This window comes from Mytilus trossulus, chromosome 12 (assembly GCF_036588685.1).
Source record: "Mytilus trossulus isolate FHL-02 chromosome 12, PNRI_Mtr1.1.1.hap1, whole genome shotgun sequence".
In the NCBI taxonomy this organism is placed as follows: domain Eukaryota; kingdom Metazoa; phylum Mollusca; class Bivalvia; order Mytilida; family Mytilidae; genus Mytilus; species Mytilus trossulus.
Genome location: NC_086384.1, coordinates 47,151,525 through 47,295,703, shown reverse-complemented (window position 1 = coordinate 47,295,703; position 144,179 = coordinate 47,151,525). Strand labels below are relative to the sequence as shown.

General features: G+C 30.9%; 3 protein-coding genes and 4 long non-coding RNA genes across 7 annotated transcripts in view; 6 read left to right on the top strand and 1 right to left on the bottom strand.

The window, feature by feature from the left end:
• LOC134692513 (complement C3-like) overlaps positions 1 to 227 on the bottom strand; it is an 85,260-nt gene extending 85,033 nt beyond the window's left edge. Inside the window, exon 1 of the mRNA XM_063552970.1 lies at positions 13 to 227. Within this exon, the coding sequence (XP_063409040.1) occupies positions 13 to 68 (56 nt within the window). The 5' untranslated portion in view covers positions 69 to 227. The remainder of the gene's footprint in view (positions 1 to 12) is intronic.
• A 19,804-nt stretch (positions 228 to 20,031) lies between these two features.
• Positions 20,032 to 23,079, top strand: LOC134692713 (uncharacterized). The gene is made up of 3 exons (XR_010102257.1): positions 20,032 to 20,314; positions 22,479 to 22,769; positions 22,998 to 23,079. It is a non-coding gene; the product is annotated as an uncharacterized LOC134692713 (long non-coding RNA).
• LOC134692714 (uncharacterized) lies at positions 20,504 to 22,457 on the top strand. Its single transcript, XR_010102258.1, has 2 exons — positions 20,504 to 21,267; positions 21,778 to 22,457. It is a non-coding gene; the product is annotated as an uncharacterized LOC134692714 (long non-coding RNA).
• Positions 23,080 to 35,937: 12,858 nt separating the features above from the next.
• Positions 35,938 to 38,557, top strand: LOC134692712 (uncharacterized). The gene is made up of 3 exons (XR_010102256.1): positions 35,938 to 36,010; positions 36,317 to 36,378; positions 37,278 to 38,557. It is a non-coding gene; the product is annotated as an uncharacterized LOC134692712 (long non-coding RNA).
• A 760-nt stretch (positions 38,558 to 39,317) lies between these two features.
• LOC134692711 (uncharacterized) lies at positions 39,318 to 47,287 on the top strand. Its single transcript, XR_010102255.1, has 5 exons — positions 39,318 to 39,338; positions 41,052 to 41,116; positions 41,741 to 42,956; positions 44,889 to 44,947; positions 46,057 to 47,287. It is a non-coding gene; the product is annotated as an uncharacterized LOC134692711 (long non-coding RNA).
• An 8,875-nt stretch (positions 47,288 to 56,162) lies between these two features.
• LOC134692710 (uncharacterized) lies at positions 56,163 to 63,022 on the top strand. Its single transcript, XM_063553206.1, has 5 exons — positions 56,163 to 56,330; positions 57,533 to 57,667; positions 58,204 to 58,356; positions 58,845 to 58,968; positions 60,418 to 63,022. The coding sequence occupies exons 1-5, from the start codon at positions 56,274 to 56,276 to the stop codon at positions 60,576 to 60,578; spliced, it is 630 nt and encodes a 209-aa protein (XP_063409276.1). The 5' UTR covers positions 56,163 to 56,273; the 3' UTR covers positions 60,579 to 63,022.
• A 5,871-nt stretch (positions 63,023 to 68,893) lies between these two features.
• On the top strand, positions 68,894 to 112,800 carry LOC134692512 (uncharacterized). The gene is made up of 25 exons (XM_063552969.1): positions 68,894 to 69,016; positions 73,229 to 73,535; positions 75,609 to 75,796; positions 78,395 to 78,612; positions 80,470 to 80,785; positions 81,464 to 81,612; positions 82,374 to 82,711; positions 84,265 to 84,349; positions 87,104 to 87,241; positions 87,967 to 88,062; positions 88,972 to 89,055; positions 90,714 to 90,859; positions 93,096 to 93,192; positions 94,466 to 94,624; positions 95,683 to 95,802; positions 97,470 to 97,607; positions 99,696 to 99,850; positions 101,737 to 101,943; positions 102,853 to 102,987; positions 105,106 to 105,276; positions 109,731 to 109,899; positions 110,588 to 110,740; positions 111,142 to 111,322; positions 112,230 to 112,311; positions 112,707 to 112,800. The coding sequence occupies exons 1-25, from the start codon at positions 68,968 to 68,970 to the stop codon at positions 112,798 to 112,800; spliced, it is 3,975 nt and encodes a 1,324-aa protein (XP_063409039.1). The 5' UTR covers positions 68,894 to 68,967.
• Positions 112,801 to 144,179: the final 31,379 nt, after the last annotated feature.

The window sequence follows — 144,179 nt, the reverse complement described above, 5'->3', positions numbered from 1 at the left end:
AGATATACTTACTCAGAATAAACCATTAAAAAGTCCAAAAAGAAAAACAGAATTACTGACAACTTCATTTCTAATACATCTATGCAGCAAAAATCACATTTACAAAATTTTGAAGGTAATTTCCCTTTTTACGTTCTTGATATGAACCAGAACTGAAGATAGTGCCAAATTGTTTTGATAATTCAATACTTTGTTTACAATTTGGCTATTAATTTGTTTATCTGAAGGATGGGAAAGAGTTTATCAAATAATAATCTTCTAACAATTAGACAATGAATGGGTGCCAAATTATGTTATCTACAAATCAGCATGTTATCATTCCACACTTAAATTGTAAGAATAAAAATCCCATGCATATCACTTTTTAGATTATAAAAAAAAACTAGAGGCCCTGCGGTGAAGAAGTGGTAAACAAACCGACATATATTTTTGTGTATATATATATATATGTAATTTTAGAAATAACTTAAATGTTTTAAACTGATAATAACTCTTTTAAAATGTGTCTAGGTGTCGACGTATATTTGTTCCACCTAACAGAAGTTCCAATGGAAACTTTATTATAAACATTGCTATAATATCTATTCCTGTTGGAACAAATATTCTATACCATTTATTCCGTTAGGAACTTATACTGTAATATTTATTCCTGTGGAAATATTATATTCCAGAATATATATTTTCCTTTTGGAACTTATATTATGAAGGAACTTCTATTCCGTGATAAACACTGTTGATCCTTCAAAGACATACATGTATCTAGCTATCTGACCATTGAAGGGTTTATTTTAAAAAAAAAAAAGATTATCATAATCTTGCTAATTAGCTCAGTAGATTATCTAGACTTTATCCAGTAACTTTAAAGAGAAGCAAGAACATGAAGAAATTTTTCTGAAAAGCAATATTCTTTTGATACATTTAAAGGTTGTTTCTAGTATGTGGAACTTACTCGTTGGGAACTTAAATCTACTGCCAACACATTCCTTCACTTCCAATAAATGCAACTACTACTCTTTTAACAAACTATGAAGGATCATTTATCAACTTAGAACAAATAGAAGTAGAATTTATACATCTTCATATAACATGTATAAAGAGGAAACAAAAATTATTTACAACAAAACAATGACCATATCTGACAAGAAACATACTTTTATAGTCTACTATTCTGCATCTTTTAACACCTTATTTGTAAAAATCCAAAAAGAATTGTTTTTCAAACATATCTTTTATCAAAATTGTAATTATTGAACAATATATACAAAACAAAAGGCTCCAAGGAGCCTGTGTCGCTCACCTGGTAGTTTTATTTACAATGAAAAAGCTCTACACCAGATTCTGTTCGTTCCTCTCCTATGATTTCTTTGAAGTTAAAGGAGGATTTAGGGGAAGCATGACCAGGGGTACACCCCTCCCTTGACCCCGTTTTGTGAGAAAATTTGTTATAATAACTCATTTAGGAAATGACTGAATGACTGAAGCAAGACTTGAGCAGGCCCCCCATTAATAGACAATAAGTGGATCTGCAGCTGGGTGTTACACTTTTTCAAAATCTTTAGGAACTGTTTCATAAAATTTACTTTTATTATTTTATATCAAGTTAAAAAATTATAACACAGTAAGATTTTTTTTTGACAATATAAAATCAAGATGTTTTCATTTTTAGTACACACACCGTTAGTCTTAATCCAAACCCAAATGTCTTCTGAATACTGAGGGGCATTTCTTTTGACATTGTTGATCATTATCATGTTTAGTTCGTTAACTATCACAATTCTCAGTTGGATTTTTTTCTTCTAATAAAGTTAATTCGACCTTAAAAGAGGGACGAAAGACACCAAAGGGACAGTCAAGTAACTTTCACGATAAGGGAAAGAAACGACTGAGTAATTGTCAAATCATAATCGTTTTTCACGATAAGGGAAAGAAACGACTGAGTAATTGTCAAATCATAATCGTTTTGTAATGTAATACTTTTTTTCAGCATTTATTTCAATTACTATGTGTATACTTTAAAAAGAATCACAGAGCTGCAGGCGCGGATCCGGGGGTGGTACCCCCTTTTTTTGACGATCAATGCATTTGAATAGGGACATGTAGTTGGAACCCGCCTTTGTCCTTGGTAAGGAACCCCCTTTTTAAAACGGCTGGATGGCTGGTTCCGCCCCGAGCTGAGACTGTGAGTGTACTACCTTATAATATAAAAGGTGTTTCGGGAAACATCAGATATCCCTGGTCATATGTTTTCCTTTTTGTCATATCAAGAAAGGATTTTTTTCGGCAAATATTTAGATGGCATATTACACAGCCTCCCAAAGAATAACAACTTATTAATGTTAATGATACTTTCAATAGGAATCCACCCTAGCAAAGAAGTATACTTGTCAGTTCTAGTCAACCTATGTAATCCTTGTACGTATTTGAAAATATACCGATGCGTTCGGTTCAAGTAATAATAGTTCGTGTTTAGTCAAGGTGTTCCACAGTTCATATCCATACAGGCCTTTGCTAGCCTATAACATAGTTGGACAATCATTTTGCTACATGTGATTGGATTATGTAGAGACGGATGCGCATCCATTCTGATTATAGTCATACAAACAGAACGTAGAGTACGTCATGATGCTAACTTGAGTTACAATAGAAATAATTATACACCAAGAAATGTAGAAGGTTAGATAGACAGATTAAAACAAATTGACACTATAGCACTTAAAAAAATATTGTGTGAATTTGATTTATTACTTATTCACATTTGTGACGTATTGCAATTTTACAACACGGGGAAACTAGCAACCGATAATATGAATAAATAAGAAATACACAGGTTGTACTTTCAATGTCCTATTGTTGAATCAAAATTATCTCAATATAATTACATAAATCAAAGTTACATATGGATATGGCACGCCTGAACCACTTTTATTAATTAATCTTAGATTATCTCAGATAAATTAGGTTTATCTGAGATAATCCCGGTTTATCTCAGATAAACTTAGATTATCTCAGCTTAATTCAAATTCGAAAAAATCCTAGTTTATCTCAGATAATACAGAAAATTCATTATCTGGAGAAAATCCCGGTTTATTTGAAAATATTAAGAAAAGCTAGGTTTATCTGAACGATTTTCAGATAATCCTAATTTATCTCCAGATAATTGATTATCTGAATTTCAGATAATCCATTATCTCATTTTCCAGATAATTCAGTTTTAAAAATACCAAAGAATAATGTAACGAGTGTTCTGATTGGACGACAATCGTTTGCCAGATTATTTTTTAAAAATACCGTCAGATAATTCATTATCTCATTTTCCAGAGAATTAAGGTTTATTACGGATTCTAAATATACCAAAGAACAATGTAACGAGTGTTATAATTGGACTACAATCGTTTGCAAGATTTTATATGAAAAATAGTTTTTATACCGTCCTTTTTTAGAAGAGGGGCGACGTTCTGCACACGGCACGCAATTAACAAACTACTTACGGTGTGGACATCATCGTTATTGACACCTGGACAAGCGAAATTTGTTGAATAAATTAAAAAAAAACTGTGAAATACAGAAGGGCTGATTAGATACAATATACATCATATACTTTAAACATACTTAATAAACACATTTGTTAGCTGTTTTGACGCTAACTGACTGTTTATTACTGACGGCTAATTTCCGGGGGCGACATCGCCGATAATAATTGAACTCTCATGAGGGGGGACAAGGGGGGTCCAATAACAGTTAACAAAAAATACATTCTCACAATAACAGATAACAAAAAAAGTAAAAGTCCTATAACAGCAACAGAAATAGTCAATAACAGATAACAGCATTTTTTTTCTTCAGAATAACAGATAACAAAGATTCAAATTGGCCCATAACAGCATAACAGTTATACCCCTTGTCCCCCCCCCCTCTCTCATATTCATTTAATCAGTCGATTTTAATCTTTTGATAATGACAACGGTTTTGTAAAATAATTAAATTTAACTATTTCGTCATGTGTCAGTAAACAAATAGAGATGAAAATCAAGTAATCCAATACACAAATAATGCACGATTCAATAATGGAAAAACAATTATTTCATCATGGTTATTGATATGACATACTTTTCATTTTGCTTTCAAAATAATTAAATACACAAATCAGAGTTTAAACCTTAAAGCCAGATTTAAATTGTAGGATATAAACAATACATGTACATTGTCGGAAATACTAAATGTTTGCTTACTCGCTAAGAAACAGGAGAAACCCTCTTCATTCTGTTTTTCAATCTGGATCCAAATAGGGAAATTTTTACATGTAAATGTAATTACGGGTGACATGCATGATTGTCAAACCTATGCCTGTTATGAACTATATATACCATGGTTTTTACGAGTTAACATATTTAAACAAACGAATCCGAAGGATGAGTTTGTTTAAATATCTATACTATTAAACGAGAAGACCTCATTTTGGGTGTCGCTTCTCTTCTTTCCACAATAAATTAATCATCATGCCTCTGTGTCCTATGGGTACAGTGCATAATCGCATTTGTCATCCATTCATATGGTTATTCGGATTGAGTTATTTTGGGTGAAAAACGAGAAAAAAGACGTCCGGATATGTTTCCGTCATTGGGCAAAATTTTAAGTCAGATTAGCTTTCCGGTTTGCGTTTTTCTGTATACTTTGAACATACATTAATACTACGAATACAGTGTATTTTCTGTCTTATATCCGTCATTAGATGAATTTTAAGTTAAATTAGAACCCCGGGTTGCGTTTTTCTTTTTTACTTTGAAATAAATACATATACTACGAATAAAGTGTATTTTTCTGTCTGATATAATTTTCAAGTTTTCTATCCACGGCAGTCACAGGTTTTATTTAATAGAGAGGGTCTGAATAATCAATCAATGACCGCTGTGGATCAATTATTAAACTGAGAAGTGACTGTAAAAAGAAAATACACTTTCGGGACGTCTGGAACGGGTGTTTTTAAGATAGAAATTTCAGGATTGACCATTTCGGGATCCGGGATTTCTTTTTTCGAATTTCGGGATGTCGAGATATTTAATTTGTATAATAAATTCAGAACCTCAGGATTTCATGTTTTTAAGCCCGGGCTATTGGGATCAGGGCCCCTCTGCAGTGGCGGATCCAGAAATTTTCATACGCAGGGGCCCGTTGACTGCCTAAGAGGGGCCCGCTCCGGTCATGCTTCAGTGATTCCCTATATAAGCAACCAATTATTTTCAAGAAAGAGGAGGGCGGGCCCCCTAAATCCGCCCAGTCCCGACCCCCCTGTAATGACAGTTCATTATATACAGATAAGCGCTAAAATTATTCATGTGTCATTAAAATTAATAGAGAACAAACAAAAAAAGGATTTTTTTGTGGAAAAAGGAGGAGCCGGGCTAGGAAAACCATTATCCTGTCCCAAATTACCTATGACTTTTGATACCTTTTCTGAAATTATCAAGTCACTAAATGTTTTACAAAAAAAGAAGATGTGGTATGAATGCCAATGAGACAGCTCTCCACAAGAGACCAAACTGACACCGAAATTAACATTTAAAGGTCACTTTACGGCCTTCAACAATAAGCAAAAGCCGATACTGCATAGTCTGGTATAAAAGGCCCCGAAATGACAATGTAAAACAATTCAATTGAGAAAACTAACAGCCTTATTTATGTACAAAAAATGAACAAAAAACAAATATCACTGAACCACTGAATTACAGGCTTCTGACTGGAATGTTCATAATACATGTACACTAAATGTATGTTCATAATGAAATTAATAGAAAACAAAAAATGGGAATTTTGGAAATAAAGGAGGAGGGTTAAAAAAACATTTTCCTGTCCCCAAGTACCTTTTAGTACTTTTGATTCTTTTCCTGAAATTCTCAAGTCATTAAATCTTTTAAAAAATTCTTCCTACGACACTTTACATCCTTTCAAATACGCTCTGAATGCCCGCGATTTCGCGGGTGTGTTCTAGTGTTAATGAGTAAGACACATGGTATATAAAATTTGTAATATAAATAAATTGATTGACAGCTTCAAGACCTTCAACTAATATTGAAAATTGATCACGTTACAGTTTTATCCAATGAAATGGAAGCTCGCGCAAGTCACTTTGCACTTCGTGTATGATCGTCTGTGTATTTCATGTAATAAAACCCCTGAATTTGCAGAAAGAAAAGAGGATTAAATAATTATTCTGATGACGGCAGGAATGTTTTTTTTTGTTTTCAATGTATCATACAAGGAATAATATTCAATTACTGTCTTCATCTATTTGAAAAATACTTTTCTTCCCTTATTTTATTAATTCGATTATTAGATTATTTATTAAAACACAATTTTAATGATAAAACAATGTATTTAAACAGTGGCGGATCCAGGGGCGTAGATATTGTACGTCCCTCTGATTGATCGCAAAAAAAAAAATCATGTTTTTTTTCACAGACATATATTTGTAGCCGATATTCATTCTCTTTTATATACGTACAGGGTCTACACCCTTTATAAATCAAAATTTAATTGAATTTTTGCAAAGGAAATGATAATTTTACATTTCATATTTTTCAAAACTGAAAGAAGAAACATTTAGTGATTGTTTCCAAAATTAAGGGAATTCGTAACAATCCTATATAGTTGAAAATGTGGTACACATAATTTATTGCCTTTTCTTATAAATGAAGATCTTGACTTTTTAGTACGTTTTACAGTTTCTAAATATTTTAGAGGCGGATACATTTTAAAGAAAAAGGTGGAGCTTCAGCCATGGAATAACATGAACATGAATATGTTATACCATGGCTGAAGCTCCGCCTTTTTTCCTTTGAAATCTAGTTGAGTTGCATATTTAATTAGCAAAGTATGGTACAACATAAATTTGCATATAATATACCATGGTTTTCCCTCACCACACTTTTTAAGCAAATTATTTCATAAAAACATCAAAGGAAAAAATCAAATTTATGTTACAAATGGGAAATAAATATACAACCTCCCCCAATAAATGTTGACATAACAGGAAAAAAGTAATAAAAGTTTCTTTTAAGACTGCTCAAAACAAAACAAAAATTAACTCATGCACGAAAAAGATATTTTGAAAGATTAACATTCCTAAGGTTTCTGTTTTATATTTTTCTCTTATTTTTTTATTCTAAATGAAATTATCACTTCTGACTGAAACTAAAAAAAGAGTTATAAGCGAGTAATGGATAAGAGCATTCGTAAACATAGAAAGCAAATTAGACACAAGATAGAAAACTTAAAATCAATTAACTCGGGGAAAAAAGGGGAAACAATCCATGTGTACATATTTATATTTTGTTTGATTATTTTAAGAATTTAAATATAGGAAATTCTGAAGATGAAGAGATTGTTTTAGAAAATCAGAACAATGTAAAAGATTTAAATGTTATATTAAATTCACCTATTACAGAAGAGGAAATTGAAAAATCTTTGAGAAAGTTAAAAAAAAATAATAAATCCTCTGGTGATGATATGATTGTAAATGAATATTTAAAACACTCTTTTAGTGTTATGTCACAGGTGTTTGTGAAACTTTTTAATATTATATTTGACAGTGGAACTATCCCTGAAAATTGGCTTTCTGGAAATATAATAACTTTTTTTGAGAATAAAGGTAACAAACATGATCCTAGCAATTTTAGACCTATAACAGTTATAAGCTGCTTTGGGAAATTATTTACTTCTATTTTGAATTCACGTTTGAATACATTTTCCGATGATTTTTGTTTACTATGTCCGAATCAAGCTGGTTTCAGAGAAGGTTATTCTACTACAGATAATTTATTTGTTATCTACATGCTTATTAGTATCATGAAAAATAAGAAAAAGAAACTGTTCTGTGCATTCGTAGATTTTGCTAAAGCCTTTGATACTGTTTGGAGAAAGGGTCTTTGGCATAAATTACTTGTGAATGATATTAACGGTAAAATGTTTAATGTAATTTTTAATATGTACACTGGTATTAAATCTCGTATTATGTATAATGGTTAAATGTCAGAATACTTTTCATGCAATATCGGTGTAAGACAGGGTGAAAATGTGTCTCTTTTTTTATTTTCATTGTATTTGAACGACCTTCAACAGTTTATTGAAGAAAAAAATGTATGTGGTTTAAATTGTATTACTGATGAAATAGAGAATGAGTTTGATATCTACTTAAAACTGAAAATTAAAAATGTGTTATTATACGCAGATGATACAGTGTTATTTTCGGATAATGCATCAAATCTACAGTTGCAATTAGATATATTCTTTGAATAAAAATATTGCAATACCTGGAAATTAAAAGTTAACACAAGTAAAACTAAGATAATATTTTTTTCTGGTGGTAGATTACCCAAAAATATTAACTTTATATATGACGAAAATGCATTGGAGATAGTCAATGAATTGACATATCTTGGGTTGAATTTTTCAAGAACAGGTAGCTTTATGAGTGCTAAGAAGATTTTAGTTGAAAAGCAAATAAAGCAATGTATGAAGTATTGAAAAATGGGAGGTTGCACAACTTGTCAGTGAAATCACAATATGATCTTTTTGATAAAATTGTGAAGCCAATTCTCCTGTATGGGTGTGAGATTTGGGGTTTCAGTAATACTTATATTATAGAAAAAGTGCATCTAAAATTTTGTAAACTATTATTAAACCTTAAGAAGTCGACACCCAATTTTATGATTTATGGTGAACTTGGTATTTATCCCATGTCTTTATATACACAGCTGCGTATGGTTAATTTTTGGTCAAACATGGTTAACGGGGATGATAACAGTAGGTCAGGTTGGTTGAAACACATTAAAAATATATTAGATAAATGTGGATACAGCAATATTTGGTTGTCACAAGGAAATTTCAATTCTAAGTGGTTGGGTATTCACGGTGGGTATGGTTGTCCTGCGAGAGAACGTACTGTGCTGGTGATTCGGTCCTGACGGGTGCTGGTGATCAATGAAAAAATGTAAACAAAGACGAAAATGATGATTTTTGAGGTTTTCACTCATAAAAAATGGAAGAAAACAGTTGAGATTTTTCAATTTTGTTTCTTATGGGTTCATATATAAACCATTGAAAAGTTGACGCTCTAAACTGTTTCAGTAAGCGTAACACAAAAATGCTCATTTTCAGAAAATCTCGAACTGAAAAAATAAAACAAAAATGCTCATAGAGTCCGCTTTCTATACCGCAATCCACACGACAAAAGTATTTAGTTAAAAAACATTGCAATTCATTAAAATTTAGCATTTTCTCAATTTACTCATGTCCTGATGCTGTGCTGGTGGGTCCTGTCATTGTGCTGATGGGTCCTGATACGGTGCTGGTGATTTTGGATAAGAGGTTGGTCATATTTGAAACAAATGTTACAAAATCAATAAAATTGGGCAGATAAGTGTTGTCAATAGGATCTATGACTCCTATTTTAGCTCTTGTGCATCCATTTGGCTGTTTAATATGTGTTTTCAAATGATCGTAACTTGTATAACATAATTACATAAAAGGGCAACATCTTTCGTCCAATATGAGAGAACAATATATAGTATCTAAAATGAGAATAGTTTTATTAAGATATTAAATGCCCCTTACATTGATGCTTCAACAATGATCAAAGCCCATGCCGCATAGACATGTTTGTCAGCGCTCCGCATACCCCGTCCCACTTCCACCTAACCAAGCCTCCTCATTTCCTCCTTCATTGCCGGTTACAGTGGTGTACCAACACAAAAATGTATCACATTAAATAATAACACAAAGACACACATTATTGAACGAGGAATGCTCGCAGGTACTGAAAGCTAGTTCAAAGCCGCATTTTCAACTACTATAAGTAATAGATAAACCCCTGTTCTCATATACAAAAATCTCAATCGTGTCGATTAAAAAAGTCTCAAAACTTAAGTTCACATTTTAATGTTTGATGAACCAGAACTTTTTTTAGTGTGCAGTGAATCTTGTGCTCACAACAGTTATTGTCATAACTATGTTTACATAAGACTTATAAAGGAATTAAGAAGGTACCAAGAAATGTTTTACAGTTCAATTTAATGATCATGAATGGAAAGTGAATGGTCACTGTGAGGGTCAAAATCTTAAATTGCTTATAAATGTTGCTGGACCCAGTTTCGTTATCTGATCTGAATGTTCTGAAATGTGCATGGTAGATAGACATTTTGATTTTTTTTACTCGGAAAGTTTTGCCCTAATTGCTTGAACTTTTTGTATTAAAGCCGATTTCAAAGGGAATATCTTTGGTTATATTGCTTGATAAACAGAAAAGTCTTTGTTAGGTATTGTAAACTACCCTACTTTAAGAGTATACACTAGTCCGACAAATGACACATCTTTCTGTCTGTACGACCAGGCTACTTCGAAAGGAGGGTACGGTTTAGCTAACAAGCAAGCTAACCAAAGATATTATGTTTGGAATCGGCTGTAACTAAAAACTCGAATACATTTTAACGGACAGTGGTCATGTTTGTTGATGAATATTGTTTTTCCTAGATTCACTCTTGAAAAATCATTTGGTAACATTTGGTCAAGTAATTTCAGAAAAGATCTTTTTGTAATTGCGGACGCCAAGACAATACATGAACCTCACACGACCCCTCGACAAAGGTGAGCTTATATATGATCTGATAACGTTTCAGGTTGATAACCATTTGAAATTAAGCTAGTTTGTGTGTGTGTGTAGATTTGTATTGTTTTAAACTGTTATGACCTTTTAAAGTTAAATGTAGGTGTTAAATCTGAGAATTTCTTTTTTAAACTTATATACTTGTTTTAAACTCAATTGGTAGTATGAAGCTATTGATTGATTGATTGTTGGTTGCTTAACGTCCAGTGGCAAATATTTCATGCATATTCAGGACAAGAACAAGTTCACAATAAATACAATAGGTAGGTCTTGTCATACAAGAGGCCAATGGTCGTGGAATTTTGGACTTCCACTGGAAAATGAGGATGTTTTCAGTCAGTTTAATTGAAGTCTGGAGCTGGCATGTCATTTAACTGCTAGTAGTCTGTTGTTATTTATGTATTATTGTCATTTTGTTTATTTTCTTTGGTTACATCTTCTGACATCAGACTCGGACTTCTCTTGAACTGAATTTTAATGTGCGTATTGTTATGCGTTTACTTTTCTACATTGGTTAGAGGTATGGGGGAGGGTTGAGATCTCACAAACATGTTTAACCCCGCCGCATTTTTGCGCCTGTCCCAAGTCAGGAGCCTCTGGCCTTTGTTAGTCTTGTATTATTTTAATTTTAGTTTCTCGTGTACAATTTGGAAATTAGTATGGCGTTCATTATCACTGGACTAGTATATATTTGTTTAGGGGCCAGCTGAAGGACGCCTCCGGGTGCGGGAATTTCTCGCTACATTGAAGACCTGTTGGTGACCTTCTGCTGTTGTTTTTTATTTGGTCGGGTTGTTGTCTCTTTGACACATTCCCTATTTCCATTCTCAATTTTATGTATTGGATAGGAACAGAAAGTTTGCCTTGCAGCAGGCCACCTACGGACCCCTCAAAGAGTTTTATTTTAGTTTAAACATATTTATTTATAGTGGATTGGGAAACAAGTTTTGCAACTTATATTAATCCCTTTCCACTTTGCGAGTGCGAGTACTGCCTTGTAGCGGCATTAGCCTACTCTTTTTTCGAAATCTACAAGGGTGTCTTTAACGTGCAAGAGATATGGTCCTCTCTCTTAACACAGGTCAGCCATTTATCGTCCACTTCCGACGGACTATCATCGTTTCTTTAAGACCATACTCGCAAATGGTGTCAAGGGAGAGCCGAAAATCGAGTTCCTGAAATTTTCATCCCGCACGGGAATCGAACCAGGAACCTTTGTGTTAGTAGTCCGATGCACTACCACTACACCACGGCTCTCTCAAAGAGTTGGTGCAAGGGTTCTTAACGTGCAAAGAGTGTGGCACTCTCTTTACACGAGACATCGGATTTAACGTCCCCATTCTGACCGGATGCGACTGCGAACTTGATAGGTCCCGCACAGCCGGCAAGAGTTTTACTGCCGGTCGGGAGAAGACTAAGTGACTATATTTCTATTTCCCAGTAACCCTTGGGGAATTTTGAAATGCACAATTAACAAAGCAAACGTTAGTTTCAAATACTTTTAAATAGACTTTTAAGGATAATGTACCCTTGCGTTGATCCCATGCTGAACATAACAAAAATCTCTGTACAAAGGTCTGTGAATTTTCTACAAAAATAGTGATTTTATTTTCATCAAATTCTCTTTTTCTACTAGTTACACTAGTAATTTTTGGGGCCCTTTATAGCTTGTTGTTCGGTGTGAGCCAAGGCTCCGTGTTGAAGGCCGTACTTTAACCTATAATGGTTTACTTTTTAAATTGTTATTTGGATGGAGAGTTGTCTCATTGGCACTCACACCACATCTTCCTATATCTATATAAATAATAATGCTTTGCAAGAAGTTTCCCCTTGGCATATATACAAAATTATGTCTCTATTATTCATTGTCTGCAGCTGTTTTGATACTTTTGCAGTTTGCCGTGACATTCCGTAATTGACATGCCACAGAAGGGGTCATAAACCATACCCGAAAAGATAAAATATTGATCTAAGTACTTTATTTGCATCTCTGAACCCCCACCCCGGTTTGTTTTTAGGAGGGTGTCTAAAAACAGACAGCCGAGTACGCATTTTACTTTCCAGGCGTGTTTACGTTGATTGTTACTGTCCTGAATACTGCCCTTTCATAAAATAGTGATTTTTTTAGTGTTCTATCGAACTTTTGAAGAAGAAAAAACTGATAACCATTCAGACAAAAAAGTTATGTTGAAAAAATCTTACAGATACAGCAAGTGATTCTTAACAGCTATAAGATACATTTTTCTTTTAAAATACAAACTTTTTCATCTTATGGGAAACTATTCCAAGCTTAAAACTTTCACTGTAACCTCGCTCTTACTTATCCCCATCCCCCAAATAAAACCCAAACAAACAAACCCGCAATACTATTTTCATTCTTATAGTCAGCACTCAATTGTTCACAAAAAATGTGTTTTAAGCTGCTAAAGACATATGATTCAAACGATCAGAAAGTCCTTTGTTCTATATTTTTGCTCTCCATTTTTATGCAAAAACTTTTACATTTTTATTTAATGGGTTTTTGTTGAAGGTATTACGATGACGTATGGTTATTAACACATACTTCCTTTGGTGTCTTATGGAAATTTGTTCATTGACAACAAACATACCACATCATCTACTTTATATAAGTATTGTATAAATTACAACGTATTTTGGTGATCTTGCAAAATGATCGTAATCCCGAAAATCGTAAACACATTTTCTTATCTTAAAAGGGGGCAAGAAGGGTTCCATTAACAGGCCAATAAATAAGATTAGAGTTAATTTAAAAAAAAAAAAAAAAAGATAGGGGTATTTTTTCTTGCATAATAACAGTACACGGATTCAAAACAATGTCAATTTCAAGAAAGCAGGCAACAGTTAATTAGTCAATAACAGTACAGCATCAATGATCTTGAATATATGCCACTTTTAACTAAAACATAAAGGCACAGAACCAGGACATAGGAGCACAGAACCAGGACCGTTTTTCTTATCACCAGCACCGCGTCAGGACAATTCCGTTTAACGAATTTGCACGACTTTTGCAATATAATATTGTTGTAATATACTTTGCATGGTACTTATGACGCATCAGAGAAAAATTAAGCAACAAAACAGTCGTTTTATTGCCGTTCTGATACAATGTAAACAAACCCACCAGCACAGAATCAGGACCCACCAGCACCCGTCAGGACCAAATCACCAGCACAGTACGTTCTCTCGCAGGACAACCATACCCACCGTGGTATTAGTTTAAAACAAAAGTTATTTGATCAGTTTCAACAGAAATGGAGAGCTGATATTGACTGTTCGCCAAAACGTTTGGCCTACAAATTGTATTAACAAAATTTTGAATTTGAGGAATATCTGAATATTTTAAATGATAAAAGATAGAATTACATATTGTAGATTTCGTACGGGTAACCATAAGTTACCCATCGAAACTGGTAGATGGAATAAGATTGAGCGAAACCTTAGATATTGTAACGTATGTCATTGTAACGAGATTGGTGATGAATTTCATTACACTTTGCAGTGTAGTTCTTTGGCAAATTTTCAAGCACAATATTTGGATACTTTTTTCTTACACAGATGTAACATACTAAAATTTAAAAACTATTTCAGTTAAAAATTAAAAATAAGTTGAAAATGCTGTGCAAATTTATCAGGATTATAACTTTTCAAGCGAGTCTTCCTGGTTAATCACCACTCTTCTTTACTATACTGTTTATTATATATTATTTGTTATTTTCATCTCATCTTGTCATGTGTGTTTGTGTTATGATATATGACTTTTGATGAACTTCTTTGTACCATTGTATCTTTATGGTGTTTAAGAAATAAAGAATCTTGACTCAAAAACTAGCATATTTTAACACACAAGACACAAAATCACAATCCAGTGATATGAATTTTATTTCTTGAATTAGATCCTTCTCACAGGAAATATCCTTCTATAATAATTAATTCAGAGCTCTTCAAAATTGACGAAGAACATATAGAAAAGAAAGAAAAGAAATCTAAAATGTGTTCGTCAATCCGTGTACAAAGAAAGAATGGAACTTCATCCAGTTCAACCAAAAATCCATCTGAATTTCACATACCTCTTGATGATATTGGTATTGTCTCTGTGTTGTAACAAACACAGATGTTTCAGCATATTTTGTACATAATTAAAATAACTCTACCAAGTTGTAAAATGCTGGTCCTAAGCATGAAAAATGGAGGAGACAATTCAATTATTTAGTCGATTTATAAGTAAAAATAAATAATTTCATAAAATTGGCAAGACAAAATAAATTCATCAAACTTGTAAGACAAGGCGAACGTATGACAGAAAGTCACAGGACAAAAAGTCACAATTCAGTTTTGAGATTACTTTTGAACAAGAACACATTTAGTTTGAAAATATTTTTTTCACATTTTTCTTGAAGTTTTATGTTTCAAGCAACTTTGTAATAAAAATCTTCTCAATAAATATCAATAACGATCAAGTAATTGTTATGAAAATAAAATGTCAAAGTGACACGGAGCCTAAATGGCTTCATTTTGCCAATATAAATATTCTTTGCATGATTAAAATTTAATACATCTTCATTTATCAAGGTTTATGACCTTTTTTCTTAACTTAAAAAGGATATAATGTAATAAAAAAAAGAAAATATTTCAAAATATATTTGAACAATTGTCAAAAAAATATCTGTGACTTTTTGTCCTATCAAATTTGTGACTTTATGTCCTGTGACTTTTTGTCCTATCAAATTTGTGACTTTATGTCCTGTGACTTTCTGTCCGTTTACCGACAAGACAAGATAATTTATTAAAACTGAGGCACTCGTTACAAAATTAAAAGTCAAGATTCTTATAAGAAAAAAATCTCACTTTCACTTTGTTTCTTTTTATTAAGGTAAATAAATAACATGTTTTTTTAAATTTCATTCTACAAGTTTTAATTATTTTTTTTTTCCAGACAGTCAATTGACATGACAATAGTAAACTAAGGAAGTTGATAATCCTCTGAGACTCTGTTTGAATGTATTCAAAACGAATGTAGAAAGTCACAGGGCAAAAAGTCTGAATATCTATCGACACTCTGTGCATTTATCATCACTCTGTATATTTATCACCACTCTGTATGTCTATCACCACTGCGTATATCTATCCCCCCTCTGAGTATCTATCACACTCTGTATATATATCACCTATCTGTACATCTATAATCACTCTGCATATCTATCACCAATGTGTACACCTATTACCACTCTGTATATCTACCATCACTCTGTATATCTACCTCTGATCTAAATATAATCACAAGTTTGTCTATTATCAACCACTCTGTATATCTATCACCACTCTGTACACCTATCACCACTCTGTATATCTATTACCACTCTGTATATAGATCTATCACCAATCTGAATATCTATTACCACTCTGAATATCTATCACCACTCTGTATATCTATCACATCTCTGAATATTTAACACCACTCGTTATATCTATCACCACTTTGTATATCTATCACCAATCTGAATATCTATCACCACTATGTACATCCATCACCAGTCCACTGTGTATATCAATCACACCTCTGAGTATCTATCACCCCTCTGAATAACTATCACCCCTCTGAATATCTATCACCCATCGGAAAACCACCACTCTGTATATCTACCTCTGATCTGAATATTAATCACAACTTTGTCTATTATCAACCACCCTGTATATCTATCACCACTATGTACACATATCACCACTGTGTATATATTACCACTCTGTGCATCTATCATCACTTTGTATATCTATCACCGCTCTGTACACATATCACCACTCTGTATATCTATCGACCCTCTAAATATATATCACCCCTCGGAAAACCACCACTCTGTATATCTACCTCTGATCTGAATATTAATCACAACTTTGTCTATTATCAACCACCCTGTATATCTATAACCACTCTGTACACATATCACCACTGTGTATATCTATCACCCCTCTGAATACCAACACTCTGTATATCTACCTCTGATCTGAATAGCTATTACAACTTTGTCTATTATCAACCACCCTGTAAATCTATCACCACTCTGTATATCTATCACCAATCTGAATATCTATTACCACTCTGAATATCTATCACCAATCTGAATATCTATTACCACTCTGAATATCTATCACCACTCTGTATATCTATCAAATCTCTGAATATTTAACACCACTCGTTATATCTATCACCACTCTGTATATCTATCACCACTTTGTATATCTATCACCAATCTGAATATCTATCACCACTATGTACATCCATCACCAGTCCACTGTGTATATCTATCGACCCTCTAAATATATATCACCCCTCGGAAAACCACCACTCTGTATATCTACCTCTGATCTGAATATTAATCACAACTTTGTCTATTATCAACCACCCTGTATATCTATCACCACTCTGTACACATATCACCACTGTGTATATTCATCACCCCTCTGAATATCTATCACCCCTCTGAATACCAACACTCTGTAAATCTACCTCTGATCTGAATAGCTATTACAAATTTGTCTATTATCAACCACCCTTTAAATCTATCAACACTCTGTACATCTATTAACCCTCTGAATATCTAACACCACTCTGTCATATCTATCACCAATCTGTAAATCTATCACCACTCTGTATATCTATCACCACTCTATATGTGTATCACCAATGTATATATCTATCACCCCTCTGAATATCTTACACCACTCTGTATATCTATTACCACTCTGTATATATATATCACCACTCTGTATATATCTACTACCACTCTGTACATCTATCACCACTTTGTATATCTATCGACACTCTGAGTATCTATCACCCCTCTGAATATCTAACACTTATTTGCATATCTATCACCACTCTGTATATCTATCACCAATCTGAATATCTATCACCACTCTGTACATATATCACCACTCTATATATCTATCACCACTCTGTATGACTATTACGACTGTGTATATCTATCCCCCCTCTGAATATCTATCAACCCTCTGAAAACTATCACCCCTCTGAATATCTATCACTCCTCTGAATATCTATCACCACTCTGTATATATATATCACCACTCAGTATATCTATCATCACTTTGTATATCTATCACCACTCTGTAGACATATCACTACTCTGTATATCTATCGACCCTCTGAATATCTATCACCCCTCTGAATACCAACACTCTGTATATCTACCTCTGATCTGAATATCAATCACAACTTTGTCAATTATCAACCACCCTGTATATTTATCACCACTCTGTACACCTATCACCACTCTGTATGTCTATCACCAATGTGTATATCTATCACCCCTCTGAATATCTATGACCCCTCTGAATACCAACACTCTGTATATCTACCTCTGATCTGAAAAGCTATCACAACTTTGTCTATTATCAACCAACCTGTAAATCTATCACCACTCTGTACATCTATTACCCCTCTGAATATCTAACAACACAAAATTTACATAAAACAACAATTTTAAAAACAGAAGTTCTAACTAATGATGTCAACCTTTCAATGACAATAAAGACAATGTTTGACATTAATTCTTTTTTAAAAATCGTACAGTTTCTTTGTTTATTTGTAAAGCAAAGTTCTGCCCAACAAGAAATCGTTAAAAGGTAAACATTATCAATTGATTTACCATTGACTGTAACCGGTTTGACTGTATGTGTAAAGTGAAATTAAAAAGAACGTTAACAATCTTAAAACTAATCCGAAAGGTTCTAAAGTTACAGTGTGTTGTTTTCATATCTAAAACATTGATTTGAGACGAAAACAATTTATTTTTTTGCATTTTTGAGATTTCATAAACACATTTTTTACCCATTTTTTTTCAATTCAACCCATTATATATAATTAGTTACAACATGAACATATTAACTTGATTAGCGTTATGAATATTTTTTAAACGAATTTGATAATTCTATTTGGTACTTAGAAAATTGTGTGACAATTTTGTGTCAAACTTTCCACAAAAATAATTTGCACCCTATGATCGTTTACATGGAATTAAGGTACTCTCCGAAAGGTTTTGATTTTCATTATCACAATTGCATACATTGCAAATGAAAGCCTTTGGAAATAGTGTAACTCATTTTGTTAAAATTTTAATACTCTTTGATAAATTTTATTCTAAAGTCGTGTATCGTTTCTTTTGTTGACTAGTATATATGCTGATGATACTGTTATGTTTGCAGAATCTGGCAGCTGAATTGCAATCTGCACTAAAGTCTAAATGTGATGTTTTTATATTGTGAGACCTGGAAACTTAAAGTCAATGTAACTAAGACCAATGTTATTCTACTTTCAAAAATAGGCAGTGTGAGAATACTCAGTTTTTATATAATAATGAATAAATAGTTGTTATAGAAGATTTTCAATATCTGGGAACAGTCTTTTTTAAGAAAAGGTACACTTTCAAAAAATAAAGCTCGGCTAGTCTAACAGGCTAGGAAGGCCATGCTCTATGCATTGTGTAAAGCGAGAAGGCTTTGTTTACCAGTTGATATTTTGTTACAAATATTTGATGTAATGGTTGCACCTATATTGTTGTATGGTGCTCAAGTGTGGGGTTACGAAAACAATGAAATTATTTAATCTTTGCAATAGAATTTTGCAAGTATATTTTGAAGATTAAAAAATGTACTCCAAATTGTATTGTTTATGGAGAGCTTGGTAGAGAACCTATGCCTATTTGTATTAAAGCCAGAATGGTTGTCTTTTTGCAACTTATTTTAAATGGTAAAAAAAAAGAAAATATCACGCACGATATGATATGTTATATAGACTTGACGAAGATGATGTGTATCACTCTAAATGGTTACCATGTATCAACGAAATTTTACTTGAATGTGGTTATAATCATTGTAGGAATAACCAAACTATGGAAAGAAATGTTATTCTGTCAAGACAAGTTAAACAGTTTCTTCATGAAAAATTTATTGAAAATTGGAAAGCACAAACATTTAACTCACCTAAGTGTATTAATTATAGAATTGTAAGACTGAATTTGGTTTTGAGAAATATCTCTCTGTTTCCCCACCTGAAATGATCATGTTATACTATTAATAAATTTAGATGTGGAAGTCACAAGTTGCCAATTGAAGCTGGTAGTGTTTGTTCTATTGATGGATCTGGAAAAAAATGTGATCTAAGTGATAAAGAACAACTAGATTATGATACATATTTAATTGTAACTTTTTAATGGAGTTCGTGTTGTTTCTTATTTATTATTTGTAACTGTTTATGTATAAAATGCCACGGTCTCTTAATTTCATGAGTCTTTAGGATAAAAAAGATCTTTACAAGTCATTTTTATATCAAATGTATTATCACACCTTTTTATGCTCGATTTGAGATCTAAATTTTATTGTTAAAAAAGGCTAGCTGTTGTCAAATAAATTTTGTGAGCAGTTTTAATACCGAGGGTGTGTCTTATTTTGTGAGTTTTCATTGGTTTGGAGTTTTTAGACCCTTCATTGTTGACCAGTGGAAAACTTCCCGCCGAAGTGTTTCAAATAGCACTTTGTCTTCAAACGAACAAGATGGACACATGCAGTTTACAGAAGCAAAAGATTTGATTTGAACTGTTCGTGAAACCACACATACTCAAGGTAGATATTAACCCCTTGGTATTTTCCCAGATTAATTTCATTATTAAAAATATGGATTAAAACACGACTTTTGAAATCTTTTTCGAAAAATTAAGATATGATATAGAAGACTATCTGATGAAATTTAATAAGTTGGCTCGTATTCATTGATCGTCCTGAATATGCATGAAATATTTGCCCGACTGGACACCAAGTAACCAACAATCAATCGTGTTCATTGACATCGGAATAAATAAAAAAAATTAAACTAGAGCATGCACTGGTTACTACAAAACAAGTGCCTGAGTCGATGCTGTAGCAAGTATCGTGATGTTTGAAAAGGTTGCACCAACTGAAAATGCAGATGGCATATTTTTCCTCAACTATCGATAGCAAAGATTTGAAAATATTTATTTTACTTTTTCGTATTTTACTGATACATGGAATTATATTTCAAGTTTACAGTTTTCAAGTTTATAGTAGATGCAGTCTATTTGTATTTTATAAAGATGATAAAGCCATAATTCAAAAAGTAGAAGACTTGATTCTCCATTATATTGTCCTTGATCCTCGATTTACTTACAGCCGTTTTGGTGGTAATAAATATTATGTACATGGTTTAATCTCAATTGTTTTAACACTTTTTTCACGTTTTTGTTATTGATCTGAGTAAAGTTCAGTTACATAATTTATTTGCAGTATGTCCTTTGTCAGTAGATATTTTTCTGCACAGCCAGTTACTAAAGTGTGAAATGAGTAGATTGTTGTGTAACACCTATATGGTCATGTGATCAAAAGGTTAGAATTTGAACCGATATATGGTCATGTGATCAATAGGTTAGAATTAGAAGCCAAATCAGTTTAAATTGATTTTTACTTGGACAAAGACCTAGGTATTTTTATGCCCCACCTACGATGGTCCACTGAACATAGAAAATGAAAGTGCAAAGTTCAGGTTAAAGTTTTTGGTCAAGGTAGTTTTTGATGAAGTTAAACTGAGTCACATCTACTTAAAACTTAGTACACATGTTCCCTATGATATGATCTTTCTAATTTTAATGCCAAATTATAGTTTTGATCCCAATTTCATGGTCCACTGAACATAGAAAATGAAATTCTAATGCAACGACGTTTGTAACGTTCATTTTGATTGGATAACGTCACTTTCTTACATGGCATCAATTGACAATCGATGCTATGGGACGTACCCGCAAGCGCAGACGGCATAAGACAGATTTTAAATACATGTTTTAACGTTGTTTTCTGTCAGTTTCATTAGAATGGAGATAACAATATTGTATTTTAAGTTCCGACGGCATCAATTTGGGATTTGATGGTCGCAAATACCCGTTTACTGTCTCCGCTAACGCGTCGCCAGTAAACTTAATTTGCAACCATCAAATCCCCAATTGATGCCGTCGGAGCTTAAAATACAATACAGTTATCTCCTAAGTGCAAAGTTCAGGTTAAAGTTTTTGGTCAAGGTAGTTTTTGATGAAGTTAAAGTCACATCTACTTGAAACTTAGTACACATGTTCCCTATGATATGATCTTATTAATTTTAATTTCAAATTAAAGTTTTGACCCCAATTACACTGTCCACTGAACATGGAAAATTATAGTGTGAGTGGGGCATCCGTGTACTATGGACACATTCTTGTTTCATTAGAATATTAGGGGACATGAAATATGTTTGAAAGAATTTTAAGGCAATTAATTGATTCAATGTGATCTGTGTTGGATTTTAGATTTTAAAAGTTCCAGAAAATTACTTTTGGAGAATTGAATGATTTCACTAATTTTTCATGTTGCATGTGAAATTACAATATGATGACTTTACCCCATTTCTTTAAGTTTATTGATTTATTAGAGTTGTTATGTTTTCAAGCTTTTACTCTTGTATAAACATCATCGAACTGTAACTATAAGTTCTGTAACCATGGTAAAATTCATGATTGATTGTGGGTGCATAACCCCCTGTGGCAAATATATCATGCATTTCAAGTTAAAAGATCCATGTAACTTGACCAGGTATTGCTTCCAAATAGTATCTACCTACAACAACAGGAATAGGGGACACATTCATGTATATGTCTAGGAGACTGACAGTGTACCAACTGAATTTGTTGGCAATACCTTCTGAATACATTTTTTATATAAAAGTTAATTACATTTGGTTTTTCAGAGAATTTACAAGACTATTATCCACAAAATGCAACAGTCTTATTTTGATGAATTGTTGAACCAGAGAAATGTGAAGACTTACAGACACCTAGACTGTATAGTCAACATAACAATGATTAGAGAATCGGACTACAGTGAACATTACAATGATTAGAAAATCAGACTAGAGTCAACATTACAATGATTAGAGAATCAGACTATAGTCAACATTACAATGATTAGAAAATCACCCAGCTGCATTTCATCAATCAGTTTATGATGAAGCTTTACAGCATTGGAAATGATTACTCAGGTATGTATTGGTTAAAATTTTGAGGTTTGTTTTATAGGATAATAGTGGTGTTTAATTTTATCTTTCTTGAAATAAATATATTAGAAATGAGGTGAAATATGGCATTGATTAAAGGAGATGTACCAAGGAAAACATGTGACTGAATAAACATTTTATTAAAAAAAGGATGAACAATACAGTTTTGAGTTTCAATCCTTTCATATATTAAAATAAAATGATATTTTGTAGGGACCAAACAACTGAGCAGAAAGAAGAACCGTATGACCTTGAAGAGTAAGCAATGTATTAAGTATATTTGTGGTTACCAAAGAGTATGGTAAGAACCTCATCTTAAATTATACTAGGTGAGTATTCTTATTGTTGGTTAAATATTAAGCATCATTATGGAAAATGGGGGATCAAGGGTATACACCAACAAGACAGTGACCAAAGGAAAATAAATAACCAAAACCATCTACAGGTTTCAACTATAGTCTGATGTTTATACAATACGTGAACTTGTAAATCATCCAAAGTCTAAAATATTTGTGAATAAAATGAACAGACTGACAAATAACTTACATACACACAAATATCTGACCTAAGCACATGAGCATGTTGCAGGGTGAAATTTTTTTTTAAATAAAGCTTGAGCCTGTTTTGTGCAATGCCTAACCATTTAACGACAAAATTTCATACAGAAAACTTTTCAAATTGAGGGGTTTCAAATTTTAAATAAGCCAATTTATGGTTTAAAAAAATAATGGAAATCTTGACTCCCCAACAAGAGAAAAATGTCTCTTATCATTAAGGAAAATGGCCACTACCTGAATGGTCTTTAGAATTAATTCAGTTGCTCTGGTCATTTTTCAAAATTTAACAATGTAAGTAAATATGGAGTTGTTTGATCAATGGGAGATAACTCTGACCATATGGAATAATTCTGAAAACTTAAAGAGGGGTCCTGATCCCGAAATCCCGGGCTTAAAAACACAAAATCCTGAGCTCCCGAAATTTAAATAAATTTAGATCCTGACATCAAGAAATTAAAAAAAAAAAAACTTTATCCTGAAGGGGTCAATCCCTAAATCCTGTGCTTTAAAATACCAGATTCCTGAGTCCCAATATAGGTCCTATCCCCCTCACATATATAATTGATAACTAAGATAAAAGAAATACAGAAATTGTTTTGCCTTTTGCCATGCTTACAATCAACAAAAGATTTTTTTCTTCATTTTTCAAAATAAATTCCAAGACTAAGATGTAGGATGCCATTCTTCTAACAAAATACCACAGCATGGAGACCCTAATCAGCACACTAAAATGTCCAAACGTGTGTCCTACATCTTGAAATAAATATAATTTTATAAATGTTCAAGTATCTTCAAAAACATTTTTTACTCATTTCTACTCTGTTGAGACAATTTCACTAGCACTGCACTTTGACTTTGACTAAGACAAACACAATGTTGATTGAAGTTGAATGGTACTAGTGACAACTTTGTTGGAGACATGGAAAGCATTTCGTCATTGTTAGTAGTTTTATGGGCTTTCACCTTTTGAGTCACAAAGAACCTTATGTACGTTAGTTCCATTGAAATGTTATATGCATTGTCAATGCTAAACATTTGATTGACTTTGACTGATTTTTTTTTAGTTTCTTCAGAGTGTAAATGAGTTTGAACAAAAGGCAATATAACCTTTTTTTAGTGATAAGAAGATTTGACTTTCATTTTTGATAAAGTTTTCACCAAATTTATTGTTGATAGCAAGGCTTATGGTTTGCACAATAGAATATGCCTTTTACACAATGAGCTCAGTGGTGAATCCAGGGGGGGGGGGGGGGGGTCTGGAATTTGGAATCCCCCTTTTTTTTGGCCCATCAATGCATTTGAATGGGAGCATATAGTTGGACCCCCCCTTTTAATCTGGGTTGGGAACCCCCCTTTTTTGGGGCCTATCAATGCATTTGAATGGGAGCATATAGTTTGACTCCCCCACCCCTCCCCCCTTTACTCTGGGTTGGGAACCCCCCTTTTTAAAATGGCTGGATCCTCCCCTGGAGCTTGTCACTTTCACTCAAAAAACATTAAAGAAACCATCAAATTCCTAAGCTTAGGTAGGAGCTTCAAATTGTTATAAAAATTACTTAATTATCATTATCTTGTGTATTTTAGCCACCTTCTGCTTAAAAAAAAATACATTTAGATAATTTATCACTTAAAGAGGCATTTGCAATGATTTAGATAAACAATAACAGCACTTTGTTTTTTTTATAAATATTAATAAAAGTGGAATAATGAAGAAATGACTTGTAATTATTAACAGTCATTTTTATAGTTAAATTGGTAAAAATGATCTGAAAAGCATTGCTGATTTCATATTTTTTCCAAAACCACAATTCAACCTCATTTTGGTCTGTATGCATACAACATTTAATAAGAACCATTGTAGTAGATGGTTGCTCAGCTTGGTCAGATAATAAAAAGAACAGAATGTCAAAATAAAACGGTTTTGCCAACAAAAAATATTATTTCAGTGGTAAAACTCAAATGTTTTTGCTTCAATTTTTTACTCACTTGAGTGCAATTATTTGCAAAGTACAAATCTTATACAAAAGAATTATGTCTGAGACAACAACCCAACCAAAGAGCAAAAAACAGCCGAATCAACTAATGACTCTTCAACTCAGCAAGAAAATCCAGCATCTGGAGGCAGGCTTCAGCTGACCCCTACACAAAAATGTTCACTAGGTCAGTGAAAGTGGATGTTATACTAAACTCAAACATCTATTAAAATAAACTGAAATTAAAAAACCTACAAGACTAACAAGGTCCAGAGGCTTCTAACAAGGGACAGGTGCAAAAATGCAGTGGGTTAAACATGTTTTGAGAGATCTCAACCCACACTTATACCTCTATGAGCCAATGTAGAAAAAACAAACACAGCAATTTGCACCGTAAAACTCATTAAAAAGAAGTCTGTGTCCAACTTCAGAAAAGGTAACAAAAGAAACAGACTAATAATTTGTGTATTTTTACATTTACAAAGCTAAATTTTGTGGGAAAATAAAGTAAAAGTTAAATTAAAAAAGAAATATTTAATTTTGAAATTTACTTCAAAGGAAAGAAAATAAAGGTTAATTGATTTTTTTCTTATATGTGTAATGTTGTATATGTATTTATATTTCATTTCAGAGTTCAACAACAGATTATTAATTCTATAATTTTGATTTTTGCAGATTGCAGCAGTGGGATGTTACAGTCATAGACATTGGATAGACTCCGTTGTACTAGGCCAGGGAGGGTAGCGCAGAGTTTCCGCAGCACTATACAATAGTAACAAGATCACTCTACCATGAGCTTGTTAAAGGGCCCGTTTGATGAAAGTGACAACAACGTTCTCAACAACACTACAGATTTGTTTTTGCAGATGCAGCCGAGAGGATGTTTCAGTCACGGACTCATTTGATGGAAGTGGCACCAACATTCTCAAACACTAATAATTTACAAATTTGTTTTTGTTGTAGATGCAACCTCAGTCATACACCCTAGAGTTTGGCTATGTTGTGACAGAAGAAGAGTGGAATATAGACTTCTGTATGTCCATTTTTATGGAAGTGACAAATTACTAATCTTTCTTCTTATATCCATTTCAGAGTTCTTACAAAGATGCTTAGGTATAAAATATTTATTATTTTTTGTCTTTTGGTGTATTTTTGTCAATGAGTTAAAACCCAAAGAACAGTACATCGATCAGAAGTAATAAGTTTGACTAGTGTAATTTGAGAGAGAACACTCTGGAACACAAAAAATATCCTACCTCATAAAAATTAAACACGACATCTTATTTTCACCTTTTTTCATTGAAGCAGCACACAGTGTAGTCAAGAATGTATGCATGTCCTTGAACTTCTAGAAATACAATACCTCTAATAGTTAAAACAGTCTGGTATAATGGTCAACAAGAGCTACATAAAAAAAAGGAAGATACCAAAGTTAAATTAAAAAAATATGTATTTAATTTTTGAAATTTACCTCAAAGAAAATAAAATAAAGTTTAATTGATTTTTTTCTTATATGTGTAATGTTGTATATGTATTTTTATTTCATTTCAGAGTTCAACAACAGATTATTAATTCTATTATTTTGTTTTTCGCAGATTGCAGCAGTGGGATGTTACAGTCATAGACGTTGGATAGACTCCGTTGTACTAGGCCAGGGAGGGTAGCGCAGAGTTTCCGCAGCACTATACAATAGTAACAAGATCACTCTACCATGAGCTTGTTAAAGGGCCCGTTTGATGAAAGTGACAACAACGTTCTCCACGACACTACAGATTTGTTTTTGCAGATTCAGCCGAGAGGATGTTTCAGTCATGGACTCATTTGATGAAAGTGACACCAACATTCTCAAACACTAATAATTTACAAATTTGTTTTTTGTTGTAGATGCAACCTCAGTCATACACCCTAGAGTTTGGCTATGTTGTGACAGAAGAAGAGTGGCATGTAGATTTCTTTTATGGAAGTGCAAATAACTAATCTTTCTTCTTCATATCTATTTCAGAGTTCTTACGAAGATGTATAGGTATGCAGTATTTATTATTTTTGTCAATGAGGTAAAACCACAGAACAAATCAATCAGAAGTATTAACTGGTGTAATTTGAGAACACCCTGGAACACGAGAAATATCCTACCTCACAAAATTTAACATGAGACATCTTGTTTTCACCTTTTTTCAAGGAAGCAGCACAGTGTAATCATGAAGGTATCCATGTCCTGGAACATCTGGGAATAGCATATCTCTAATAGTATTTTTACTACTATCCTCAAAATTCAAACAAAACAGTCAGATATTTTGATCAACAAGAGGTACAATCTCAAACCATGTGGTGAAAAAAGACAACACATAACCAAAAAAAGTGATGGAAAATTGTCTACACTGACAACAAAATATTATACAGCAACAACCCATTCAAAGACCTGAGAGATTCTCAAGCACCAATTCAACCAAAGACCAGGAATGATCTCCAGCACTGAGCACCAACCAAAACAAAGAACAGACATGAATTAGGGCAAAAAGCACCAGCCCAACCAAAGACCTAAGAGGTTTTCAGGCACCATGCAACCAACTAAACTAAATAGCCAGGGATGATCTCAGACACCATGCACCAACCTTTCCAAAGATCAGGGATGCTTTCAGGCACAACAACCTTACCAAAGACCAGGAATGATCTGACACCAAGCACCAACCAAAACAAAAAAAAGGGTGATCTCAGAATGTTAGCAAGTATTTGATATGTTAACTTATCTACTACTTGTGTAAGTAAAATGGTTTTTTTTTTCATTCTGTGCTGCATTTATTCTATCAAAAATTGTCAAAATGCAACATGAAATATTTATGTGTTTTTCATCTCTTTCTTCAAAATGTTTTACATATTGAAATTTTTTGAAAATTCCATTGGACTATCAAAAATAATTAGTAAATAATTTCTTGAATAATTTTTTTTTTATTGGAAATGTTAATTTACTTTAATCAACGAATATGAAAATAAATGTTCAAACCTTTTTCATGCATAACCAAATTAATAAATGTGTTAAATAAAAGATTACAAATAAAAAATTTCTATATTTTTTTTTTAGAAAATTCAGATATGCTTCGAAGAGTTTTTACAATTGAACTGTTCCAGAATATAATAATGTATTGTTTTTTACAGAAAATATAAGGTAAAATGACAAATTTTGATTCAGGTTTACATGAAAACACTGATATCTTGAATGACAGTAGCATAGGTGGATCCAGGGAGCCTTGCCCCCCCTTTTGTGGGTAAAGGAGTAAGTTCGGTAAGAGCCATATTTGGCCCCAATTATAAAGTTCATAGTAACAAGACAATAACTGTTTCAAGTTGCCTTAAAGACATGTTAGAAAGTTACACAGAACTGTTTTTGTCAAAGTTTACTTCTAACACGTTAATTTTTACATCCCAAAAAGGTCAAAATAAGGGATTTTGGTGAAATTTGTCAAAATAAGCCAGATTGCAACCAAATGAAGGACCAGGAAACATAGAGCGCAGGCGTCGACAAGCTTAAGATTCAAATAAGACGTGGGAAATGTCTTCACAAACATTATTTTAAAAGATCTTTGTTGTCGACGTATGCGCTCTATATTTCCTGTCCAATAATCTATGGAAATTTACCCATTTTCATTGATTTTTTGGTGAAAATCAATATGAGTTCAACTTGTGACGTCATAAGGAAACGCAGAAACGTAAAATTTCCAACAAAATGGTGTATATCCTAGCTAGTCAATGGATTAGCTGTACTTTATCTTGATATTGGTCGATTAATCTGAATTTGAAATTTACGCTAAAAAGGGGGCCATTTTAGGACCTTATCGAACATACTCCTTTTGGTTGATTATATAAGGAATCACTGTAGTATGACTAGAGGGGGCCCCCTCATGAAAAGTTCTGGATTCTGCCACTGAGTAGCGAAATAAAAATTCACTAAATTAGAAGGGGAGGCAAGTTGTATAAAATAAGGGTATCAATACGATATGGTATTTCAACAAATGATGCAATTTTGCTCTAAATTTGTGAAGTAAAATTCAGGTACACTATGCCAAGATCAAATTCATGTATATTTTACCCTTGGGAAGTGGTAAAAAACTGCTTGAAAATTGAGATATGTCTGCAAAGTATTTAGTAATTGGGGAAAATATGGTTTGGTTCAGATTAATTGAATAAGATTTTGAATTTCTGAAATTAGTTGATATTGTAATAAAAAAAAATATTTATGATTATCCCAAACATTCACCATCAACGATTCTGGAAGATTATGTCGAGCAATTTTTGTTTGTTGTAAAAGTTTTCATCCAATAATTTATTACTGTAGCCAAATAATAATTTAATTAATTAAAGCCATGGACACCTTCTCATATTTTAAAAATATTGAGATAAATATGCCGATATAAATACAAGTGGTACTTATTTGATTCTTGTCGGTGGATTCTGGAATAATTTTCATTTCATATTTAAAAATTACCAAAAAGTTTTTTTTTTGAGAACATATTCAGGTTGAATACATAAATGACAGAGATTTTTATTAAGCATTTCATGTGAACAACCAAGTTAGAAATTTGACCGAAAAAAACTCAAAAAAAGATTCAGGCATACAAATTATAATATACATTAAAAACTGGATATTAAATGATAAAATCGTGGAAGAAGATTGATTTAATTTGATTACAACACTATTTAACCATTGAACAAGATTTTCTTCTGAAATGCAGCAAAATAGTTTGCCCATCAATTTCAATAGTTAAATTGATATATATAGGAAGATGTGGTATGAGTGCCAATGTGACAAATCTCCATACTTATATATGCAACAACATTTGAAGCTAATAAAGAGGTTGGAGATTAACCCAGAGTGGAACGCCCATTTATTTAATTTCTTTATCAAATTGATCAATGCAGAAAGGGTGATAGTTGAAATAACTTAGGATGAGGTTTATTAGGTTGTAAAACAGTTTAAGGTCCTTGGATCAAATGATCAACAGATATTTATAAAACATTTTTAAACATTGTCTTGTTTGCATTGTTAGTGCTTTTGGGTGGTTGAAATTTTCAAAACAATTCATGCAGTTTTTGGTGATACACTCGTTTAAATGATAAAACTGAAATTTCAGTTTTGTAATTTAACAACTTCCCTAAATATTTTACTGTTTTCAATACATCTTGATTGTCAAATTGGAGAATAACAGTACATTTGCACTTGAAACTAAATTAAAGTTTGTCATCTGCATTTAAAGTTTCATAGCTGAACATTAATGTTCATCTTGATTTTTTTTTTTGAAGACTAAGCAAATATCAAATGACCATTTCAGAAATACATTGAGCTCAGAGCGCTGCGTTTCTTATCTATTACTAACATAGTTTCTCTTTGGAGTAGCTTGCAGTTGCTAGGGTCTGGTTGTTTCTTTTGTTTTTTCATTGGTTCTTTGAATGGTGTCATGGTTTTCAAGTGTTCAGGATATGGTGTTCTGCTTTTGAGGGAATCTTCATATGTTATTCTGAAATGAAAATATTTGATATTTGTTTGGTAATTTAAGTATTAAAAAAAATATAATTTTGAGCTTAAATCTGTAAAAAAGTTTTATAATTTTCGAAACAATGTCAAAAACAAAGGTCTTTAATCAAATTCTAAATTATATTTGACATATTATGATGTATTGGAAACCAAAATATTAAAAATATATTTGTATCTTAGATTGAATTCAAATACCTTATTGTGAAAAATTACCCAAAATGTTATATACTTAAGCGTCATCAAAATTATTTCAGGGTATCTGTTTCTTAAAAGCACTGATTGCTAACAAGATAATGGTGAAGTAAAAGTAACATTTCAAAATTATAATATACCTTTTAAATTAAATTCACTTAATGCTTTGACCAAGTGGGAAGAACAAGTATTTAAATCATTTCAAATACCCCCCTTAAACCTTCATTCTTATTTATCTGAAACTATCATCATTTCCCAGAGTTATTTAGATAAAAATCCCTAGTATTAAACAGAAGTATCTAATTATTTTGCTTCAAATATATCATTCTTGGGTTCATTTTTAACTCTAACCCCCAATAATATGCTTTCATTCAGACATTTTACAAATTCTCCATACAAATCCCCCCAAAAAATAATTTTGTGAAAACCTAAAATTTGTCATTCACATGAATAATAATAATAAAAAAAACTGTCAATAATAAGGAATCCACAGTATTCACATTTTGCTTGAAAAATATTTGTAATCAAGTTTCATCAATTAGCCTCGAATGTTGTATTTAAGCGAAATAGTTGTTTGTTTATTTGCTTTGTCTTTACACAGCTGAAAACTTTTACTTTTAAGCAAGGGAGATAACTTGTTTCAAATTTAATTTAATTAAGAAATTTCTAAAAATGACATTTGTCCATTCGGCATCATATTTTTCTAAAATCAGTGTAATTCTTAAAAATGTTTGGTATAACTATTTGGTTTATAATTATCAGTACATAATTAACAACTATTTTTAATTTTAACTTTTTCGTCACATTTAACAATTACTCATCATGACAAGATTTTGACATTTCTTTTTGAAATTCCCCTTATATTTCTTTTAAAAATTGCATACACTATTCACTTTAAACATATTATAATTGTTAATGTTTGTGTCATTTTGGTCTTTAGTGGATAGTGGATAGTTGTCTCATTGGCAATTATACCTCATCTTCTTTTTTATAACTAAGCAGGTTCAAATTAGATCATGTACCATACTTTAGGGGCAGTGGTAGATTCAGAGGGTGGGAGTTCTGGAGAGGTTGGATCCTCCTTTTGTCGAGCCTTTGACTTAAGTTGAAAAAGTGACACATAGTGATCCTACATTCTGTCATTGGCATCGTCCACAAATATTCACTCTGTGGTTAATGTTTTTAAAATTTTAATAGCTTTCTTAAACTATCCTGGATTTATAACAAACTTGGACAGAAGTTTGTAAATGATCATAAGATAGTATTCAGAAGTAAATATTGTAAAAATAAAATTCCATTTCTTCGTATTTTACTTGTAACTGGACTTAGTTTTTCTCCTGGGAAATATTACATTCACTCTGTGGTTAAAGTTTTAAAAACTTTGATAACTTTCTTAAACTCTCCTGGATTTGTACCAAGCTTGGACCAAAGCTTGTTTATGATGATAAGATAGTACATGTACCCAGAAGTAAATTTTGTAAAAATAAAATTCCATTTTTCTGTATTTTTCACTTATAACTGACTTAGTTTTTCTCCAAGTTAACATAACATTCAGTCTGCTGTTAAAGTTTTTAAAATATTTATTAAATTCATAAACTATTCTGGATTTTTACCAAACTTTGACAGAACTAGGACATGCTTCTTTTAATCAAAAGATAATAAAAAAAATTAAGGGATTGCTAAAGTGAGTTTGATAAGATAGCCATATTTTGGATCCTATGGCACCTTCATCAGGATTGAAACTATAGGAAACTGCAGAATCCTGTAATGATAATTTGCATTTCACAATGTCACCATCAGGATAAATTATAAATAGGAGAGTGAAGGTAGATGCGAAAAAAAACTAGATCAAGAATGTTAAATAAAATATGTTTTTGTATATTTGGACGACATTTGACTTGCAATTATGTACCATTTACTAGGCTGGATATAGTACAGACTTGCATACCGTACCATTTCGACACTGGAAGCAGTACGTTTGTCTGAGCGAAGCCAATTGGAAGCATGTACCTCATAGTGAAGCTAATTGGGAGCACATACCCTCTGTCTTGTTGCGAAGCTGATTTGAAGCAGTACATATATACCTCTGTCTGCTAAAGCTAATTAGAAGCAGTACCCCTGGCAGCGCGGTCCCAATTAGAGGCATGTAACTCTGAGGGAAGCCAATTGGAAGCATGTACCTCTGCAAAATTTGATTAAACACTATTCAACAAATTTTATTTAACATTCTTTTTAAACCATTAATACTTTTTGTCGAGCCTTCAACTTTAATTGAAAAAAACATGAGACTTAGCCATCCTACATTCTGTCAGCAGCGTCATCATTGGCGATCACAAAAATTCACTCTTTAGTTTAAGTTTTTTGAAATTTTTATAACTTTCTAAAACTATTCTGGATTTCTAAAACTTCCACCGAAGCTTGTATATGATCATAAGATAGTACCCAGAAGTAAATTTTGTAAATGAAATATATTAATTTTTCCATATTCTACTTATAAATGCCAGGATACAATACATTCACTAAAGTTTTTAAAATTTTAATAACTTTCTTCAAATATTCTGGATTTGTAACAAACTTAGACAGAAGCTTGTTTATGATCAAAAGCTAGTATCTAGACAAAAAATAGTTAAAACTTATTTCCTGTTTTTCCGTATTTTGCTTATTAATGGACTTACAAAATGTAGTTAACCTTATATTCTGAAGTTTTTAAAACAATTATTAGATTCATAAACTATTCTGGATTTTTACCAAACTTGGACAGAAGCTTCTTACAATCAAATGATAGTCTGAGAGGAATATTTTTATTGATATTCCCCCCCCCCCCCCCCCCCTCATTTTTGTTGAGCCTGGGATTAACAGCAAAAGTAAGCGAGACACTGGGATCTGCAGAACCTGTACAAATTTTTTGGTTGCAATTAAATGAGAACAGAACCTAGTTTGAACCCTGCCTTTTATCCTGGGTGGGAGCCCCATCTCTTTGAAAATGGCTGGAACCACCCCTGGGGGAGAATAATTACTTTTTTATCATTTGAAGATGGAAAAAACTATTTACTTTATTACATGGGATTTGTTTCCAAATGGCAGAAAAGAGGTGTTTCCTGTCTTGTGTATTGACAGGAGCTAGTTCTGACTGTTATCCTCCATTTAAGGAACCAGTCATTCCCAAAGTTTACCTTGTGTCAGTCCATCTCTATTAATGTCAAGATATCAGTGATTTCTCTTCTTTTAATTTTTTTGAAAGCATTCTTATGAAAAACAAATTTTGACATCACCGATTAATATGGTTCATGTATCAAACTTAATTTGGGAACAAAAATGTTACTTTTGAATTGTAAATTTTGAAACTATTTCCTTCAACTATTCTAGTTTAATGATTTTATTACATGGAATTTGAATTTGGACAATTATTTTTTAATTTAAAGAAACAGGATTTTTTGAGTTTACAATATTTCATCCTAAATTTTATCCTAAATGTAAAGATTTCTTACAACATATCACTATTTTGTATTATATTTGTATTTTATATTATCAGCGTTTCTTTTACCATTGAAACTTCAAAGGAAGATTGCACTCACGTTGAAGTTGTGTTATTCCTAGTATGAAACTGGTTGAGAAATTTCCCCCCATTTTCCCGAAATTTGTGAAATTTTATTAAAATTTACAGACAGTACTCGTTTGTGAAATCAACTCCTGCAGTTATAATTTTTTCTATTCTTGAATTAGGAGATTTTTATTTAAACCTTTGTAAGAATGTAACAATTTTTGTTTAGAACTCACATGATGAGCATGCAAATTGATTAAGGTTAATCGTCATCACAAATGTTTGACCTTTTATATTTCCATATATTTAAATTTCAGTAAAGACCATTCTCCTTTGTTGATGAAAAATATGAACTTGCACAACTGAGCTACTTCAGGCTATGATCAATTTTTGTAGAATTATTTTCATACTTATGATGTGTGTGAAGAGAAACTTAAAACAAGGGAAATTTTATTAAACTATGCTCCAAAATATTAAAAAAATGTTTGTGATTTATAGGTGTTAGCCCATAAATATTCTGTTCTTTTTTTATAACCTCTTTTTTTAGGTATTTACATATCAGATGTCTGCTAACTAATATAAGAGCAATAATTTGAGCTATGTAAATAAAAAAAATGTAAACATAGTTCTAAATAAAAATGGAAAGAGAAATTGTGGGTATTTAAAAAAAAACATTTGGTCAATTTTCAAAATTCAAGTTACATGTATAAAAGCACATCTGATATTTTTACTGTTTTATGTATGAGTTCAAACAATTATTTTTTATATTGAGAATTACTTCCATGCTGCCATGAATGTAAAAAGAAAATATTGTGAGATGCTTTGGAACATTCTTTGGACAATTGTATATTGGATTATATACAACGGAAAGGACATTGGAATATTAAAATGGATTCAGTGAACTGGTTATCACAAAGAATTATGTTGAAAAGCATGAAAAGTAGCCATGGCAGCAGCTCCAAGGAAGATGGTTACATAAATCTTCAACCAAGTCTGAGGCTTCACCAAGAAAATAAGAAGGCAAGTTTAATTAAGCCAAACATTTTCTATACAATCAGTAATTTGATAAAAATTGTATATTAAGGGCATATGATAGAGTTGATGTTGCTAATGTAAAATGTTATTTTTGCCATTCAATGGGTGATAACTCATAATTTACCTTTATAAACAATGGAATATATTTAAATTATTATTTTTGTGGAGTTGAAAATTCAATCAATAAACTTAAGACTTACTGTTTTTGATTTTAATCTTTTATATTGATTTTACAGTTATTTATGTTATAGTAAGAAATTGGAATAATGTTTGGTAAATGTCAGGGAAATTGAAATATAAAGTATATAAATTGTAAATTTTCATATATTTCAGGTTTTTTTTGTGAGATTTTTTCATGGTGTGGGAATAAGACTTGGAGGTCTAATACAGCTAGTATATAGGTAGGTGCCAGTATACAGTTTCGAATAAAATAAATGTTTTATAAATATTCTTTTTAAATTTTATGTGGTTCAGGCTTGAAAGTTTCTAAGAGTTTGGTTTCTAGTTTACGCATTTTTTTTTTTATCAGTACAAACATATCGTAATTTTGAATATCGAACCTAATTATTTAGTTTGTTGGATTGCTATCTAGTTAATATATGTTCTCAGCCTCTATTACACATATATAACCTATTTCTTTATAATTTCATATGGTAACAGTGATCTTTTGAAACCATTCTGGTAAGACTTAACACTTTATATTTCAGATTAGCATCAGCTTGTCTGTAAGGATTGAGGCTGAGAATGGCCATTGGAGCTGACTAATATGGTAAGAACCAATACATAAATTAATGAGTCATTTAGCCAAGAACATGTAAATACCCTAGAATGTTATGCAAAGAAGTATTATATTTTAATTATGCAGATCTTGAGACGTAGTAAACTTTAATTTTTCTTGAACTATAACTGTGATATAATCTAAAGGGAGGTATCAAGATAAATAAAGGAAATAAAAAAATTATTCAGTTACTTAGAAAATCTTACTATCTGTAAATTTTCTAAAATTGTTCCCGTATATACATTGTATAATGAATGGGATGTGGACCATCATGTGGTATGATTGCCACTGAAACAACTATCTCCCAGAGACCAAATGATATGTAAGCAACAAATGGTCACTATGGCCTTCAACAATGAGCCAAACATATACCTTACAGTTAACTTTAAAAGTTAGAAACATGGCAAAATGTGAAACAATTCAAACAAGAAAACCAACAGCTTGATTTATAATGAAACCATGAAATAATAACAATTATCGCTATTTTGTGCATTTTTCCTTTGATCTTTTTTGTGATAATTTTCATATCGTGCTTCTCGCTTGAGATGGAAAAATTATCGCTAGAAACTAAGGAGACCACGTGGCGTTGCTAACAAAATTGACATTGAAATTGACAAGGTCGTCATAGGTAAAATAGCAATAAACAGATTATCATTGGTCATCTCAACGATAATCTATAAATACGTCGAACAACAACCAACTACTTGTCATCCCTTGTTTGCTACTGAAGACTGGTTGTTTGTAAATTCAGTCTACAGAATCACTTCAAAGCAAAGTAAAAGCAATGCTCTATTGTTCTATGCATCATAAGTGCATTTATTAACTAGTTACTTATTCCTTTGCATTGAATATTGTTCTGAAAGATATTAGAATGTATATTTCTTTTTCAGGTGACTTCAACTGTGGCTGCAGGAAATTATTGTGCAAAACAACTGAAACCAAAAAGAATGTAATTCAGACTATTTTTGTGTATGTTTTAAAAAATGTTCATATTTTTTTACCAAAAAAAAAATTTAAAAATTGTAAAGATTCTCCATTTTTAACAAAGCTGGAAGTTGTTGGCTAAATTGATACTTCATAATTTTCCGATTTTACTTTTAGACCTACTCTTGATATCTTAATTATGGTCAATGTGTTATCAAACATTTCCAGAAGGTTAAAAATGGAGAATCTAAAAAAAAAAAAAAAAAATAATGTTATTTTGTTAAAATGTACATTTTGGTTTTCTGATTTGTTGGATGTATCTCTTTTTTTCTTCATTAGTTTGTTATTTTTTGCAGTGTTTTTAGCTATAAAAAAGATTATTTCACAAGAAGCATAGAAAAAAACACATCTTGGTGAGAAAAGATTAATTCAGATTTTTGTCCATTTTTTCAATTGGTTGAGAAAATCGGAGTAATGGAAGTGAACCACCTAGGTGAACAATGATGTACTAAATATTTTTGTTAATTATTTAAATAATTTATATCAAATTATTTATTATTTATTATAGCTATACCATCTTGTATTTTTGTTAGATATAGCAATGATGTGAAGTCTAAACAGGTGAAATTTTTGGCAAAGGGAGGTAATAAATTATTCCCCTGTTTAACTCCTCATTCTTTTAAATTTATTATTTTACTTAAATATTCATATGTATAAGTTTTTTGTTTAATATCAGATGTATACTAGCTAACAATGACTATTATTCAGTGTTCTGTAAATAAAAAAAAATGTAAACAGAGCTCCAGATAATAGATTTAAGGGTGGGAGAAATTATGGGACACTATCGGTAGAATTGATTTGGTGAAATTTTCAAGATACATGATTAATTGAGAGTGCATCTGATATTTTTTTTATTTATTTCTATAAATAATGGACCAAAAACGAAAAGATTGCAATTAAGATAATGATGACAGCCACTCTGGCAGCCAGGAGAGCAGCTCTAAGGAAGATAGTCAATAAAATTTTCAACCAAGTCTGAGGCTTTACCATGAAATTGAGAAGGCAAGTTTATTGAAGTCAAACAATTTCTATACATTTTCTAGAAATATTTGTTAAATGTACATATTCATCCTTATTTTCTGCATGAAAAACATCTTTCAATAATTTATTTACCAGTTTAATATTTTGGGATACCATTGTCAAGGGGTACAATCAAAATCACGTGATGGATATACACACACCGGAAGTAACAGCCGTGCAGAAAGCTTGAAATGTAAGTAGTCGTATTAACTTGTTTATATCAATGAAATTTAATAAATAAGGTAGTGCACGGAATGTCGAATACTATCTAGTTTTGAAATACACAATTATCATTGCTGGAAATCGTGCAGTTAATGCTAACACTTAGACTCAAAAATTCGTTGAAAATTTGGAACTGTGTCGAAGTGTTTTCAATAACTGCACGCTTTCTAGCAAAAACAATTGTGTATTTTAAAACTACATACTATCCGACATTCGGTGTGCCAACTTATTAATCAAAATTTAATTGATATAAACAAGAAAATGCAACTACTAACCTTTCAAGCGGCGAGTTCGACTAACTTCCGGTGTGTGTATATCCATCACGTAATTTTGATTGTACATTAACAAGAATTTCTATTACAATTGCAGGAGTAAATTCTAAGATAGGAATTAACTTTCAAGGGGAGACTAGCACAATTAACAGCAAGATTTGTTCATTCAATGGGAGACAACTCATTTTCATTATTCAAATTAGTTGAGTGCAGAATTCAAATCATAAACCTTGACTACTTTTGTTTGTTTTTCAATCTTTACAAAATATGTGGATTTTATACTATTGGTACTTGAAGTAAGAAATCAGAAAAATGTGTAAATCAATCTTTAGGTTGACATAGAAATTGGTTTGTAAAATTAATAAATGTGTTAATTTCTTTTTAGGTACTTTCTGTGGCATGTTTTCATGGTGTGGGAATAAGACTTGGTGGTCAAATACAGCTAATATGCAGGTAGGTACCAGTATTGTTAATCCTGTTTAAAAAAAAAAAATAAGATTATTTTAAAATGAATACTGACTTTTTGTCGAGCCTTCGACTTTAGTCGAAAAAGCGAGACTAAGCGATCCTACTTTCCGTCGGCGGCGTCGTCGGCGGCGGCGTCCACAAATATTCACTCTGTGGTTAAAGTTTTTGAAATTTTAATAACTTTCTTAAACTATACTGGATTTCTACCAAACTTGGTCAGAAGCTTGTTTATGATCATAAGATAGTATCCAGAAGTAAATTTTGTAAAAATAAAATTTCTTTTTTTTCTGTATTTTACTAATAAATGGACTTTGTTTTTTCTGCGGGGAAACATTACATTCACTGTGAGGTTAAAGTTTTTAGAATTTTAATAACTTTCTTAAACTATCCTTGGTTTGTTCCAAACTTGGACAGAAACTTGTTTATGATCATAAGATAGTATCCAGAAGTAAATTTTGTAAACAAATAAATCCATTTTTTCTGTATTTTACTTTTAAATGGACTTAGTTTTTCTGCGGGAAACATAACATTCACTCTGTGGTAAAAGTTTTAAAAATTTTAATTACTTTCTTAAACTATCCTGGGTTTGTACTAAACTTGGACAAAAGCTTATTTATGATCATTAGATAGTATCCAGAAGTAAATTTTGTAAAAAGACAACTCCATTTTTTCTGTATTTTACTTTTAAATGGACTTAGATTTTCTTCCAGTGAACATTACATACAGTCTGCAGTTAAAGTTTTCAAAACATTTATTAGATTCATTAATTATTCTAGATTTTTACCAAACTTGGACAGAAGCTTCTTACAATCATAAGATAGTATCAAGAGGAATATTTTTATTGATTTTTTTCCTCATTTTTGTTTAGCCTGTGATTTACAGCAAAAGTAGGCGAGACACTGGGTTCCGCGGAACCCTTACAAATTTTTTAGGGTTAAAGGTTTATAAGAGTTTGGTCAACAGTATATACTCTTTATTTTATCAGTATCATATGACAATGGTCTCTTGGCAAAGTATGGCCTTATAATAGATTTTAAATTTCAACTTTTATCATAGAATATCAAAGGGGCCCCAATTTGGATCTTAAATGGATATATTTCAAGAAACTTAATGTGACTTAAAATAAATCGCTTCTTTATAATACATTGTAGTCTCCATAATTAGCTATATTGGGAGATATTATCAAAATGCTATAATTTTGTGAATTTTCTTACCTAAAAGCTTAAAGAATACCTTTGCTCCAAAATGTTTCGTAACTTATAAGAACCAAGGGTAATACATGTATTTAAATAAAAAGACGTAAACTATTACTGGATATGCTAAAAACTGTTCTGAATTGTGAAAAATTGGACCTTAATTGGCGCTTTTGTGAATACACCAGAATTGCATAATCAAGATGTCATAACTTAATAGTTTATAGTGTCAGGTGCCAAAATGAAGTGTTTATTTTGTATCAATAATGATACCAGAACAATATATATGTTAAATTTGTAGTATTTGGGCTTGATTTAAAAAAAAAATAATCTTAGGGCCAACTTAACCCTTTTAAGCCTACTCCTTTTCGGATTGAATTTTGTTGTTGGATTGATGTCTAACCAATGTTCTCAAAACCTATCGCATATATAACCCATTTTATATATCATAGATACAGTATTTCAGAAGTTATCCTTTAAAACAATTTTGTATTTTGTATTTCAGGTTAGCACCACAGCTTGTCTGCAAGGATTGAAGCTGGGAAACGGCCATTGGAGCTGAATTTTATGGTAAGAAACTAAAATATTGATTAATGAACTTTTAAATTCACCATGTATTTTTTTATGAACACAAGTATTTTGAAATATTTTCCAAATTAGTAGTTTTAATTATACTGGTAATCTGGATTGGGTATTTAAGAATAAAGAGATGTTATAAGATTGCCAACTACTCAACTATCAATAAGAACAGCAAATTACAATCACTGTAGGACCTTCAGCAATGAGCAAAACCTATATGAATGTAAATAATGCAACTGGTTGAATATCACAATAGGAACTTGTATTTATAAATCTAATCTCTAATGCAAAACTTTGAGGCCAGATTTTTCTGAAATCTTGGGATTATTTATCTTGCATATTTGTCCATTTGTTGAAAAATCACAAGAATAGCATGCAATAATTTCTGGTTTTACAGTACCAGTTTTAAAGGCCCTGCCTGAACATAACAAAATGTGAAACAGTTTCAAACTAGAAAACCAATGCATTAATTCATACAACTAATAAAGGAAAATAAACATGATGCACATCAACCATTGATTTTATCATCCTTTTTTGCTAATAATTGTATAAATTGGTATATCGGTTTGATCTTGTTTTGACAAATATGTTTAAGAATGTTTATTTCTATTTCAGGAAGCTGTGGCTGCAGCAATGATTATGTGATAAAACTGAAGAATGTTATTCAAATTTTTTTTGTATATATTTCAAAAAATGTAATTTTTTATATAAAAAAAAAAAAAAAAAAAAGGTGTAAAGATTCTCCATTTTCAATTAGATTGGAAGCTTGTATTTACAATTGTTAGATCTTCTTCGTTATTCCCCCACCCCCTGTATCTCTATTTCATTTTTACTTTGAAAATGAAATGGAACAGACAAATTTTACTTGTCAACTTAATAATGGTCTGTCTAGTCAAAAGGCCTCCAGTTGGTTTAGAATGGAGAATCTAAAAAAAATATGTAAAGTGGTTGTTTTTAGTTTCCTGAATTTTTATATACATTTTGTTATTGCTTCCTTTCAATTTTTATAAATTCCAGATTTTAAGTTTTGGATTTATGGGGCTTTATTCAAAAAAAAGGGGGATTTTTCACACCTGGACAATAACTCAAAAAGGCTTTCACCAATGTCCATGAAACTTTGGTGAATTGTTTATATCTATTGACATAAGCTCCCTTTCCCTTTTTATTAATTTTAGATTTTACGTTTTCTTAAGTAATGAATTTTTATACTTAAAAAAGGGGGATTTTATGCAGTTTTGGTGAAACTTAAAAGAGCAACGGTCGTATCATGTGCTAAAGCGCATCCCTTTATTGAAATGTGTTGTAGTTTTTACATATTATTATTTCTTTATTTTAATTATACAAATTTTGTATTGTTAAATATTTAAAGGGTGTGGAGTCTCAACAGGGTGAAATTTTCAGGACAAAAGGGAGGTAATTCCTTTGTTATACTCATTATACTTGAAATTTCCTGAGTGTTTATATGGAATATAACTTTTTTAATTAAAATATTCACTTTTGTACACATTTTCTTTAAATATCAGATGTATACTTGCTAAAATTACTTTTATTTAGAGTTCTGTAAATAAAAAAAAATGTAAGCAGAGCTCTAGCTATAGATAATAGATTTGGAGGGTGGGAGAAATTGTGGGTAACTACAATTGATTAGGTGAAATTTCAAAAGACTTAAAAAGTGCATCTGATATTTATTTTTACATAATGTTATTTCTGAAAGCAAATGGACAATAAGATGAGGACATAAACCACCTTCCAGGTTAGGATAGCAGCTCTTAAGGAAGATGGTCAATTAAATCTTCAACCCAGTCTGAGGCCTTACCATGAAAAATATGTGGTGAGTTGAAATATTCCACAAAACTAATGATCATATTATTATAGGCATTTTAAATTATTTGTTTATAATGGGTTTGACTTTGAGAACATCTACATCAATGCTGAACAATTTTATAACACATTAAAAAGAAGATGTGGTATGATTGCCATTGAGACAACTATCCACAAAAGACCAAAATGACACAGACATTAACAAATATAGGTCACTGTACAGCCTTCAACAATGAGCAAAGCCCATACTGCATAGTCAACTATAAAAGGTTCTGATAAGACAATGTAAAACAATTCAAACAAGAAAACTAACGGCCTTATTTATGTAAAAAAAATGAACGAAAAACAAATATGTAACACATAAACAAACGACAACCACTGAATTACAGGCTCCTGACTTGGGACAAGCATGTACATAAATAATGTGGCGGGGTTAAACATGTTAGCAGGATCCCAACCCTCCCCCTAACCTGGGACAGTGGTATAACAGTACAACATAAGAACGAACTATAAAAATCAGTTGAAAAAGGCTCAACTCATCAGATGCACAAAAATACAAATGGATGTGAACAACAATTGTTTTTTTAAAGGTTTGAAATACTATACTATATGATAAAGTACAAGTTTATTTTTGTATTGCAAACTTAATAGAATTGAAAATAGCAATCCAGAATGAGTTGGAGAGATAAAAAAAACATACAAAGAGCAGAAAACATAACCATTAGTTTGATTTTGAATACCAATTATTTTCTCACAGAATTTTGTATGTTATTCGAGAACTTTTAATCAATTATTATGATCTATATGACGTTACGCACAGTATTGGTGCTACGTTTGTAACGTCAGAAAACGTTCATCGACGGAACGTTGAGAGAATGTGATTGAAGCTAAATGTTAACGTTTGCATCTAAAGCTTAGCATCCCGCTTTTTGTTCTCTTCTTCTTTTTTCCTTTCTTTCTTTATTTAATCTTATTCTTTTAGTGGTGGTTAAATTTGTTTTGGCCTACAAGAACGTAGTTAATGCATAAACAATCAAAATGACGTTGAAAATCACGGAAAAACGTTACAAGATTGCACGGTAACAAATCAGACTAGACATTTCGATTTTCTTATTATTTTTTTGTCTTTCATTATTTATTCAAAATTCCTTTTATATGAGAAAGACTTTTAAAAACACATTACGAAAACTATACATAAATTAAAGAATAAGATACATAATTGCTTTATATTTACGTTCGAAAGTACAACATCTTTACGAAAACGTACATAATTTGTGCATTTAGCACACGGTAACAAAATGGACTAGACAAGCAAAAAGTTAAAATTCGATTAGAAAATTCCACTTCCAAACCATATTGTTGTACTATTTGTAAACGATATTAAAAGCACATTAAGAATATATGGGTTTTTTTCGTTAACATATTATTGCATTCTATAAAATTTCTTACCGTAGAATCCATTGTAATTTTTTTTCCCTATTTCATATGTCTTGTTACATCCTCTTTTGAACATTTCAATGCATCTTCTAACTCGCATATTTGAAAAAAATGCCCAAAACGTCGGATGCAACGTCGTAGCGAATTGTGCTAAAATTTCGCATAGCATTTCCTGCTAATTTGTGTGCAAATATAAGATTTTCTGATTCAAATTACTAAAAAACCTCGATTTCCATGTTACAAGTTACGCTCATATTTTTTGACGTTTTTTTCCCTTTAGGGTTATTTGATTTAATTTTATGTTATTATTTTATTATTTCAAAGATATTACTATAAATCTATAGTCTTTTAGACATTACATATCATACCAGTTTTCATTTATTCTAAAAGACATGCTCAAATTAGGGAGAAAAAACGCGGAACTAGTAGGGTTCACCAATACTGTGCGTACCGTCTATATATTTTTTAAAGTTGCGAATAACTGACCTTGAACTTTGTTTTACAGGTTAGCATCACAAGTTTCCTTTGGGTAACTTGCTTGAGGAGTAAAGAGAGCTGTTTAAGGTGAGAATTTATTAATCAACAAACAATTTAAATTTTAATTATACATGTATCTATGCCCCTAGATATCTATGTATCCATTTTTACTGATTTTTTTGTCCCTTTCCTGAACAAGAAATATGAAGGGGATATAACCTGATATCAAGTAAAAAAATAGCTTTTATAAAAAGATGCATAATAACTGCCTTACATTCAGTGGTTCATATATTCGTTTCAACTTTCAAAAGAATTTTATTCCTACATTTTTAACATAAATTTTGTGTGGAGTAAGTGTCAACTTAACAACAAATAACATACTGTATTCAATTATTTTAACTTTTTGTTTAGTGAATTTATCAGCAGCTTCTGCATTCATCATGTTGAATATTTCAAATAATTACTCATGGAAAATTGATGTTAAGGTGGTACCCAACACTTTCACTAAAATTAATTTGGCTCGTTTATATTTTCATAAAATTTTGACAAAGTATTACTTTTGACCCTTTGACAAAAATATAAAAATTTCAAAAACGTTGAACGAACTATTTTATCAGATAAATTACACTGATTATATAGCAGTTTTACAAACACTACTTTTGATCATTAAAAAGCTTAATCCTCCCTAAATAACACAACGTAATTAAAACGTTTAGCTGATTTTACAGAGTTATCTCCATGTAGTGTAAGGTACCACCTTAAGTCTCAGAAAAGTTTGGAAAGTTTATTTTTGTCTTCAGGAGCCTGTTTCTGGGGTTGTATGTTGATGTGTTACATATTTGTTTTTTGTTCATTTTTTGTACATAAATGAGGCCATTAGTTATCTTGATTGAATTGTTTTACAGATGTCATTTTGGGAATCTTTTATAGTTGACTTGATAATGGTTTATGGGCATTGCTCATTGTCGACGGTCATACAGTCTATAGTTGTTTTAAATTTCTGTATCATTTGGTCTCTTGTGGAGAGTTGTCTCATTGGCAATCATACCACATCTTCTATTTTTTATATTTCACATTCAGTGATATCAGGTTCTTTTTTTATTTGAAAAATTGCACATTAAATGTTATTATATTCCAGAATAATAATTAATTCGAAATCAAAACAATAATTAAAACTTGACTTTATTTCTTTTCAGTTGAAAGTGTCACCTTTGCTGCCTTGTGTGGTACAATCTTCAGACAATATCCTGCAAACCGTGGCTGAACTGTTACTATCTTTTTTTAGTAGAATCCTTAGACAGTAATCTTGTGGCAGAATGAGTTGTAAACAAATTGTTTTTATTCCTGTATTGAGTTTCAAATTGGATATTTTTTTATTTATATTATTTGTATTCCATTTGCATTCAATTATTGTTTTTTAATTGATGAATCATTAAAACTTAAATTTTGCGGGGTCCTAAAGGACTTTCTTAGAGGGGGCCAGCGCAATTGATTAAACAAAATTGTTCCCGCAACAGGGAGAGGAGACATCCCCATAAATATGCCTTTGAAATGGGGTGTTAAAGAAGATTTGTATTGTTTGTTTGTTTGTCCATCATCAGCTCTCATCCACAACTGGGTAGATTTTCATTGAAACTTTCAGCTGATTTTCTGTACTAAAGGCAGTATGTTTTTTAATTTATTATAATGAAATTTTGGGTTTTCCCAACCTTTTTGAAGTGAAAACAATGGAACACAGTGTTGGCAGATACTGAAGATTATTTGAAAGTTTAGAGAAAGTCCCATTTAATCTTGATAATTGTGGGTTAAAGTTGTAGATGGATAAACAAACATATCATACACTTACTCACTTTACCTATTTGCGAATCCAGAACTTAACATAAAGGGGCCCAACACCAGTCATTTCCTGTACAATCAACCAAATTTTTCCTCCGAAAGGGGTTTGGGGGGGGGGGATATTTAATAAAGATTAATATGCTTAGAAATTTGGTGTGAGTAAATAAACTTTACTTTTTATTTTAAAACAGCATGTGATTTAAAATATGAAATGAATTGTTAAACATATCCTTGGTGATCTAATAATTTTTTGCACAGATCAAGATATTTAGTCAGTGGTGGATCCAGAAATTTTCCAGGAATATGGGGGGCACTGACTGCTTCAGCGGGGCCCTGCTCCAGTCATGTTTTAGTGATTCCCTAAATATTAAACCAAATTTTTCCCACTGAAGGGGGCCCTCTGAAAAATCCTCTTAATCCACGTCTCTGCTATTTTGTTTTTTTATAACCCAGTAAATAAGTTGAGTTTGTTCTTAAAAAATAATTTGATTCATGTATTTTTTATTGTAGCATAAACATAGCTTTAATTTCCTTTGTTTAAGAATTGTAATGTTTTTTTAATGTCATTTTTAAAAGTTGGCACTAATTGAGGATTCTGTTGTTTATGGAATTCTTTTATTAGTTTGGTTGGCAATAAACAGGTTTTTTTTATTAAACAAAGAATAATTACTCTGTTTACAGAATTTTATAGATGTATCAAAAATTAGACATGATTTAATTTAATTCATAATGCTTATTTAATTGGAAATTACATTAGGATTATCTCCCCCTAATTAGTATTCAAAACAATATTATAAAAACAACCTGGAAAATAAATAGAATCCTCAGTAATGTCAACATTTATTTTGTATAAATGTAATATTATGCTAATGATACAAAACCCATGATGCAGATCCTTTTCCTCCTTTTTATTGTAGAGATAATTTACAGACGTGTCCAAAATCATATCCCTAGAATCAATTTGTTTTTTGATATTCGTACACACCTAACAAAAGCAGATTGTGTTTGGTTTCATTTGGATATTTTGTATCATTGTGATATATCATAATAATTATAATTGGTTAATAAAATATATTTGAAAAACCAGCCTCATTTCATTTGAATTTGGATAAGTAAAGGGGGAAGAGATTTCTGTGGTCCACGGTATGACACACATGCAGATGATTTATATTTCCATTAGGTGTCGATCATCATCATTCAACTTTTTTAAGAATTTTTTGTGTAATTTCTTTGCTGGTTTGAATAAGACCCTAAATAAACGATGCTTTAAGCACTACCTTACAGAATTGATCATTGTGTTTGCTGATTACCATCATATAGCTACCAATGCTGTTAATAGGTGACTATAATGCTAAAAGGATTTATGTAAAATCATAATTATGCAAACTCTAGAAGAGGATCGATAGCTCCATATCTGTATGCAGATGCCTCATGGTGTTTCTTTATACATTTTACCCTATATTTCAGGTTCAATAACCAGGGTGTTTTTATGCCCCATCTATGATAGTAGAGGGGCATTATGTTTTCTGGTCTGTTCGTCCGTTTGTCGTACCGTTCGTCCGTCTGTCCCGCTTCAGGTTAAAGTTTTTGGTCAAGGTAGGTTTTTTTTAAGCTGAAGTGCAATCAACATGAAATTTAGTATGTATGTTCCTTATGATATGATCTTTCTAATTTTACAGCCAAATTAGACTTTTGACCCCAATTTCACGGTCCAATTAAAATAGAAAAGGAAAGTGCAAGTTTCAGATTAAAGTTTTTAGTCGAGGTAGTTTTTGATGAAGTTGAAGTCCAATCAACTTGAAACTTAGTACACACATTCCCTATGGTATGATCTGTCTAATTTTAATGCCAAAGAAGACTTTTTACCCTATGGTTTTTTTTGGAAAAAAAAGTTTGTTTCCAGGTTTTAATGAAAAAATAATTTGTTTTGGACCATGAGAAAAAAAAAATTTGATTTCACCCTCAGCTGCCACTATGTAATGCTAAAATAAAATTGAAAGAAAAAAAATGTTTTTGGTTTGTCGCTAAAAAAATATATTGTTCTTCGCCAAAGGCGAAAAAAAAAGTTTGCACAGGAAAAAAAAACCATAGCCCCCCCCCCGAAAATCAAATGGTTGCAACCTTATGTGTAATATGGCTGACTATATATTTGGTATATTATAAAATTATAAAAAAGGTATACATGTCCTTCATACAAAGATTACATCAGTGGTCTTGTGTTATTGCGTTGGTCTCAAGTTGGACCCCCTGGCATGTTAAAACCAATGATTTAAAAAATGGCATTTGCTGCTGCTCTATTTGTGGATTGCACAAAGTAGGCTTAATATTCACGAACCTGTCCTGAATATGCATTTAATTGCCACAGGACTTTAAACAGCAATTCATTATTACCATCCTGAGGGAATGCCTAGCCTAAACAAGTCATGGTTCAGTGATTAATGTTCAGTTTTGTGATTATGTATTTGTTTCTCTGAAACAAGGTAATTCTTCATGTTTATTTATGTTTTAATGGATGGAATGATTGTATGGTGCACATGTCCACTGGGGTAAAGCTGATGACCGTAACTGCATTCACGGTCATCCCAAGATGTCGGACGAAAAATTAGGTCAGTGTCTGTATTGTCTGTTTAAGTATTTCTATATCATTTTCTTTGCAATTCATACATTGAAACGATGTAAATTTATAAAAGAATCACTCGGAAATCACTGATTACTTCCGAGAAATGTGCCTGAAACGGGAAATTCGATTTGAAAAAATCGCTCAAATGACCGTAAATCACAATCGAGATGACCGTAACAGAATCAGCGATTCATAACAAGGGTGACCGTAATTGCTTTTAAGATGACCGTAATTTGTAAATGATGACCGTAACTTTTAAAGGATGACCCTCAATTCTAAGTAATATCCGTATTTATATAACTACCTTTTTGTATCAAATGATTAATCGTGTTGGTATAAACATATTGATATTAAGAGTTTTATCCTATAGGGTGACGAAAATAAGTCGTGCTTCAAATGCAAAGATTACCATAAATTTTTTTTTTACAATAGAGGGTTTAATTTTTAAAATGACACCTCACAAGTATAATGAAAAAAATGCGGTGCGGTGCACAGCCTCCAGCTGCTCGAAAAAAAATTTTCATTTCTGGGATTCCCTTTAATAACATTTGATAAATACACATTTTTTTTTAATTTCATACATGTAAACCAATTGATATTATATCGTCTTCCATTTTGTCGTGCAAATAAAATAACAGAAGTATTTTGAAAATATTATACGACTAAACTATTGAAGGTGAGCTCCAGCAAAGTAGATCCTTAAAATAGTCTTGTACGAATAGCGTATCACAAGGCGGAACGTTGTCAATTTGTATATATACAGAAATGTTATTCATACAGTCAGGATTCTACTTCTTCAAAATTGTCTCCCCATTACGCCAGTTCGAAATGGAAGCCATGAAAATGAAATGGATAACGCTCTGCCAATTTTGCTCTTGAAAACTGATAAATTTATCCACATAGTACCATAACGATCGATCGTTATATATCAGTTATATCTTAAAAGACAAATGTATCGACTAGCTAATGAGCATCAGTTAATGATCTTGTCTGCATTGATTCAACTTAAAAATATTGTCTGTTCGGATGTCATTAAAAAAATTCTAATTAAATATTTCGTGCCGTGGAAGGGCCGACTAAGCATTTTCAGTGGTTGAAGATTATAGACCCTAGTTATCACACACAAGAAAGTCATATTTTTTCGAAGAGATCCATTTTCATCATCCAAATTAAAAGACTGACGTCAAGTACTTTTAGAAAAAAATAACTATTCGAACACACCTACTCTGTTTTTGTGATTCATTAGATAGGTATTTCACTTGACCCATATATTTTATCTTTTCGTACTGTGATTTTTTGACGTTATAAAATCAACCTGTAGCTTTGATATATAAAAAATGATAGAATCTGAAGTGAGATGCTATATCAAATACTCTTGCTTTGTAAGACAAAATATACACCAAACATGCCCTAACATAAAAAGGTGCACTTGACTTTCTCTTTCCGATAGTATTTGAAGCGCAAATGTCCTATCGTTTTACAGGTAAAAAAGCGCAAACGTCCTGTGCCCGATAATACATGCGATATGAAAAATGCCATGTAATAATCTGATAATACGATTCGAACAATGCTCTTTTCAAGTTAGCTGTAGTCAAGTCCTACGGTTTCTCAAAATTAAATTGTCCACAGAGCTTAGAATGTAATGCGCTTAATTCTTCTCTGAAAATTCAATCTTTTAGTCGTGGATTAATATTTTTATAATAGAAAGAATTGAAAATACTGTCACTCATTCAGCAAGCTGTTTTACTTTAATTGAAAACAAATAAGATGCAAAAGATATCATAGGGATATTCAAACTAACAAGTCGAAAATAAACTGACAACACCATGGAGAAAAGAAAAAATTACCAACAAACAAAAGTACACAAAACACACAACTATAAACTTAAGACTGATCAACACGAACCCTACAAAAACGGTTCAGCGAGCACACGTTTATATCCTTTGTTTCTAACATACGTTTGCAAAGTTTGCAATAACCCTTACAAACTATAAATTCGCGAAAAATGCGTCTACAGTTTAACTGTTGACAAGCGGATGATGGTAACTGTAGTTTTTGCCTGAATAGAACTTATCACCCTGTTAGTAAAATTGTATAAGATACCGTGAAAAAAAACAAGTGTTTTTTCTAAGTGGTCTTGATTTATTTTCGATTGTCTTCTTACTAGAACATTTGTGGATATCCAAGTGTGTATGTGTTGAACAATCTAGCTTTAGAGGCAGTTATTTCATTGTGCTTTAAATTCAAATAGAAAAAAATGCTCCTGCTCTATCTATAAGTTCATTATATTTTATGCCATTATTCTCTTCTTTTCCCCCAATATTATTATCTTTTCATTTTTGTCCATTCTGTCTTCTTTTTCCGTTATTTTCTGTTATATCAACAACCCATCCAGACCTTCATGCATGTGTATGACAGGCATCATTGTTTGTCTAATTAGAACGAGGTTTACATTTTTGTCTTTAAGTTGTTGTTTACATATATTATTCTCTATTGTAATCCTATTGTTTTTAATTTCCTTTTTGTGTCCGTTCTGTTGTCTTTTTCTATTATTCTCTAATATATATATATATAAACATCCCTTCCAGAACTTCATGCATATATATGACAGGTCAGGCATTGTTATTGGTGAGTTATATGAAAAATATTAAGAACGAAAATTAAATGCATCCACATCATTTTGACAAAAAAAATAAAATAGCAGACTTCAACTCAGAAGTATCCAAATGTATCAAGGCTGAGGTTAATATCCAGTCATTTTCGAAGCAGTATGCCTGCATGGTCTTTCATTCAGGATAAATTAGAATATGTAAACAAGATAGTCCAATCGCAGAATAGTGTTTCAAGTTAACTTTTGTTCGTCAAAAAATTAATTAAGGTAAGCGGAGAGGATGATGAAACGCAGACCCTTGGACATGTTTCCTCTGAAATTGAACCTAGTGAAGTGGTGTCTTCTCATCTGACTATAGCAACTTACAACTAAAACACCATATCCTGACTCCTGATATCGTTTTTGTGACATGGTAAACGACGTGATAAAAAAAATCAATTTGTAATATACCGTGAAAATTCCTAGGCTTATGAATTCCCGTTTCTATCTAGGTTCAAATACTAGTTTTATTTTCAATTAAAGAAAAGGTCCAATGTTCCCCGCCATGCACATCACAAATGTTCATGTCATGTTTTATCTATCAAAGGACAAGGAACAAGGGAATAACTAAAAAAGCACTTGTTTTCTTTTTCTTTTCTCTTTTCAATATCTTCAGAGAAATTAAAGCTTACAGCAAATGAAATGAGTTCCATTACCATTTATATTTCAAAGGGTCATAACTGGTTAAAAATATTTGAATATTACTTATTTTTGAAAGTGTCAAAGACATTGCTGATGATATGAGTTTCACTTAATCTGACAAAAAATGTACACATGAGAGTGCTAACACGACCGGTTGGTCGGAGGCCCGGTATTTTTATGTCTCCTGCAACGCGTTTAGCTAAATACTAGTAATCAAAAATCAAAAACCTAAGGTTGTAGACGCAAATTCCTAGAAAGAAGAGTCACTTCAGTTCCTATATTCCGAAGTTCCTTAATTATACAAAAGTGCCGCTGTAATGGGGTCCGTTTTTGATATGTCAAATATAGAATTAGGTGGGAAACTTTTAAATGCAATATTCATGAATTAAATGAAGGTACTTTCGAGGAAACAATAAAATTCAGTTGAAAATATAAATATATGAAAAGGTGGGTATTTTGAATTTAAACAAAAATGTAACTAGTGTCGGATTCTGGGGGAGTATATGTGCTTAAATAAAAAATAATTTTCTGCATAAAAAGGACCACATCATTTCAACCCTGGCTACGCCACTGTCATTGATGATTGTGGCCAAGTTTAGTTTAATTTAGCCCAGTAGTTTCAGAGGAGAAGATTTTTGTAAAAGCTTTAAGCTTCTGTCAAAGTTTGGTACGAAAGTTATTAAAATTTCAAAAACTTTAACCACAGAGTGAATATTTGTGGGGGCGACGACGGAATGTATAGGATTGCTATGTTTCATTATTTTGAAAAACGTTGAAGGCTAGCAAAATTAAGACCACTTGTAAGTAATATACAAAACTAGAGGGTCTAAAGAGCCTGTGTCGCTCACCTTGGTCTATGTTAATATTAAACATTGTACACAAATGAATTCATGACAAAATTGTGTTTTGGTGATGGTGATGTGTTTGAAGATAAAGGGATAGATATTGACAAACTTGAAAAATGTTTGCAAGATGACGTTAGAAAATATAATGAATCAAAGCAGAAAATAATATGTTGTAATAAAACAATAATATATCAGGCAATGGTTGTTGCCAAATCTATAAGAACACATGGTTCAAGATCACAGGAAGAAATAGTTTGTATTGTTTTCCATGAGGACAATCTTCTTTCTCCTCAGTTTGTAAGTAGAATGACAACTAAAGTTAAAAGAAGAAGTATATTAGGAACAATAGAGATCAATAGAGATTGGATGTGATGATGAGGAAGTTGTATAGCTAGACAACTGTACACATTTTTGTGTAGGGATTAGATGATGCATGCTTCCGGGTCAGAATTTTAACGCTGTATTGAAGACCCATGCATTGATAGCCTTCGGGTGATTTCATATCTTTGGTCAGTTTTATGTCTCTTTGACACATTCAAATGCGTACGCCCCCCCCCCCTTTTTGCCTGTATTTTTTTTTTTTGGAAAATGATTAATCAGACTAGACTTCGTGAACTTTGCCATTTCCCGTGTATTTAATTTTTATGCGACAATTCTTTACTTATAAAGATATTTTTCGCTGGTATTTACTGATTATGTCAAAGTCATGTGATTCGCTATAGTGGAGTCTATAAAAAACGTCACTCAGTCCATGATTTTGAAATTCAAATTACAGTAACACATTGCTTAGGTTGGGGATGACGTAGTGACTTCTATTTCACAATTCAACCAAACAGAAAGTAATACTCTATATATCTATTAAACTCTCATGAAAAAAATCCACAGCAATATTATTTACCTACGAAAACATGTTTAACCCCAAACGCTCCAGCCTATTTAAAATAACATGATAGCTGAATAATGATCCCCAGTCAGTATAAGCTCTAGATAGATTTAAAGTCTAAAGTACGAACCATTTGATTTGAGGAGGCAGTCTAAGGTATATGAGAAGAAAAAAATCTGATTCTGATTTTTCTATTAAATAAAATTTCTGGCCGTATCTGGATTGAAAACAATAATCTTGTTGACTTTTTTGCTATTAGAAACGAAAATTTCCAACAGAATTATTAAACATTAAATGGACATGATGAATGAAAAACGGGCGTATTTATTTGAGGCCGGGGTTTGCATGTCTGACCGGAATAGATATAGGAAGATGTGGTGTGAGTGCCAATGAGACAACTCTCCATCCAAATAACAATTTAAAAATTAAACCATTATAGGTTAAAGTACGGCCTTCAACACGGAGCCTTGGCTCACACCGAACAACAAGCTATAAAGGGCCCCAAAATTACTAGTGTAAAACCATTTAAACGGGAAAACCAACGGTCTAATCCATATAAACAAAACGAGAAACGAGAAACACGTATATATTACATAAACAAACGACAACTACTGTACATCAGATTCCTGACTTAGGACAGGTGCAAACATTTGCAGCGGGATTAAACGTTTTAATGGGCCCAAACCTTCTCCCTTTTTCTGAAACAATAGCATAACATCACTGTTTCGCCGAAGTGACATATTGAATACTTTTTTTTCAAGACCAGACTGCAACCTGACTGCTGAGTGTGTCCTTTATGTCTCCATTTGTCGACCGTCATTCATAAATTCCTTGTCATTTCAGACTCATTCGTAGCCTTTGGTTGAACCCCTCACCCCCTTAATTTTGTTGGGTGAAACATATCAACCAAACATTCGGATAAAAATTGTTTGTTTGACTCTTTTAACTCGTGTCGGTCGTATTGTAAATTTCATCGAATCGCCTCTGATATAGCTAGGCATGCTAATTCGACGGCGACAGGGTTAAGTATTTCATGCATGAACGGGAGGAATTGTGCTTGATATTCATATGATATCATGAAGACATACCCTTGAACCAGACGGGCCTGGAGCTGGCTGCTATATAGCTAGTAGTCCTTTGTTAATGCAGTCATATGTTTTTAAATAATTTAATCATGAAATCATCACTATAATTAAGTTATCACATAATAAAAAAAAAACAATGAGGAGGCCGTCTTTATATATTGTCCGGATTAATCTCATTTTTAAACGGTTCAGTTAGAAGCTTCAAAGACACACTAGCTAGATCACACTAGGTAGCCTGAAAATTTTATTACTACTTTTAAAGTAACAGGCAACAGGAACATATATATTAACTAGATTAGTTAGATATACTGTTCCCAGCAGGAAAGAAGGGGGATCCTTAAAATTAACATGTCCATCATAAAAGATGTAGGTTGCAGAGTGACCTTGACCTTATTTCATCTATCAGTTATTTGGGTTGAAGTTTCGTAGTATTGTGAGAGGGTTAGCGCTATAAAACTAGGTTTAATCAGAGACATATATATGTGTATATGTGTATATATGTCTCTCAGTGGTTTAATCCATCGTTTGAAAATGTCTGTAGCAAGTCAGAAATATATGACAGTTTTTGTCCATTCGTTTTTGATGCGTTTTGTTATTTGATTTTGCCATGTCATTTTGAACTTTCTGATTTGATTTTCTTCTAAGTTCAGTATTTTTGTGATTTTACTTTTTACACGTGCATTTGTTTTGATTATCCCGCTACCGAGCGAGCCTCCGTTCAGCTATCCAACCAGTTGCTTTGTTTTTGTCATGTGATAACGCCTTCCAAAAATACATTGGGATAACCTCGTGCTGAATCGGCAGATTATAGGTCCTACTTAGTTACTGATTTTGCAGAAAGTAGATCAAAATATGGCAGAAGAAAAGACCAAACTTACCAGAGATGGAACAATGCAAGTGACTGCAAAGGTTGGTTGAAATTCGTTGTTGATTAAAAAATATATCCTTGTCCAAATCGAATGGGAAAACATAAAAAAAAATGTCGGTCACCGGCATTTTTGTTATGTCAACAAAATCAATGCAAACTCGAGAAATCTTACTTGTCAGTAAATTTTATTTTAAAGGCACCTTGGCAAACTTATTTTTAGAGTCAAGTTCTTGTTTGGATTTGTCGATTTATTGTATCTTTGTCAACTATTTGGTTAAAAAAAGGGGAGGGGTGGTTTGGATTTCCCATGTTTTGACTCCCCTAAAATGCTCTATTAATATTTTGAAGAAAGTAGTTCATGTCTTGCAAAGATGCATTTCAAAATTTATCATTGAAAACTTAATCTGTGTCAATTTTTAAAAGATACAAGTGGTATTTTCTCTTTTTTTGATCTATCAACATGTTCAAACAAGCTCAATCCAGTTCTGTACTACCATAGTGTTCCTAAAAAAACATGAAAACTCAACACAAGTATTCAAGTAATCACAATCCCATGCATATCAAATTTTGTTGTCAGCTTCCTTAAATTGGTGTCAAAATTTGCATATATCACTTACAGCTAAATTAAAACCAGGTTATGCCCATCTGCAGATTGAGCATATAAATGTAATATAGGTCATGTAGCTAGATTGTGCTATTTATACAAATTATCTCCCTTTGCAATTCAATTGACATGTTCACACATTATTTCGAAAAGCATTTGAAATTATCAGAATCAAGAAGTATTTCTGAATATAAATAAGCAATACAGCAGTCTTCACACTGAGTGGCAGCCCAGGCTTGTAAAATTGCTCTCGGGCCTGTAAAAATCATATCTACAGGCCAACAGAATCAAACTAAAAAAAACAAAAATTGAGCTCCAGGCCTGTAGATTTAACAGTTCATCATGAAGACTGATACAGTTGCACTTTTATGTGATTGTTTCCCTTTATGTCCCTTTGCAGTTTGCAACAAAATCTTTTCCAACTTCTAGTCTGAAGACCATTTTCTTGTGTGTTTACGCAAAGTTTTGAAAATACTAAGTTCTTAACAAATTTTACTTTTCTGGGGCATAGGACTTGGCCATGCAAAAAAACCAAAACAAAGTGGCATTAAAACCACCTACAATTAATCAACCAATCATCAAGCTGAATTAGACCTTTTCTGCATGTTATTATACATGTAGCATATTAATTTTTTTCAGGAAGGAATAGATTATTTAGAATCCTCAGGGAAGGAAACTTTATTAGTAATGTCTGGTTTGAAAGACCCAGAGCCAGAACCACCTGCAAAGAAAACAAAATTAGCTAAAGGAACAACTATGGTTGGAACAGCAAAGGTAAGTGATCAATAAATGAATAGTAATTAGATATATGAAGTTGTGGTATGAGTGCCAAATTGAGACAAAGCTCCATCCAAGTCACAATTTGTAAAAGTTTACAATTATAGGTCAAAGTACGGTCTTCAACACTTATAGCCTTGTCTCACACCAAATAGCAAGCTATTAAGGGCTTTGAAAAGAATTGAATTTTTTTTTAATAACTTCGTCTTTGATTTTCAGATACAAGTCATCTGAACTTTTGGCAGAAAGTGATTCTCTTGACACCTTCGCTAAAATTGATTTGGCTTGTTTAATTTCCATAAAATTTTAATTTCACCAGTTCACATAGATATTAAAATTTTAAAAACTTGAACCACACACTTTATCATAAAATTTTAATTGGATATATAGCAGTTTGACAAACACTATTTTTGATCATTGAGAAGCTTAATATTTCCTTAACAATAGAACATAAAACATTAAGCTGAATTTACAGAGTTATTTCCCTAAAGTGTTATTTACTATCTAATGAATTATATTTTGTTCATTTACAGGAGGCGGATAGGTTACTTGGTGACAATCGACCAGATGCTGATGCCATGACAAGAGGTCAACAAAAACAGATTGATGCAATCAGTAAAGAGGCCCCATCCACCCCAAAGAAAGCTAAACTGGCCAAGGGAGGCACAATGGCTGTCACTGCTAAGGTAATAGAAAAAATATAAAACGGGTAGAGATATAAATGTACCTTGTCACAATTCCATTTTGATCAAAAGAAAGAAGATTCCTATCGTAAAGGCACTAGTACTACAAACCTTACATTAAGAGGCTCCAGCCGTCTACTCACTGTTCCCATTTAATGCATTGTTGAGGTTATAAAAGAAAAAAATGTGAAATGAAAGGACCATTAATTTAAGCAAAAATAACATCTACTGATAACAAGGAGACATCTCAAATAAATCCAATAGGTATGTACGAAAATTAAAGTCAACCTCGCCAACCAAAACTGCAAGATCATCAAACATAATATCATTGTTATCATTGAATTTCACTGTCGACTTTAGAGGAAATTAAGGTACTATAAAGTGAAATAGAAAATATAGTAATATTGTACAACAAAAAACAGAGAAAAAAACAAAAAATAAGGAAATGTTTGACATATTTTGTTTCTTGATTCATTTGCAAATAATTACAGGAAGGAGCTGACTTATTAGGGAAAGAGAAACTTGGAGACACAAGACAGGAAACAAAAAGGAAGGCCCCTGCAGCCAAACCAGCCATGAAAAAAACAACCACCATGGAAAAAACAATAGCTGAAGGTATGCAAAATAATATATATATATGTTCATAAGTACTGTGGATTCATTTATTTCGTGGAGACTGGATTCAGGAAAACTGTTTTTGTAGATATTTGATTTTATTGTTTTGCCCAAGTCTACATGTAAGCCTATAAAAAAATGTGTATCATTGATATCTACGAAATCAACGAAAATTGGTATCTATTATAGTAAATAAATACACAGTATTCATTTTTGATAGGTTTGTTTTTGCAAATTTCACTTAATAAATAAAAAGTTAAAAGTTCACATTTGGATGAATGAATTTAACATACAGTCAGGGATATAACTCTATAGGGTTATTACAGGAAATAACATACATTTGTTATTGTGGACTAAAAAATCAAAGAACTGTGTTAACAGACGTATGTTACATGTTTCAAAGGGACAATATACATTTTAAGTTTAGTTAAAATGTATACAAGTTCTATTGATATTACTATTGTCTTTATGTATACTTAACTTTTGAAAGATGTAACAGTTCATAATATTTCAATTTTGAATAGTACACCTATATTTTATTACAGAAAAAACATGCCCGTAATAACTAAAGGGTGTTATCACAGCTTCTCTATATCACTTCAAAGCATTTGCTCAGACATAAATCATGCTTAATTACAATATATTTTACTTTATTGTAAGAAATAATGACCAGAGCATGTAATGAGGTTCTGCGCAAGTTTCTCAGTAATTCCCAAGTGTCTTATATAATAAATTACATTCCTTTAATAACTAAGCTTTGTTATCACAGCTAAGTTAATTCCTTAATAACCTTGTCTCATTGATTAACCATGGTTAATCAAAAATGTATTAATTCAATTTAAAAATTAACTATCAAGGCTATGCATTTAGTCTAAATTTTCATCTCATGTTTTACAATTTACAAAAACAAAATGATGCTTACTAAGAGGATGTTCTAAAAGCTTTGACTACTTTGTTACTTCTTTTTTGCCTGAATGTATTTTTTTTACTAAGCAGTTTAAGGGGAGATTACTCAGAAATATTTTTACAAATGAATGTTTGGTAACTTTACATATTTTGTTTGTTTCAAAAAAAAGTTTTTCTGTAAGTCCACTCTATTCTCATGTTTATATTAAATTTCAAGAGTAAACATTAACTTTCATTTTATTTACTCAAACATAGTTTTCCACCCATAATCTATACAAAAGTTGACAATTTTGCACACACGCTGTAGTTAAAGAATAGCTCGTGAATCCATACTATATTTGTTAATGACATTGTTGAAAAAAGAACAATATGAACAGTCACTATATGTAAAGAATGAAGAAAATTTGATTGTAATACAACTAATTTTTCATGAATTATATTACTTTAATAGTTTCAATGGGACATAACTCTTGCCCTCTCCAACAAATTTATAAAAACATGATAATAAATCTGTCATTAATTTTTAAATGTATTTTATTTTAGCTGCATGGACAGTACCTGATATTAATGTAGATGAAGGAAGAAAAACGAGATCTCAGGCAAGCGGGGCTGCTAAACCTGCCATTAAGCGTGATGGAACCATGCAGAAAACCGCCAAGGAAGGAAAAGCGTTTGTAAAGGCAGGAAAAAAATCAAAGAAATAAATGCATTTTTTTGTCAGACATGAGTAAATGTACATTTTGTATTTATATTTTGTACCCATACAGTTTTGTATCTGACGTTAAAATATTTTTCCTTCATTTTGTAAAAATATTCAGAACGCATGTACTCTGTAAGAATAAAATAGTTCTTTGTTTCTTTAATTTTTTTTAATGAAAATGCTTTGACAATGAAGTCCTTCCCAAAAATCATGTATGAAATTATGGAACAGTGAATGATTTTATGTAAGATTGAATTTTTATCTAAGTCAACCTTATAACAACTTTTGAGAACCCATGGCATTTGCATGAGTGGCCACAATTGTAAGAGGCCATAGATGGCCATTTAAAGAAACAAAGAATTGTTCTACTTATTAACCTGTTCTCAATTGTTGTCGTCTGCTTCTGACATAGTATATCAGTATAATGTTGTTTCACCTGTATGTAGATATAAATGAAAGGCAGCAATACATCCTCATTGTCATGGAGTGCCTGATGTTCACTTCCATACATCGTATCTTATTGTAACTATTTTTAGTTTTAGTCCAGCTGGTTTTGTTTATCACTGCTGGGTAGTAAAAGAACTGTTTCAGAATTTAAAGGATTATGGGTAATTTCATTGTTAGTTCCCAAATTTGAAAATGATGTCAAGTCATTGGTTGATTTCCATTTTTGCAGGACATTGTCAGAAAATCACATTGTTTGGTGTAAGCTTTTGAAAATATTACCCATAATGCATTAGATTCTGAAATGGCAAATGGACACATACTCTTCATTTACACAATTTATCAGGAAATCCCATTGTTTCATGTATTTAATGTCAACTACTGTTATGCAGTTTGTATGCTTGTGTAGAAATAATTTTGAAGACAAATTTTTTGAAAATAATGAATTTGATAAAAATGACTGTTTGATCAAAGATTTCATTGTAAGAGTGGAGAATTTTGACAACTGACAAATGAACTTCATGTATTTTGCAACATATTTACATTTTTGTTAATGCTTTTTTACTATTACATATGTTAAAGTTCTATAATTAAGAGTTGTGCTTTTTTATTTCATTTACCGCAAATATTTTAAAGATTTTTTTATATATTCCTAACAGATATATACAGTTTTTGAGTAAAACCAGATTTTTGAAATGATGGGGGGGATTCTAATATATTTTTCCAATAAATATGAATAGAACACTGTAAAATTACTTCATAAAGCGGATTAGCTACCATTTAGATTGAATACTTTACATGTTTTAGTTGCTGAAATTGGAATGATTTTGCCAAGATATAGTTTCTCTGACAAATTGAAAGGTTTCTTACATTCCCATAAAATTCTGGTATGCATTGCGTATGTAATTAATGTCAATTTTAAGAATCTTCTGTAAAAGCATTTGTAATTGTATGGGAACAGCTGTAAAACATTGTCTATATTAAATATATATGCAGCCGAGTCACATTGCAGTAAATATTGAGATGATTTCATGAGGAAAAAAATGATTTTAAATTTATATAATTAAATGTTTTTAAATCAGTTGTATGTAACAATAGCAGATTTATCACTATAAATATATCATGATTCACATTTTATTTCACTTCAAATGTACCATGATTCACATTTTTATTTCACTACAAATGTACCGATTCACATTTTTATTTTACAACAAATGTATCATGATTCACATTTTATTTTACAACAAATGTACCATGATTCACATTTTTATTTTACTACAAATGTATCATGATTCACATTTTTATTTCACTACATATGTACCATTATTCACATTTTATCAAAACATAATGGCAGTATCTATTAATAATGGTACATAAATGTAGAGTAATTCATTATTACAAGTGAAATTATTTGTGTTTGACTTTTTGTTAAAACCTTTTTACTTCTTCTGTTTGTTTTTGGTCTTGTTATGTGTTCAAGAGAAACATATCACAGTTTATGTTTCTTTTTTTTACCTTCGATATCTGAACAAATATAATTTTACAGAAATTTTATATTGACCTTTTACAAATTTTATTTTGTTGAAAGCATTTTTAAAGTTGTGTATTCTTTTTCATGTTGAGCATGTTAAATTTCACAAAAAAAAATATTTGCTCAGTTTTTGCTAGAAAAGAAAGGGCCATTTTGAAAAAACAACGGTGTGAAAATAGAAATTTAAGATATTGACAATCTTGTTGGGACTATTCTATTAAAATTGAAACAATTTACTTTTTAACAACATACTTTCTATAGGCAACTTTTGATACATCCATTTGACATACAATCATTCGTTGTCCACAATGTCCAAAAACAAAAAAATATTTTAATTGAATAGTCCTGACTTGTTACCATGAAATTTTTAGAATTTAATAATTTAATTATATAATTTTATTTAAGTGTGATATGTTTACCTGTGATTTTGTAGATGCAATGTTATTTGAATAAAAGGAAGATTTATAGTTTTATCTTAGTTATTCTCTTTTAGAGGTCCATAGGTGGCCTATTGTAATGCAATATTTTGGTCCCTATCTAAACATACTTCCATTTATTTAGCCATCCTAATATCCTATCTGTTAGACTTATATGTTTTTATGCCCCACCTACGATAGTAGAGGGGCATTATGTTTTCTGGTTTGTGCTTCCGTTCGTCCGTCTGTTTGTTCGTCTGTCTATTACACTTCAGGTTAAAGTTTTTGGTCAAGGTAGTTTTTGATGAAGTTGAAGTCCAATCAACCTGAAACTTAGTATACATGTTCCCTTTGATAAGATCATTCTAATTTTAATGCCAAATTATAGAATTCATTCTAATTTCACGGTCCAGTAAACATAGAATATGATAGTGCAAGTGGGGCATCCGTGTACTATGGACACATTCTTGTTGATACTGTCTTGGTGGTCTGGTTGTAATGGTTGCCTTGAGTGTAAGAGATCATATGTTTGATCTGAGGCCAGGTCAAACAAAAGACTTTAAAATTAGCGAGTGAGGGCAAAGACTGGTCATCTCAGAATCAGAATGATGTGTCTCCGTAAGGTGACATGTTTATCTGCAGACTGTTCCCTTGTGAGCGAGCATGTTAAAAATCTGGCTTAGAGTGTGGGTCTAGTTCAAAGCATGATTTTAAAATTTGAGAAGGGAAATGGGGAAAATGTCAAAGAGCAGATAATAATATAAACATTACATAAAGATATTCTCAATCTTGAGTTATTTTCTTTTTTGACAGAAAACATGTAATTGAAATATACAGTGTATTAAGGTCTGTGTTTGGTTTTATTTACAGAATAGAAAATAATGGGTTAAAATATGAAGACTATAAGAGTAATGGGATGTTTCTAAAGAGAAATAAAGAGACCAGATATATAAATGAGAAAAAAATAGAACAAACTTAAACTCTTTTGAGATATATGTTTCATTGGCAATCATACCACATCACTTTGTTTTCATATTCAGCTGAATTAGAAATATGATTGGTAAAATAATATAATTGTTAATTATTGAAGGCTGTACAGTGACCTATTGTTGGTAATGTCTGTGTCATTTTGTCTCTTGAGGAGAGTTGTTTCATTGGCAATCATACCACATCTTTTTATAAGTCAAACAATCCAGTTAAGACAAAATCAGAAAAAAAATCCTGTAACCTGCCAATTGTATCCAAACTGGGTAATTAAAACGTTAATATAAGACTGTTAAAGAATCTGGGCTGATAACTTAACCAACAGCATTAAAATAGGAGCAATAATTGATTTAGAAGAAAATTTTTACAAAATGATAAAACATTTATACATTTCTACAACTTTATCTAAAGCATAAATTGAAATACACATTTCGGTAACTGAAAAATCGACTTGATGATTTTTACACAAACAAAAACAAAATCTATATAGGTCAACACACAGTCTTCAATAATATGTTCAAAAATGATGCTGGAAGTTCATCTTTTGTCCAAGACAAACATGTCTTTCAAACAAAACAATATTTTGTGTGTGAAATTGCAGTAAAAGTAAATGCTTGATAAGGCATTATAATAATTGGGACCATATTCTCTTAGAAACCTCGAGAAATATTTGTATTTATGCATTTTAAATTGAACTCTTGTAAGAAAATTCAGGGATCAAGCTACGTCAGTGTATATCGAATCGAGAGAGTATTCACTTAAAAGTATATATGCATTTCTTCTGATGAGATTTCTGTTGAAAGTTTAATATGAAAGTTTTACATTAAGTACCACTAAACTCAACTTTATAAATGATTCATATAACAAGTTCAAATCAAACCTGCCAGACAGAAATGTACGAAATGAACATCTTACAATAATTGCATGCTCCAAATATACTCGGTCTTTGCTTGAAGTGTTCGAGAACAGACATAATTATCAAAATTAAACACTGAACAATGAACCATAAAATTGAGGTGAAGGTCACACAACGCATGCTCGATGCAATCATTCAATATACCGTTTGATTTTCAAATATAGTTTACTTTTATTTTATATTATCTGAGAAACAGGCAAAATCTTGAAAACAATATCAAGATCAGATCAACCTTGTCAGACAGACAAATCATTCTCAATACCAATACTTATTGTGTCCAGAGACATATATACATATGTCTTTGTAGTATCTGAAAAACAGACTTGACCACAAAAACTGAACCTTGAAAAGAATCCGATCATGAGGTGAACCTTGAACACTGATCCATGAAAATAATCTGATTATCAGGTGAACCTTCAACACTGATCCATGAAACTTTTTGAAGAATCCGATCACCAAGTGAACTTTGAACACTGATCCATGAAAATAAACTTATCATCAGGTAGACCTTAAACACTGATCCATGAAAAGAATCCGATCATCAGGTGAACCTTGAACAATGATCCATGAAAAAAAAACGTTCATCAGGGAAACCTTGATCACTGATCATTGAACAGAATCTGAGCATCAGGTGAACCTTAAACACTAATCCATGAAAATAATCCGATCATCAGGTGAACCTTGAGCACTGATCGATGAAAAGAATCCGATCATCAGGGTAACCTTGATCATTGATCCGTGAAAAGAATCCGATCATCAGGTGAACCTTGAGCACTGATCCATGATAAGAATCCGATCATCAGGTGGACCTTAAACACTGATTCAATCATCCGATGAACCTTTAATACTGATCCATGAAAAGAATCCGATCATGAGGTGAACCTTGATCACTGATCCATGAAAAAAATATGATTGTCAGGTGAACCTTAAACACTTATCCATGAAACTTTTTAAAGAATCCGATCATCAGGTGAACTTTGAACACTGATCCATGAAAATAAACCGATCATCAGGTTAACCTTGATCCCTCATCCATGAAAAGAATCCGATCATCAGGTGGACCTTAAACACTGATCCATGAAAAGATTCCGATCATCAGTTGAACCTTGAACACTGATCCATGAAAAAAAAAACGTTCATCAGGGAAACCTTGATCACTAATCCATAAACAGAATCTGATCAGGTGAACCTTAATCACTGATCCTCAGTTGAACACTGATCCATGAAAAGAATCCGATCTGCAGGTGAACCTTGAACAATAATCCATGAAAAAAACACGTTCATTAGGGTCACCTTGATCACTGATCCACGAACAGAATCTGATCATCAGGTAAACCTTAAAAACTGATTCATGAAAAAAATCCGATCATCAGGTGAACCTTAATCACTGATCCATGAAAAGACTCCGGTCATCAGGTGAACCTTGAACAGTGATCAATGAAAAGAATCCGATCATCAGGTGAACCTTAATCACTGATCCATGAAAAGAATCCGATCATCAGGTGAACCTTGAACAGTGATCAATGAAAAGAATCCGATCATCAGGTGAACCTTAAACAGTGATCAATAAAAAGAATCCGATCATCAGGTTAACATTGATCACTGATCCATGAACATAATCTGATCATCAGGTGAACCTTGATCACTGATCCATGAAAAGAATCCGATCATCAGGTGGACCTTGATCACTGATCCATGAAAAGAATCCGATCATCAGGTGAACCTTGATCACTGATCCATGAACAGAATCTGACCATCAGGTGAACCCTAATCACTGATCCATGAAAAGAATCCGATCATCAGGTGGACCTTGATCACTGATCCATGAAAAGAACCCAATCATCAGGTGAACATTGATCACTGATCCATGCAAAGAATTCGATCATCAGCGTAAACGTTGTCTGATTGTAGATAAACTATGATGTGGTGTTTGGGGAAGTTGTATTGCGAATTCACTTAACCGTGACCTCATTATTGTAGTTTATTGGTTTTCTTGATAATGTCTATATTTGTTTGGTACTCGGGTATTTGTAACTATACGAACTATATGTATGTCAGGTATTTTTCCTGTAAAGAATGACAACAAATGGAAGTTTTTAACGACATTGACTGGCTGTACAGCTCTTGCACGGTCGGTATAAAGAATGAGTAAACACGTTCGCACTTTTAAAATGTAAGTCTGCAAGTGAGTATAATATTCTGATTGGCTTACAGGAGAAGAATGTTTTATTTACAATTAAAGACCACAAAGTGCATAAAGTCACATTACAATGTAAACAATGAGATTTAAAACGGGGAAAAGGCAGGAGAAACAATAGTCCGAGATTACTCTGACGTCCAACGGCCGTTCGGCTGGGGCCGTGGGTTGTCTGGCAAAACAGCCGTTGAATGTCAGAGTAATCTGGGGCCTCAGCTTGTTCGGCAAAACAGCCGTTGAACATCAGAGTAATCTTGGGTCCCAGCTTGTCTTGCAAAACAGCCGTTGGACGTCAGAGTGCAAATTCAAAAGCCATCATATCATTCTTAAAACTGCCATCGCATGACTACGCGGTAAAAGTAGATAAGAAAAATAAAGAGTTACCACAAATGGTAAAAAAAAAGAACCAGTATATTTTTTTTATTTTTCTTATTCTGTTTCAACTTTTGAATATACTTTAGATTGCCGGAAAAATGAGAGCACACAAAAAAAACCAACCGCTTTCATTTTGGTGCATACGCAGTCAGCTATCTATGAAGTTTCTCTCAGATTATTAATTTTATTTTGTTGTGTTTTGCCGCAATATGATGACAATTTAAAGAATTCATCAGCATTTTTTCATATTTTTTCGTGAAATACGCGCACATTATCGACATCGCAACATCATCGGCAAAAAAACGGCGCACAACTTGTCATGATTAAAAATATGAAATTAAAAAAAATTACAAGAATGTCATGCACAAGAACCCCTTTTTATTACTCGAATTTTCTATATAAATTTTAAATAAGATGATGTATAGGATTGATAATGAGACAACAATCCTTAAAACAATAAAATGCCAGCAATTATATATGCAACCATACGGCCTTCAACATTACAATATCACCCACCCCCTAAAAAACTTGCAGTTAGTATTATCTTTAAAACCTTTAATAGTGCGTGACATTTGTATGCGTTCCTTATCATTGTTATAATAAATCATAAAATAACGTGATTCGTCAAAATCAGTCGATGTTTTTATCGTTTTAAAAAAAAGTGCATTCTATCGTCATACACAAAAAATTACCGTTAAATTAAAGTCATTTGGCAAGATTTTTTTCCCGTTATTCGTCATGAAGGTACCCCCATTACCACCCTCCGACTTCATCTCCCGTTTTCACGCACAACTTAGTAATTTGGCCCTCACGTGTCACGCTTTGTGAGGGTAGTAAATACCCCGGCTTTACTGACTTCAAACTGACATTTTCGGCTATTGCTTGCCACCTATCTCAAATTTGTTTAAAATTTTACCCTTTTGTATCAATTGATATTTCATGTTGAGCTTTTGGTTTTGGCATTTAATGCGGATCGAGCCATTTTAAAAAGGGGGGTTCCTAACCCAGGACAAAAGGGGGGGACCCAATTTCATGTCCCCATTCAAATGCATTGATCGTCCAAAAAAAGGAGGGGTTCCAACCCCCGGACCCCCCCCTCCCCTTGGATCCGCGCCTGGAACTTTCACGGTTTTGAATTTTCATTGAGTTCGGTAAATTTGAAAATGTATGTACGATCATGTACACGCGGGAAATTAAATCAGAAATATTTCGTCAAAATTCAAAAGAGCGGGTAAACAGGAAAATAACATCGAAAGCAAATCCGACGATGAAAGTAACCCCAAACGTTGAAACGACGCAATGCCAGCATATGCTACTTTATTAAAACATGAAAAGGAACACCGTTTTTGAAACAACAACGAAATTAAACCCTTGCAATTTTCAAAAAAATATGTTGCTTATTTAAAAAAAAAATACGGCATTATGCTATTTTGCTTTGGCGGATTGATATGTGTGACGTCATAAAACGTCTAAGTGCGTTCTAGATGAATCAATGGCGGGCCTTTCATAAATGAATTCATCTTTTTCACAATGAATATAATTTATAAAAGTCAGCTCTTTGCCATCTGTTTGTATATTGGTAAGTGATATAAAGTATTGTTTGATATTTATACAACATCTCTATATAATTGCATACAATAGAAGCTATATAGGGTACGTTCTACATCAACGACAACGTCAATGAATGGACGGAGTCGTGGAGTAGGACGGACTTGCAAGATAGTTTGTGGTTTGCAATGTTCTTTAGAAAGAGACAAGAAGATACAAAGGGAGTCAAAGAAAATGACAACGGAATGAAACGAGATATAGTTTAGTTCGCCGTGTCGAATCCAGATTTTTTTCAGAAAAAAGGGGGAGAGAAATTCAAATCAATTTTTATTTCATATTTGTAAACAAAACCAAGTGAACGTCATATATTCGTGTTCATTTGTCTATTTTCTTTTCGTTAATCATGTAAAAGGAAGTGGATTCCTATCTATTGACCTAAACCAACCATCCCGCCCAGAGGTATTTTCGCACTTTAGCGATGGAACTTCTCTGTCCTCATAAAACATGCTGTACCGTGGAGGATTTCCTTTAATCACATTAATTTTCTATTATTTATGTTACTAGTATTTGTTTTTTTCTGAAATTATTGAATTATTGACGACCCAGGCAGTATTATGCTTCGAATCACTGCGGTCACAGAAGCTCTAACACAATCAGTAGAAGCTAATATCCCTCACAAAATAGTTACAAACAAGAAAAAACTACCATGGGTAAACAACAAGCTTAAAATTGACATCAACAAAGCTAAACGACTTCACAAAAAGAGTAGAAAAAATGAACAACTGAAGAAAAAGTACAAGCATCTCAAAAAATCAATTCAAACAGATATGAGAAGATCCTACTGGAACTACATCGAGAACATGATATTTGATCTCCCAGTAAACGAACCAGACAATCCCATATTTAAAAGACAACCTAAAAACTTGTACAGTTATATCAAAAACATGAAAAATGACAGTTCAGGCATTGCAGCATTAAGAAAAGATGGCATTCTAACTGATAACACCGAAGAAAAGGCCAATTTGCTAAACAATCAATTTCAGAAGGCATTCTCAACAGAAACATCCAGCGAAACAATACCGGACATGGGAATTTCTAACCATCCTAAAATGAACACCATACAAATTTCAGAGAAAGGCATACAAAAACTACTAGGAAAGATTAACCCACACAAGGCCACAGGGCCAGATGGCATATATGGGCGTGTGCTTAAAGAACTAAGTACTGACATCGCACCCATAATAACATTGATATTTGAAAAATCCCTGAACACCGGAAAAATACCAACTGACTGGAAGCATGCCAACGTCTGCCCAGTATTTAAAAAGGGAGATAAACACAACCCTATCAACTACAGGCCTATATCCCTAACATGCATCCTATGTAAGATCATGGAGCATGTACTAGCAAGTAACATCATGGCACATCTAGAAAATAACAACATTCTATACGATCTACAACATGGGTTTCGCTCCTCAAGATCTTGCGAAATCCAGTTAGTGTCATTCATACAAGAACTGGCAAAATACAGCAATGATAACATCCAAACTGATGTAATTGTGATGGACTTTGCCAAAGCATTTGACAAAGTCCCTCACAAAAGACTACTTCATAAACTTAAACACTATGGTGTCGACAACCAAACACTGAACTGGATAGAAGACTTTCTCTCACTCCGCACACAAACAGTATTACTGGAAGGCACCAAATCTGAACAAATACATGTCACATCAGGGGTACCTCAAGGAACAGTACTTGGCCCCATCTTATTCCTGGTGTACATAAACGATCTGAATGATTACATAAAACATGGCACTCTTAGACTTTTTGCAGATGATAGCATCATATATAAAACCATCAAAAATGAAAATGACTCAGAAAAATTACAAGAAGACCTAACAGCAGCAGCAAAGTGGGAAGAGGACTGGCTCATATGTCCTTCCATCCGGACAAGTGTTCAGTCCTCCAAGTAACAACAAAGAAAACACCTCTCCCATATGACTACATCTTACATGGGCACACTTTGCAACAAGAAACATCTACCAAATATCTTTGCTTAACCATACAAACTGATTTAAAATTTAACAAACACATAAATAACATCACAGCAAATGCAACTAAACAACTAAATTTTATCAAAAGAAACCTTAAAGTCAGCTCGCAGTCAGTTAAAGAAAAGGCCTATATCTCACTTGTGAGACCAAAGCTAGAGTATGGTAGCTGCATCTGGGACCCACATACAAAATCCCAAAAATCACAAATAGAAATGGTCCAAAGACGCGCAGCCAGATATATATGTAATCGATATCATAACACCAGCTCTGTGACAAACATGCTTAACCATCTTAACTGGCCAACACTTGAAATTAGAAGAATAAGAACAAGGCTTATATTTTTCTTCAAAATTATACACCACCAAGTAGCAATATACCCTACGAACTTGTTAATACCATCAGACAATCGAACAAGACAATACACTCATAGTCACTCATTCAGGCACATACAGGCAAAAAAAGACTCATATAAATTTTCATTCTATCCTAGGACAATCGTCCAATGGAACCTTTTACCAGTTACTGCTGTCCAATGCACCACAGTTGAAACATTCAGAGAACAGATTCCTATATCTGTTCTCAACCAATACTACACCATGTAATGTAACACCTTGTAAATAGTTTTATCTTATATGTACAGTGAAAACCAAAAACAAGTTATTATTTCTTTATTAAATTTTATTGTTGATGTAAATATAAAATTGTAAATTTTACCCACGCATGCACGGCACATAGTCATCAATATTATGATGGAGTGCGGAAACTAAAAGAAGAAAAAAAAGAAGGTCTTGTAATCTCAAATGTTTATTGACATTGTGAAATGATGGCTGTGCTTGTATTTGATGGAGTAGTCCGATTTGTTGTAACTTCAATGCCTGATATGCCAGGCAGACGAGCTGTTTTTTTTTATTATAAAAACAGACCCAGCGCGGCAGCAGTTTGATGGGTAAAAAAGTAGAAAATAATTTTTGCATTGGAAATTGGTATAAATAATAACCAGATGACACTGACACTTGTCTCAGAAAAATAATTTCCCTATTTAGGCCTTTTTTTTTTAATTAGTTGTTTACGGACAACTATAGTCGCCGTCACGTAAAATTGGCACCATGATTTTTGTCAAAATTTTCTTAAATATCGACCGCGTTTACTCGGGATCATGTTTTTCAATTAGCGGAATAAAAATCCAATCCAAATATATACTACTGTCCTACCTTTTATTGTGTTTGCACAGTATAATCCTGACCTTCACATTTTTCAAGATTGTTTTCATTGTAAAATCGGGTCGGCGGATCCGTAAACCAACTAATTAAAAAAAAAAGGCCTTAGTACCTTTTATATATAACACGAGGTACTTAACTTGCATTTTAGAAACATGTCAGGCGGTGACGAACTTACATTATGTGCCGCTTTCTAGTCTGTCAACCCCATTAAAACTTGTTATATCATAAATCTAAATGAATTTATCTGTACAATGGTGTATAACATGCCAACATTTGTTGTCTGAATCATCCGAAGCAATCCTACCAAAGTATGTCTAGCAACTAGGTTGACAACTGAGAAATCAGCATATAACAGTATTTTGTCACCGCCTGACATTTTTCTAAATCATGAGTTAAGTACCTTGTGTTATATAAAGGTATATAGGAAAAAAATAATTTTGAGAAGAGTGCTTGTGCCAGGTAACAGTTAACGATAAGGTTTATTTGGCGTTGGAATACAAAATGATTATGATTGACATACTTGGGTAGGATTTCTTGAATGATTCAGACAACAAATGTTGGCATGTTATACACCAAAATATAGGTCACTAATGAGTTAAAGAAGATAGTTTAATATTAATGCCAAAAAATGGCATTTTTGCAAAGGGAGATAATTTGGAGCTTTTTCAATGCTTTAAACATATCAAAAGTCATCTGTGGCCAAACAGAATCGATTATTTTGGGTTGATTTTTGTACCATATCATAAATTCATAACTAATAGTGTTACAAATAAAATTTGTAACGAAAAAAACAATGTTTATTTTTTGTCTGAAATTTTAGTACCCAAAAATGCAAGAAAAGTACCGTGTGATATATAGGAAAACAAATTATGAGACAAGTGCCTGTGAGTCGTGAATGCGTAGAAGAAGTATAGAAATAAGTTACTTTTGAAGATGCATTTTTTAAAATACACTTAACTTTTCTTTCAGTCCCTTTGATATATGCCGTACCAACTCTTGTACTTGATCCAAATTATTCACCTCCATCGTCAATCCCAGCTGATGCTGATAGAATATACAGTGTGTCATTAGGACATATCATTAGTAAAGGTGTCATTGCCAGATTGGACGATGGAACAGGAACAACAATTACAGACACAGCCGGCTTGACCTTTACTGTGACCTCAATAGATTCAACTGGTGCATCTCCTGACACATTTGCAACTGGTGGAGCTAACCTTTGTCAGTATGCCAACAGAAGAGAATATCCGAACACGTATGAAGGCAGAGATTATAAGTAAGTGATTTATTATTCTGTTGTAAGGCCTGTATGGCTTCACAATGGTGGATCCCCCCTTTTTTCGGACGATCAATGCAATTGAATGGGAGCATATAGTTGGAACCCCCCACCCCACCCCCGTTTAAAATGGCTGGATCTGCCCCTGCTTCACTATATTTTAACATTAATTTGTTGTTCTTCTGATCTTGATATTTTTGAATTGATTTTTCAAGAAACACAAATTCCTTTTGTTGTTTCTTTAAAGAGGTAGTGAAATACTCAGCTTTTATACTACACAACAATTTATTTTATTGTTAACAAACTTTTATATCCCTATAAGGGCTGTTATACAAGTCCAAAAATAAATGTAAAAAGGAGGGGGACAGAAAGTACTTTTTATATGACCCCTGACTATGCATTAGTTTTTAATTGGATATTTCCTTTAAATATTTCTTAAAATAACTACCACCCATCAAATTTTAATAAAAGAGCCTTCCAACCCCCATACAATTTATTCTGGAAAAGCCTTAAGTTCACACTACTAAAGAAACTGGTTTTTCTTTAAAACAACTATAAACTACTTACCGTATATAAAATCTAATGCTTATTTGCAGTACTAGTATGGTAAAATTATACACTACATGATGTTAACCAGAGTTCGAGAAAACTTATTTTGACCTGTCTGTCTTATGACCTGTCAGTCTGTCACAGAGTTCGCGAAAAGTGTCAGTCCTCAGGATTTCACCACTAAAATTTTGCATAGGACTGACACAATTTTAGTATTTTTCAATAGATTAATAGTGAGTACCAGCAGATTTTTTTCAAGGACCACCAGGGGAAAACAGATTGCGTGAACTCTGAATGACCCGGTCATAAGACCAACAAAGCATGATCATTTGTCAGTTCTACAAAGTTTTAGCCATTCCTACAAAATCCTGAAATAAAATTAATAACATATTTATCAAAAAAAACCTTTATTAATATTATTTTTATTCTTCACACCAACCAACCATTTTGCCCACAAGCAAATTAACAATGAAGGATCAGTTCAGGGGTTGAAGTCATAAAACTTTGCTCAGTGCTTGGAGCACAAAAATCATGCTCGAAACATGAAATCCAGCATTTTGATTGGTTGAATTTCTAGTATGAGTACAAAAAACTTTCGAGCACGATTTTTGTACTCAGACTCAAGAATCAGGCCTTGCGGTCATAAAGCTTTCGAGCAACAATAACTTAGATTTTTGTACTCAGACTCAAGAATCAACCAATCAAAATACAGGATTTGGTGTTTCGAGCATGATTTTTGTGCTCCAAGCACTGAGCAAAGTTTTATGACTGCAAGGCCTGCTCTTCTGATTGTTCTTATTTAAAGTCATCTTCACTATTCATTTCATCATCTAAATCCCTTTCTCTGCTGTTACAATATTTGTTGCTCCATTGGATTGTCTGCCAATGATGGCTCTATGAACAAATTTAGTAGCCTAGGCCACGTGTAGATCGCAGTGCTTTGGTTTGTTTATAATAAATCTGTAAACCAGTACAGGAAATTGGCAGTGTACATCTGATAACCGATGTAAACACTCAATTATTGGAAAACAGTTGCAGTATATATCTAATGTAAAAAGGTGCCAAAATGTGTACTACAATGGCCATTTTTATATCGGTCATTGGGTCTCGCACAAGCCATCAAAATACTGGTCCAAGCCTAAGACATTTTGACGGACATAACTGACCAATTTTCGCGAACTCTGCATAACATGTATATAGAAATCATTAAAGAAGATGTATGATGGCTAAATGAATTAACTCTCCACTACAGACCAAATGACACAGAAGATACCAATTGGTCACTTATGGCCTTCAATAATGAGCAAAACCCATTTTACATAGTAAGCAATAAAAGTCCACAAAATGACAAATGTAAAATAATTCAAACAAGAAAACTTCTGGCCTGAATTATGTAAAAGTATAGATTATTTATAAATTATAGCCCATATCAATTTGATAAAAAACAAAATTCAGATTCCACAGTAATACAACTTATCCCAGTTTTCAATTTTGATGTCAGATATTATCTTTTTCTACTTTCAGATTCTACTGTAATACGACTAGTCCCAGTATGGTTATAGAAGGTATCCCTTTGCATGATGGGGTTCTAACAGCTGATGGATTATACCATGTACACACAGCTTTACCCCCAAACAACCGCCAATTTGTTTTGTCCATGGATTATCTTGGAACCACTCTATCTGTAACAACAAATGCAGTTGAAATAACAAGTTAGTTTTTATATAGTTACAATATAGTATAAAATGCAAAACACAATATGCATGTTTATGTTTTATTATAAGGTCTATTCTAGAAGAAGAAAAAAAGTGTGTGTGGGGAGATGGGGGGGGGGGGGGGGGGGGGGGTTTGGAGGTTGGATGGCACTTGTGTTATTTTTGTACAGGTGGAGACAGGTCAGGAAGTTCAAATTTAGTCATTATGTGTGTAAAGTAATAGCAAATGAATGTTTGGTGGCCATTTACCCTTTCGCTGACAAGTCCCGTTTTACCTGGATCTGAATACCTCTTTTATATTTCCTGCTCAAACAGTGCAAACATGAGTTATCTTTCTTTGATGAATATCTTGGATAAAAGTGTAAACAGGGCGCCTCGGTTTGTTGAAAAACGTGTCAAAATCAGAGGAAATTTACGCATTTTACGAGAATTTGAAATGAGGGAACATTTTTTTTGAAAGAATATGGAAGAATCAAAGCCAAACTAGTATACTTTTTTGACATAAGATGTCTTTTTATGTACAAAACACTTGGAATCGACATCGATCAGTGTGATGAAGTTGTACAGCCTCATAAAATTTTTCACAATTTTGCCGTTTTGGAATAAAAAATTACAATTTGGGGTGAAAGAGCCGAATTTTGAGAATTTCACCTAAATAATGCCGAAAATTTGAAAATTTGAATATTTTATGAAAAACAAATTGTCAAAACATGAACAAAACTGAACATGGTGTTAGTGAATGAAATAAATACACAATTAATTATAAACAAGTTTTTATTGACATTTATTATGAAGATCTTCCACTAGAGTAATAGTAGCCAGGGAAGCCATCGTCTCAGAGTAGCTTCTGTCAGGGCAGCAATTGGTGAAAGGGTTAAGAAAAAGAGCCTTCCAACTCAGCCATATTGGTTTTTTTTATAAGTTACTTTAGAATCTGATCATAATTTTGTTGGTATTAATTTTTGTGGTTATTGAAAACTGTTATGTCAAGGATTGATATTTCACGGTTTGGCTATTTGCTCCTAATGAAACTGAAAATTTGAATTAATTAAGTTTTTAATTTGAATTTGTGGTTTTCAGCTACAAATGAATTCCATGAAAATTTACTTTCAATAAAAATTTATGAATCCACAGTTCTTTGTATAATGCAGTCCATAAGACAGAAAAAAAAACACAGTTCTCATGACATTGGAATAAAAAAAATCCTGGGTTATGTTGGCACAGTAGTTGTACTGAACACCTTCAATTTAGTGATTAATAATTACAATATTTGAATAATGACAGAAAGTTTCCCCCCTCACCTCATCCACTTAAAAAAAATAGTGGTTTTGAAGTATGTTCAAATAAACTTCAAACATCAGGGAATGTTTTAACATAAAAGTAGCTTTCCAAAACAGAATTTGAAAAATGAGAAAAAAAGTTTGTTAGTAAATATTTAACCTTAGACTCATTCCTAATTAAGTTCAATAGACACTGGTCATCGACCAGTAAAAATTGGTTTGGTTTAATTGAGTGATATGCAGTACTGGACCAAGTGAACAGTAATTGTTTTTAATTTATTTATAAGATATTATGTGTAAATGTCCAGAAAAAAAGAGTATGGTCCAATAAAAAAGAATGTTTTACTGGACCAAAAATCAATTTGATTTCTTGAAGCCTTGTGGTAACCACTGCTTTGAGGGGAGAATTAGCTTGGTAAAGCTGTAAGGCCAAAAAAAATATACGTCTGTACACGGTTACCCGACCGTCCCTATTTTTAGCGGCGACCCTAAGCCATTTTATTTCCGTTGTAAAGTGAAAAATAAACTGAACTCGTGTTAAAAGTGAACATTATGTTGCCTGATACATCCCAATGTCTATAATCATGAATATGATAGCTGTTTTAAGGAAATTCACGATTCATGTGATGAAATAAACAATTTGCCGCCATTTTTTTCCAATCAATATCATAGGGAAATAATCCAACCATTTAAAAATACGGGTTAACTTGACCCATGGACAACTCGGACCACGGAAAGACGGACCGCACAACCCTAAACCATGGCGAAGAAAAAAAATGGGAAAAAAAATGAAAATGAAAATACCGACCTACCTACCCTATTTATTTTGATGATGTAACCTTAACCCTTTCCTCCATTGAATTTTTTTTTTTGCATACTTGATTTGCATAGGATTTTTTTTATAAAATGCTGAACTTATGATTTGAAGTATTAAAGCATTGTGAAAAACAACTATTTCATCAAATAAATTTAAGTCAGATATTCCTATGATATTCCTTTTCATATTGAATACAAACTTTATTAAGTCAACTGCAGACACTTTGTAGTGGAAGTGTTTCAACTGAGGTACTACACAGGCGTCAAAAGGCGTCATTATGGAGTAAAGGGGGTGGCGTCAAAAGGCGTCATTATGGAGGAAAGGGTTAAACAGACATATATTTTTTTTTGGCCCGATAGAGACAATGTTTATAATCTTATTTGTCAGATGAAAACATTAAAAGTACTTAAACACTGAAAACTTGAAAGTATACTTAACAATGCTTAAAACACATGTGTAATTTGATACATATTAATGAATATATCTTCATGTATATAGCTGCTGCAGCCAAGATGGGGATAACGGTCTGGCCTTCAACTGGAACAGTGGCCAATACAGATTTTGACATAACTGTTGAAATACAAGATAGTGCCGGTGTCAAAGTGGCAACAGGTATTGATGCCACACTTCCTGTTATGTTGCAAGTGGCATGGTTTGAAGATTTACAGTTGTTTAATGGAAAGGCACCACTCGAGGACATGTTGTATGAAACAAAGGTAATTTTGTGGCCCCTAATGGGGGTTTCCAAATAATCAAATAATCACCAATATTTTAATACCAATATAATCACATAATCGTGAAATTTTTTGTTTACAAGTTAACCCTTTCCTTCATAATGACGCCTTTTGACGCCACCCCCTTTACTTCATAATGACACCTTTTGACACCTGTGTAGTACCTCAGTTGAAACACTTTGACTACAAAGTGTCTGCAGTAGACTTAATAAAATTTGTATCCAATATGAAAAGGAATATCATAGGAAAATCGGACTGAAATTTATTGGAAGAAATAGTTGTTTTTCGCAATGCCTTAATACTTAAAAGCATATGTTCAGCATTTTATTAAAAAAATCCTATGCCAATCAGGTATGCAAAAAAAATATTTCAATGGAGGAAAGGGTTAATTAAATAATAAAAAATTAGATAATATCAAAATCATGAAATATTTGGTCTGGTAATCAATTAATCACTATAAAAACAGCTAACACATAATCAAAAACCCCATGCAGAGATACATAGAATAATAGGTAGTTGAGTTTTTGATACTGACTATATCATGTGGAATATCTAGACGAGCCCGTTAGGGCGAGTTAAGATCTTCAACATGATATAGTCAGTATCAAAAATTCAACTACCTATTATTCTGGTTTAATATCAGTAATTATGATGTCACACAATGTATTGCCTAATATTTTCAGTGATACAGCCAGTACGCTGATACTCGAAAATATTAGGCAGTAAGATCAAAGGGAAAATATACGAATTACTGATAATCAATGTTACTGAATAGGCCATTATAAAATAATTCATGGTTTCCCCTAACGCGCACTGGGTCATAGTTTTACCGCCGGGTCATTTAATTTTTCTGGGGAAAAAAATAAAAAAAATTTGCAGAGACAATAAAAATGTGTCAGATGGAAATATGCAAGATTAAATTTCTGCTGTAGAAGAAAAAAATTGCTGGGTCTTTAAAATTTTCCCATGTTAGGGGAAACCAACAATTAATTTTTCATGGCCTTAGTAATTAATTTAACCTTTTGATATGTTACATCTATTAAAGATGAATCTAATATGATATATGCTGTTAATGTCTGTCTGTCTGTCCTAACTAGCACATCTCACAATAATTTTAAGTACACGATCAAATTGTTCTCATAATTTTATAAAAAATACTGGTTACCATTTGACACATGGTCTTTGAAGCTCACTAGACTGATCAATTAATCACCAGTGTTTCAGCATTAGTTTGATGAGATTTTTACCAGACGGCTGCGTCTTACTAAGTAACCTCTAAACCTCACTTTCTGCATAATCAATGTAACAGTTATGTTGAATTTATGAAGCCCGCACTTAGTGGCATTATGTTTTTCGGTCTGTGTGTTCGTTTGTATGTCAGTCCTGCGTTACTGCTATCAGGTTAAAAATTTTGGTCAGGGTAGGTTTTGATGAAGTTGAAGTCCAATCAAATTGAAACTTAGTACACATGTTCCCTACGGGATGATCTTTCTAATTTTAATGCTTATCTTAATGAGTTTTGACCCCAATTTAAAGGTCCCCTGAACATATAATGATAGTATGGGTGTGGCATCTGTGTACTATGGACACATTCTTATTTTACACATGTATCTTTGAGAATGTCAATATTATATTTTGATATGATCTGTATCAAATAAATCAGACAATTTCATCACACAGATTTTTGTTCTTTTATTGTAGGAAAGACTTTCAGGAACAGCTGCCAAACTAAGTTGATCCAACTAAATATCTTGAATCAACATTGCCACAGTTTTCATAATTGGTTTTTGGTTAACTGTTTACAGTGCTTACAGTGCTTTGATTGTTCTTTTATTGTAGGAAAGACTTTCAGGAACAGATGCCAAACTAAGTCGATCCAACTACCAGATGTACATCGATAAAAGAGCTGTAGCTGGTGAAGTGACTTTTACTGGTGTCCGTTTGTTAGATGTCCACAGCTGTGCCAAGTTGAATTTAACCATGAGAATGCCAAATTATCCACATTCTAGAATGCCAAATACCTACAATGATTTCATAATGAATAAGGTATTCTTCGATCTCTATGCCAGTGATGCAACAAAATCTAAAATTTTGTTTCATATGAATGGAACAAGCGATGGAGCTGTATTTGTGACAGACTGTATACCAGTGACAGGTAAGTGAATTAGTGGTAACCAGTTATACTTATGAGGGTCTATACAGGATTTTCAGAATAGGGAATTCAATAATGGGGCTAAAAAATCAGAATCAAGACAAGTAGACAAAAAATAAATAAATAGTGAGAAAAGGCCCTACTCAAAATAATGTTTATTACTGCAATATAAAGTAGCTCTTTTAGTACAAAAATGTATTAAAATGTATGTCCTGAAAAAAAGGTCTACATCAGCAAACTTTAATTTTTTTTACTTGTGTAGGAATTCATAATTTTATAGTTATATATTATATGCAATTTTGACCACTTTGAATCTCACCAACAAAATAAGACTTTTAATAAGATATGACATTAAAATACTAAATTGAATCTCACTAATCAAATTCGACTTAAGATATGACATTAAAATACTAAATTGAATCTCACTAATCAAATACGACTGAAGATATGACATTAGAATACAGCTTTGAATCTCACCAATCAAAGAAGACTTAAGATATGACATTAGAATACAGCTTTGAATCTCACCAATCAAAGAAGACTTAAGATATGACATTATAATACAGCTTTTCATCTCACCAATTAAATAAGATTAAGATATGACATTATAATACAGCTTTGAATCTCTCCAATTAAATAAGACTAGATATAATGACACTAGAATATATTTTACACTTTCAGAGCAGACGGCCACTGCATTAGAGATAGTAACACCTTCAGGTGATATCATTCCAAAGATTGGTGCCAACTTTCCCATTGAAAGTCCCATTGTCATACGGGCACTTGATGCATCAGGAGAAAGGGTTTACTCCGGTTCTGATTCCACTTTAGTAAGTACATATTGTTTTATTTCAATATAAGAATCTACACCATAGACCAAATAAAGTATAAGTATATAACTATAGGTCACTGTACAGCCTTCAAAAGATGAGCAAAAACCATACTGCACAGCAAGCTATAAAAAGGCAAAGAAATTACAAATGTAAAACAATAAACAAAAAACAATTGTGCCATAATGATATAAAACAATAAACAACTGTTTGTGACAGGTGCATACACAGGAGCTCAATTTTTGAAAAAAAATTAGTTAGATTCTGTTGGCCTGTAGATATGATTATTACAGGCCAGAGAGCGTTTTTACATGCCTGGGCTGCCACTCAGTGTGAAGACTGCTATATACTGCTTTAAAAATACTCTTAACAAAAATTCAGTGACTGACCAGCTAACCTGAAGCAGCATGTAAATGTTTCTATTCTCAAGACACTACCTTTGTATTGTGTAATGAAGGGTGTGGAAATTATAGGTCTGACTAGTACATTTTTAACAAAGAGGACATAACTACAGCTGATGTTACTGTATGCCTTAGTAATGACCTTCAGACATTCCAATGTCAAAGTTATAGCCTATGGTGAAGGTAAAGACTATAATTTCAATTATAACATGTAAATGAAGCTACTTTTTTGCATTTCACTGTGAATAGTGTATACTTATATTTATGATGTGATGGTAGCTTCTGTTAGTTCTTGCTATTTTAACACACAAGAAATATTTTTGTACCTGTGCAGCTACTTATATTGTTTATTTATTATAGAACATAACAGGTACAGCTGATGTTTCCGTATGCCTTAGTGATGACCTTCAGACAATTCCAATGTCAGAAGGGTTAGCTACTGTAGTAGGCTCTATATGTGAGCCTCATGCAGCCGTCACCCTGAGCTTTGATGCCACCAGTGTTGTCACTCCTGGACCACTCTCTCAAGTTCAGGTGGGGCCTGTGGAAGTGACCAATGAGATTCATCTTGCTGCTTATTATTCGAACTATGATTCTGGATCTAGTTCCAATACAGGAGCTTTCTCAGAATCTTTTGCCGTGTATGCAGTGGAGGATATTAATGCAGGAGTTATGTACCCCACTATATTACCAGGTAGGTAGTCACTCTTTTTCAGAATTTATCAAATTTTGTATTGGATAGGACTGAAACTTATTGACATTATACAGAAAAAATTTTGAAGGCCATATAGTTCAGGTTTAAGTTATCAATATATTTTTTTTTATTAATAAAATATATTTGTTTATTTGACTCTGATCAAATTTCAATGTGCGTCTTGTTCTAAAATCAGTGTCCAAAAATGTTTTCTAACATCTATCCAAGATGACATCATGTATTACCAAAATGGCCGCTGCTTCTCACCAATGTTGAATTTAATCAAATTAATCACGTTTAATCTCATTTGGTTTCTTTTTATGTAAAGCTGACTAAACAAACTTATTGTTTTCATATAAATTTGTATCAAAATAAAAGGAAAAACACCAGGAAGGAAATAACAAAAAAACTACCATGACATCATAACACAAACATGCAAAGATAACGGAACGACAACAAAAAGACAAATTAAACAATCTCAACAATCATAGACAATACAAAAAACTCAGCCAATTGTTGAAAAGTATTATCATTTGGACTCAAGTCTAGTGTGTTTTCTTTAATTTTGGTTACTTTGTATTTTTCATAGTTTATTGAGGCCATGGAAAATTAATTGTTGGTTTCCCCTAACATGGGAAAAATTTTAAGACCCGACAGGCAGGCAGGCTTTTTTTTTTTTTTTTGTAACCATGCATAATTTTATATCTATATATATGTATTGTTTCTACATCAAAACTTTAATCTTGCATAGTTCCAACACTTTAAGTTGTCTCTGCAAATTTTTTTTTTTTTTGAAAAAAAAAAATTTAATGACCCGGCGGTAAAACAGTGACCCGGTCGGGTTAGGGGAAACCATGAATTATTTTTCCATGGCCTGAGGTAAATACATATTTCGTTGAACATTTAAATTCCTGGTATACCTTTTCCTTAAAATTATGAAAGTAAACAAAATTTGGTATCCAAAAGATGATAATGAATTCACAGTACTAAATCATACCTGCCAACTTTTGAAAGTGCCCATGGGGTTTTTAGTGTGCGACAACAATTTCAAAAGTTACAATTCTTTGTAACGACTATTTTGCGCTTGCTGTTTTGTGGTTTAGAAAAAGTGTCATATATGTAAGATGAGCTTACATGCCTTTTTCTTAAGTTTATTTGCATGAATCTCGTTATTATATCAGCAGAAAACATGTAGCTGTAAGACCAGGAATTATTTTCATGTGTAAGGATACTAAATAGTTGTTGCCTTTTCCAATTTAAAATTATACACAAAGAAGGACCTTCATCAGGTTGGGAACAACACCTAGGGATACTCCCTCAATGTTAGGACATTAAAAACCACTTTTTAAGTACAAATGAGCACATGGGTTGGTAATTTAATTGAATACATAAATAAAATTAATTTACAGCAAGTGTAATAAATTAGTGAATAAACTGCATCATTGAAGTTTGTCAATCAGTAGGGCTGTTCCACAAATAATTTTGTTTATACATGAAGTCATGATGTAGAGAAAGCATTGTAAAAGATTTTGTGTTTTAATTAATATTCGCAGGTAGACAACTGACCATGCATTCATACAATACCAAGAACAGCCCAGTTGTGACTACAACAGCTTTTATGGAGATGTTAGATCATGCTAAGGTATTCCATTTTGTCTTCCCTACTCCTATATCATCCTTCTCAGTCGCTCAGTATTTTGTACCATGTAACCTCAAGTTTCCAAAATATTCTATAGAAACATTAAAAGCTGCAACCCTATGCTTTATACCTGTTCTGATGTAGATTGTCATTTGTAAAATTTCAATTGCGAAAAGAAAAAGAAATATTCAGACATGTATTAGGCCACACTTAAAAATATTTTGGCTTGCCCAAACCCTACCCAAAGGTTGAGACAGTGGGTAGGTAGGTAGGCATTTTGTTTCTTTTTTTCAAAAAAAGAAATTGAAGTACAGTAGACTCCACCTAATCGGATATCGGTTAAAGAAATATATCGGCTATTGTAATAGTATGTCAAAACACCATTCCCTATACATTTCAGTCAAAATACATCGGATAATCGAATATCGGTTATTAGAATATATCGGCTAATTGGATAGGAATATTCATGAAAAATGTGTGAAAACCATGTACAATCGAATATTTTAAAATAATTACATATTTTTCTTGACAGGAAATGAAGCCGGAAGTTGCGCCATTACGAAGTTTAAGAAAACTTCAGTACAAAAATGTTTCATTTTATTAATAAAACAATCTTTTACAGTCAAATAAAACATGTTTTTTCTTGTTGTCTTGTTTATTCTATGAATCTGATATTATATTTTGCCAAAGATGTGTTTATTATGTGTTTATCCAAATATGATCGTTATCATTTACTTCACAAACAACGACACGACAGAAATAATAAACTGTGCGTGATGTTCATCAATATTTATTAAATATGAATGAAAAGTACCTTTTTCTCAACAATTTATTAAAATATATATAAAAGTCCTTTGTAAAAATAAGGAATCGTTTGTCAATAGCATATCCCAGGTGAAATAGATTTATGTAACTTGTACACACGTACGCCATTTTCCTAATTTGCATAATATTCAGCCTTTAATTTTGAACCACGACAAATAAGATAGAAAAGCAAATTAATTTTACTCATCTTGATGTCCAATTTTATAATCATAAAAGTAGTTGTATTACTTGAAATTGGAAATGTGTTTCATAAATAAAAAACTGTAGAAAATTAGATCCGAGTTCGATCAACTTCTTAAGCTATTAATAGATTTACCTGTGGCCTACTTCCGAGAATTCATAGTTATATTTAGCTTTTACCTGTTTTAACACTTAACACACAAATGAAACAAATCACGCAAAAACAACAAGTCTCATTATTTAAGAGGTATATATTTTATTCAGATAATCAACACATAATTAAAAATCAACAGACTGACAGATCAACAACTGATCGATCTATTACTCAATCAACCGAATTATCCGAACTTGTACCTGAAAAAAACATTGAGATTAGTTACAAATTTCCATTAATAAAGCAGCTATAATAGCTTTTGGTATCTTAGGGTTGTGTCTGTCAAGTTTTAAAAAAAACTTGGAGAAATATACGTTCATCGGCTAATTGAATATATCGGACAATCGGATATTTTTAGCTGACATTTTGGGTATCCGATTGGCCGGAGTCTACTGTATCAGATGTTTATTAGTCTCCATGCCTATTTGATTAAAAAACTTCTTCAAATCAGGACAATAAAAGAATTTGAGTAGGCAGTTTTTTTCTGGGTAGGTAGTGTTTGGGCAAACAAACCTATTATTTATTATGGCCTTATTTGTATCAGAAAATGAAATTCTTGTAAAATTTTCTATGATTTGATCAGCAATGAGCTGTTTTTGTTTATACGTTTTTTTTGTACAGTAACTGCGGATAATAAGGAAAAAATGAAGTTTTGCCGATATTTGATTTCTTGGTAAAAAATTCCCAAAGTTTGCATACAAACTATATAGAAAATGTGTACTCTGTTGACACATTAAAACTTTTGGTTCATCTATATTACTCATTAAACCCAAGTAAATTGGTATCTCACAAATAATAATGATTCAAGAGTATATTTAATGGTAAAGTATGTTTTGATATACCTTTTTATGCCCCATTTATGGGCATTATGCTGTCTGGTCTGCGTCCGTTCGTCCTTCCCGCTTCGTGTTAAAGTTTTGGTTAAAATTTTTGGTCGAGATAGTTTTTGATGAAGTTGAAGTCAAATCAACTTGAAACCGTCCGTTTGTTCGTCCATCCTGCTTCAGGTTTAAGTTTTGGTTACAGTTTTGGTTGAGATGAAGTTGAAATCCAATCAACTTGAAACTTCGTATACATGTTCCCTAATATATGATCTTTCAAATTTTAATGCCAAATGAGAGTTATTACCCCATTTTCACGGTCAACTAAACATAGAAAAAGATTGAACGGATGGGGCATCTGTGTACTGGGGACACCTTCTTGTTTATAAGCAATATAAGTAGTTGTTCACCAGTCATAATCTATCCTTTTGTTATGTTTGTTGATCCTGGATGGCCTCTATTACAAGATCTACCTATTGTATTTATTGTTAACCTGTTCTCCTCCTCAACATGCATGAAATATTTTTTACTGGACGTTAAGGGCTGTTCCAAATGTAAAGGTAAAAGGGGGTTGGAAGGCACTTTTTATTTGACCCCACCATGCATAAATTTTAGATTGGATATCTCATTTATATGTTCAAGCAATCTTTTTTAAATAACAACCACCCATCAATTTTTAATAAAAGTGCCTTCCTTCCCCCCGACGCAATTAAATCTGGAAAAGCCCTAAGCAACCAACAATCAATCAATCAATGTATTATTTAATTATCATTGTAGAAAACACCCAATGAAAGAGTAAGAGGGATCGTAGGATTTGGCAGCAACACAGTAACAAAAGGAGTTTCCTCCCTTTTAAATTTATACCAAATGCCAAATATAGCCACAAATGAAGATGAGTTTTCCTTCAGTGAAAAGGTAAATATATTTTAACTGCATCAATAGCATTATAATAGTTTTGATATCACAAATATATCTATTAGACATGTTATTATTATTCATCCAACAAATTTTTCTGTCATACCTTTTCTTTGATACTATTGGACGGAGCGATCATATTTGGTCAGCTCCTTGGCTGCAGTAATGGTTTGTTATATGTTAGCACATTTTCGATCAGTCAGAAACTACTTCCTGTTTTCAAATAATATCGAGTCTTCAATATGTTAAATGACCTTCAAGTTTGTTGTCACATTATTCTCAAGTACTGCTGAACAGAAAATCATCAGATTTAGTCTGCAGCTTGGCTGAAATGAAATCTTTTTGAAAGCTATTTATAACTTTTAGATAACAAATAAAGATTTGATTATCACCCTTTATTTAAATTTTGATTGATATGAAATGTCCTTTTCAGTGTTGTATGTCAGTGCGCTCAATATGGAGCCAAATTTCTTCACTATTATACCCCTGTTTAATGAAAAGAAAAGAACACTGTAAATACATTTGATATTTTTGCGCCTTTTACAAGTGAAAACGGACTTCTTTTAAAACAAATAAAATTTTAGGCCTCCAATTTTTCATAGAATTTGAATGTTATCCTAATCACAAATTGTTCAATATACGAACAAAGTATTGCAAGCTTACCAAAGTCTTAATCTACATGCAATATGAAATTAGCTCTAATTGTATTACTTTTCCTTTTTCAGAGTGCTTATCCCTATTACAACAGATTATCATGGAACATGGGATCTCTATCTCACAGTGTCATGATGTCGTGTCGAAACAGAGGCTGGAAATATATGGTTTGTAAAATAAAACAATAAGGCCAAATAAAAATATATATGTACCTTTTGTGTGGTTCCAGTTTAATACCTGACCAACCCTCAAACTTGTATTTTCATTTCTGAAAAAATTTTTTTTCAAACGATCAAATTTTGAGGATTGTGAATTAAAATATTTAAATACATACATTTCTGCCATCTGAATTTCCATCTGACAGAAGTATCTGTTATGACTAAATGCAAGAATTTATAACAGAATGCAACAAAAGTAACTAAAATCATAACATGAGTAACTAATTACGTAACATGACTGTTTATTTTACACCAAATCACATGTAAATGGTGAACCTTCGGTTGGGGCATTTTAAAAACCGGAAACAATTTCAGTTAATACTTTTTTTTGCTGACCTAGAGACACTTTTTTTTAAAAGTATGTGACTGGAACCACACATATATTTTTATTTGGCCTAATGTTAAAGAAAACTGAATGAGACAACAAAGTAGGTGATTAGGCCCTTTAGATCATTAAACATTATGTCATAATTGTGCTTTTGTCATGGTTCAACAATTAAAATTTTCATAAAATTTTGAAGCAAAGGAGAATTTTTGTTATTGAAATGCCAACGAGGACAATTATAATAAGGAAGCAACTATTTAAATTAATAAAAAAGGAGGCTGTATTATTAATTTTTTTTTCTTTTCTCCCTGATTTTTGGCTATGGAGAGATAAGATATGTAAATGCACATGGAATTGAAACCTAGGAGAACAAATGTTATTGAAATGTCAATCATTTTATTAATACATGTACCTGAAATGAGAAAAAAAGGGGACGTTTATGTTCTGTTTTGATGCAGAAAAAGTTTTGGTCATGCAGAGTTATAAAAAATGTAAATGCACATGAAATTAAAATAGTCTTCTTGATTTTACAGAGCATCATAAGGACTGTGGACTTTACTATTGACACTATTTTCTTTGAGAAGGCCAAACAGTTTGGTATTACAATCTTAGCAGAGGTAAGTGTATTTGTGATGATTAAAATGTTAGGGCTATTCCATTAAAATGTATGGGGGAGGGTAGGAAGGAAAGATTAATTAATGAATGTGGGTCGTTGGTCTTTTTTCAGTATGCTTCTATTACCATTATGCAAAATTATTTTTAAAAAACTTCATAGTTGTTTGGATATTTTTTAAGCCCCATCCTACCCTCCCTCATACATTTTAATGGAATAGCCCTAAAATAAGTTTCAAATTTAAATCAAATATTAGAGCTCCCTGTCTTAAACTGTAGTCACTATAAGTGATAATTTTTGTCGAGCCTGCAACTTTTGTTGCAGAAAGCTTGACATAGGGATAGTGATCTGGCAGCGTTAGCTAACTTCTTAAAAGGTTTATATTTTAGAAGATGAAAGACCTGTATGCTTCATACTTTGTATATAGATGCCTCATGTTACGAAGATTCTGTCTGACATGTCTAATGTCCTTGACCTCATTTTCATGGTTCAGTGACCACTTGAAAAAAAAGTTCATAATTATTGTAATGTTCAATTCTCTCTTATTATAAGTAATAGGATAAATATATTTGGTATGTGCGTACCTTGCAAGGTCCTTATGCCCGTCAGACAGTTTTCACTTGACCTCGACCTCATTTCATGGATCAGTGAACAAGGTTAAGTTTTGGTGGTCAAGTCCATATCTCAGATACTATAAGCAATAGGTCTAGTATATTTGGTGTATGGAAGGACTGTAAGGTGTACATGTCCAACTGGTAGGTGTCATCTGACCTTGACCTCATTTTCATGGTTCAGTGGTTATAGTTAAGTTTTTGTGTATTGGTCTGTTTTTCTCATACTTTATGCAATAGGTCTACTATATTTGTTGTATGGAATGATTGTAAGGTGTACGTGTCTAGCGGGCAGATGTCATCTGACCTTGACCTCTTTTTCATGGTTCAGTGGTCAAAGCTAAGTTTTTAAGATTTGGTCTTTTTATCTAATAATATATGCCAAAGGTCAACTATATTTGGTGTATGGAAATATATTATGATCTATATGTCAGTCCTGCAGGTTTAATTTGACCATGACCTTAATTTCATGGTTCATTGCACAGTGTTAAGTTTTTGTGTTTTGGTCTATTTTTCTTAAAACTATAAGTAATAGGTCAACTATATTTGTTGTATGGAAGCATTGTTAGCTGTACATGTCTGCCTGGCATGGTTCATTGGTCTTTGTTTAGCTATCTTGGTTATTGTTAATTTTATGTGACAGTTGTAATAAAGCTTTATTCTTAGGACTATCAACTAATATCAATGATTAGTAAAGAAGGCGAGACATTTCAGTGTGTGCACTCTTGTTTACTTATTTCCTGTTTTTGTTTATTTACCTGAAAACTATTAGTAAGGTAGAAACTATAGATGAGCAACCTTTTTGCCATGTGAGCGAAACCAGTTTTTGTGAACCAATTGTTTAAAAGCCACTGTCAGAGCATGGCATTTTTTTCTTCAAATTTTGAGACATTAGTGAGACAATGGAGATTTAGATAGAACCATTTATTTTTGTAAAGAAATCTTTCATATAAAACTATTCAATGTGTTAAAGATTTTTCTGGATTTTTGTGTTAGGACAGTACAGCATTCTTGTCTTAACAACAAATCAAATTGTTTTGTTATAAAATAGGTGGCTATTCCAAAAGTATGGGGAGCTACTTATACACCTAATGCCTTCAACAGTTCCTTAGAGAAGATCAAAGATGCAGGGAGTCGTATTGTCTGGATGTTTGTGATGCCACCAGTCAGCTATTATTTCATGAGAGAAGCTATTGAGTAAGTTTTAAAAATTACCGTAGTTGGTCCTGTATAATCTGCACTTTTTTACCCAAAATATGAAGTTGGTATAGTGATGGGTATTAGGCCAAAAAAAAATATATGTCTGTTTCCTGCTTCCAAGGTAAAAAAATCAGGGTCGGTAGGTCGGGATTTTTTTTTTTTTTTTTTTTTTTTTTTTTTTTGGTGCACTTCCTGTCAGATTTGCAGTCGGTTATATGTCATGTTTGGTTTGGGTCCTGTAACCTAAAATGATTTAATCACTTTAAAGAAGCTTTAATTGAATAATTCTCCAAGTGCTGACATTTTTAAACTTGTTTATTGTGGCACATTTGTGCTGGGAGCAGCCATTCTTTGTTTGGGCATAGTAAAATACGGATCTGGATCGGACCGGAAATGATTTTTTTCCGGACAGGAACCGAATTTTTTCCGGATTTGAAGAAAAAGATCTAGGGTCGGGGGGTTTGAGTCAGGGTCGGTCGGAAACAGGAAACAGACATATATATTTTTTTTCGCCTTATACTATAGAAGGTTTTTTATTTTATAAACCTGATTTACAAAGTAAAAATCAGTTAATGATTTGTGGATGGAAGGTGGGTGGCTTTCAGGCATGGTTGCCAAACAGTATCTATGCATTAAGTCTTGAACCATTCACCCAAAATCTTTTCAAATTTTAGTATGTTGTTTCTGATGTCAGATAAAATTGAGGTCAATTTTCCATATTGACAATTTTCACTTTTATCATTTAAAAGTTAAGGTCTTTGTGTATTGAAAAAATGCCAGGACACAAATAGCTGTAAAGAAAAGTCAGGTTTGCGGTCAGTCTGACAGACTCTTGTTAAAATTTGGAATCATGAGAGATACAATTGATTGCTTCTTTAAACTTACCGGTACACACATAATAGTAAAGCAAACTTGACAGAAGACAAATAAAACAAAGTCTTCATTTAATTTAACCCCTGTCTGAAATATTTTACACGATACATTTATTGCTGTTTGTCAGTATTTGATTTTAAGTTGCACACACACGTACAATCATAAGATTCAGATTGTGCCAAAAGATAATTGTCCTCGCAAATGTCACGGAGCTGTTATAAGGCCCTTGCTACTTACATGACTTTCTCACACATTAAATAGTCATTCATATCCAGATCACACAAGTATAGGGACAGAATATAAACAAACACTGACATAAATTAGCTTCTACTTTGGATTCATTTATTTTCGTGGATACCAATTTTCGTGGATTGAGGAAAACTTATATGTTCGTGGATATTTAATTTCGTGGTTTTGGAGAAATCTGCATACAAGCCTATAGAAAATTTGGTATTCGTTGAACATTTAATTTCGTGGTTCGCCTGTTCCCACGACATCCACGAAAATTGGTATCCAACGAATAATAATGAATCCACAGTAATTAGAAATTATTACAGTTAAAACACAGCTGCATCATACATTAAATTTAATGGTCAATCAGACAATCTGCTAAAGTTCAGTAAAGCAATAAATCTACAAATACTTAATATGCTTGACCATAGTAAATTAATGTAGGCAATTAAATACCAATCTTAGATAAGAAATAAATATGGCAAAGTTTCACCCTATGACACAAAAAGGGATGCTGGCCCTCTATTAAACTTGTAATTTTTTGTAACTGATTGTACTTAGAAGAATCCACCTTATTATAATATAGACAGAGTCTGGCAAAACTTCTTATGTCTTATATTTAAGTTTTTTTTACATTTGTTTAATTGAATATTTATCTATATTTCTCTTCTTCAATTCATTAAAATTATTGGAAACAACACCTTAACCCATTATTTGACGTATTATTTGCAAAATGCCCAAATTTTGTCTGACCTATGCGAGGGTCAAGACTAAATGAGTAAATCCTTAAAATTGGGAGCTCAAAAAGGGCAACTAACTTGTAGTTGGATTGACTTATACTAACTTGACTTGAGTACCAACATTACTTGACACAAACTCAGGAACGGGTACTTATAACTTATTGTACGTGAAATCTTGTTTCTAAACACACACATTGATTAGAATATACCAATCCTGGAACATGAGTTTTACCATCATTTTGGTTTTAGTCACTGATGTTCCGAGCCTGACCCAAAGTTATGTACATTAACTACAAAATTAGTCAATTTTAAGTGGTAAAATACAACTTTCTTTTATTTATTGTGTAAATAATTTATGGAAAAACAATCTTTGATTATTTATTTTACAGTAAAGGAATGGGCGGTATAGATGGATGGCAATGGAACATGTTGGGTCTGTTTGGATGGGCCTTTCCTTGGGCAAACCAAGGTCCAACATGTATGGGAGTAAGTACTTAAACAAAAGGACTTTTTCCAAAATTAATTGAATTGGTTTGGGTTGGAAGGCTATTTTATGAATTTAGAATTAATTTTTTGGGGGGAAGGGGGGGGGGGGGGGGGGGGTTTAGACAGATATGTTTGATGTGAACCAAGGCTCTGTGTTGAAGTCCCTGCTTTGACATATAATTGTTTAAAATTGTTAAAATTGCAACTTTGATGGATGGTTGTCTCATTGGCACTCAAACCCCATCTTGTTAAATGTATGTCTTGGTAGTCTTAATCATTTTACTAAATTATCAGTAAGAATTTATGCATTGAGGTTATAAAAAAAACTATCTTTCAACCCAAAACAACTCAATAGATGTGTACCCTTTGTGATAAATCATGGTGGGGAAAAACCCCACTAAATCACTATTTGAAGAACAGGATGCTGAAAGAAATTTATCTTCTTGAAATTTAAAAATAGTCTCATTTTGTTCCTTAATTATGCCCCACCTACAATAGCAGTGGGCCATTATGTTTTCTGGTCTGTGCATTTGTTCGTTCATTTGTCCTTCCTTCCGGTCGTCCCGCTTCAGGTTAAAGTTTTTGGTCAAGGTAGTTTTTAATGAAGTTGAAGTCCAATCAACTTGAAACTCAGTACACATGTGCCCTATGTGATCTTTCTTCTTTTGATGCTAAATTAATGTTTTGACCCAATTTTCCTGGTTCACTGCACATAGAAAATGATAGTGCAAATTTCATGTTACAGTTTTTGGTCAAAGTAGTTTTTGATGAAGTTGAAGTCCAATCAACTTGAAATTCAGTACACATGGGCCCTATGATACACTCTTTCTTATTTAAATGCCAAATTAGGGTTTTAACTTATTTTCCCGGTTCACTAAACATAGAAAATGATAGTGCAAATTCAGATTAAATTTTTTGGTCAAGGTAGTTTTTGATGAAGTGAAGTCCAATCAACTTGAAACTCAGTACACATGTGCTATGATACAATCTTTCTAATTTTAATGCCAAAGAAGTTTTTTTACCCCAATTTCACGTTTCACTGAACACAGAAAATGGTAGTGCGAATGGGGCATCCGTGTACTATGGACACATTCTTGATACTAAAATTCCAGCAAATAATATTTTAAAAAATTAGATTAAATTTTTTGGTCAAGGTAGTTTTTGATGAAATTGAAGTCCAATCAACTTAAAAATTAGTATACATGTTCCCTGTGATATTATTGTGATACTAAAATTCCAGCAAATAATATTTTATCACATTTCTATATTTCAGAATATAACCTGTTCACAAGGTATGGTCGGTGGTCACTGCTGGATTGTTGGCTATGATATGACCATGGAGACTCCTGTATGGAGAGGCCTGATAGAAAAACATCGTCATGCCTTCAGGAAGGATTATCTTGGAACTGTTCCTAAACTACCTTTCACTGAAGTAAGTTATATATAAAGAAGAAAAAATTGTGTCAGTTTTCAAAACCAAATAATATTAGTTATCTTGGTGTAATCAGGGGTGTACAGAATTTTCAACAACGGTGTCAAATTCCGTACACCCCTGATTACACCAAGATAACGAATTTATTTCTTATGAACAATTCCTTTACTCATTTTGAAACCAGGATATAAAATTGTAAAAATGGTAATGAAAACTTTCCAGCGTAATATTTTTTCAATGTCCATGCTGCTGCTCATTGTCAAATACTTTTATTACTTTATTTTTGGAATGATTCAGAAAAATTTTGTGTTCTTTTGAGTTTACAAAAAAAAACCCAACATTTTCTTATTATTATTAATTTTCTTAATTTTATAATCTTTTTCTTTATTTCGACTTTTGGCAGAATTCATTTAATTTTTAAATTTGGCAAAATTTTATTTATTCCCCGGGTGAACCAGGGTGGGGTGTTATTTACACCAGGGTAGTCAACCAATCAGATTGCAGTATTTTTGCTGCATAAGAAATAATATCTGTTATTCAATTACTATAAATTCAGAAATTATTGCAATTTTGTCATTTTAGAAAACCCTTTTTAATTCATATAAAAAAATTAAAATGTGAGTTCAAATCATTGCAAATATAACCCTATCGCATTTTTAGCAATAATAAAAAAAAACGCAATAACTTCTGAATTTACAGTATTGGAATATTTGCAGTGCTTTGAAAAATCTAACGATGATTCACCTGAAGAAGAAAAACAGCAAATTTATTCCAACCAGAAACATTTCTGAAAATAAAATGGACTTTGTTACTTTGTTATGGCTATTAATTGAGAGAAAAAAATGAATAGGGGATAGGAGAACAAAACTTTTTTTTTACCCAACCACCCCCTTTTTTTAATTTTTTTTTTCATTTGTAACAAAGAGTATTTTCTTCAACCTCTAATACTGACAGAAACAAAAAAATATCATGCAATGTCAAAACCTTACATACATTTATGCCTGGAATTACCATAAAAAAAAAGCTTCTGTTTCTAATTTTTCTAATTTTTATTTCAGATTCTTGCTGAATATTCCCTTGCATATGATGCTGTCAAAATGTTTGGAATGGCCATGTCAAAATTAATTAATGATTCTAGGACTATAACAGGACCAAGACTTACAGATGAAATAAGAAATGTAAGCAAAGTATTTAAAAAATCTGATGGCTGTTGGCTAGAACCACCATGTATCATCAGTACACCGGATATAGGTACTATTAACCAAGCAGGCATGATTGATTTTGACCTTACACCGTAACAAAAAATTTTGTCTTGCTGTATCAATATTCAATGCACATTTCTCAACATTTGAAATTCCTGCTTCCAAATAATTTATGCATCGATTTTTTCCTTTTTATAAAACAACTTTCTAATAAGAACAATTAACTTGTACATGCCCAAATAGTTGTGAATGTCAACACTAACTTTTAATTTCGATACAGTTGTTGGGACATTTACATGTTTTATCTGAAATAAACCCTGATACAGGGCAAAAGTAATTGTTACCAAGGCCTAAATTAAAATATTGTTTGTTTCCCCAATCCCTACCCTGCCAAGCCAGGTGTGGGTAGGTAGGTAGGGAAATAATTTTATTTTTCCAAAAAGCTTGAACATTATTGGACGATCCGGTAAGCCTGAAAATCCAAAATGAATAAAATAATATTTGACTTATTTTTGACAATAAAATTTTATGAGTAGCATCAATTTTGCAGGGTCGGTCGGGATTGGGGAAACAAACAATATTTTATTTTAGGCCCAGTCATAAACCTACCTGTGATAACTCATTCCTTGAAACTTTTTGGGTAATAAACGAGTGAAAATAAAGTTTTTGTGTATGGTGTACAACAACTAAACTATGCACCGTATATAAGGATTTATGTGGTCAGCTAAACACCGTACACAACTCTTCTTTAGGGATAAAATATAGAAAAATAATATATGTATGAAAGATTTCAATGCCAATTATTGAAACAGCTATACTTGTTATATTACACAAACATGACGGTCTATCAGAAAAAAAGTTTAAATGAATATAGAATTATATTGGATGAGACGAGGGCCAACTTCTTTTACAAGTATTTCCACATGCTTTTAGTAATCCCTCTTGTTTAGGGAAAATAATGAGACATCTCTAATCATCAACCTACGACTAAATCATTTCTTAAAACAGCATTGCAATTATGTTAAGATTTAAATACACATTGGTATTTAGGGCTATTCCAGAAAAAAAATGTATGGGGGGGGGGGGGGGGAAGGCACATTGTATTAATAATACATGGGTGATGGGTATCAGAGCAACTTTTCACACTATAATGCACTATAATTCTCAATTACAATTGTCTGGGTGGCGGGTGCTGACGAAAACTGCCTTCCAACCCCCCATACATTTTTTTCTGGAATAGCCCTTATGTGAACAAAACAAAGATTTGTAATATTTATTTTTACTCTCTGCCAAACAGGAGAAAAGCTCATGATCAGCCAACTCACATTTTTGGTCTTGTTTCTAGAGCTCTTACAAATAAATCTTATATTTTCCAACAATGTACATATATTGCATATAGGTTTGATTTTTACAGTGGGCATTTGATAATTTGATAGCTATAAGAGAGTATTATGATTTTTCTAGATTTTAATGGATTTAAAATCTGCCATTTTTTACAAAAGAAAATGCCTGTACCAAGTCAGGAATATGAAAGTTGTTATCCATTTTGTTTGCTATTTTTGAGCTTTTGATTATGAACTCACAGAGTTCCATATTTTTATGACTTACTTTTGAAATGTTAGTTTTATTTCTTAATTTTGTAGATTTATATGGAAAAGAGTTTAACAGGTGAACTACAATTAAATGCAAATGGCGATAGACCAGGATATATTGGAGTCATTGTGAATGTAAATCCACATCCGTTCTCATGGCCAGAGCACATTAATGCTTATCCACCCACTGTGAGTATTATATACTGTAAAATTCGGAAATTATTGTGTGCTTTTAATTTTGTGAGTTTTTGAAGACTGAGAAAAAATGCATGCGCTAAGACTAATAATGTGATTTCATTAAACACTTAATGGTAACTATGTTTTCTGGTCTGTGCTTCCAACAGTCTTTCTGCCCCGTTTCAGGTTAAAAAAAATTGGTCGAGGCAGTTTTTGATGAAGTTGAAGTCTAATCAACTTGAAATTTTGTAAACATGTTCCCTATGATATGATCTTTCTAATTTAAATGCCAAATTAGAGATTAGATTTTACCCAATTTTCATGGTCCTATGAACATAGAAAATTATAATGTGGATGGGTCATCCCTGTACTGGGGATACATTCTTGTCTAAGAGTGTTTTTATGCCCCACCTACGATAGTAGAGGGGCATTATGTTTTCTGGTCTGTGGGTCAGTTCGTCCGTCTGTCTGTCCGCTTCAGGTTAAAGTTTTTGGTCAAGGTAGTTTTTGATGAAGTTGGAAGTCCAATCAACTTCAAACTTAGTACACATGTTCCCTATGATATGATCTTTCTAATTTTAATGCCAAATTAGAGTTTTTACCCCAATTTCACGGTCCACTGAACATAGAAAATGCTAGTGCGAGTGGGGCATCTGTGTACTGAGGACACATTCTTGTTTAGTCTTCATGCCTATCTGATTTCAAAAAAATTAATTCACAGGACTATAACAGATGGCAGGCAATCAAATATATTCTTTTTTTATTGCCGTATAAATCAAAATAACATTACAAGTAAAGTCTTAACCCTTTCAACACTATACACGGCATATACTGAGATGACAAAAGATTTTTCACCAGGATTCTTAAACCATTCAGCTGTTATTCTGGTTCTCTCTAATTTTTCCTTGTTTGAATCAAGGATATACATGGTCTCATTTGCGCTTGAAATCCCGGCAATTTTTATAGTAAAATTATGCAGTAGAAGGAAAATAACAAATATTTTGACAAATGCAAATGGCAGAAATCTGAAACAAAGCTGTAAATATGGAAATAATTCAGCATTTCTATGGCGAAACTAACAATTCGGATTAGTTAAAAGGTTTCTTGTTATCTCAATGGGTTTATAACATTTAATTGGTGTGGGAAATATGATTTGATCGATCATTACGACCAGGGAAAAAGAAGGTTGACTAAAATTTTTTAGAACGGATCCATTTATTTGTGCCACGATTACATAATATGTTGTGTATGCTGCAATACACTATGGAATCGAGTAACTGGTGTCTTCTTTATTATATGGCAGATAAAACAACAAAATAAATGAAGACTAATAGTTAGGGTTTTTTTCAAAATTCAACACAAATGTAATAAATTACCCCTTTAACCTGTTAGTTACCTTATAAAAAATTCACTAAAATAATTGCCTAACATTACATTTCATGCTCTCCTGAGCTTTTTTCATGCAATAACTTTCTCTGTATCTCATATAATAAAAAAGATACATTCTGAAAAGGAATATACTGTTCTAATGAATGAACACCCAAAAAATGCGCAGCCATTTTTCTAATTTTTTTGTGTAGCGTTGAAAGGATAAAAAGTAGAAAAAACGACACTTATATTTATTGTGTAATGGGCCTGATAATCACAGGGTGGACACTAATTTAACAAGCCTTGGCTGTTGAGCTTGTTGTTAACCTTGAAAACTTCAATATATAAAATAAGAAGATGTGGTATGATTGTTAGTGAGAAGACTCTCCACCAGAGACCAAATGACACCTATAAATAACCATACAGTCTTCATCAATGAGCAAAACTCTCCACCAGAGACCAAATGACACCTATAAATAACCATACAGTCTTCATCAATGAGCAAAACTCTCCACCAGAGACCAAATGACACCTATAAATAACCATACAGTCTTCATCAATGAGCAAAATTCATACCTCATAGTAAGCTATAAAATGTCTTGAAATGACAAAATTTGAACAATTCGAACAAGAAAACTAACAGCCGGATTTATACTATTTTTACAATGAACCCAAAAATGGAGAATGATATACAGCAACAATTGACAATGACAAAATGATATACCTTTACAGACAGCCATGTTCACTAGAATGATATTTATGGACAGTGATACAGCAACCTCACAGAGAGAATATAGCATGCAGGCTAAACGTCCAATGGATATGATATACGGGATGGAAGTAGCTAACTATACCATAGCTTTTACAAAATATACAAACTTAAGGCGGTAAGTGTATCTTGGGCTGTTTATATCAACATGATCTAGACATCAATTTTGTAATGCCCCCTGCCCTGCTGTAGGAATTGTGAATTTTACAAGTCTTACTATCATAACTTCATTGATTGGCTTATGTATTGATTTTTAAGAATTTGCCATCTCTTTTTCTGTCAGAGATCAAACATTTTAAAAACATCTAATGTTTTTAATTATTTTTCTAACATCTAGATACATGAATATTTGTAACAAACAAAAATAAACCTTAACATGTAACTTTTGAGCTCACCTGGTCCGTTGACGTTAACTTTTACAAAAATCTTCTCCTCTAAAACTACAGGGCCAAATGTATTCAAACTTGGCCACAATCATCCTTGGGGTATTTTAGTTTGAAAAATGTGTCCAATGATCTGACCGACCAACTAAGATGGCCGCCATGGCTACAAATAGAACATAGGGGTAAAATGTAGATTTTGGCTTATAACTCTGAAACCAAAGCATTAAAAGCAAATCTGACATGGGGTTAAAATAGTTAATCAAGTAAAGATCTATCTGCTCTGAAATTTTCAGATGAATCAGACAACCGGTTGTTGGGTTGCTGCCCCTGAATCGTTAATTTTAAAGAAATTTTGGCGCTTTTGGTTATTATCTTGAATACTTTTATAGATAGAGATAAATTGTAAACAGCAATAATGTTCAGCAAAGTAAGATCTACAAATAAATGATCATGACCAAAATGATCAGTTGACCCCTTAAGGAGTTACTGCCCTTTATAGTCATTTTTTCATAATTTTTATACCCCCCTTTAATTATACCCCCGCTTTAAAAAAGGAAGGGTATACTGTTTTACCTCTGTCTGTCCGTCCCATGAATATTTTTCGTCGCATTTTTCTCAGGAACTACAATACAAGGATTTCTGAAATTTGGTTTCAGGGTTAATTTAAGTCAGCTATACGGTGTGATGCGTTTTCAGATTGATCACTTGAAAACTTCCTGTTTACCGACACTTGTATGATTTTACACATGATAGCCAAGTTGAAAATTTTCATCACACTTTTCTCAGGAACTACAATACAAGGATTTCTGAAATTTGGTTTCAGGATTTATATAAGTCAGCTATACCGTGTGATGCGTTTTCAGATTGATCACTTGACAACTTCCTGTTTATCAGCTATACCGTGTGATGCGTTTTCAGATTGATCACTTGAAAACTTCCTGTTTACCGAACACTTGTATGATTTTACACATGATAGCCAAGTTGAAAATTTTCGTCACACTTTTCTCAGGAACTACAATACAAGGATTTCTGAAATTTGGTTTCAGGATTTATATAAGTCAGCTATACCGTGTGATGCATTTTCAGATTCATCACTCGACAACTTCCTGTTTACCGAACACTTGCATATTTTTACACTATTTATATTATCCACTTGCGGCGGGGGTATCATCAGTGAGCAGTAGCTCGCAGTTTCACTTGTTTGTAATCTTTTACAAAAATCTTCTCCTAACACTACAGGGCCAAATTTATTCAAACTTGGCCACAATCATCCTTGGGGTATCTAGTTTGAAAAATGTGTCCTGTGATCTGACCAACCAACCAAGATGGCCACCATGGCTAAAAATAGAACATAGGGGTAAAATGTAGATTTTGGCTTATAACTCTGAAACCAAACCATTTAGAGCAAATCTGACAAAGAGGTTAAATTGTTTATCAAGTCAATACCTATCTGCCCTGAAATTTTCAGATGAATTGGACAACCGGTTGGAAGGTTGTAACATTATTAACTTATTAAATTTACATAATGTTTATTATCAGAGTCTGTGATTTTAGATATTAAAATACACTTGTATGACCAGAATCTATTAAAATTTAATTATTTATGAACTCTTACTTTTAGGTTTAATGGTTCCGAAGGAAGAATTGGAACATGGTCTTTAAAACTAGAGCAATTGCCATCACTTAATGGAACAGCAGTAACAGAAGAAATAATTGAAAAGAGTGTGGCCCCTTTTTATTGTACAGGAGGTTGTGGAGGAAACAGAACTGATGATTTTGACATAACACTTTATGAGTTTGGTCACTGTGCCAGCTTCAATATTTGCGAGTGAGTATGACTCCTATGGTTCAGGAGGTAGACTTTGATTAAGGGAAACAAGACTAAAAATCGTCATTTTTTATGCACCACTTACGATAGTAGAGGGGCATTATGTTTTCTGGTCTGTGGCTCTGTCCGTTCGTCCTGCTTCAGGTTAAAGTTTTTGGTCGAGGTAGTTTTTGATGAAGCTGAAGTCCAATCAACTTGAAACTTAGTACATGTGTTGCTTGTGATATGATCTTTTTGATTTTAAAGCAAAATAAGACTTCTGACCCCCAACTTAACAGTCCACTGAACATAGAAAATGAAAGTGGGAGTTTCAAGTTAAAGTTTTTGGTCAAGGTAGTTTTTGATGAAATTGAAGTTCAATCAACTTGAAACTTAGTACGCATGTACCCTATAGTATAATCTTTCTAACTTTAATGCCAAATTAGATTTTTACACAATTTCACGTTCCATGGAAAATGAAAATTATAGTGCGAGGGGGGTATCCGTGTACGAGTGGGACACATTCTTGTTCCTAATAAATTTTAAGCTTTTGGTTACATAGATATTAATTTCCAACTTTTTGTTTTATGTAAATGCTTAAAAGACATGTAACTGGACTTGTATAAACACATAACTGATATAAAGAGATATCTCCCTGAGTAAACTATCCTGGATTCCTACCAAACTTGGTCAGAAGCTTGTTTAGGATCATAAGATAGTATCCAGATTCCAGAAGTAAATTCTGAAGGGAAAAAAATCCTTGTTTATCTGTATTTTACTTATAAATGGACTTTTCTGCCAGTTGACATTACATTGACTCTTCCGTTAAGATTTTGATAATTTTCTTAAAATATCCTGGATTTTTACCCAACTTTGACAGAAGCATGTTTATGATCAAATATAACTTTTATTTTCATGTCTGTGTTGTAGGTGTAACGAAGGTTACTATGGCTTATCATGTCAGGACATGACCTGTAACTGTGTAAATGGAGAATGTCTTATTCCATTAGTATGTGTGTGTGAAAATGGATGGACTGGATCAAGATGTGAAGTACCAATCTGTGGGTAAGTTATAAATAGATCAAACCTAGGTGTGAAGTACCAATCTGTGGGTAAGTTATGAATAGATCAAACCTAGGTGTGAAGTACCAATCTGTGGGTAAGTTATGAATAGATCAAACCTAGGTGTGAAGTACCAATCTGTGGGTAAGTTATAAATAGATCAAACCTATAGGTGTGAAGTACCAATCTGTGGGTAAGTTATGAATAGATCAAACCTATAGGTGTGAAGTACCAATCTGTGGGTAAGTTATGAATAGATCAAACATAGGTGTGAAGTACCAATCTGTGGGTAAGTTATGAATAGATCAAACCTAGGTGTGAAGTACCAATCTGTGGGTAAGTTATAAATAGATCAAACCTATAGGTGTGAAGTACCAATCTGTGGGTAAGTTATGAATAGATCAAACCTATAGGTGTGAAGTACCAATCTGTGGGTAAGTTATGAATAGATCAAACGTAGGTGTGAAGTACCAATCTGTGGGTAAGTTATGAATAGATCAAACGTAGGTGTGAAGTACCAATCTGTGGGTAAGTTATGAATAGATCAAACCTAGTTGTGAAGTACCAATCTGTGGGTAAGTTATAAATAGATCAAACGTAGGTGTGAAGTACCAATCTGTGGGTAAGTTATAAATAGATCAAACGTAGGTGTGAAGTACCAATCTGTGGGTAAGTTATGAATAGATCAAACGTAGGTGTGAAGTACCAATCTGTGGGTAAGTTATGAATAGATCAAACCTAGTTGTGAAGTACCAATCTGTGGGTAAGTTATAAATAGATCAAACCTAGGTGTGAAGTATCAATCTGTGGGTAAGTTATAAATAGATCAAACCTAGGTGTGAAGTACCAATCTGTGGGTAAGTTATAAATAGATACTAGTGAGTCTTTCTTTGTTGTGATGTTACACTATTGCTTCAGGTAAGGATGAAGGTTGGTACCTATTAAAACATATAAACCCGCTGCTTGCACCCGTTGTTTACTCCTGTCCTAAGTCAGGAATCAGATAGATATAGGAAGATGTGGTGTGAGTGCCAATGAGACAACTCTCCATCCAAGTAACAATATAAAAAGTAAACCATTATAGGTTAAAGTAAGGCCTTCAACACGGAGCCTTGGCTCACACCGAACAACAAGCTATAAAGGGCCCCAAAATTACTAGTGTAAAACCATTCAAACGGGAAAACCAACGGTCTAATCTATTTAAACAAAACGAGAAACATGTATATATTACATAAACAAACGACAACTACTGTACATCAGATTCCTGACTTAGGACAGGTGCAAACATTTGCAGCGGGATTAAACGTTTTAATGAATCCAAACCTTCTCCTTTTTTCTTTAACAATAGCATAACATCACAACATAGAAAAACACAATAAAATATCAATTGGCAGACTTAACTCAATCAAAAAACGTATGATTACACAATGAACGAATAAATTTGATCTGCAAAGGTTGTTGTTTATTGATGTGGTTCATAAATTTGTTTAGTTTCTAGTTTTTTTTTAAAGATCAGACCATTGGTTTTCCCTGTGATAATTCAAAGATCATTTATTATTGAAGTGAGTCCTGGGAGGCAACTCCCCCCCCCCCCCCTTTTTATGAAATATTCTATTGGATTTTACATATATAGATATAACTATGTGAATTCTTGCAAGTTAACTACTGAAGATGAGGTCAATATTATACCACATTAATAAGAAATGGTTAGGAAACAAATAAATTGTTTAAGTGCTGTTTACTCAAATTCATTTACTAAATGCAACAACGTTGTTCTATTTGTATTCATTATAAGACTTATTTGGAACTTACTTTGCAATACCTAAGTAATTTTGTATACCATCTCATTACAAAGACTGTTGATTTTTTTTTTAAACCTACTGCAGATTCTTTTATTTTTGTAGACTGAACAATAACTGAAATAATTGTGCATACTTTTGTGGTTTTGGAAAATTTTGCATACATTCCTTTAGAATTCTGTTGACCATATATATTTAAATTCATGGTTCCCCAGTCCCAACAAATTCACGAAAATTGAAATCCATAGAATATTATAAAAGCACAGTAATTATTAATACAAAATATGAAATGAAATATTAATAATGGTCTTTTTTTTCTCAGTTTTGACTGTGGAGATGGTAAATGTTCGGGACCAGATACCTGTAAATGTAACTCTGGATCTGTAGGAGCACAATGTAACCAGTCCATATATGTCGTGACGATCATTCCAATATTATGTTTTATAATATTTATTGTTATCTTGGTCTTCCTCATCAGATGGTTATTAAAAAGGTAAGAATATTCCAAAAATTTATTTGTTAGGCCATGGAAAATTAATTGTTGGTTTGGCCATGGAAAAATAATTCATGGTTTGCCCTAACCCGACCGGGTCACTGTTTTACCGCGGGGTCATTCAATTTTTTTGTGAAAAAAAAAAAAAAAAAAATTTAAAAAAAAATAAATTTTTTTTTGCAGAGACAACTAAAAGTGTGTTGGAAGTATGCAAGATTAAAGTTCCGCTGTAGAAACAATACATATAGAAATAAAATTATGCATGGTTACAAAAAAAAAAAAAAAGCCTGCCTGCCGGGTCTTTAAAATTTTCCCATGTTAGGGGAAACCAACAATTAATTTTCCATGGCCTTTCCCCTAACATGGGAAAATTTAAAAGACCCGGCAGGCAGGCTTTTTTTTTTTTTTTTGTAACCATGCATAATTTTATTTCTATATGTATTGTATATGTTATAGTGGAACTATAAACTTGCATATTTTCAACACTTAAAGTTGTCTCTGAAAAAAAAAAAAAAAAAATTTTTTAAATTTTTATTTGTTTTTTGCAATAAAATTTAATGACCCGGTCGGGTTAGGGGAAACCATCAATTATTTTTCCATGGCCTTATATTTCTTTTCTGCTGATCTTGGTTTTTTTTAATTTCACCAAACAGAATGGCATGTGATCTCCTTTTATAGGGCATTTGCTATTCAGTTATGAATTTTGTCTCTGGCAAACAAACAAACATGCCTTCTAAGGCAAAAAAAGGTATATGTGCATGTGTTTTCAGTTACCCCACTGATTCTGATGGTAAACTTCCGGAAGGGACATGTATAATACCTAAATTCAACTCAGTACACTGACATTTTTTTACTGGATTTTGACTTAAAAAAAAAGAAATTTATAGAAAAAATTGCCAACCTACCAACCTTATTTTTTAAAAGAATGTTAGTGGAACCACACATATACTCTATTTGGCATAACTCAGAGACAGAACTAAACTATTCAGACATTTGGTATTTAAAAAAATACATAAATAAAAGAATTTGAAAACTTGGCACATTTTACTTTATTTCTATAGTTTGAGTATAACCCTGTTGGAAACTTATTTTGTTTTTGGGATACGATTGCTGTCAAGCAATCTGTAGACTTTTACCGTTGACCCTATGATACACTCCCTCACGTCATTCGTTTTATTCTAAACATTCAGCAACATCTCAGATTCTTATGATTGTCTTGCTTTAAAAGGTAAAAACAAGCAAAACAATTGAACATAAACAACTTTCCTGTAATGTTTTACTCATAATCTTCATGTGTGATATTTTCCTTGACTTATATTCGTGTTTGTAACAATACGGAAAATCAGAATTAAACAGTATTTATATTTAGTGTTTTTATAAATTTAGAAACACGTCAGAGGGAATTCCCAAATTTTGATAACTTGCGAGAGTTCTCTGAAAGCCGATCGATAATTCTATTTCTGTCACAAGAACTGAAGAGGAGGATTTCTATATTTTACCGTTATGAAACTGATATTTGATACTGTACTCTCATAAAGAAATGCAGAACCATTCATCATATCATTTAATAAACGTTCTTGTTCCAAATCGCAAGTCGCGGATTGTTTATGTATTAATGCCCATGCGTGGTCTCACTAATTACAGACAAAAAGAATTGTAGAGACAAAAAGCGTCAAGAAGCGACAAGAAGAATAATATAAGCAACAAGAAACTATTTAGCGACAAGAAAACATTTTTTTATTTATATTACTTATTCGAAATAAATATTAAAAAAATATGCAAAAGAAAACAATTTCAACGACAGGAAAGTTAATTTTGATAGGGGAAAAAATGAAATTCAGTTGCTGCATTTATTTACATGATATTTTATAAGGTATCACAGGAAGTATTACCTTTACCCTGTCGTTTTATGGTATTACTTTTACTTGTGTTTTAGAACAATAATATATTTTGTCTTTTTATTTGTTTTTAAAACTATTTTTGTACAATATATACTTAACTTGCAAAATGCATTATTTGTGCATAATTGTCCAGAAAATACATACACAAATTGTGAAATACAAATTAAGAACTGAAATCAAACAAGAGGAAAACATAATTAAAATGTGAATTTTTTTCATCATTTTTATAGTGTATTGTCTCATTTATCATGTTTATGCATATAGATTGAAGATTAAAGGAAACTGATGACAATCTTGAGTTTTCAACAGGTGTTCACTATTTGGTACAATAATTGTATATTCTGGTAATTGATGAAGGTGTTAATGGATGTTATTGTAGCAATAAAACAAAAGGAAGGTGACAAATCTTTGTTTTTATTTTCATTTTATAGCGTTTACATTTCCTTTGCTCTTACACATGTTTAATTTCTTCATCTATCAATATGATAATAAAAAGTACACAATCTCTTCCTCGAATTTTTTTTTATTTCTTCATCTTTCAATGTAATCCTAAAAAAATATTTTGATGTATGTGATGACAAAATGTATTCTTGTCGCTAAATAGCTTCTTGTTGCTTTTTGTCACTTATATTATTTTTCTTCTTGTCGCTTCTTGACGCTTTTTGTCGCTAATTAGTGAGACCCCACATGCGTGTAGTTTTCCTGATTTCAAGGGGTATCAGATTGAGTATTTCCCCGCTTCATTGATTAATTTGAAACTCATGAGATTCTTTCTATGTCTGTCTGCGTATGGAGGGCTATTGTTGTTGCATAATTTTAAATCATATGCATAATTGAAATTAAAATAAATGTTTCATCGTAAAAATTACCTATAACACCCCTTCAGCAGAAATGGAATCTTCCATATTATCGTTTGGAGTTGTCTCCCTTTTCGAAGTATTCGTCAAGAAGAATTAACTCGTAAATGCCGATAAACGTCGTATTATATTAAGAACGATCTCAATGTAAACAGAGGAGTGTGTACGGAAAGGAGTCATGCCCTCTGACCCAAAGGAACTTCAATAATTAAAGAGTAAGAAATGGGGTTCCTCCTAAACTGGTCCGACGTTCTATATATAGCTTCGCACCGAAGGTCAGTGTAGCGATAAGTGAACACAACAGGGGTCCAGTTTAGGGTTCCTCCTAGAATTACGTGATAAGATATGGAAGCAAGTTAACTCGTACCACGGCATTGGAACCAAAAAAGTTAACTTGTACTACTGGGAAGTCGTACCATTCAAAAAAAATATATTAAAAAATATGATGTTTTATGGGTTTCTGTTTGTAAACTTAATAGAAATAAAGTTGAATTACTTGAATTTTACACAGGAGTTAAATGAAAACTAAGACAAAAATAAAGAATGTTTTAAAGCATTAGTGTTTTAACTGATCTTTCAAACTAGAACATAGGCGGATCCAGCCCCCCCCCCCCCTTTTTCGTGGAAAAAATTTGTTTGATTATAAAGGGAATCATTGAAGCATGACTGGAGCGGGCCCCCTCTTAGGTTAGTCAGCAGGCTCCCCCTTAGGAAAAGTTCTGGATCCGCCACAGTGACTGTAGAACTTAATCCAGAGGAAAGTTAAAACATTGCTTTAACTGTACCTTATTAAAATTGAACATGTTGAATATATATATATCCAATTTAAGTTAATTAAAGCTGTAATCCATGATCACAAATTGAATGCTATGTTTACAATTGTTGAAAGCCATGTGGTTTTTTTGCGGGGGAAAATGTGGACCCCCTTAACAGGAATCACTTACATTTCATTGTTACATTTATTTATAGACAGTAAAAATAATTTTGGCAATCATTTGGACTAACTGCTAAGACTGAATCATTCATGAAAAATTTTCTTCGGGTGAAACTGTTTATACTTTAATTATCTACATCTGTTACAGTATTTTCTATCCAATATACAAGGAACATTAGCTACAAATTGGTCATTGTACTTTCAAATTATATACATTTTACAGACTTAAGAGGTATTGGGTGAAAGTAACGTATATCATGTATATTCATCATTTAACATCATTTGAATGCATTTAAATAAGTTGGTACGAGTGAGCAATGGTACGAGTTTGCATTGGTACAAGGTTTTTTTAGTGGTACGAGTTTACAATGGTACAGGATAACTATAATTTGATAAAACACAATAAGTACATGGCTCATACACTTGTAACAGGGATTGGCTATTCTTTAAGTTGAGTGACTATTCAGATTGTTACATTTTGCATGTGCAGTTGAATTAGTTTAGAGAATAATACTATCCAGCTGTACCAGGGTTACCAGCCAAAAATGCTTGAGACTCACACATGTTCATGCTTTTTTGCGGCAGTATTCTTGGATGTATTTTTTTCCTCTTTGATCTTTTCAATTTTGGCCAAATCTCCTGCATGTGTTTAATGAAAATTTGGCAGAACTGCTATACATGTGTCAATGAAAACTATGGCAATCGTATCCCTCAGAGCATTCTGCTCTTTGATTACATTTATTGTATTTATTTGATTTTTAGACATCATTTACGTCAAGCTTTGAAGAACTTAGATTGGCTGATAAAATGGGACGAAGTAGTTGTTGGTGACACCAGAGCCATGAGTATTATGTCCACAGCTGGTGATGATTTTGCTACATCTGCTAAAAGTAATATGTGCACTTGGAGAAGTCAAAAGTGTTATATCCAGGTATAAGCAATTTCACTTAAAAATTGCAACGAAAATTATTTCTTACTATTTTTATACCCCACTTATTCATTATGTTTTTCGTTCTGTGCATCTGTTTGTTAGGCTTCAGGTTAAAGTTTTTGGTCAAGGTAGCTGAAGTCTAATCATCTTGAAATTTTGTACAAATGTTCCTTATGCTATGATCTTTGCAATTATACAGCCAAAGTGAAATAAGAATAGAGTATTGACCCCGTTTAAGTATTTCTATTTTAATTTAAGTATTTCTATTTTAATTTCAATATTTGCATTATCCAAAAAAATCGAAAAAAATGGTAAGACATAATTCTGTGTTTAAGTTTATTAACTTCATAAATATATCATTTTTATGCCCCACCTACGATAGTAGAGGGACATTATGTTTTCTGGTCTGTTCGTCCGTCTGTTCGTTTGTCCGTCTGTCCCGCTTCAGGTTAAAGTTTTTGGTCAAGGTAGTTTTTGATGAAGTTGAAGTCCAATCAACTTGAAACTTAGTACACATGTTTCCTATAATATTATCTTTCTAATTTTAATGCCTAATTATATTTTTTATCCAATTTCACGGTCCATTGAACATGGAAAATTATAGTGCGAGTGGGGCATCCGTGTACTTTGGACACATTCTTGTTTATAAACTATATTTGATCATCAGTAATTCATATTTATTTTTCAGAAATTCAACTGTGATACTTTGTCAGTGGAAGATGAAAATCTGAGAATGGAAGTTGTCGCCATCAGAGAATTGCGTCACAATAACTTGGTTCAGTTTGTTGGTGCCTGTTTGGAATATCCTAATGTGTGTTTACTGTCAGAAGTTACACCAAAGGTAACAGTTCAATAGTGAAGGCAATTATTGGAAGGTCTACTTAAATAAATTAATTAAAGCTAGGGGTCTCTGTATGTGTTTGGTACATATTTAGAAATAGATATGTATAAGGGTATCAAATGCATACTTAAAATCTGACTAATATATACTGTGGATTCATTACTATTATCTTTATACCAATTTTCGTGGATTTTGTGGATAATGGTGATCCACGAAATTAAATGTTCAACGAATAACAAATTTTCTATGGGCTTATATGCAGTCCCCAAATGATATGTAAGTTTTCATTAATCCACGAAAATTGGTACCCACAAATATAAATAAATCCACAGTAGACCACATAATTTGTGGTTATTCATGATATTTGTGTTTTTATTAATACTTATCAATTTTGCTTGCAGGGAAGCTTGGAAGATCTTTTATCCAATGACAATGTTAAACTTGGATGGGACTTTAAATTCTCCTTACTAAAAGACATCTGTCGTGGAATGCACTTCCTCCATTTATCAGAGATACAATCCCATGGAAGACTCAAGTCATCAAATTGTCTAGTAGATAATAGATGGACATGTAAAATATCAGGTATGGAAAAAGTGATGATATTCACGCTTGAATTATAGGTTTATCAAAGGCATTTTAATGCCATATTTATGGGCATTATGTTATTTGGTCTGTGTGTCGGCTTCAGGTTTAAGTTTCTGGTCATGGTAGTTTTTGATGAAAAAATGCCAAATTTCTCAATTTTTTACTTACTTGGCATGCAACTGGAAGCAGTTGTTTCCTATGCATATTTCAATAACAAACAAGATCAGCAGTCATTTGGCCTCTGAACTTCATGTGTCAGACTTCGAAAAGAAGCCCACCACTCAACAAAAAATAGCCCACTTTCATTTGATTGCAATTTTGGAAGTTTGTATTTGAGCTCAAACTGAACATTAAAATGGAGAAACATGACAATAAATTAATTTAAATGTGTACGATTGAGATAACGCATACACTTGGTATAAATAAATGTCATACAGTAGATCTCCAAAAGTATGGAGAGCAATTGGAGCTAAATATTGGTATATTGAGTACAGCTGTAATATTACAGCCGCCTCATGGTAAGGGTTAAGAACAATTTTCTTTAATTCATATTAAAAAATTCAAAATGCAAGTTAAAAATATTGCGATTATAACCCTGTTGCATTATTCACAATACTTTTTTAATTAACAGTATTAATTTAACATGTGTATAAAAATAAAGGGATGTGGTATATTTGTCAATGGGACAACTAGCCACCAAAAATCAAATGAAGGGGGTGTAAGAAATTGTAGGTTACTGTTTATACACCAACATTGAGATAAGTCCATACCAAATAGTCTGCTATAAATGGCCTCTACATGAAAAATATGAAGCAATTCTATCTTAAAAAATAACAGCCTAATTTGCAACTAAACAATATAGTTTTACGATACTCTATATATATATTTTCTGGTTTTTTTTTAGGATTTGGTTTACCCAGTCTTAGATACAATGGACCTAGAAAGAAGTTACCTGATGATGACGAATTTACTGAAAAGAAATTAACGTTTGTTTTAATTTGTTTATAGATTCTTGTGAAGAAATAAATATTTGTTTTTATAGTTTCATTTACTGAACACTTGTAAATCAATTCTGAACTGAAATCGGCATTTTATTAAGGGTTGATAAATATTAAAACTTGCAATCTGATATCTTGTTCATATATCTCTTTTAATGCAGCTTTTTCTGAAATTACAATAATTATTCCCACATTTTTGTCCAATTATCAAAAATCTCAATAAAAAATGCACACAATAATTTCTGAAATTACAGTGTATCAAACTTAGAATCAGAAATGCAGCCACATGTGAAATTTTGCCAGATCTTTTGTTGATTCTTACTTCATTTCTTATAATATAAAAAAAATATAGTTTTGATAATTTGACAATTTCTCTTTTCCAGCTCATTGTTTTGGACAGCTCCAGAATTGTTGCCAGGCTGCAAAAATATTGATGGTGTTAAACAGGGGACTAAGCATGGAGATGTGTACTCGTAAGTATGTGACAGAAAACACATGAGAAATGCTGCATATCTGCTTTCTCTCCCAATTTAAGTGTGAACTACACAATTTTGACCATTTGTCACAATGGCCAGATCGTTATCATTGAAAAAAACTCTAAAACACAATTTTGTGAAATTCCACATGAAAAAAAATATTTCCAGATTTTCAACTATTCATTTAAATTTGATTGGACATTATCAAATATATCAAATTTACCTATACATATTTTCGAAACATCCTGGCACTTTTAATTTCTAGGAGGTGAAATTCTCAGGATTTTACAATAAACTCTATGGGAAAATACAATTTTTAATTCCAATTTGAAACCAAACGGTAAAAGATATCACAAAGATTTTTAAAAGCCATATCTAATATGACAAGGAGATTTGAAAAAAAATGTTCTCAAAATTAATTTTAATGATTCAACAAAAAATAAATTGAGTTGTAAGTTTGTGTACCTATATATGGTAAAACCCAAGGATTTGCCACAGCTTCAACTCCAATATTCAAATAGATAAACACAATCTAATCATCTGATTGGTCAATCTTCAGCTGTGATGCAAGCATGAAATATATTTACAGGTTTAACTCTGCCTACTTATGTTGTAAGCAGATGTCAATCTTTAATTACAATGCTTGAGAAAACTTAAGGTGGTACCTTGCACTACAGGAAGATAACTATGTAAAATCAACTAAACGTTTTATTTAAGTTGTGTTGTAAAGGGAATGTTAAGCTTCTCAATGATCAAAACTGGTGTTTGTTAAACTGCTATATAACCAGTGTAATTTTTCTGAAAAAATGTTTGGTTCATAATTTTTGAAATTTTTATACTTTTGTTGAGGGGTCAAAGTAAATACTTTGTCAAAATTTTATGTAAATTAAACGAATGTAAAGTCAGCCATGTAGTTGAGAGGAAAAATAAAGAACTGAAGAAGGCCAATGGCCGAAACGTCTTGAAAAATTGGTTTATTTAAACAATTATATAAAGTATGTTCCCTATTGGAATTTTGAAAACAAGGATAAATTAAACGAGCCAAATTAATTTGAGTGAAAGTGTTGGGTACCACCATACTGTGGATTCATTTATTTTCATGGATACTAATTTTTGTAGAATAGGAAAAACTTTGATGGTCATTGATATTTAATTTGGTGGTTTTGACGATGTCTGACATGTCTGCATACAGTACTTGCAACCTTAGGCGTTACTATTTCAGCGATCAGTCAGCGGTCATCGATCAGTCACCGATCAGTCAAGTTCGCATCAAACTCACGTCAGCAATCCGTCAGACTTATAGTTAAAGTAATTGACTGATCGGACGGATAGAACCGATCGACCTTGATGACGGATTGACCTGTAATACGTCACATGATAAACTAATACAAATTACGGAATCTTAGTTTCGTTTAGTTAAATTAAAATGGGGACTAGTGAAAATCGAACGTTCAATGATCATGATGATACATTTTGCTTTATTAATAATAATTTAGCAAAGTTTTATTAAAAAGAAATGTACAGATAAAACCCAACATAAAAATTATTATTAAAGAATGGTCTTTTTGTTTTATTTAGGTTATATATTTTCAAACCCGGCGGGTTCTAAAACGGTGTCTACATCACGATTTTGATTTTATTATTTTCCAAACATACTCGGTAAAAGCAAAATGAAAGGATCAGTCAATGAAAGATGTAGTCCAAATTTTTTTTGTATCCTTATCATGATAAAATTCTTTAAAAAGAACTTATCATAATCAAGGACTTTTTATATTCCTGTCACAATGGAAGCCTATAAAATTTTAATAAAAGAAGACTAATTTTGGATATTTTAAACAACGCGAATAAGATTTAAGTAAGATTTATCTGACAATCTTAATGTCATGAAAAAAAAACTATTCTTATCTATATAAAGTACAAAATCCAATGGCGGTCAATAATTTTTAGTAAAATGAAGAAATATTTGCATTTTAGGCAACGCATACAAAATTTAATATTTTTTTCCTTAAAGTAGGCATATTTTATGAAGAACAGCCAATCCTGATGTACAAAAAGAACGGAAATGATATGACGGTTAATAATTTGTATCAAAATAATCAATAACTGCATTCTTATTCCACAAAAATAAAAGTGTAAGCATTTTAATTGTCATTATATTTCAATTTTGATTAGAAGACTTGTCTCAAGATGGTACAAATAATTGATTTCAAATAAAATAGCATCATTTTTAATAAAGAGAAGACTTTTTATTGGTTATTTTAAACAACACCAATAAAATTTTAGTGTGATTTTTCTGACACTCTTTTAATTTCATGAAAAAAACTATTCTAAACTATAAAAAGTACAAAAAATCCAATGGCGGTCAATAATTTTTAGTAAAATGAAGAAATAATTGCATTTTAGGCAACGCATATTAAAATTTAATATCTTCTTCCTTAAAGTAAGCATATTTTATGAAGAACAGCCAATCTTGATGTACAAAAAGTATTAAAATCATATGACTTTTAATAATTTGTATCAAAATAAATCAACAACTGCATTCTTATTCAACAAAAATAAAAGTTTAAGTATTTCAATTCTCATTATATCTCAATTTTGATCAGAAGACTTGTCTCAATATGGTAAAAATAACTGATTTTAAATAAAATAGCTTCATTTTTAATAAAAAGAAGACTAATTTTGGTTATTTTAAACAACGCGAATAAAATTTTAGTATGATTTCTCTGACACTCTTTTAATTTCATGAAAAGAAACCTATTCTAATCTATAAAAAGTACAAAAATCCATTGGCAGTCAATAATTTTATGTAAAATGAAGAAATATTTGCATTTTAGGCCATGCATACAAAAATTTAATATCTTTTTCCTTAAAGTAAGCATATTTTATGAAGAACCGACAATCCTGATGTACAAAAAGTACTGAAATATGATAACTGTTAATAATTTGTATCAAAATAAATGAACAACTGCATTCTTATTCACCAAAAAAAAAAGTTCAAGTATTTAAATTCTCAGTTTATCTCAATTCTGATTAGATCACTTGTCTCAAGATGGTAAAAATGACTGATTTCAAATAAAATAGCATCATTTTTACAACAATGTTTTAATTAAAAGAAGACTAATTTTGGTTATTTTAAACAACACGAATAACATTTTAGTATGATTTCTCTGACACTCTTTTAATTTCATGAAAAAAAAACTATTCTAATGATAAAAAGTACAAAATAAATCAACAACTGCATTCTTATTCAACAAAAATAAAGGTTTTTACAATAATGTTTTAATTAAAAGAAGACTAATTTTGGTTATTTTAAACAACGCGAATAACATTTTAGTATGATTTCTCTGACACTCTTTTAATTTCATGAAAAAACCCTATTCTAATGATAAAAAGTACAAAAATCCAATGGCGGTCAATAATTTTAAGTAAAGTGAAGAAATATTTGCATTTTAGGCAACGCATACAAAAATTTAATATCTTTTTCCTTAAAGTAAGCATATTTTATGAAGAACAGCCAATCCTCATGTACAAAAAGTACTGAAATCTTATAACTGTTAATAATTTGTATCAAAATAAATCAACAACTGCATTCTTATTCAACAAAAATAAAAGTTTAAGTATTTAAATTCTCAGTATATCTCAATTCTGATTAGATCACTTGTCTCAAGATGGTAAAAATGATTGATTTCAAATAACATAGCATCATTTTAACAACAATGTTTTAATTAAAAGAAGACTAATTTTGGTTATTTTAAACAATGCAAATGAAATTTTAGTATGATTTCTCTGTCACTCTTTTAATATCATGAAAAAAACACTATTCTTAACTCTAAAAAGTACAAAAATCCAATGGCGGTCAATAATTTTTAGTTAAGTGAAGAAATATTTGCATTTTAGGCAATGCATACAAAAAATTAATATCTGTTTCCTTAAGGATGTACACCTCTGAAGAGCCAAAAATTTCTAGAATTAAACTTTTTTTCTTAACCTGATTTTTGGGTTAATAAGACTGTAACAAAATAATTGGTAAAGAAAAAATCATATGGTGGTGCACTTCTTTTTTCGCTACCGCCCTTTGAAAATGCCCAATTTTGATGATTTTCCCATTTTTCATCGATTTTAACCTATTTTTGGGCTATTATCTTGAAAAAAATCACAGTTCAACAATTAAACTTTTTTTCATACTTTCTATAAAGATGAAGTGGACCAATCTGAATAAAATTTAATTAAAAAAACTATAGGTAGGTGTTGAAATAAGAAAGTTTTATCATATTTTGACGCTTTTTTGTGTAAAATTTTCCATGCTTTCAATTTTGTTTTTTTGTGATTTTTCTCAGTTTTAGGTACAAAATGCATAATATTTTAACTTTTTTGTTATAAATGATTGAAAAAATTCATATCTAAGAAATTTGAAAAGACCAAAATGATATGGGATGTACATGATTCTTGTAAAATCATTTTTTGTATCCCTCACCCATTTTCTCAAAATTTTTGCCAAAAATACAGACTTGATTGGTCATAAATTAGAAAACTGGATTACTAAAAAATCATTCATTGTAAATACACAATTTTTTCACAGAGTTGTGTTTGATTATGATAATTTTAAAATTCATTGATATTTTCCACTTGTATCACATGTTTTGGAAATAATTCAAGAACGAGATTTCAACGAGACTGAAAAGTCAGAAGAATACATCCTTAAAGTAAGCATATTTTATGAAGAACAGCCAATCCTGATGTACAAAAAGTACTGAAATCTTATCACTGTTAATAATTTGTATCAAAATAAATCAACAACTGCATTCTTATTCAAAAAAAATAAAGGTTTAAGTATTAAAATTCTCAGTATATCTCAATTCTGATCAGAAGACTTGTCTCAATATGGTAAAAATGACTGATTTCAAATAAAATAGCATCATTTTTTATTAAAAGAAGACTAATTTTGGTTATTTTTAAACAATGCGAATAAAATTTTAGTGTGATTTGTCTGACACTCTTTTAATATCATGAAAAAAACAACCTATTCTTAACTCTAAAAAGTACAAAAATCCAATGGCGGTCAATAATTTTTAGTAAAATGAAGAAATAATTGCATTTTAGGCAACGCATATTAAAATTTAATATCTTCTTCCTTAAAGTAAGCATATTTTATGAAGAACAGCCAATCTTGATGTACAAAAAGTATTGAAATCATATGACTTTTAATAATTTGTATCAAAATAAATCAACAACTGCATTCTTATTCAACAAAAATAAAAGTTTAAGTATTTCAATTCTCATTATATCTCAATTTTGATCAGAAGACTTGTCTCAATATGGTAAAAATAACTGATTTTAAATAAAATAGCTTCATTTTTAATAAAAAGAAGACTAATTTTGGTTATTTTAAACAACGCGAATAAAATTTTAGTATGATTTCTCTGACACTCTTTTAATTTCATGAAAAGAAACCTATTCTAATCTATAAAAAGTACAAAAATCCATTGGCAGTCAATAATTTTATGTAAAATGAAGAAATATTTGCATTTTAGGCCATGCGTACAAAAATTTAATATCTTTTTCCTTAAAGTAAGCATATTTTATGAAGAACCGACAATCCTGATGTACAAAAAGTACTGAAATATGATAACTGTTAATAATTTGTATCAAAATAAATGAACAACTGCATTCTTATTCACCAAAAAAAAAAGTTCAAGTATTTAAATTCTCAGTTTATCTCAATTCTGATTAGATCACTTGTCTCAAGATGGTAAAAATGACTGATTTCAAATAAAATAGCATCATTTTTACAACAATGTTTTAATTAAAAGAAGACTAATTTTGGTTATTTTAAACAACACGAATAACATTTTAGTATGATTTCTCTGACACTCTTTTAATTTCATGAAAAAAAAACTATTCTAATGATAAAAAGTACAAAATAAATCAACAACTGCATTCTTATTCAACAAAAATAAAGGTTTTTACAATAATGTTTTAATTAAAAGAAGACTAATTTTGGTTATTTTAAACAACGCGAATAACATTTAAGTATGATTTCTCTGACACTCTTTTAATTTCATGAAAAAACCCTATTCTAATGATAAAAAGTACAAAAATCCAATGGCGGTCAATAATTTTAAGTAAAGTGAAGAAATATTTGCATTTTAGGCAACGCATACAAAAATTTAATATCTTTTTCCTTAAAGTAAGCATATTTTATGAAGAACAGCCAATCCTCATGTACAAAAAGTACTGAAATCTTATAACTGTTAATAATTTGTATCAAAATAAATCAACAACTGCATTCTTATTCAACAAAAATAAAAGTTTAAGTATTTAAATTCTCAGTATATCTCAATTCTGATTAGATCACTTGTCTCAAGATGGTAAAAATGATTGATTTCAAATAACATAGCATCATTTTAACAACAATGTTTTAATTAAAAGAAGACTAATTTTGGTTATTTTAAACAATGCAAATGAAATTTTAGTATGATTTCTCTGTCACTCTTTTAATATCATGAAAAAAACACTATTCTTAACTCTAAAAAGTACAAAAATCCAATGGCGGTCAATAATTTTTAGTTAAGTGAAGAAATATTTGCATTTTAGGCAATGCATACAAAAAATTAATATCTGTTTCCTTAAGGATGTACACCTCTGAAGAGCCAAAAATTTCTAGAATTAAACTTTTTTTCTTAACCTGATTTTTGGGTTAATAAGACTGTAACAAAATAATTGGTAAAGAAAAAATCATATGGTGGTGCACTTCTTTTTTCGCTACCGCCCTTTGAAAATGCCCAATTTTGATGATTTTCCCATTTTTCATCGATTTTAACCTATTTTTGGGCTATTATCTTGAAAAAAATCACAGTTCAACAATTAAACTTTTTTTCATACTTTCTATAAAGATGAAGTGGACCAATCTGAATAAAATTTAATTAAAAAAACTATAGGTAGGTGTTGAAATAAGAAAGTTTTATCATATTTTGACGCTTTTTTGTGTAAAATTTTCCATGCTTTCAATTTTGTTTTTTTGTGATTTTTCTCAGTTTTAGGTACAAAATGCATAATATTTTAACTTTTTTGTTATAAATGATTGAAAAAATTCATATCTAAGAAATTTGAAAAGACCAAAATGATATGGGATGTACATGATTCTTGTAAAATCATTTTTTGTATCCCTCACCCATTTTCTCAAAATTTTTGCCAAAAATACAGACTTGATTGGTCATAAATTAGAAAACTGGATTACTAAAAAATCATTCATTGTAAATACACAATTTTTTCACAGAGTTGTGTTTGATTATGATAATTTTAAAATTCATTGATATTTTCCACTTGTATCACATGTTTTGGAAATAATTCAAGAACGAGATTTCAACGAGACTGAAAAGTCAGAAGAATACATCCTTAAAGTAAGCATATTTTATGAAGAACAGCCAATCCTGATGTACAAAAAGTACTGAAATCTTATCACTGTTAATAATTTGTATCAAAATAAATCAACAACTGCATTCTTATTCAAAAAAAATAAAGGTTTAAGTATTAAAATTCTCAGTATATCTCAATTCTGATCAGAAGACTTGTCTCAATATGGTAAAAATGACTGATTTCAAATAAAATAGCATCATTTTTTATTAAAAGAAGACTAATTTTGGTTATTTTTAAACAATGCGAATAAAATTTTAGTGTGATTTGTCTGACACTCTTTTAATATCATGAAAAAAACAACCTATTCTTAACTCTAAAAAGTACAAAAATCCAATGGCGGTCAATAATTTTTAGTAAAATGAAGAAATAATTGCATTTTAGGCAACGCATATTAAAATTTAATATCTTCTTCCTTAAAGTAAGCATATTTTATGAAGAACAGCCAATCTTGATGTACAAAAAGTATTGAAATCATATGACTTTTAATAATTTGTATCAAAATAAATCAACAACTGCATTCTTATTCAACAAAAATAAAAGTTTAAGTATTTCAATTCTCATTATATCTCAATTTTGATCAGAAGACTTGTCTCAATATGGTAAAAATAACTGATTTTAAATAAAATAGCTTCATTTTTAATAAAAAGAAGACTAATTTTGGTTATTTTAAACAACGCGAATAAAATTTTAGTATGATTTCTCTGACACTCTTTTAATTTCATGAAAAGAAACCTATTCTAATCTATAAAAAGTACAAAAATCCATTGGCAGTCAATAATTTTATGTAAAATGAAGAAATATTTGCATTTTAGGCCATGCGTACAAAAATTTAATATCTTTTTCCTTAAAGTAAGCATATTTTATGAAGAACCGACAATCCTGATGTACAAAAAGTACTGAAATATGATAACTGTTAATAATTTGTATCAAAATAAATGAACAACTGCATTCTTATTCACCAAAAAAAAAAGTTCAAGTATTTAAATTCTCAGTTTATCTCAATTCTGATTAGATCACTTGTCTCAAGATGGTAAAAATGACTGATTTCAAATAAAATAGCATCATTTTTACAACAATGTTTTAATTAAAAGAAGACTAATTTTGGTTATTTTAAACAACACGAATAACATTTTAGTATGATTTCTCTGACACTCTTTTAATTTCATGAAAAAAAAACTATTCTAATGATAAAAAGTACAAAATAAATCAACAACTGCATTCTTATTCAACAAAAATAAAGGTTTTTACAATAATGTTTTAATTAAAAGAAGACTAATTTTGGTTATTTTAAACAACGCGAATAACATTTAAGTATGATTTCTCTGACACTCTTTTAATTTCATGAAAAAACCCTATTCTAATGATAAAAAGTACAAAAATCCAATGGCGGTCAATAATTTTAAGTAAAGTGAAGAAATATTTGCATTTTAGGCAACGCATACAAAAATTTAATATCTTTTTCCTTAAAGTAAGCATATTTTATGAAGAACAGCCAATCCTCATGTACAAAAAGTACTGAAATCTTATAACTGTTAATAATTTGTATCAAAATAAATCAACAACTGCATTCTTATTCAACAAAAATAAAAGTTTAAGTATTTAAATTCTCAGTATATCTCAATTCTGATTAGATCACTTGTCTCAAGATGGTAAAAATGATTGATTTCAAATAACATAGCATCATTTTAACAACAATGTTTTAATTAAAAGAAGACTAATTTTGGTTATTTTAAACAATGCAAATGAAATTTTAGTATGATTTCTCTGTCACTCTTTTAATATCATGAAAAAAACACTATTCTTAACTCTAAAAAGTACAAAAATCCAATGGCGGTCAATAATTTTTAGTTAAGTGAAGAAATATTTGCATTTTAGGCAATGCATACAAAAAATTAATATCTGTTTCCTTAAGGATGTACACCTCTGAAGAGCCAAAAATTTCTAGAATTAAACTTTTTTTCTTAACCTGATTTTTGGGTTAATAAGACTGTAACAAAATAATTGGTAAAGAAAAAATCATATGGTGGTGCACTTCTTTTTTCGCTACCGCCCTTTGAAAATGCCCAATTTTGATGATTTTCCCATTTTTCATCGATTTTAACCTATTTTTGGGCTATTATCTTGAAAAAAATCACAGTTCAACAATTAAACTTTTTTTCATACTTTCTATAAAGATGAAGTGGACCAATCTGAATAAAATTTAATTAAAAAAACTATAGGTAGGTGTTGAAATAAGAAAGTTTTATCATATTTTGACGCTTTTTTGTGTAAAATTTTCCATGCTTTCAATTTTGTTTTTTTGTGATTTTTCTCAGTTTTAGGTACAAAATGCATAATATTTTAACTTTTTTGTTATAAATGATTGAAAAAATTCATATCTAAGAAATTTGAAAAGACCAAAATGATATGGGATGTACATGATTCTTGTAAAATCATTTTTTGTATCCCTCACCCATTTTCTCAAAATTTTTGCCAAAAATACAGACTTGATTGGTCATAAATTAGAAAACTGGATTACTAAAAAATCATTCATTGTAAATACACAATTTTTTCACAGAGTTGTGTTTGATTATGATAATTTTAAAATTCATTGATATTTTCCACTTGTATCACATGTTTTGGAAATAATTCAAGAACGAGATTTCAACGAGACTGAAAAGTCAGAAGAATACATCCTTAAAGTAAGCATATTTTATGAAGAACAGCCAATCCTGATGTACAAAAAGTACTGAAATCTTATCACTGTTAATAATTTGTATCAAAATAAATCAACAACTGCATTCTTATTCAAAAAAAATAAAGGTTTAAGTATTAAAATTCTCAGTATATCTCAATTCTGATCAGAAGACTTGTCTCAATATGGTAAAAATGACTGATTTCAAATAAAATAGCATCATTTTTTATTAAAAGAAGACTAATTTTGGTTATTTTTAAACAATGCGAATAAAATTTTAGTGTGATTTGTCTGACACTCTTTTAATATCATGAAAAAAACAACCTATTCTTAACTCTAAAAAGTACAAAAATCCAATGGCGGTCAATAATTTTTAGTAAAATGAAGAAATAATTGCATTTTAGGCAACGCATATTAAAATTTAATATCTTCTTCCTTAAAGTAAGCATATTTTATGAAGAACAGCCAATCTTGATGTACAAAAAGTATTGAAATCATATGACTTTTAATAATTTGTATCAAAATAAATCAACAACTGCATTCTTATTCAACAAAAATAAAAGTTTAAGTATTTCAATTCTCATTATATCTCAATTTTGATCAGAAGACTTGTCTCAATATGGTAAAAATAACTGATTTTAAATAAAATAGCTTCATTTTTAATAAAAAGAAGACTAATTTTGGTTATTTTAAACAACGCGAATAAAATTTTAGTATGATTTCTCTGACACTCTTTTAATTTCATGAAAAGAAACCTATTCTAATCTATAAAAAGTACAAAAATCCATTGGCAGTCAATAATTTTATGTAAAATGAAGAAATATTTGCATTTTAGGCCATGCGTACAAAAATTTAATATCTTTTTCCTTAAAGTAAGCATATTTTATGAAGAACCGACAATCCTGATGTACAAAAAGTACTGAAATATGATAACTGTTAATAATTTGTATCAAAATAAATGAACAACTGCATTCTTATTCACCAAAAAAAAAAGTTCAAGTATTTAAATTCTCAGTTTATCTCAATTCTGATTAGATCACTTGTCTCAAGATGGTAAAAATGACTGATTTCAAATAAAATAGCATCATTTTTACAACAATGTTTTAATTAAAAGAAGACTAATTTTGGTTATTTTAAACAACACGAATAACATTTTAGTATGATTTCTCTGACACTCTTTTAATTTCATGAAAAAAAAACTATTCTAATGATAAAAAGTACAAAATAAATCAACAACTGCATTCTTATTCAACAAAAATAAAGGTTTTTACAATAATGTTTTAATTAAAAGAAGACTAATTTTGGTTATTTTAAACAACGCGAATAACATTTAAGTATGATTTCTCTGACACTCTTTTAATTTCATGAAAAAACCCTATTCTAATGATAAAAAGTACAAAAATCCAATGGCGGTCAATAATTTTAAGTAAAGTGAAGAAATATTTGCATTTTAGGCAACGCATACAAAAATTTAATATCTTTTTCCTTAAAGTAAGCATATTTTATGAAGAACAGCCAATCCTCATGTACAAAAAGTACTGAAATCTTATAACTGTTAATAATTTGTATCAAAATAAATCAACAACTGCATTCTTATTCAACAAAAATAAAAGTTTAAGTATTTAAATTCTCAGTATATCTCAATTCTGATTAGATCACTTGTCTCAAGATGGTAAAAATGATTGATTTCAAATAACATAGCATCATTTTAACAACAATGTTTTAATTAAAAGAAGACTAATTTTGGTTATTTTAAACAATGCAAATGAAATTTTAGTATGATTTCTCTGTCACTCTTTTAATATCATGAAAAAAACACTATTCTTAACTCTAAAAAGTACAAAAATCCAATGGCGGTCAATAATTTTTAGTTAAGTGAAGAAATATTTGCATTTTAGGCAATGCATACAAAAAATTAATATCTGTTTCCTTAAGGATGTACACCTCTGAAGAGCCAAAAATTTCTAGAATTAAACTTTTTTTCTTAACCTGATTTTTGGGTTAATAAGACTGTAACAAAATAATTGGTAAAGAAAAAATCATATGGTGGTGCACTTCTTTTTTCGCTACCGCCCTTTGAAAATGCCCAATTTTGATGATTTTCCCATTTTTCATCGATTTTAACCTATTTTTGGGCTATTATCTTGAAAAAAATCACAGTTCAACAATTAAACTTTTTTTCATACTTTCTATAAAGATGAAGTGGACCAATCTGAATAAAATTTAATTAAAAAAACTATAGGTAGGTGTTGAAATAAGAAAGTTTTATCATATTTTGACGCTTTTTTGTGTAAAATTTTCCATGCTTTCAATTTTGTTTTTTTGTGATTTTTCTCAGTTTTAGGTACAAAATGCATAATATTTTAACTTTTTTGTTATAAATGATTGAAAAAATTCATATCTAAGAAATTTGAAAAGACCAAAATGATATGGGATGTACATGATTCTTGTAAAATCATTTTTAGCTCACCTGGCCCGAAGGGCCAAGTGAGCTTTTCTCATCACTTGGCGTCCGTCGTCCGTCGTCCGTCGTCGTCCGTCGTCGTCCGTCGTCCGTCGTCGTCCGTCGTCCGTCGTCGTCGTCGTCCGTCGTCGTTAACTTTTACAAAAATCTTCTCCTCTGAAACTACTGGGCCAAATCAAACCAAACTTGGCCACAATCATCATTGGGGTATCTAGTTTAAAAAATGTGTGGCGTGACCCGGTCAACCAACCAAGATGGCTGCCACGGCTAAAAATAGAACATAGGGGTAAAATGCAGTTTTTGGCTTAAAACTCAAAAACCAAAGCATTTAGAGCAAATCTGACATGGGGTAAAAATGTTTATCAGGTCAAGATCTATCTGCCCTGAAATTTTCAGATGAATCGGTCAATCGGTTGTTGGGTTGCTGCCCCTGAATTGGTAATTTTGAAGAAATTTTGCTGTTTTTGGTTATTATCTTGAATATTATTATAGTTAGAGATAAACTGTAACAGCAATAATGTTCAGCAAAGTAAGATCTACAAATAAGTCAACATGACCAAAATGGTCAGTTGACCCGTTTATGAGTTATTGCCCTTTATAGTCAATTTTTAACCATTTTTCGTAAATTAAAGTAATCTTTTACAAAAATCTTCTCCTCTGAAACTACTTGGCCAAATTAATCCAAACTTGGCCACAATCATCTTTGGGGTATCTAGTTTAAAAAATGTGTGGCGTGACCTGGTCAACCAACCAAGATGGCCGCCACCGCTAAAAATAGAACATAGGGGTAAAATGCAGTTTTTGGCTTATAACTCAAAAACCAAAGCATTTTGAGGAAATCTGACATGGGATAAAAATGTTTATCAGGTCAAGAACTATCTGCCCTGAAATTTTGAGATGAATCGGTCAATCGGTTGTTGGGTTGCTGCCCCTGAATTGGTAATTTTGAGGAAATTTTGCTGTTTTTGGTTATTATCTTGAATATTATTATAGATAGAGATAAATTGTAAACAGCAATAATGTTCAGCAAAGTAAGATCTACAAATAAGTCAACATGACCAAAATGGTCAGTTGACCCCTTTAGGAGTTATTGCCCTTTATAGTCAATCTTTAACCATTTTTCATAAATCCTAAGTAATCTTTTACAAAATCTCCACTGAAACTACTAGGCCACAATCATCTTTGGGGTATCTAGTTTGAAAAATGTGTCCGATGACCTGGCCATTCAACCAAGATGGCCGCCACGGCTAAAAATAGAACATAGGGGTAAAATGCAGTTTTTTGCTTATAACTATGAAACCAAAGCATCTAGAGCAAATCTGACAAGAAGTTAAATTGTTAATCAAGTCAATATCTATCTGCCCTGAATTTTTCAGATGAATTGGACAACTGGTTGTTGGGTTGCTGCCCTCCAATTGGTAATTTTTAAAGAAATTTTGCTGTTTTTGGTTATCTTGAATACTATTATAGATAGCGATAAACTGTAAACAGCAATAATGTTCAGCAAAGTAAGATCTACAAATAAGTCAACATGACCTAAATGGTCAATTGACCCCTTAAGGAGTTATTGCCCTTTATAGTCAATTTTTAACAATTTTCATTAATTTGGTAAATTTATGTAAATTTTTACCAAATATAGTTCTCTGTTACTAATGGGCAAAGTTCATGATAGATATAATTGTAAGAAGCAAAATCGTTCAGTAAAGTAAGAACTTCAAACACATCACCATCACCAAAATACAATTTTGTCATGAATCCATTTGTGTCCTTTGTTTAATATGCACATAGACCAAGGTGAGCGACACAGGCTCTTTAGAGCCTCTAGTTTGTATCCCTCACCCATTTTCTCAAAATTTTTGCCAAAAATACAGACTTGATTGGTCATAAATTAGAAAACTGGATTACTAAAAAATCATTCATTGTAAATACACAATTTTTTCACAGAGTTGTGTTTGATTATGATAATTTTAAAATTCATTGATATTTTCCACTTGTATCACATGTTTTGGAAATAATTCAAGAACGAGATTTCAACGAGACTGAAAAGTCAGAAGAATACATCCTTAAAGTAAGCATATTTTATGAAGAACAGCCAATCCTGATGTACAAAAAGTACTGAAATCTTATCACTGTTAATAATTTGTATCAAAATAAATCAACAACTGCATTCTTATTCAAAAAAAATAAAGGTTTAAGTATTAAAATTCTCAGTATATCTCAATTCTGATCAGAAGACTTGTCTCAATATGGTAAAAATGACTGATTTCAAATAAAATAGCATCATTTTTTATTAAAAGAAGACTAATTTTGGTTATTTTTAAACAATGCGAATAAAATTTTAGTGTGATTTGTCTGACACTCTTTTAATATCATGAAAAAAACAACCTATTCTTAACTCTAAAAAGTACAAAAATCCAATGGCGGTCAATAATTTTTAGTAAAATGAAGAAATAATTGCATTTTAGGCAACGCATATTAAAATTTAATATCTTCTTCCTTAAAGTAAGCATATTTTATGAAGAACAGCCAATCTTGATGTACAAAAAGTATTGAAATCATATGACTTTTAATAATTTGTATCAAAATAAATCAACAACTGCATTCTTATTCAACAAAAATAAAAGTTTAAGTATTTCAATTCTCATTATATCTCAATTTTGATCAGAAGACTTGTCTCAATATGGTAAAAATAACTGATTTTAAATAAAATAGCTTCATTTTTAATAAAAAGAAGACTAATTTTGGTTATTTTAAACAACGCGAATAAAATTTTAGTATGATTTCTCTGACACTCTTTTAATTTCATGAAAAGAAACCTATTCTAATCTATAAAAAGTACAAAAATCCATTGGCAGTCAATAATTTTATGTAAAATGAAGAAATATTTGCATTTTAGGCCATGCGTACAAAAATTTAATATCTTTTTCCTTAAAGTAAGCATATTTTATGAAGAACCGACAATCCTGATGTACAAAAAGTACTGAAATATGATAACTGTTAATAATTTGTATCAAAATAAATGAACAACTGCATTCTTATTCACCAAAAAAAAAAGTTCAAGTATTTAAATTCTCAGTTTATCTCAATTCTGATTAGATCACTTGTCTCAAGATGGTAAAAATGACTGATTTCAAATAAAATAGCATCATTTTTACAACAATGTTTTAATTAAAAGAAGACTAATTTTGGTTATTTTAAACAACACGAATAACATTTTAGTATGATTTCTCTGACACTCTTTTAATTTCATGAAAAAAAAACTATTCTAATGATAAAAAGTACAAAATAAATCAACAACTGCATTCTTATTCAACAAAAATAAAGGTTTTTACAATAATGTTTTAATTAAAAGAAGACTAATTTTGGTTATTTTAAACAACGCGAATAACATTTAAGTATGATTTCTCTGACACTCTTTTAATTTCATGAAAAAACCCTATTCTAATGATAAAAAGTACAAAAATCCAATGGCGGTCAATAATTTTAAGTAAAGTGAAGAAATATTTGCATTTTAGGCAACGCATACAAAAATTTAATATCTTTTTCCTTAAAGTAAGCATATTTTATGAAGAACAGCCAATCCTCATGTACAAAAAGTACTGAAATCTTATAACTGTTAATAATTTGTATCAAAATAAATCAACAACTGCATTCTTATTCAACAAAAATAAAAGTTTAAGTATTTAAATTCTCAGTATATCTCAATTCTGATTAGATCACTTGTCTCAAGATGGTAAAAATGATTGATTTCAAATAACATAGCATCATTTTAACAACAATGTTTTAATTAAAAGAAGACTAATTTTGGTTATTTTAAACAATGCAAATGAAATTTTAGTATGATTTCTCTGTCACTCTTTTAATATCATGAAAAAAACACTATTCTTAACTCTAAAAAGTACAAAAATCCAATGGCGGTCAATAATTTTTAGTTAAGTGAAGAAATATTTGCATTTTAGGCAATGCATACAAAAAATTAATATCTGTTTCCTTAAGGATGTACACCTCTGAAGAGCCAAAAATTTCTAGAATTAAACTTTTTTTCTTAACCTGATTTTTGGGTTAATAAGACTGTAACAAAATAATTGGTAAAGAAAAAATCATATGGTGGTGCACTTCTTTTTTCGCTACCGCCCTTTGAAAATGCCCAATTTTGATGATTTTCCCATTTTTCATCGATTTTAACCTATTTTTGGGCTATTATCTTGAAAAAAATCACAGTTCAACAATTAAACTTTTTTTCATACTTTCTATAAAGATGAAGTGGACCAATCTGAATAAAATTTAATTAAAAAAACTATAGGTAGGTGTTGAAATAAGAAAGTTTTATCATATTTTGACGCTTTTTTGTGTAAAATTTTCCATGCTTTCAATTTTGTTTTTTTGTGATTTTTCTCAGTTTTAGGTACAAAATGCATAATATTTTAACTTTTTTGTTATAAATGATTGAAAAAATTCATATCTAAGAAATTTGAAAAGACCAAAATGATATGGGATGTACATGATTCTTGTAAAATCATTTTTTGTATCCCTCACCCATTTTCTCAAAATTTTTGCCAAAAATACAGACTTGATTGGTCATAAATTAGAAAACTGGATTACTAAAAAATCATTCATTGTAAATACACAATTTTTTCACAGAGTTGTGTTTGATTATGATAATTTTAAAATTCATTGATATTTTCCACTTGTATCACATGTTTTGGAAATAATTCAAGAACGAGATTTCAACGAGACTGAAAAGTCAGAAGAATACATCCTTAAAGTAAGCATATTTTATGAAGAACAGCCAATCCTGATGTACAAAAAGTACTGAAATCTTATCACTGTTAATAATTTGTATCAAAATAAATCAACAACTGCATTCTTATTCAAAAAAAATAAAGGTTTAAGTATTAAAATTCTCAGTATATCTCAATTCTGATCAGAAGACTTGTCTCAATATGGTAAAAATGACTGATTTCAAATAAAATAGCATCATTTTTTATTAAAAGAAGACTAATTTTGGTTATTTTTAAACAATGCGAATAAAATTTTAGTGTGATTTGTCTGACACTCTTTTAATATCATGAAAAAAACAACCTATTCTTAACTCTAAAAAGTACAAAAATCCAATGGCGGTCAATAATTTTTAGTAAAATGAAGAAATAATTGCATTTTAGGCAACGCATATTAAAATTTAATATCTTCTTCCTTAAAGTAAGCATATTTTATGAAGAACAGCCAATCTTGATGTACAAAAAGTATTGAAATCATATGACTTTTAATAATTTGTATCAAAATAAATCAACAACTGCATTCTTATTCAACAAAAATAAAAGTTTAAGTATTTCAATTCTCATTATATCTCAATTTTGATCAGAAGACTTGTCTCAATATGGTAAAAATAACTGATTTTAAATAAAATAGCTTCATTTTTAATAAAAAGAAGACTAATTTTGGTTATTTTAAACAACGCGAATAAAATTTTAGTATGATTTCTCTGACACTCTTTTAATTTCATGAAAAGAAACCTATTCTAATCTATAAAAAGTACAAAAATCCATTGGCAGTCAATAATTTTATGTAAAATGAAGAAATATTTGCATTTTAGGCCATGCGTACAAAAATTTAATATCTTTTTCCTTAAAGTAAGCATATTTTATGAAGAACCGACAATCCTGATGTACAAAAAGTACTGAAATATGATAACTGTTAATAATTTGTATCAAAATAAATGAACAACTGCATTCTTATTCACCAAAAAAAAAAGTTCAAGTATTTAAATTCTCAGTTTATCTCAATTCTGATTAGATCACTTGTCTCAAGATGGTAAAAATGACTGATTTCAAATAAAATAGCATCATTTTTACAACAATGTTTTAATTAAAAGAAGACTAATTTTGGTTATTTTAAACAACACGAATAACATTTTAGTATGATTTCTCTGACACTCTTTTAATTTCATGAAAAAAAAACTATTCTAATGATAAAAAGTACAAAATAAATCAACAACTGCATTCTTATTCAACAAAAATAAAGGTTTTTACAATAATGTTTTAATTAAAAGAAGACTAATTTTGGTTATTTTAAACAACGCGAATAACATTTAAGTATGATTTCTCTGACACTCTTTTAATTTCATGAAAAAACCCTATTCTAATGATAAAAAGTACAAAAATCCAATGGCGGTCAATAATTTTAAGTAAAGTGAAGAAATATTTGCATTTTAGGCAACGCATACAAAAATTTAATATCTTTTTCCTTAAAGTAAGCATATTTTATGAAGAACAGCCAATCCTCATGTACAAAAAGTACTGAAATCTTATAACTGTTAATAATTTGTATCAAAATAAATCAACAACTGCATTCTTATTCAACAAAAATAAAAGTTTAAGTATTTAAATTCTCAGTATATCTCAATTCTGATTAGATCACTTGTCTCAAGATGGTAAAAATGATTGATTTCAAATAACATAGCATCATTTTAACAACAATGTTTTAATTAAAAGAAGACTAATTTTGGTTATTTTAAACAATGCAAATGAAATTTTAGTATGATTTCTCTGTCACTCTTTTAATATCATGAAAAAAACACTATTCTTAACTCTAAAAAGTACAAAAATCCAATGGCGGTCAATAATTTTTAGTTAAGTGAAGAAATATTTGCATTTTAGGCAATGCATACAAAAAATTAATATCTGTTTCCTTAAGGATGTACACCTCTGAAGAGCCAAAAATTTCTAGAATTAAACTTTTTTTCTTAACCTGATTTTTGGGTTAATAAGACTGTAACAAAATAATTGGTAAAGAAAAAATCATATGGTGGTGCACTTCTTTTTTCGCTACCGCCCTTTGAAAATGCCCAATTTTGATGATTTTCCCATTTTTCATCGATTTTAACCTATTTTTGGGCTATTATCTTGAAAAAAATCACAGTTCAACAATTAAACTTTTTTTCATACTTTCTATAAAGATGAAGTGGACCAATCTGAATAAAATTTAATTAAAAAAACTATAGGTAGGTGTTGAAATAAGAAAGTTTTATCATATTTTGACGCTTTTTTGTGTAAAATTTTCCATGCTTTCAATTTTGTTTTTTTGTGATTTTTCTCAGTTTTAGGTACAAAATGCATAATATTTTAACTTTTTTGTTATAAATGATTGAAAAAATTCATATCTAAGAAATTTGAAAAGACCAAAATGATATGGGATGTACATGATTCTTGTAAAATCATTTTTTGTATCCCTCACCCATTTTCTCAAAATTTTTGCCAAAAATACAGACTTGATTGGTCATAAATTAGAAAACTGGATTACTAAAAAATCATTCATTGTAAATACACAATTTTTTCACAGAGTTGTGTTTGATTATGATAATTTTAAAATTCATTGATATTTTCCACTTGTATCACATGTTTTGGAAATAATTCAAGAACGAGATTTCAACGAGACTGAAAAGTCAGAAGAATACATCCTTAAAGTAAGCATATTTTATGAAGAACAGCCAATCCTGATGTACAAAAAGTACTGAAATCTTATCACTGTTAATAATTTGTATCAAAATAAATCAACAACTGCATTCTTATTCAAAAAAAATAAAGGTTTAAGTATTAAAATTCTCAGTATATCTCAATTCTGATCAGAAGACTTGTCTCAATATGGTAAAAATGACTGATTTCAAATAAAATAGCATCATTTTTTATTAAAAGAAGACTAATTTTGGTTATTTTTAAACAATGCGAATAAAATTTTAGTGTGATTTGTCTGACACTCTTTTAATATCATGAAAAAAACAACCTATTCTTAACTCTAAAAAGTACAAAAATCCAATGGCGGTCAATAATTTTTAGTAAAATGAAGAAATAATTGCATTTTAGGCAACGCATATTAAAATTTAATATCTTCTTCCTTAAAGTAAGCATATTTTATGAAGAACAGCCAATCTTGATGTACAAAAAGTATTGAAATCATATGACTTTTAATAATTTGTATCAAAATAAATCAACAACTGCATTCTTATTCAACAAAAATAAAAGTTTAAGTATTTCAATTCTCATTATATCTCAATTTTGATCAGAAGACTTGTCTCAATATGGTAAAAATAACTGATTTTAAATAAAATAGCTTCATTTTTAATAAAAAGAAGACTAATTTTGGTTATTTTAAACAACGCGAATAAAATTTTAGTATGATTTCTCTGACACTCTTTTAATTTCATGAAAAGAAACCTATTCTAATCTATAAAAAGTACAAAAATCCATTGGCAGTCAATAATTTTATGTAAAATGAAGAAATATTTGCATTTTAGGCCATGCGTACAAAAATTTAATATCTTTTTCCTTAAAGTAAGCATATTTTATGAAGAACCGACAATCCTGATGTACAAAAAGTACTGAAATATGATAACTGTTAATAATTTGTATCAAAATAAATGAACAACTGCATTCTTATTCACCAAAAAAAAAAGTTCAAGTATTTAAATTCTCAGTTTATCTCAATTCTGATTAGATCACTTGTCTCAAGATGGTAAAAATGACTGATTTCAAATAAAATAGCATCATTTTTACAACAATGTTTTAATTAAAAGAAGACTAATTTTGGTTATTTTAAACAACACGAATAACATTTTAGTATGATTTCTCTGACACTCTTTTAATTTCATGAAAAAAAAACTATTCTAATGATAAAAAGTACAAAATAAATCAACAACTGCATTCTTATTCAACAAAAATAAAGGTTTTTACAATAATGTTTTAATTAAAAGAAGACTAATTTTGGTTATTTTAAACAACGCGAATAACATTTAAGTATGATTTCTCTGACACTCTTTTAATTTCATGAAAAAACCCTATTCTAATGATAAAAAGTACAAAAATCCAATGGCGGTCAATAATTTTAAGTAAAGTGAAGAAATATTTGCATTTTAGGCAACGCATACAAAAATTTAATATCTTTTTCCTTAAAGTAAGCATATTTTATGAAGAACAGCCAATCCTCATGTACAAAAAGTACTGAAATCTTATAACTGTTAATAATTTGTATCAAAATAAATCAACAACTGCATTCTTATTCAACAAAAATAAAAGTTTAAGTATTTAAATTCTCAGTATATCTCAATTCTGATTAGATCACTTGTCTCAAGATGGTAAAAATGATTGATTTCAAATAACATAGCATCATTTTAACAACAATGTTTTAATTAAAAGAAGACTAATTTTGGTTATTTTAAACAATGCAAATGAAATTTTAGTATGATTTCTCTGTCACTCTTTTAATATCATGAAAAAAACACTATTCTTAACTCTAAAAAGTACAAAAATCCAATGGCGGTCAATAATTTTTAGTTAAGTGAAGAAATATTTGCATTTTAGGCAATGCATACAAAAAATTAATATCTGTTTCCTTAAGGATGTACACCTCTGAAGAGCCAAAAATTTCTAGAATTAAACTTTTTTTCTTAACCTGATTTTTGGGTTAATAAGACTGTAACAAAATAATTGGTAAAGAAAAAATCATATGGTGGTGCACTTCTTTTTTCGCTACCGCCCTTTGAAAATGCCCAATTTTGATGATTTTCCCATTTTTCATCGATTTTAACCTATTTTTGGGCTATTATCTTGAAAAAAATCACAGTTCAACAATTAAACTTTTTTTCATACTTTCTATAAAGATGAAGTGGACCAATCTGAATAAAATTTAATTAAAAAAACTAAAGGTAGGTGTTGAAATAAGAAAGTTTTATCATATTTTGACGCTTTTTTGTGTAAAATTTTCCATGCTTTCAATTTTGTTTTTTTGTGATTTTTCTCAGTTTTAGGTACAAAATGCATAATATTTTAACTTTTTTGTTATAAATGATTGAAAAAATTCATATCTAAGAAATTTGAAAAGACCAAAATGATATGGGATGTACATGATTCTTGTAAAATCATTTTTTGTATCCCTCACCCATTTTCTCAAAATTTTTGCCAAAAATACAGACTTGATTGGTCATAAATTAGAAAACTGGATTACTAAAAAATCATTCATTGTAAATACACAATTTTTTCACAGAGTTGTGTTTGATTATGATAATTTTAAAATTCATTGATATTTTCCACTTGTATCACATGTTTTGGAAATAATTCAAGAACGAGATTTCAACGAGACTGAAAAGTCAGAAGAATACATCCTTAAAGTAAGCATATTTTATGAAGAACAGCCAATCCTGATGTACAAAAAGTACTGAAATCTTATCACTGTTAATAATTTGTATCAAAATAAATCAACAACTGCATTCTTATTCAAAAAAAATAAAGGTTTAAGTATTAAAATTCTCAGTATATCTCAATTCTGATCAGAAGACTTGTCTCAATATGGTAAAAATGACTGATTTCAAATAAAATAGCATCATTTTTTATTAAAAGAAGACTAATTTTGGTTATTTTTAAACAATGCGAATAAAATTTTAGTGTGATTTGTCTGACACTCTTTTAATATCATGAAAAAAACAACCTATTCTTAACTCTAAAAAGTACAAAAATCCAATGGCGGTCAATAATTTTTAGTAAAATGAAGAAATAATTGCATTTTAGGCAACGCATATTAAAATTTAATATCTTCTTCCTTAAAGTAAGCATATTTTATGAAGAACAGCCAATCTTGATGTACAAAAAGTATTGAAATCATATGACTTTTAATAATTTGTATCAAAATAAATCAACAACTGCATTCTTATTCAACAAAAATAAAAGTTTAAGTATTTCAATTCTCATTATATCTCAATTTTGATCAGAAGACTTGTCTCAATATGGTAAAAATAACTGATTTTAAATAAAATAGCTTCATTTTTAATAAAAAGAAGACTAATTTTGGTTATTTTAAACAACGCGAATAAAATTTTAGTATGATTTCTCTGACACTCTTTTAATTTCATGAAAAGAAACCTATTCTAATCTATAAAAAGTACAAAAATCCATTGGCAGTCAATAATTTTATGTAAAATGAAGAAATATTTGCATTTTAGGCCATGCGTACAAAAATTTAATATCTTTTTCCTTAAAGTAAGCATATTTTATGAAGAACCGACAATCCTGATGTACAAAAAGTACTGAAATATGATAACTGTTAATAATTTGTATCAAAATAAATGAACAACTGCATTCTTATTCACCAAAAAAAAAAGTTCAAGTATTTAAATTCTCAGTTTATCTCAATTCTGATTAGATCACTTGTCTCAAGATGGTAAAAATGACTGATTTCAAATAAAATAGCATCATTTTTACAACAATGTTTTAATTAAAAGAAGACTAATTTTGGTTATTTTAAACAACACGAATAACATTTTAGTATGATTTCTCTGACACTCTTTTAATTTCATGAAAAAAAAACTATTCTAATGATAAAAAGTACAAAATAAATCAACAACTGCATTCTTATTCAACAAAAATAAAGGTTTTTACAATAATGTTTTAATTAAAAGAAGACTAATTTTGGTTATTTTAAACAACGCGAATAACATTTAAGTATGATTTCTCTGACACTCTTTTAATTTCATGAAAAAACCCTATTCTAATGATAAAAAGTACAAAAATCCAATGGCGGTCAATAATTTTAAGTAAAGTGAAGAAATATTTGCATTTTAGGCAACGCATACAAAAATTTAATATCTTTTTCCTTAAAGTAAGCATATTTTATGAAGAACAGCCAATCCTCATGTACAAAAAGTACTGAAATCTTATAACTGTTAATAATTTGTATCAAAATAAATCAACAACTGCATTCTTATTCAACAAAAATAAAAGTTTAAGTATTTAAATTCTCAGTATATCTCAATTCTGATTAGATCACTTGTCTCAAGATGGTAAAAATGATTGATTTCAAATAACATAGCATCATTTTAACAACAATGTTTTAATTAAAAGAAGACTAATTTTGGTTATTTTAAACAATGCAAATGAAATTTTAGTATGATTTCTCTGTCACTCTTTTAATATCATGAAAAAAACACTATTCTTAACTCTAAAAAGTACAAAAATCCAATGGCGGTCAATAATTTTTAGTTAAGTGAAGAAATATTTGCATTTTAGGCAATGCATACAAAAAATTAATATCTGTTTCCTTAAGGATGTACACCTCTGAAGAGCCAAAAATTTCTAGAATTAAACTTTTTTTCTTAACCTGATTTTTGGGTTAATAAGACTGTAACAAAATAATTGGTAAAGAAAAAATCATATGGTGGTGCACTTCTTTTTTCGCTACCGCCCTTTGAAAATGCCCAATTTTGATGATTTTCCCATTTTTCATCGATTTTAACCTATTTTTGGGCTATTATCTTGAAAAAAATCACAGTTCAACAATTAAACTTTTTTTCATACTTTCTATAAAGATGAAGTGGACCAATCTGAATAAAATTTAATTAAAAAAACTATAGGTAGGTGTTGAAATAAGAAAGTTTTATCATATTTTGACGCTTTTTTGTGTAAAATTTTCCATGCTTTCAATTTTGTTTTTTTGTGATTTTTCTCAGTTTTAGGTACAAAATGCATAATATTTTAACTTTTTTGTTATAAATGATTGAAAAAATTCATATCTAAGAAATTTGAAAAGACCAAAATGATATGGGATGTACATGATTCTTGTAAAATCATTTTTTGTATCCCTCACCCATTTTCTCAAAATTTTTGCCAAAAATACAGACTTGATTGGTCATAAATTAGAAAACTGGATTACTAAAAAATCATTCATTGTAAATACACAATTTTTTCACAGAGTTGTGTTTGATTATGATAATTTTAAAATTCATTGATATTTTCCACTTGTATCACATGTTTTGGAAATAATTCAAGAACGAGATTTCAACGAGACTGAAAAGTCAGAAGAATACATCCTTAAAGTAAGCATATTTTATGAAGAACAGCCAATCCTGATGTACAAAAAGTACTGAAATCTTATCACTGTTAATAATTTGTATCAAAATAAATCAACAACTGCATTCTTATTCAAAAAAAATAAAGGTTTAAGTATTAAAATTCTCAGTATATCTCAATTCTGATCAGAAGACTTGTCTCAATATGGTAAAAATGACTGATTTCAAATAAAATAGCATCATTTTTTATTAAAAGAAGACTAATTTTGGTTATTTTTAAACAATGCGAATAAAATTTTAGTGTGATTTGTCTGACACTCTTTTAATATCATGAAAAAAACAACCTATTCTTAACTCTAAAAAGTACAAAAATCCAATGGCGGTCAATAATTTTTAGTAAAATGAAGAAATAATTGCATTTTAGGCAACGCATATTAAAATTTAATATCTTCTTCCTTAAAGTAAGCATATTTTATGAAGAACAGCCAATCTTGATGTACAAAAAGTATTGAAATCATATGACTTTTAATAATTTGTATCAAAATAAATCAACAACTGCATTCTTATTCAACAAAAATAAAAGTTTAAGTATTTCAATTCTCATTATATCTCAATTTTGATCAGAAGACTTGTCTCAATATGGTAAAAATAACTGATTTTAAATAAAATAGCTTCATTTTTAATAAAAAGAAGACTAATTTTGGTTATTTTAAACAACGCGAATAAAATTTTAGTATGATTTCTCTGACACTCTTTTAATTTCATGAAAAGAAACCTATTCTAATCTATAAAAAGTACAAAAATCCATTGGCAGTCAATAATTTTATGTAAAATGAAGAAATATTTGCATTTTAGGCCATGCGTACAAAAATTTAATATCTTTTTCCTTAAAGTAAGCATATTTTATGAAGAACCGACAATCCTGATGTACAAAAAGTACTGAAATATGATAACTGTTAATAATTTGTATCAAAATAAATGAACAACTGCATTCTTATTCACCAAAAAAAAAAGTTCAAGTATTTAAATTCTCAGTTTATCTCAATTCTGATTAGATCACTTGTCTCAAGATGGTAAAAATGACTGATTTCAAATAAAATAGCATCATTTTTACAACAATGTTTTAATTAAAAGAAGACTAATTTTGGTTATTTTAAACAACACGAATAACATTTTAGTATGATTTCTCTGACACTCTTTTAATTTCATGAAAAAAAAACTATTCTAATGATAAAAAGTACAAAATAAATCAACAACTGCATTCTTATTCAACAAAAATAAAGGTTTTTACAATAATGTTTTAATTAAAAGAAGACTAATTTTGGTTATTTTAAACAACGCGAATAACATTTAAGTATGATTTCTCTGACACTCTTTTAATTTCATGAAAAAACCCTATTCTAATGATAAAAAGTACAAAAATCCAATGGCGGTCAATAATTTTAAGTAAAGTGAAGAAATATTTGCATTTTAGGCAACGCATACAAAAATTTAATATCTTTTTCCTTAAAGTAAGCATATTTTATGAAGAACAGCCAATCCTCATGTACAAAAAGTACTGAAATCTTATAACTGTTAATAATTTGTATCAAAATAAATCAACAACTGCATTCTTATTCAACAAAAATAAAAGTTTAAGTATTTAAATTCTCAGTATATCTCAATTCTGATTAGATCACTTGTCTCAAGATGGTAAAAATGATTGATTTCAAATAACATAGCATCATTTTAACAACAATGTTTTAATTAAAAGAAGACTAATTTTGGTTATTTTAAACAATGCAAATGAAATTTTAGTATGATTTCTCTGTCACTCTTTTAATATCATGAAAAAAACACTATTCTTAACTCTAAAAAGTACAAAAATCCAATGGCGGTCAATAATTTTTAGTTAAGTGAAGAAATATTTGCATTTTAGGCAATGCATACAAAAAATTAATATCTGTTTCCTTAAGGATGTACACCTCTGAAGAGCCAAAAATTTCTAGAATTAAACTTTTTTTCTTAACCTGATTTTTGGGTTAATAAGACTGTAACAAAATAATTGGTAAAGAAAAAATCATATGGTGGTGCACTTCTTTTTTCGCTACCGCCCTTTGAAAATGCCCAATTTTGATGATTTTCCCATTTTTCATCGATTTTAACCTATTTTTGGGCTATTATCTTGAAAAAAATCACAGTTCAACAATTAAACTTTTTTTCATACTTTCTATAAAGATGAAGTGGACCAATCTGAATAAAATTTAATTAAAAAAACTATAGGTAGGTGTTGAAATAAGAAAGTTTTATCATATTTTGACGCTTTTTTGTGTAAAATTTTCCATGCTTTCAATTTTGTTTTTTTGTGATTTTTCTCAGTTTTAGGTACAAAATGCATAATATTTTAACTTTTTTGTTATAAATGATTGAAAAAATTCATATCTAAGAAATTTGAAAAGACCAAAATGATATGGGATGTACATGATTCTTGTAAAATCATTTTTTGTATCCCTCACCCATTTTCTCAAAATTTTTGCCAAAAATACAGACTTGATTGGTCATAAATTAGAAAACTGGATTACTAAAAAATCATTCATTGTAAATACACAATTTTTTCACAGAGTTGTGTTTGATTATGATAATTTTAAAATTCATTGATATTTTCCACTTGTATCACATGTTTTGGAAATAATTCAAGAACGAGATTTCAACGAGACTGAAAAGTCAGAAGAATACATCCTTAAAGTAAGCATATTTTATGAAGAACAGCCAATCCTGATGTACAAAAAGTACTGAAATCTTATCACTGTTAATAATTTGTATCAAAATAAATCAACAACTGCATTCTTATTCAAAAAAAATAAAGGTTTAAGTATTAAAATTCTCAGTATATCTCAATTCTGATCAGAAGACTTGTCTCAATATGGTAAAAATGACTGATTTCAAATAAAATAGCATCATTTTTTATTAAAAGAAGACTAATTTTGGTTATTTTTAAACAATGCGAATAAAATTTTAGTGTGATTTGTCTGACACTCTTTTAATATCATGAAAAAAACAACCTATTCTTAACTCTAAAAAGTACAAAAATCCAATGGCGGTCAATAATTTTTAGTAAAATGAAGAAATAATTGCATTTTAGGCAACGCATATTAAAATTTAATATCTTCTTCCTTAAAGTAAGCATATTTTATGAAGAACAGCCAATCTTGATGTACAAAAAGTATTGAAATCATATGACTTTTAATAATTTGTATCAAAATAAATCAACAACTGCATTCTTATTCAACAAAAATAAAAGTTTAAGTATTTCAATTCTCATTATATCTCAATTTTGATCAGAAGACTTGTCTCAATATGGTAAAAATAACTGATTTTAAATAAAATAGCTTCATTTTTAATAAAAAGAAGACTAATTTTGGTTATTTTAAACAACGCGAATAAAATTTTAGTATGATTTCTCTGACACTCTTTTAATTTCATGAAAAGAAACCTATTCTAATCTATAAAAAGTACAAAAATCCATTGGCAGTCAATAATTTTATGTAAAATGAAGAAATATTTGCATTTTAGGCCATGCGTACAAAAATTTAATATCTTTTTCCTTAAAGTAAGCATATTTTATGAAGAACCGACAATCCTGATGTACAAAAAGTACTGAAATATGATAACTGTTAATAATTTGTATCAAAATAAATGAACAACTGCATTCTTATTCACCAAAAAAAAAAGTTCAAGTATTTAAATTCTCAGTTTATCTCAATTCTGATTAGATCACTTGTCTCAAGATGGTAAAAATGACTGATTTCAAATAAAATAGCATCATTTTTACAACAATGTTTTAATTAAAAGAAGACTAATTTTGGTTATTTTAAACAACACGAATAACATTTTAGTATGATTTCTCTGACACTCTTTTAATTTCATGAAAAAAAAACTATTCTAATGATAAAAAGTACAAAATAAATCAACAACTGCATTCTTATTCAACAAAAATAAAGGTTTTTACAATAATGTTTTAATTAAAAGAAGACTAATTTTGGTTATTTTAAACAACGCGAATAACATTTAAGTATGATTTCTCTGACACTCTTTTAATTTCATGAAAAAACCCTATTCTAATGATAAAAAGTACAAAAATCCAATGGCGGTCAATAATTTTAAGTAAAGTGAAGAAATATTTGCATTTTAGGCAACGCATACAAAAATTTAATATCTTTTTCCTTAAAGTAAGCATATTTTATGAAGAACAGCCAATCCTCATGTACAAAAAGTACTGAAATCTTATAACTGTTAATAATTTGTATCAAAATAAATCAACAACTGCATTCTTATTCAACAAAAATAAAAGTTTAAGTATTTAAATTCTCAGTATATCTCAATTCTGATTAGATCACTTGTCTCAAGATGGTAAAAATGATTGATTTCAAATAACATAGCATCATTTTAACAACAATGTTTTTAATTAAAAGAAGACTAATTTTTGGTTATTTTAAACAATGCAAATGAAATTTTAGTATGATTTCTCTGTCACTCTTTTAATATCATGAAAAAAACACTATTCTTAACTCTAAAAAGTACAAAAATCCAATGGCGGTCAATAATTTTTAGTTAAGTGAAGAAATATTTGCATTTTTAGGCAATGCATACAAAAAATTAATATCTGTTTCCTTAAGGATGTACACCTCTGAAGAGCCAAAAATTTCTAGAATTAAACTTTTTTTCTTAACCTGATTTTTGGGTTAATAAGACTGTAACAAAATAATTGGTAAAGAAAAAATCATATGGTGGTGCACTTCTTTTTTCGCTACCGCCCTTTGAAAATGCCCAATTTTGATGATTTTCCATTTTTCATCGATTTTAACCTATTTTTGGGGCTATTATCTTGAAAAAAATCACAGTTCAACAATTAAACTTTTTTTCATACTTTCTATAAAGATGAAGTGGACCAATCTGAATAAAATTTAATTAAAAAAAACTATAGGTAGGTGTTGAAATAAGAAAGTTTTATCATATTTTGACGCTTTTTTGTGTAAAATTTTCCATGCTTTCAATTTTGTTTTTTTGTGATTTTTCTCAGTTTTAGGTACAAAATGCATAATATTTTAACTTTTTTGTTATAAATGATTGAAAAAATTCATATCTAAGAAATTTGAAAAGACCAAAATGATATGGGATGTACATGATTCTTGTAAAATCATTTTTTGTATCCCTCACCCATTTTCTCAAATTTTTGCCAAAAATACAGACTTGATTGGTCATAAATTAGAAAACTGGATTACTAAAAAATCATTCATTGTAAATACACAATTTTTTCACAGAGTTGTGTTTGATTATGATAATTTTAAAATTCATTGATATTTTCCACTTGTATCACATGTTTTGGAAATAATTCAAGAACGAGATTTCAACGAGACTGAAAAGTCAGAGAATACATCCTTAAAGTAAGCATATTTTATGAAGAACAGCCAATCCTGATGTACAAAAAGTACTGAAATCTTATCACTGTTAATAATTTGTATCAAAATAAATCAACAACTGCATTCTTATTCAAAAAAAATAAAGGTTTAAGTATTAAAATTCTCAGTATATCTCAATTCTGATCAGAAGACTTGTCTCAATATGGTAAAAATGACTGATTTCAAATAAAATAGCATCATTTTTTATTAAAAGAAGACTAATTTTGGTTATTTTTAAACAATGCGAATAAAATTTTAGTGTGATTTGTCTGACACTCTTTTAATATCATGAAAAAAACAACCTAGTCTTAACTCTAAAAAGTACAAAAATCCAATGGCGGTCAATAATTTTTAGTAAAATGAAGAAATAATTGCATTTTAGGCAACGCATATTAAAATTTAATATCTTCTTCCTTAAAGTAAGCATATTTTATGAAGAACAGCCAATCTTGATGTACAAAAAGTATTGAAATCATATGACTTTTAATAATTTGTATCAAAATAAATCAACAACTGCATTCTTATTCAACAAAAATAAAAGTTTAAGTATTTCAATTCT

Excerpts from the sequence above, each read along its gene's own strand:
- LOC134692710 (XM_063553206.1), top strand. The coding sequence starts at position 56,274 with ATGGCAGAAGAAAAGACCAAACTTACCAGAGATGGAACAATGCAAGTG. Across the intron at positions 57,668-58,203 it reads CTATGGTTGGAACAGCAAAG|GAGGCGGATAGGTTACTTGG; the intron begins GTAAGTGATCAA and ends GTTCATTTACAG. Across the intron at positions 58,969-60,417 it reads GGAAAAAACAATAGCTGAAG|CTGCATGGACAGTACCTGAT; the intron begins GTATGCAAAATA and ends ATTTTATTTTAG.
- LOC134692512 (XM_063552969.1), top strand. The coding sequence starts at position 68,968 with ATGAATATAATTTATAAAAGTCAGCTCTTTGCCATCTGTTTGTATATT. Across the intron at positions 90,860-93,095 it reads TTCATGAGAGAAGCTATTGA|TAAAGGAATGGGCGGTATAG; the intron begins GTAAGTTTTAAA and ends TTTATTTTACAG. Across the intron at positions 102,988-105,105 it reads TGTGAAGTACCAATCTGTGG|TTTTGACTGTGGAGATGGTA; the intron begins GTAAGTTATAAA and ends TTTTTTTCTCAG.